The 141,406-nt window shown below is 38.1% G+C and overlaps 16 protein-coding genes, 1 non-coding gene and 2 pseudogenes across 19 annotated transcripts; 13 read left to right on the top strand and 6 right to left on the bottom strand.

The window, feature by feature from the left end:
- Positions 1-1,297: 1,297 nt before the first annotated feature.
- LOC116192699 (methylsterol monooxygenase 1-2-like) lies at positions 1,298-4,311 on the top strand. Its single transcript, XM_031521310.1, has 5 exons — positions 1,298-1,813; positions 2,008-2,330; positions 3,435-3,582; positions 3,669-3,701; positions 3,789-4,311. The coding sequence occupies exons 1-5, from the start codon at positions 1,484-1,486 to the stop codon at positions 3,819-3,821; spliced, it is 867 nt and encodes a 288-aa protein (XP_031377170.1). The 5' UTR covers positions 1,298-1,483; the 3' UTR covers positions 3,822-4,311.
- A 722-nt stretch (positions 4,312-5,033) lies between these two features.
- TRNAK-CUU lies at positions 5,034-5,106 on the top strand. Its single transcript has one exon. It is a non-coding gene; the product is annotated as a tRNA-Lys (tRNA).
- Positions 5,107-19,864: 14,758 nt separating this feature from the next.
- LOC116192303 lies at positions 19,865-22,787 on the top strand. Its single transcript, XM_031520820.1, has one exon. It carries the CDS (start codon positions 20,151-20,153, stop codon positions 22,437-22,439), a length of 2,289 nt encoding a protein of 762 aa, XP_031376680.1. The 5' UTR covers positions 19,865-20,150; the 3' UTR covers positions 22,440-22,787.
- Positions 22,788-34,990: 12,203 nt separating this feature from the next.
- LOC116202886 (deoxyribodipyrimidine photo-lyase) lies at positions 34,991-38,151 on the top strand. Its single transcript, XM_031534554.1, has 9 exons — positions 34,991-35,418; positions 35,745-36,085; positions 36,180-36,420; positions 36,572-36,729; positions 36,853-36,889; positions 36,988-37,046; positions 37,248-37,329; positions 37,424-37,495; positions 37,803-38,151. The coding sequence occupies exons 1-9, from the start codon at positions 35,116-35,118 to the stop codon at positions 37,977-37,979; spliced, it is 1,470 nt and encodes a 489-aa protein (XP_031390414.1). The 5' UTR covers positions 34,991-35,115; the 3' UTR covers positions 37,980-38,151.
- A 5,799-nt stretch (positions 38,152-43,950) lies between these two features.
- On the bottom strand, positions 43,951-46,480 carry LOC116198420. The gene is made up of 3 exons (XM_031528600.1): positions 44,925-46,480; positions 44,588-44,803; positions 43,951-44,493 (listed from the first exon to the last, which is right to left on the bottom strand). Exons 1-3 carry the CDS (start codon positions 46,257-46,259, stop codon positions 44,338-44,340), a joined length of 1,707 nt encoding a protein of 568 aa, XP_031384460.1. The 5' UTR covers positions 46,260-46,480; the 3' UTR covers positions 43,951-44,337.
- Positions 46,481-48,939: 2,459 nt separating this feature from the next.
- Positions 48,940-50,859, bottom strand: LOC116192527. The gene is made up of 3 exons (XM_031521100.1): positions 49,817-50,859; positions 49,477-49,704; positions 48,940-49,384 (listed from the first exon to the last, which is right to left on the bottom strand). Exons 1-3 carry the CDS (start codon positions 50,162-50,164, stop codon positions 49,226-49,228), a joined length of 735 nt encoding a protein of 244 aa, XP_031376960.1. The 5' UTR covers positions 50,165-50,859; the 3' UTR covers positions 48,940-49,225.
- A 2,861-nt stretch (positions 50,860-53,720) lies between these two features.
- LOC116206868 lies at positions 53,721-59,859 on the bottom strand (annotated as a pseudogene).
- Positions 59,860-61,021: 1,162 nt separating this feature from the next.
- LOC116215698 (ycf20-like protein) lies at positions 61,022-61,857 on the bottom strand. Its single transcript, XM_031551559.1, has one exon. It carries the CDS (start codon positions 61,651-61,653, stop codon positions 61,180-61,182), a length of 474 nt encoding a protein of 157 aa, XP_031407419.1. The 5' UTR covers positions 61,654-61,857; the 3' UTR covers positions 61,022-61,179.
- A 725-nt stretch (positions 61,858-62,582) lies between these two features.
- Positions 62,583-64,615, bottom strand: LOC116192599 (IRK-interacting protein-like). The gene is made up of 2 exons (XM_031521191.1): positions 64,433-64,615; positions 62,583-64,329 (listed from the first exon to the last, which is right to left on the bottom strand). The coding sequence occupies exons 1-2, from the start codon at positions 64,508-64,510 to the stop codon at positions 63,019-63,021; spliced, it is 1,389 nt and encodes a 462-aa protein (XP_031377051.1). The 5' UTR covers positions 64,511-64,615; the 3' UTR covers positions 62,583-63,018.
- Positions 64,616-65,248: 633 nt separating this feature from the next.
- On the top strand, positions 65,249-65,921 carry LOC116206860 (probable calcium-binding protein CML11). The gene is made up of 2 exons (XM_031539688.1): positions 65,249-65,276; positions 65,370-65,921. Exons 1-2 carry the CDS (start codon positions 65,249-65,251, stop codon positions 65,696-65,698), a joined length of 357 nt encoding a protein of 118 aa, XP_031395548.1. The 3' UTR covers positions 65,699-65,921.
- A 4,833-nt stretch (positions 65,922-70,754) lies between these two features.
- Positions 70,755-71,578, top strand: LOC116192717. Its single transcript, XM_031521376.1, has 2 exons — positions 70,755-71,253; positions 71,395-71,578. The coding sequence occupies exons 1-2, from the start codon at positions 70,887-70,889 to the stop codon at positions 71,484-71,486; spliced, it is 459 nt and encodes a 152-aa protein (XP_031377236.1). The 5' UTR covers positions 70,755-70,886; the 3' UTR covers positions 71,487-71,578.
- Positions 71,579-71,747: 169 nt separating this feature from the next.
- Positions 71,748-72,939, bottom strand: LOC116192629. The gene is made up of 2 exons (XM_031521262.1): positions 72,709-72,939; positions 71,748-72,535 (listed from the first exon to the last, which is right to left on the bottom strand). Exons 1-2 carry the CDS (start codon positions 72,766-72,768, stop codon positions 71,936-71,938), a joined length of 660 nt encoding a protein of 219 aa, XP_031377122.1. The 5' UTR covers positions 72,769-72,939; the 3' UTR covers positions 71,748-71,935.
- A 6,510-nt stretch (positions 72,940-79,449) lies between these two features.
- Positions 79,450-83,078, top strand: LOC116192707 (putative transferase At4g12130, mitochondrial). Of its 2 annotated transcripts, XM_031521319.1 has the most exons (6): positions 79,450-80,174; positions 80,899-81,152; positions 81,242-81,340; positions 81,568-81,726; positions 81,870-82,159; positions 82,683-83,078. In XM_031521319.1, exons 1-5 carry the CDS (start codon positions 79,705-79,707, stop codon positions 82,112-82,114), a joined length of 1,227 nt encoding a protein of 408 aa, XP_031377179.1. In that variant the 5' UTR covers positions 79,450-79,704; the 3' UTR covers positions 82,115-82,159; positions 82,683-83,078. The 2 variants fall into 2 exon arrangements, with proteins under 2 accessions (XP_031377179.1, XP_031377178.1); XM_031521318.1 differs by lacking the exon at positions 82,683-83,078 and having other exon boundaries at positions 79,451-80,174; positions 81,870-82,491.
- Positions 83,079-83,678: 600 nt separating this feature from the next.
- Positions 83,679-84,555, top strand: LOC116192255 (probable calcium-binding protein CML13). The gene has a single exon (XM_031520744.1). It carries the CDS (start codon positions 83,848-83,850, stop codon positions 84,289-84,291), a length of 444 nt encoding a protein of 147 aa, XP_031376604.1. The 5' UTR covers positions 83,679-83,847; the 3' UTR covers positions 84,292-84,555.
- A 3,008-nt stretch (positions 84,556-87,563) lies between these two features.
- LOC116192254 (40S ribosomal protein S13) lies at positions 87,564-89,826 on the top strand. Its single transcript, XM_031520743.1, has 5 exons — positions 87,564-87,718; positions 87,820-87,892; positions 88,005-88,143; positions 88,238-88,424; positions 89,511-89,826. The coding sequence occupies exons 1-5, from the start codon at positions 87,696-87,698 to the stop codon at positions 89,542-89,544; spliced, it is 456 nt and encodes a 151-aa protein (XP_031376603.1). The 5' UTR covers positions 87,564-87,695; the 3' UTR covers positions 89,545-89,826.
- A 1,627-nt stretch (positions 89,827-91,453) lies between these two features.
- LOC116192253 (UDP-glucuronate 4-epimerase 3) lies at positions 91,454-93,294 on the top strand. Its single transcript, XM_031520742.1, has one exon. The coding sequence runs from the start codon at positions 91,641-91,643 to the stop codon at positions 92,913-92,915; it is 1,275 nt and encodes a 424-aa protein (XP_031376602.1). The 5' UTR covers positions 91,454-91,640; the 3' UTR covers positions 92,916-93,294.
- A 2,801-nt stretch (positions 93,295-96,095) lies between these two features.
- Positions 96,096-100,119, top strand: LOC116192252 (maspardin). The gene is made up of 8 exons (XM_031520740.1): positions 96,096-96,354; positions 97,420-97,545; positions 97,674-97,772; positions 98,063-98,205; positions 98,337-98,445; positions 98,583-98,690; positions 98,953-99,093; positions 99,215-100,119. Exons 1-8 carry the CDS (start codon positions 96,283-96,285, stop codon positions 99,599-99,601), a joined length of 1,185 nt encoding a protein of 394 aa, XP_031376600.1. The 5' UTR covers positions 96,096-96,282; the 3' UTR covers positions 99,602-100,119.
- Positions 100,120-108,055: 7,936 nt separating this feature from the next.
- LOC116208614 (primary amine oxidase-like) lies at positions 108,056-115,120 on the top strand. 2 transcript variants are annotated; one of them, XM_031542148.1, is made up of 5 exons: positions 108,059-109,470; positions 113,635-113,751; positions 113,858-114,307; positions 114,494-114,591; positions 114,737-115,120. In XM_031542148.1, exons 1-5 carry the CDS (start codon positions 108,154-108,156, stop codon positions 114,945-114,947), a joined length of 2,193 nt encoding a protein of 730 aa, XP_031398008.1. In that variant the 5' UTR covers positions 108,059-108,153; the 3' UTR covers positions 114,948-115,120. The 2 variants fall into 2 exon arrangements, with proteins under 2 accessions (XP_031398016.1, XP_031398008.1); XM_031542156.1 differs by lacking the exon at positions 113,635-113,751 and having other exon boundaries at positions 108,056-109,470.
- Positions 115,121-120,401: 5,281 nt separating this feature from the next.
- On the top strand, positions 120,402-129,339 carry LOC116192708 (annotated as a pseudogene).
- The last annotated feature ends 12,067 nt before the right edge of the window (positions 129,340-141,406 follow it).

Genomic DNA, 141,406 nt, shown 5'->3' with positions numbered 1-141,406 from the left:
ACTTTAACTTTAACTCAAAACACTACACAACAAAACACACATTTCAAAAGTCAAATTGGTGGGCCTCATATATTATTAAAATACAATCCCATTATAATTAATTATCTCTACCTTTCATTCATTTTATATTTCAAAAGTCAAACTGGTGGGCCCCATATATTTTTGTCTTCTTCTACAATCACAATCACAATCACAAATTCGTGACTTTAACTCCGAAAACAAACGCATTGTTCAAGTTCGTACTTTCCCCTGTCTTTTTCCTTTTCTTATTGTATATTTAATTTTAATTTTATTAACAAATTTCAACGTCACACAAATTAATTAACATGGCCAAAGTAATCGTACATCCCAAAAGTAATTTCAGAGGTTTTATCAAAGCGAAATTCTAAAATGACACGGGGTTCTCATGACCTCGCGGTCACAGCCATCTGATACGCAAGCCCCACGTGGTTCTACCGATTTAACAAGAAAGCAGTTAAATTAAACTCTCAAGAAATCAAAACATTCACTAAAATCAAAACATCTTTGAAAATTTATTCGAGCAATCTGTGCATTGAAAAGCCATCGGGTCAACTTAGCAACAGTTTTTTTTCCTTAAATATATGTAGATGTGTCTACGTAATCTTCATTAACATGATATTATAATTGAATTAGGTAACGAGCCCAATCAGTACAGGGTCCGTAACTCTGATTGATCGCGACAATCATATATTCACATAAATGCATGCTCGAGCATATGAAAAGGAAGAGTAAGAGTTTTCTACAATTATTATCAGCACAGTGGTCTAATAGTTAAGTATCAACTGTTTCATTTGAACATCACGAGTTCGAACTTTATTGAGGATGTAGAGCTCGTCATTATGTGGGTGTATTATGAGATGACGGTGATCGGCCCATAATACTTGACTCAGTGGACCTTGGACTTAATTTACTAGTGTGTTGGTGATCGAGTTGGGCTAAAATCTCAACGAGTTATAACGAAAGGAATATTCCGTGACGGTTAGGTTTCCTTTGTTGGGACAGTCACAGCGGACTAATAACATGACCTAATCTTTAATCTATCAAAAAGAGTTCTCTACAGTTGGTTGGTGCAGTTGTGTACTGAATCCCGGACGGAATCACTCCCGCCGGGAGTTGGGCGGGGCGGGGAGACGATCCCTATTCGTGGCGGTCTTGTCGACCTCGCATGTGAGATGTGTAAAATATGAAACTCGAGCATGAGAAGGTGGGGCCCACATTTTTGAACTTCCCGCAGATTTTAACAACCGTCCACTCTTCCAGCGCATTGCTTCTCTATCCTCACCCCCAGTTTTAGTAAATCTCTCTCTCTCTCTCTCTCTCTCTCTCTCTCCATTTCCTTCGTTGCCTTTTCGCTGTCCCCCTTTCTCTCTCTAACCTCTGCCTATTGTCGCTACGCTCTCTCCGTTCCCCCGCACTCTCTGTGTGTCTATCTCGCTAGGGTTACGGCCAGGGGCGACCGACAATGCTGCCTTACGGCTCGATCGGGGAGGCTGAGGCCGCCCTCGGCCGCGGCCTGACCTTCGCTGAGACCCTCTGGTTCAACTACTCCGCCACCAAGTCCGACTACTTCCTCTACCTCCACAACATCCTCTTCCTCTTCCTCATCTTCACCCTCGTCCCCCTCCCCTTGGTCTTCCTCGAGCTCTCCGGATCCGTTGGCCTCGACAAGTACAAGATCCAGCCCCGCGTCCGCCTCTCCTTCTCCGAGATGCTCCGCTGTTACAAGGACGTCATGTGGATGTTCTTCTTCGTCGTCGGCCCCCTCCAGCTCGTCTCCTACCCCACCGTCAAGGTAACCTCAACCTACCCTTTCTCATTGTCCCCATAAAAGTTTCCACCTTGCACCCTGAAATTGGCCTCTTTTTCGTTTCGCCTTGTCTGGTTTGAAGTGGAATGATTGGATTGGATTCGATTTCAATCGCTCAAGGTCATGCTGTGATTCCAGTGTATGTTGTGATTGCAATTGATTCCTCTTTTGCGGCCCAGATGATTGGAATCCGAACAGGGCTAGCTTTACCGTCGGGATGGGAGATCTTTATGCAGCTATTGGTATACTTCGTAATTGAGGACTACACGAACTACTGGATCCACAGGTTCTTGCACTGCAAGTGGGGTTACCAGAAAATCCACCGCGTCCATCACGAGTACACTGCCCCAATTGGCTTCGCAGCACCGTACGCGCACTGGGCTGAGATTCTGATTCTGGGAATCCCGTCTTTCCTCGGGCCCGCCATCGCTCCGGGGCACATGATTACCTTATGGCTATGGATCGCTTTGCGGCAGATTGAGGCCATTGAGACTCACAGCGGGTATGCATGCTCTTTGTTTTCAAATCTTAATTGCTCTCCCCGGATGTCCTTTTCATTCTGTGCGATGACATGGTCATGACTTTGAATTTGCTTTGCTCCTTTATCCCTGTTGTTAATTAAGTCCCACGCACGGTTCCGGGGATTTGATGGATCTTCAATAGTGGATCTCCTTTTTTGCTGATGGAAAAGTGGGATCAGCATTGCCTCTTTTCCTTTTCACTTTTTCTTTATCTTATGACTATGCGTGCTCTCCATTGGCTTCCTCTCTATGAAAGAGAGCTTATCCTAGATCATCTTAGAATTGCTTTATTGTCATTATGAGGGTGGGTGTGAATTGTGTGTTCGTGTTATCTTAGTCGCTATGGTCAAGGTCGTAAAACTTCTTTGGACTCGTGTTATTATGCCACAAGGTCATAAAACTTCTTTGGACTCGTGTTATTATGCCACAAGGTCATAAAACTTCTTTGGACTCGTGTTATCATGCCACTCTTCAATGGGATTGCTGGTCCTATTCCTGGATTTTCGCTGTATGGTAAAACTAGAATTTGTTTATCAATGTTGAACAGCTCACTGTATACATTACTCTGCCGTAGACAAATCCTTTTCAATTCTGAGATCATCTAGGGAACAAGGGGTTTCTTTGGTATGAGAGATTTGGTTCCGAAGGAAGTCTGGCAGCGACGAGAGGTCTTTGCGGAATCGGAAATTTCAGGGAGAAGTTGTTTTAGATGATAGAAAGGAAGCTGCTTTAGATTCTCCTGAACTAAGTCAGGACTATGGCGCTGAAGTAGGATGCAGAAAGAGGTCTGAGGTGATTGTTTGTTGAGTCAGGAAGTTTGATTTGTCGTTGTTGATTAATTGAGCTGAAATCATTTTGATAGAAATACTGGCAGTTCGAGGCAACTGTAAAACTCGAAGGATATCAAATATGAGTATCCTTGCTGTCTGTTGGAGCTTCAATGTGAAGGAACATAAATTATTTCCTTGCTCATCTAGTCATTTACGTAATCATTCAGCTGCAAATGGACACAATGATTACGCCCTTTATTGTTTCCTGTTATATTCGACCTCCCGATGTTTGTCTCATCTATTGTGATGAAACAGGTACGACTTGCCCTGGAGTCCCACAAAGTACATCCCGTTTTATGGTGGTGCAGACCATCATGATTATCACCATTATGTTGGAGGGCAGAGCCACAGCAACTTTGCTTCGGTATTCACCTACTGTGACTTCTTATATGGAACTGACAAGGTAAGCATCTCCAGCATGCCTGTGCCTCATATATTCACGTGATGGAAATCGAACTGACCGATTCCTTTTGGGTTTGTTTATATCAGGGTTACCGTTATCACAAGAAGCTAGTTGCAAAGGTACAGTGTGCATGTGACTCATATTTATTTATACTGTTCCTTGAATGTTTCTTTCCTCGAATGATAGATGTTGTTCAACTGATACAGATGAAGGACGATGAATCAGAGAAAATGCAGTGAGCAGTGGTTGAGAGCGCGGTCAATCTAGTCAGGATTAGCTGAGATGGCTGTGTAGAGGACATCTTCAGGACAACAGTTTCGTCGTGTTCAAATTGCCACTTCCTTCACATGTGATTCCAAGTCAGCAGCATCTCGGGCCTTACATATTAAAAAGCAGAAGTAGTTTGGTGAAAGATCCAGTCATGATCTTTTTCCCCAAAATGTGAATTTTGTTAGAGCGTGGGGAGGGGAGATGAGTTGAACTGCGAGTCTGTCTTGAGACTGTTGGAATGAACGTAGGTCATAGATTGTGAATTTACGTTCAATCCCCTCATTCTGTCTCGGACTCTCTCAGCACTAACTCGATCCGACTATTGTTTTGTAGATTCAAGTACCTATGTTTGTAGACTCCAGTGCTTCTGGCTTATAATACCCGAGTGTAACGTTGAATTGGAATCATATTAAACATGTAAAAAGCTACCTTCATGCTGAAATAGGTAAAGCATTAACATGCCTGGATGTTCTTACGAAAGATAGCTGTCATAGTATGTACATGTTACATGGAGAATTTTCAGCCATGGATCTTGTGGACTATCCTAGAAAGAACTTGAAAAGAAGAAGGCAGGCGTGGCGGATTTTTTTATCTTTTATGTGATGGAGAATGGACCTAAGATGGGGTCCAATATACTCTCCCACGGGACGAAAATGCACATGTTGGAACAAGATTTTATTCTTTTCTCCCACGCGATGAGTTCCTTTTGCACATAAGGCCAGTATTCGTCATTGAGTCTCCTATGGTCTTGGGAGGGCATCGTCCCTCCTCCTCTCCTATGACCTTATGACTTGTTTGGTTTGCAAATGTGATTTTAAAATCACAATTTTAATCTAATTCTACTCACAACAAAATAAAATAACTCATACAAAATTAAAGGGTGGGTATCGTCGCTCCCTCCTCTCCTAGGGCCTTAGTATTTGAGGATTATCACTTTGGTTCAACATAATCCAATATTTGACAGAACCGGTAAGTGTGGAAACTAAAAAACAACCAGGCGGCGCACATAAGTACAGATGGATATATTATTTTTGAGAAATGGTTATTATCTATGCAATCGTGTAGTCATTCTCGGAAGTGCAATTGCCCATTGGATAATTTGTCCCCCATAATTTTTGCGGTTGTATATATTTAATGGTCTTTCTTTGGTCTATAAAAAGAACAATAAGTCCGACAAAAAAGCCCGTCTAGCTCAGTCGGTAGAGCGCAAGGCTCTTAACCTTGTGGTCGTGGGTTCGAGCCCCACGGTGGGCGTATTTCTTTTTTTTTCAGGGGTCAATTTTTTGTCATTTCATGAATCAAACATTTGGGCATTGGGCCCAAAATCCAAACCCAACAGGTCGAAATGGCATAATTTAAGACCGTGGGCTCGAAATTCAGTCGCGGCCCAGAGAGAGCTCATATGTATGTCACTGAAGCATCTCTCGTATCATAAGACCCCCATGAATGCCATTCCAGTCTGATTTTCTTATAATCATGAGGCTACACAAAATGTTTTCCCGGTTGACAGCTTGTGTTCCCGGCCGTTGTTGTTTCATTCTATTTCATCACGTTCGACTTCATAGGAGCTCATCCATAAGAAATCGAGTGACCGATGCCGTGCTTGTGCAATCCACTTGATCATCCGATTAATGCTTGATGACCTTTTCAATGTGTGCCCAACAGACTAGTAGAAACATACATGTCTAAAAACAGAAACTACTAAGAAAAAGTTTCGTTTCATGAGTTCAACTCTGGAAATAATCAGACGCGCAAAGATGATATGAAAGGATTCTAATTTTCTTATTTTTTGATATATAGGGATTCATCCACCGCGGAGTGATTACGACATCATATCATATGTAATTTCAAATTTACGCAGTAAAATAATTGAGAATTGAGATTACGAGTAAGATTTTCTGCAAGACTTACTGTCCAGGGGGAAAGTAGCCTGTAATTTTCACCAAACAAATGGGGTCAGGGCAATTATAGGCTTATCTAGCCAGCTGTATTGATGATAGTAAAGCAAAACAAGCTTTGCTCCCAGCAGGCAATTTCCCCCAATATCATTGTCTAATTACTTCAAACCCCTCTGTGTTTTCCTCTCATTTCCCACTTTTTTCAAAGAGAGAGGGGGGGGGGGGGGGGGGGGGGGGGGGGGGGGATAGCGTCTTGTTGTTGTCATATAAATATAGGCTTCTCTACTACCCAAAAATGAATTAATATTTCTTCCAATAATGCGGTTGGAAAGAATTACTAAATTTTTTTAAAATTATATACATGAAAAGTATGGCCCTTTCAATGCTCTTTTTTTTTTTTTCTCGACAAGATAACGAGAATTCATCCCACAATAAAAACGAGTACAAAACAAAAAATACTCAAGAGAAAGTTATAAGAGCAGGAAAATCGGTAGATCAGCTCATACTACTATAAAAGGAAAATTGCTAGTTCTTCCAACGTCAATAGCAAACGTTAGCGATCTAGACTATGCAATTATGGGGACTTGTACTGGCTTTCTATTTAAACGGCCAAAAACCTAGCCCAAACATAAGATAATCTAAATGATTTTTGTTTGTTTTGGTGGGGGGCGTTTTGAAAACGGAAGAGAAAATAAAAAAGAAAAGAGTACACGTTCTTTTTTCTCTTTTCCAACCGCACATATTTCATGATAATCGATTATAAATAAATTACTTTGCAAGTATAGCTTATTCTTTTCCCAAGATTTCGGTCGAGTGTGATTGGATGAGAATGACTGCATTGCATGCCCAAAATACTAAATAGTGGTCTCAACTCGTGAAAGCGAACGCCCGGAGGCGATTAATGTCAACTAAAGAATTGAGAATATCTTGTGAGGTGTCTCACCAAAATATAAAATAGTGATTTTTTAAAAGATTTTATTTCTTCTCTCTTTTTGCTTTCCTCTTGTTGCTTTTTTTTAATAATTAGGACATGATGATAATGGAATATATAAATCAAAGGGTTAATATCAACATATAGCACAATATTGTGAAATTTTTTCACGCACAAAAAATTGACAAAATACTAATGTAGTGTTATGTGGTGAAAAATTTTAAAATTTTGTGATATGTGGTGAAATTATTACTTATTGTACTATGTCATGAAATAAATTCAAAATATCGTACTATATGGTAAAATTAATACAATGTGTACTATAGTAGTGAAAATTTTCAAAATATCATCATATCTACTAATGTTAACTCTAAATCAAATAAACGCATTATATTAGCACGGATTGTGAAAAAAAGAGAATATATATATATATATATCTTGATCATTCTCCTTGCTTAGGTTTTCAGGAAAATATTCTCTCTTTATACCAAAATCTTGATTTAATTGATGAAATTATGGTAACCGAAAGAGGAGAATGCATCTAATCGATAATTTCATGATTGCTACTTGTAGAAACGTTGCCGCCATTTTCGCAACATCTTTGCATCTCTACGTCATTATGATAGAAGTGAAAATAATGACTTATGAATTATCGTGACGGCGACTTGTCCTATATATATGTATATGCATGAACACACACATATGTATATATACATATATATATATATAATCTGTTGATCATATGATATCCATATAAATATTCTTTTGCTATATATCGCACTCAAGTATTAGCGAAAAGCGTTTTCGTGTAAATATATTTTAATAATCTGAGGAATTTAATTGGTTTGGTCTATGCACGTGACATTTTTCACCCCAATCAAGTGTATGTATGATTTCTAATAGTGGGGGACAGACTGTCATGATGACATTGAATTTGGGGACATTTTGCAATATCGGGATGGATCGAGACACATGAACAATTTTTAGTAGAAACGTTACATAAAAAGTAATTAGTAATTATACTCTTTTTTTTGCTGGATTAGTAAATTATACTTATGGTGGCAATTTTATGTACAAGAAAATTTTACACGGTAATTATTGCGGTGATATAATAAAAAATAGGATTACTATAATCATATATAAGTTTTGTGATTAACACCAGTTCATTGGCCCTGTCCCCACTCAATAGATTTTCGTATTATTATCTTAGGGTCATTAGTTTTTTGGGTAAAATCGCTCAACGTAGGTTTCTTAGATTAGGGTTTGTCATAGGACATATCACTTTCTACATCCAGAAAGAAAAAAGGCATATGTATGTTCTCTTTGGCAGCACTGATTTTAGATAAAGAATTTGTTTAATAGATAAATATTTATTTTGCTATTTTGTGTTCTAACTAATGATGCAATGCGTATGAATTCCGATTCTCATGCAAAAAGTTTTAAAAAAAAAGAATATTAGTTCCAAACTATTTCACCGGTGGATCAGTCAATTTCAATAGGGGAAAAAGGTCATAAATAGTCCAAAATTTTCAATGACTAGGAAGAAGCTTTGCGTTGATATAGGAAGTCCTAATTGCAATGGGCATCTTATTCTTTAAAATAAATAGCAACGGATTATCTACCATATCACATATCTACAATTTTTTTCAAATTTTTGCAATTGCAATTTCTCATCATAAACTTCATAAATTCAGTGGAATTTATAGAAAATTCACGCTATAACTCAGAATTCTTAAGCTTCTTTTCATGCAGAGATGCAATTTTATTTGTATTTTTCGGTCAATAAAAGTTAATATTCTGAAAAAATGGTCCAAATTATGTATTCTAAGAACCAATTGTTCATGTTATGCCCCAGATTTGATAAATCTCATTAGGCAAATATAACAAGAGATGAGATTTTCCTAGGTTAATATGGGAAAATTAATTGTCCTTCTCTCTCTCTCTTTTTTTTTTTTGAAAGCCTTTACAAGTAGCTAATAGCCTAATACCCCATTCATATAAGCTAGAAGCTAGACATATCTCACTTAGCAAATACACATTATTATACTTATAAATAAAAGTGAACTTATATGCATATATGTGTGTGTGCGTGCGCATATATATATATATATATATATATATATATATATGCTTGCTTGTATTATTCTTGTGTCTCTTGGTTCTTGTGGAACACCCCAAGGCCGGTTGGCTAGCTAGGTGGAAGTTAATCTGCTGCTGCAACAAAGAAGAGAAGCATTGGCCAACAGCTGTGATGCAGTTTTCTATCAGCAAGAAATTTATAAATACTGTCCTTTCTGCTCCTTTATGGTAATAAATCAGATGCCTGAGAGAGTGACCTTTCTTGGTTAAATATCATTTCCCAAATGAGAGATTAACTTCACCACCACCTGTGGATTTTGACTGTTACATTCCCTTTGAACCTCACCTATTTCTTCATTCATTTACGTTTACCCCCTAGTTTTTTTTTTAATACTCGGAAATCAATGAATATTCATTGATTATAAAAACGAGTACAATGAAAAAATGTCCGAGAGGGTACATTACAAAGATAGAAAGTACAATAGATCCCATCGAGATCACTGCAAAAGAAAAATAACACGCGACTAAAACACATCAGATAAGTCCATATACAATTGCAGAAACCATTCCAGTTGCTATATTTTATTTTCAACCACTTGATATTAAACTATCTATGGACCCTGGTGAAAATTGGAAAGCAGAGCATAGCGCAATCCATATACAGAGAGTTACAATTGTGGATACAGTGCAACAAAGCCAAGATGAGTCTTGGACTGGTACTCGATGCAGAAACTCTTCACAGATTGTATTCCTAAATCGACCCAATTAACCAATCCTAAAGGGCCAAATCCCAAGACAGTCAAATCAATATTCAACGAGATTTTTTTGATCGGTTCAAACCAGTGGTAACCTAACTAATCAAAACCAATCAGACCATCAAATCAAATTACTTCGCTTTTTTGATCGGTTCAAACCAGTGAAACGCCATTAGGGAGACGAAACCTGTGAAAACCAACAAAAAAAAGGCGTAGCCATAAAAGATTGGTCTTTTTAGGTGGTTGGTACGATCGAATTGCTCGAGCAATACGATCCTTCGTTGTGGAAAGCGGGGATTCCATAGCAAGAGTGATCGCAGATGTCTGCTAAATAGAAGCCGCTAGGGGTGTACGGGTCCGGGTATCTTACTTTTTTTACGATACCCAGACCCTTACTATGTAGGGGATACGTTCCAAGATTTTGGAACCGGACCCGAACCTGAAATGGGAACCTACCTAAAACTTGAATTATACTATAGACTTCGGGTACCTTTTTGGAACCTGTAAATTTTTTTTCTCTTCAAGCACAATAAATGAAATAAATAACTAAAATCGAAAATGATCTTATTCACAATCATGCAAAACAAATAAATGTCGACATAGATTAATCGGATCACATCCATCCACAGAATTAAAGGATTATGTACCTCTCATTAGGATTATATAATAGACAAATCAAATACGCAACTAAAAGATTATGTAGTTATTTAGCAAAAAAAAAAAAGATGATGTAGCTCTTCTTAGTAAACAAAGCAAATAAATTCTCTCTAGGTTTCTGTAACTACTACATTGCACATAGAAAATTATGTAAATATAAATTAATTTTTTCAGAAAAAATATAGATATCGGGTACTGGCTCTGTAGGTACCATGTATGTTAAAACCGAAATCAGAACCTATTTCCACCGGTTCCTTAAATTACTACCCGGACCCTACTCTATTTTCAATTGGAGTTACCCGGACCATACCTTAACATGTAGTTTCCAATCGGTTCCAAGTATACCCGGTATCCATGCACACCCCTAGAAGCCGCCATCTAGAAGGGGTGGGGAGTCGGACAGAATCGGGGAGGACGCCTAGCTGCGGGATAGGGCTAGTCTGCTAGTCGGTCTGAGCAAAGTCTGTTGGGTCGGTGCAATACATTCGGGGTCAGAGTCTGTCGGTTCAAGAGTACCGGCCAGATCGAATTCGGATCGACTCGATGCCTTTCTGGTTGGAGTGGGTTAGTGGTATATGGGTCCAAGTCGGGGTCGGGTTGGCGAGTTTTCTACCAGCACAGTCGCTGGCTTCAGATTTGTTCGGAGACGGCGAATGGCGCAACCTGACGGGGAGCGGAGACGGCTCCATCGGGGAGACACCTCTGTGCACCATCAGAAATGGAGAGGAGGAGAAAGAGGGTCGCTGCGACCTCCAGGACGCCATCAATCATATCTCTACCTCAGATTTGAAGAGGAAATGTCGAGACAACCTTGATTGTGGAGATGAGTGGTAGAGGAGCACCTCGACCCATAAAGAGCTATGATCGTGGAGATGCGCCATGAAGGACAGAGTCTGGCATGACCCACATCCTCGGAGCATCGAGACTGGAGATGGCCAGGCCTCAACTATGATGATAGAGACTGGATCATGACTAGAGATTAGAGATGGCCTTCGTTGGTGACGCGAAGGGTCCTAGACTTGTGATTGGAACGAAGGTTATCTATCATGAGGAGACCGCCCTCGTTACCTGGGCAGCGGCGTCGAGCAGCCCTGTGTTCATTCGAAGGAAGGGAATGGGAGGAAGAAGAGGGGAAAGGGAGAAAAGCAGGACGATCACTGGGAACGGAGATAATCAGAAGATATAGGGGATACCGGCTTTTCGATCTTGGTGGAGTTGACACCTGATGTGCTCGGTCGGAGCCAGACGTGCCGGTGAGGGGGCTTTGGTTAAGGTTTTTCTCTAGAGGCGCAAAAGGAGAGAGAAACAAAGGATGAGAAACAAGGCCAGTTGACAGTTTACAAGCCCTCCTCCATTTGGGGATGGCTCGTTTACCCCTTAGGTCATTGAATTGTTAATTTCCTTTCTCCATATATATAACAATAATGTCCTCAGCTATTTGTTTTGTATATAATTATGCATGGTATCCGGACAATAATAATATTTTTGCACATATCAATCAATTAATTATCAATTACAATATGTAAAAATTTGATGAGCGCAATGAGAAAGCGCCACATAAGTCTTTTCCAAAAACTATCAGTCCGTTGCCTGACTATTTGATTGCTCGATAATAATGATCATAATTAATTATTATATCAAAAAATGAATCAAGTTTTTTAGTTCACGAAATAACTTTCTTCAAGAAATAAAACATTTTCCAATCTCAAATAAATATTAGAAGCAATCTTAAAAAAGAAATTCTCTACGTAAATTGAAAAGTTTCTCCACAAATTTCGAATAAAAAAATTTATATTAGTTTTTTTTTTGGTTACATACCCACGTAGTGTACTGGAATGCACCTAATTATTTAGTTAAAATGGGAACATAAAATTAAGCTGGGGGGACAATAGCAAAGGAAAAGGAAAGAGACCCGAGTGGGAGGCAGTAGAGTATTAGCTGGCCACAGGAAGATTAGGTATACAAAATGGGCCAATTTGTTCTGAAATTGTCATCTCTTTACATTAAGTAATAAATCTCAGAATTTTTTTTCGCAATAATCATATCGAGGTATGCGCAATTATGCAAAGCTCCTGGCTAACTATTCAGAAGAATGTTATAAAATTATTTTTAGATACACGAAATTCCCGAGGAATAATCACATTGGTGCTAATATTCATAATATTCCGGAGAATGATGTGGTTTTTCTGCAAAATTGCAATATTCATAATCCCATGTCGGAGAAAATTCTGGTCATATATATTTGTAAGGCTAAAAAATGGAACTGTGAATACTATCATCTAGTGCTCTTAAACACGATAGTACTTTCAGCTAACAGATTCGAGGTGTTATACATAATTGTACTCTAATGTTCAATGTGATTAATTTCGATAATCCTAATGTTGCAAATTCAGGACGATTTACTATAAAGTAACAATATGAGTATAGATCTTGAGGAAATTATATGTTGCACAGCTCTTGGTACGATCAGGGCTAGATCTACCTTATAAACAGTGGCATAAAATGACCCCGGTACTAAAATCTAGAAAATTTTAATAGGATATATCATAAATATATATTTTTTCATTTTAGTTCAATTGATTCTGAAAAAATTCGAAGAATTATTGTTGAAAATGTAATTTAATCCACTCTCTTTTTATGACTCCCTCAAATCTGAGGAGAGTAAAAATTTTGAGGTTTACGCCAAATGTTAACGTAAGTGGTTAAGACGTGCATACGCTTTGTGAGTAGTTCACAAGGTTGTAGGTTTGAATCCTCCTACACGCGTAACTCTTGGTGAGGCCACCTGCACATGGATTTACTTGGATCCATGCGCTTGTGGGATGTTCATGGATCCGAGAAAAACAAACTTCCAGTTATAAAAAAAAAAAATTGAGGTTCACTTCTAGAATAATTTCACAATTTTTTCTTGAAGATGATAATTGTAAAATCTTTCGATGTGTCCAGTTATTTTGTTAATTGAATTTTCATTTATCTTCTCGTTTGTAATAGCTACTATTATCATAAATTATAAATAATTTACATAATATTTTGTAAGACAAAGTAGATCGTAATTTGTACCTGCTCATTTTCAGTTCCTAGATCCACCTTCGGCTACGATACAAGCAATCCGATAATGTGTTGGAAAAAGAATAGTTATAGGGAGATAGTATCCCAGGTTCCCAAGAAAAAGGGATACCACCTATCAAAAAAAAGAAAAAAAAAGAAAAAAGATACCATATCTTAAAGTATTGTAAAAGTCTCAGAGATTCAATTAAATTTTTTCTTTTAAAGAAAGATTTTGAATTCTTAACCAGCGAAATTAAATTTCTTCTAATTCTAATTAAATTTCTCCTGTCATCAATGTACTTACAAATATATATATGTCTATATCTAATCATGATGTTGTGAGACTTATGTGTATTATATTATGATATGCTATTCCATTAGCTAATTCTTGCCATTCCATGTGAGTTGCTGAGTTTTTTTTTCCTTTTCATGGATATGAGAGTGTATGATTCTTGGATGAATTTGACTATACATTCAATACTGAGAACCAATACAGCCTTAAATGCACAAGTCAATTAGGGTTTTTCCTAAAGGGAATTTTCTTCTCCGCAGAGTCTTGGGGTCAACAACTGCCCTAACTGGTGGAGTAATTGGGAACCCCTCGGGATATCTGTCATTCACTAATTTAATTCCTAGGTTTCCAGTTTCAGGGTCCGTAGTCCTGAATCACACCAGATGGACAACAACCCAAAGAACCGAACCTCAGGCAATTAATTTCCAATATATGGACAAAATCGATCCCCAAATAAAAAATACGAGAAAAGGAACGTAGTGCAATAAATGATAATGCCATAATTTAGAATTAAGAAATTTTATGTTTTGTTCGAATCCGCAAGAGGGACTTCCTGCGTGCCCATTTATTTTCCTTTCCTTATTATTTCTACATGGCTGCGAGGATATTTATAACTCTAAAAAAAAAAAGTTGCAATTTTAAGTGCTTTTTGTATTTCTTTTTAGTTCTTCTTGATTTGTATCAACAGTAAGTTTATTTAATAAGAAATATATATTTAATTAAAATTGAGAAACTTTTGAAATATAGGATTTTAAAAAATCTCATACTAATTTCTTTTTCATCTTCCCCGTTTTCTCAATTTCTCTCGATTGGAATAAATAATTAGATTGCTTTTTCTCTGTAAACCTCTCCAGCTCAGCTGCAAAGCTAAAGAGAAGTTATAATTAATGATTATGTCGATATACTTGCTAGAAGCCGTGAAACCCTTCTTAAATGATATTTACATGAAAATCTATAATAATACATAATGTAAAGTAGAATTTGCACATTAATTAAGCTATAAATGTATTAATATAAATAATTAATTTTATTTTCTAGAAAAAGTTAATCAATTTAAGTTTTGTTCCCTAGGAAATGGTTCTTGGTAAAAAAATGAATTTTTCATACACCAACTAAATACAAGTTTTTATCATAGAAGTTTAAGCTCTTAAATATTTTAAAGAGATGCTATATGTAGTTTTTTTGTTCTTATTAATATTGCAGCAAGTTCAATACATATATGTATATGTAGAATTTCTTTAATTTTGTTCATATGGTTTACTATGGAAATTTAAAATACTAGTAACTTTTCTAGCTGAAAATTTACATATGAAAGGTTAGTTAAATATCGACTATAATTTATATTATAATTTTTGGTAGGTGTCTTTAAATTTATAAAAATTACATATCTACAAGGATTACTGTAATGTAAATGTTAATTGGAAGCAATTAATTTCAAAAAAAATTATCATGTACATGTATTTTTTTACTATGTATTTGTATAAAATAAAATAAATGATTTATATAATAACCGATTTCGTTATGAAACACATCTAATTTTTATTAGAAAAATCACTTTGTAAAAGAATTAAAAGTAAATTTTTTGTAATTGTGTTCTCCATGAATTTATTTATGATCTTAAATTATCTTATAATTTTTAATTTATGAACATAATTTTATTGAAGTTATTGGAATACAAAACTATCAAAAAGCAAAACCTTCAATCATAATATTCATCTTTTAGAAATATTTTGGTATATAATAGAATAAATATATCAATAAACCCGTGCATCACTCGGGTAATAGACTAGTATATATCTATACTACTACAAAAGTAAGAATAAAAATTTTAATATAATTTTTTACGTTTCATTGTCTTTCATTTCATTTTATACAAAAATATAACCATTCCGTTAAAGAATAATTTTGTAAATTTGACATTTCCACAACTCTTAACACCCACTTTTCTCTTAAAATTTTTACCATAGCACTTTTTCTCTCCTTCACCCTCAATAAAAAAAAATGGCATTCCATCCTTTAGAAACCGTCCCTCACTTTTTGGATAATTGGTATAATTTTGAGTAGAATACCACTGTCGCTATCCACTTATTCATTATGCAAACTCAAAATAGAAAAAGACTTTAACCCCAAACTTTGAGCTATAGAAGACCTAGACTATAACCCCCGCTTTCCTTATGTTATTTTATTAGTTATAGTTATATTAAATTACATTTGTATAAATTCATCAATTATTCATCCAGAAAAAAAAATGTAGAATGAGTTTTACTTCAAATTAAAATTATCTAAGTTTACTAACCGAAAAAATCCAATTGTATGCAACACTTTAACGTGCAGTTATTCTATAAATATTTGACATGAATATAAAATGATAACACAATTGTATGTAGTACGGGTATGAAATATGTGCGATATATTACATGAAGTAAAGACATCAACTCTAGAAATAATTAAACTATATAATTGCTTAATTGCGACTTTTTTAATAATCATCCTCTCGGCTCTAGTTATTTTGATTAATGTAATTAGTTAAAACAAAACTCAGAAGTATCTGTGATCCCGGACGTAATATCGGCATGACATCTACTAGCTTTTAATAGGAAGAAAAAGAAAATGAAAGGGACAACAATAATAAATGGAAAATAAAGAAGACAATATAAATGAGAATACATGAAAGACGTGCCAAAACAGGAATTCTATTTCCACTGATAGCGCGTGGGTGTCACTTTCCAGTTCCCAGCAAGTGGGCAGCCGATGTCGACTTTTCTTTCCGTACGTGGGACTTTGTCGTTGCTCGTGGTGTATTCAGTTCCTCCGATCCATCAGGTTGCCATGGTCACACGTTCCGCGCGTGAACTCAGGATTCCTTCCCCTCTCTACATTGATACGATACGGTAATACGACAAAAATACTTTATACTTGAGTAACTAACGTGCTTTAATCTCTGTTAATACATGCTTTGTACTTAAACATGTCTCGACTGTGCACTTGCCTAATTGAGCTGACATGTTAATATCACCGGAGACAATTAAGCCCGACGGAGTTGATTTTGTAAAGATCCTAGTATTCTTCGAGAAAATTTCATAAATAGATTTTTTTTCCCTTAATCTATTCCCTGTTCGTGTTATCCTTTCTTTCGGAGCTCCTTCTGTGTATGATCATACCTTTTGTGATCCTTTTGTATGCACGAGGTTAGACTATGCCATATATAGGATACAATGTATGGCATTGAATGTTATATAGGATAACATGTATCATTGACGGTGCTCATGGGTCTTAAATATTGTCTACGCGATTGTGAGCAATCTCTCTTTTTCTTTTTCTTTGACGTACATGTACCTAATACATGAGATCATAAAGGTCAAAAACAGTTTCACTAGCGAAAATCAAATCTTGCCAAAATTTCTTAGTTCCTAAACAAGATTCATGTACAGTTGAATTACATCATAATTCTTAACAATCTTTTTTTTTATGGATAAATTGCACCAGTGATCTAAAAAGTTTTACAAATATTTCAATATAGTACAAAAAAGTTTTTTTTGTTACTTGATGGTACAAAATGTTTCAAAGTTGTTTCAGTATAGTACAAACAGTCATCTCGCTATTGATGCCGTCAAACCGACATAGATGGTGCAAAACCGGATTTTGTGGGACATTACATGATAGTGCAAACTGTTTTGAAATTGTAACTTAATAGTGCAAAATGTTTTACGTAAGTTACATGATGGTGCAAAATTTACAGATCTTGTAAAGGACGACTTGACAGCGTCAATGGCGAAATGACGGTTTGTACTATAATAAAACAACTTTGAAACATTTTTTTACCATCAAGTAGCAAAAAAAACTTTTTGTACCATATTGAAACATTTGTAAAACTTTTTGTACCACTAGTGCAACTTACCCTTTTTTTATTGTCCAACTACCAAATCATTTTTTTTCGATTACAAAAGAATGTTATTGTTAATTAGTATCTTTTCATAAGTTCTTAATTAATATCTCAAGAACCAACCCGCAGGATCTCGATTCTCATGACAGCTATGCTAAATCCCACCTCGTAGTGTTAATATCATGTAGACACTTCAGGTTATCTTCCCCTGTAAATATTCACTTTTGTTGAGAGATGTTGTATCCCACACGGAAAAATTAAATAGTAGACCACAAGTTTAGAGATTTAGTACAACAATCCACCTACTTGAACATTTATGTTGGAGTTGAGCTCAATCGCTTATAGGTCCAATAAATGTGAATTTTACAACTTTCATCGAACAAAAAAAAAAGAATATTCACTTTGAGATTTCATTTATTTATTTGGTTCAGCTTCACTTTGAGGTTTTAGAATGTGAAATACAATGTAAGTTTCGTTGTTCTGATTAAGGGTTGGTATAAATAAGTGAAGTTGTTCGATCCCTCAATTGGACCGTTCTTTAATACCTCGGGTTCATTGAATCAAAACTTACGGGTGGAAAGTACCTATTTCCCCCAACCAAATGATCCTGAGATACTAAGAAAACATTTGGTGGAAGGCCAACAAAATTATCCTCGATATATATATATATATATATATATATATATATTCCTTTTACTTAATAAAACCAAAAGGATCATTCAAAACGAGTAAAACATTATTCTTCTCACTGAATAAAAAATTAATTCTATTTTAAAAAGATAATTTTGAAAGCTAACTTGACATCCAAGTATGGATTAGTCTTAGTCGATAAGCAAATAATATCTCACTCATATTCAAAAAAAGCCCTCAATGTTTTTTTTTTTCATGTGTATCATAATACCAGAAGCCCAATAAATTTATACTAATCTAGCTTAAATTAGATTGGCCCAGCAAATGGTAAAACTCTATCAATACGGATTTTTCTTTCACATGGAAAAAATATTATGTGTAACGGATATACCACGTGACACTATGTATCACCAAATACACAAACATCTATTTTTGTCAATAATATTTTTTTTATATAAAAACTAAGGGTGTAAATGAATACTGGGTATATCCGAAATCGATTGGAACTTACCCATTAGGGTGTGGTCCGAGTAACTTAGGATAGGGTTCGCGCAATAATTTACGAAACCTGTGAAAATAGATTCTGATTCTGATTTCAACGTATAGGGTAGTCATGGAACCGGTGTTCGGGACCTCTTTATTTTTTCGAAAAGAATTATTTTATATTTACATAATCCTCTATAGTAGCTACAGAATCCTAAATAGACCTTATTTACATCATCATCTTTTTACTAAATAGCTACATAATTTTTTAGTTGTTTATTTGCTTTGTCTACTATATATCCCTAAGGAGAGCTACATAGTCCTTTAGTTCTGTAGATGGATAGATGTGATCCGATTAATCTATGTCAACATTTATCTGTTTTGCATGATTATGAATGAGATTTTTTGGATTTTAATTATTCATTTCATTTATTGTGATGAGAAAAAAAAAGAGAAAAAGTCACATGTGCTAACATGTTAGGGTGTGGTTTCAAAATCTTGAAATATGTTCTCTATAAGGTAGGGTCTGGGTACCGTGAAAAAAACAAGGTACCCGGATCCGCACACCCTTAATAAAAATTAAGAAGAACTGACAAACTCTTATTGATTTGTGATATTATCACGTGGTACATTGTTACATAGAAGACTTTATCCTTCACAAGACTCATGATACTTTACTTAACAATATTTTTAGTTTATTATTATTATTAAAAAGATACGTGTTTGGTAACGAAGTTAAGTTTGATTTAATTTAATTATGTTTGATTTGAGAAGATAAAGACAAAAGTAGTTGGAAAAAATATGTAAAAGAATTTGAAGAAAATAAAAATTAAAATTTTGATATTGTCACATGGTACATTGTTACGTACATAGAAGACTTTATCCTTCACGAGACTCGGGAAACTTTACTTAACAATATTTTCAGTTTATTATTATTATTATTAAAAAGATACGCGTTTGGTAACGAAATTAAGTTTGATTTAATTTGATTTAGTTTGATTTGAGAAAATAAAGACAAAAGTAGTTGGAAAAAATATGTAAAAGAATTTGAAGAAGAAAATAAAAAAATAATGATTGTATTGTTAAATTGAAGAAAAAAATATTGAAATTGAGAAAAAAAATTTGAATAGTTGAGAAAATTTATTATTAAAAAATTAATTGTAATAATAGATAAAAATATAAGAGAGAATTTGAAAAAAAAAAAAAAATAATAATTGTATTGTTGAATTGAGAAAAAAAATTTAATTTAATTTAATTTTGTAAATAAACATATCGGTCTATCCAAACTCCAAAACATAAAACAGATAAAAATTATTATTATTATTATTACACTTTAAAAAACAACACGAGCCCCTCTACTCTCCTTCTTTCATGTCTGCCTCATTTTCTCCCTACCCTCCGCTTCCTCTCTCTCTCTCAAACTTTTCAAAACCTTTATTGACTGGCCAATCAGCCCAAATAACTCCAAACCCCGTCTCTCTCTCTCTCACCACCCAGATCGCCGGTCCAGCACCATGATGGCACAGTCCCGCCGGAAACTTATCATCCGGCAGCTGGCTCCGGCCCCTCCTTTTCTGATATAAATGCAGCTGCTGTGGAACTACTAGAGGAAGCACAGTGTGTCCCCGGAATTCAGACTCGAATGGCAGCTCCAGCTACCAACGCCGCGACACCCACCAACCCCACGTCACAGCCTCCGCCGACGCCGCCGGCTGCTCCCCTGGACTCAATCTCCGCCGATGAGCTCTCCGCCAAGGCCGCCAACAAGCGGTACGAGGCCCTCGTCATGGTCCGTACCAAGGCCATAAGGGGGAAAGGCGCCTGGTACTGGGCCCACCTCGAGCCCGTCCTGGTCCACTCCACCGACACCGGCCTCCCCAAGGCCGTGAGGCTCCGGTGCTCCCTCTGCGACTCCGTCTTCTCCGCCTCCAACCCCTCTCGCACCGCCTCCGAGCACCTCAGGCGCGGGACCTGCCCCAACTTCGCCTCCTCCCCTAACCCCATCTCTGCTGTCTCTCCTGTTCCTCCCCCGCAGCCGCCCCACAGGCAGCACCCCCCTTCCCGCAAGCGCAGCAACACAGGATCCGGCCGGGCTCCACCCCTCGAGGCCGTTTCGGTCTCGCCGGCTGCCCCGCCGCAGCACCAGCACCACCAATTGGTCCTCTCTGGCGGCAAGGACGATCTTGGGGCACTTGCCTTGCTGGAGGACAGCGTGAAGAAGCTCAAGAGCCCCAAAATCACCCCCCGGCCGCCGGCTCCAGCCCTCACCAAGGCCCAGGTTGACTTCGCCCTCGACTACCTTGCCGACTGGGTCTTCGACTCCGGCGGGTCCGTCTCCATCTCGAACCTCGAGCACCCCAAGTTCCGGTCTTTCCTCAATCAAGTCGGGCTGCCCCCAGTCTCCAAGCGCGACTTTGCGGGGCCCCGGCTGGACGCCAAGTACGAAGAGGCGAGGCTCGAGTCGGAGGCCCGAATCAGAGACGCCATGTTCTTCCAGATCGCTTCCGAGGGGTGGAAGGGCGAGGACGGTCTAGTAAATGTCACCCTGAACCTCCCCAATGGGACCAGCTTGTACCGGAAGGCAGTTTTCGTCACAGGATCGGCGAGTTCCAACTACGCAGAGGAGATTTTATGGGACTCAATCACAGGCATTTGCGGGAATTCTCCGCAACGATGCGTTGGGATAGTAGCTGACAAGTTCAAGGGCAAGGCGTTGAGGAACTTAGAGGACCGGAACCCTGGGTTGGTCAATCTGCCCTGTCAGCTTCAGGGGATTAGCAGTTTGATCAAAGACTTTAGTAAGGAGCTTCCTCTTTTTGAGTCCGTCACGAGGAACTGCTTTAAGCTTGCGAGGTTCGTGAACGAGAATTCCCGGATTCGGAAGAGCTTCCACAAGTACCAGCTGCAGGAGTACGGGCACGGTTCTGGGCTGCTCAGACTTCCGCCTCGCAATAACAGTAAAAATCTGGATGGGTTGAGTAAGGACTTCGGGCCGCCAGCGTTCTTGATGTTCGAGGATGTTCTGGGGTCTGCTCGGGCAGTGCAGCTGGCACTACTGGATGAGTCGAACAAGGTAGCATTCATCGAGGATCAGGCCGCTGGGGAGGTGTCGGAGATGGTTCGGGATGTGGGGTTCTGGAACGAATTAGAGGCGGTTCAGTCTTTGATTAAGCTGATTAAGGACATGGCCCAAGAGATCGAGGCGGAGAGACCGTTGGTGGGGCAATGCCTTCCTCTATGGGAGGAGCTTAGGAATAAGGTCAAGGAGTGGTGCATGAAGTTCCGAATATCGGAGGGGCCGGTTGAGAAGGCTGTCGAGAGGCGGTTCAGGAAGAATTATCATCCCGCATGGGCCGCGGCCTTTGTCCTTGACCCGCTCTATCTGGTCAGGGATACCAGCGGGAATTCATACCTCCCGCCCTTCAAATGCCTGACCCCCGAGCAAGAGAAAGACGTCGACAGGCTCATCACGCGACTCGTGTCAAGGGACGATGCCCACATTGCCCTGATGGAGCTCATGAAGTGGCGGACCGTGGGCCTCGATCCCGTCTATGCCCGGGCAGTCCAGATGAAGGAGCGGGACCCTGTCACAGGGAAGCTGAGGATAGTGAACCCACAGAGCAGGCGGCTTGTCTGGGAGACGCACCTCAGCGAGTTCAAGTCCCTGGGGAAGGTCGCGGTTCGGCTCATCTTCCTCCGGGCAGCGTCCTGCGGGTTCAGGCTCCACTCCTCGTCCTATGCTAGGTGGGTATCCTCATCCCACGGGCCTACCGGCCTCGAGCGCGCGCAGAAGCTGATATTCGTCGCGGCTCATTCCAAGTTCGAGAGGAGGGACTCCTCAAGCGCCGAGGACAAGGATGCGGAGCTATTCGGGTTAGCAAACGGCGAGGACGACGTGCTGAACGAGGTCCTAGTGGATGCATCCCAGTAAATTGAGTTACAAATTCTTTCCCCCTCCTCCCTAAACAACTCCATGAGAGCATCACCGCCCTAAAATCAGTAGGATTTATTGAATTCTTTTCTTTAATTTTTCCTTTTAATTTTAGGCCCTTCTCTTTATTATTGTGTAGTTGCCTTAATTAATTTTGATTAGAGAATTTGTGGGAGTCTCTCTTTATAAAGCTTGATTTGTGTACCCAAGCTTTTGCGGAGAATTAACGGAGGAAATCAATTAAATTCGTAGAACAGAGAGGATCGTTCTTGTAAATTTCTTTTGCTCGTCCAGCAATTTCGATAGATTCATGTGTCGACATAATTATCAAGGGGAAGGTTTTTGACATTTTTCCCACGTTTAATTTACTCAACTCCAAATTTGAACCCGTTACTACCTCGTACTGATCAAGATTAATTTATATTCGAGTATCGATTTGTTCCGATCATATTTTGTTTCTCCGGAAACTAATTGATGAGGTTATCATACCCAAAGCCGTGAGCTTTCTGCCGAAGACAGTCATCCCAAGGTCAACGGGATAATCTGAAGTCAACTTTTATTAAATTGCATTAAATTTCGACCACCGAAAAAAAAAAAAGATTTAATTTCCCTGGCAATTGTGTTTGCGTGCGTATCTCCAAACTCATGGACATTAAGCTTACTCTCTATGTACGTTTGATGTCGTTTTCATTTTTATGATTAATAAACTATCATATGATTCATATCTATATCATTTCCTTTACCATGCACATATTACGTTTGTCATACGAATATAGATAACATTATATAATCCCGTGAAGAAAACAATTATATTCATATATATATATATATATGTTCCTAGGAAATGATCAATTTTTCATGCAAAAGATAAACGTGTCGTTCGGATAGCGTCGAGTTCCCTGAATAGATGAGCCAATATCCAAGATCGTACTACAATTGCGTTCACTCAGGTGCTCGTGGCTGATGGGGCTATGTAAAATGAAGAAAGTTCCTACTCTAGCTACCTCGATTGGGACATGTTGGGTCTTAGATTAACATGAGAAATGTGCCGTGTGTTTTAGGTGAAAATAAGTTACAGAAGAAAAAAAGGAAGAAGAAGAAGTTCCAATTAAAGTTTTGAATTTGAATTTTATAAATTAAAAAAAATTTACGATTAGGAGAGAGGTTTATTATTTAATTAATCAATTATGTTTAAACTGAATTAGTTGAAATTATTTAAATTTTTAAATATCACAACGCTCATTGAAAAAAATAAAGAGAAAAACAAAAGGGAAGAAGATGATAGATTATTGGGGTTCTTCGACGACAAAGATTTTATTGGCAGTGGGGAGAGGGGCGGGGCACCATCAGAGGTGATGAGGAGGTCGTTGAATAAATGGGAATTGTTGTCTCGATCTGACCGTAACTATGACTATAAATGTGCCTGCCTCGGTGCGTTTCCAAAATTTACTGTCTTCATGCAGAGGGCCACACCATAGGCATAGAACTAGCTCGGATTGCTCAAATTGTTTTGACTGGGACCTTTTCGACTGTTCATCCAAAGAGAAATCTACACGGGAGAAATCACCGTTGCTAGCTCACCCGGTAGAACAACGTCGAGACCGACATGAATGACTATATATACGCACGTTGTGTCACACAACATAATATGTGAAAATGGTCTCGTCCTTTCTCCATATGTAAGATTTGAACCGTGTATATGTTGAGCCACTTTATTCGGTCATGATATAGAATTTCCTGTTAGTGCATTTCAAGACTTTGAGATTTAACTTTAAAAGGGAAATCTAGAACTGCAAATAAAACGTATCATTCGATCATAAAGAAGGTACCTGATTTTAGTAAGAACTAGGAGAAAACGAAAATGAAAAAGAATATAAATTAGTTTCTTAAATAAAACTTATATCTAAAATCTCTTTATTTCAAGTTAAAGGGGATTGTTGCGGTATTAATATTTTTTAATCAGAAGATGTATCAGACATTACATGGGAGAGCCCCCAATACTAGCTAGAAATCACCATAGATTAATGGGGAGATCACTTAAGTATCTCCTGATCTCGTTAATTTCATTATACATTATTATAATTAAAAAAAAAAGCTTGTTTCTCATTTCTTTCGAGATTTCTTTTGATATATTTTATTTGGGGGTGTTTTTTAAGGGTAACTTCTCTTTTAAAACATTCCAAAAGCTCGTGACGTCCATGCAAGAGAGTCAATTGGAAATGGCTGCCCCCATAATTGCGAGAAAATTATAAAAGAACTGTCGGCATCAACCACCACAAGAATTGTATCGGGTAACCTAATTAGATCTGCTACACACACGCGCGCGCACACACACACACACACACACACATATATGAATTGACATGTTATTTTCCTATACAAACAACAAGAACGTTGTTTTTCAAATTCAAACCTAAACCACGGCTTTACTGCATGTTTACTTCACATAGATATACAGTTTGAGGAAGTTTTTGACGTGGGAATGACAAGACGCTGTGAGAATCAACTACCAGGCACATAAGCGGCATTCGCGATAATTTTCTCCGGGCCAGCAGCACAAAATTAACCTGCAACCCCATCAACTGTATATATTTTCAAGAAGGCCGATGCCATGTTGTTAATGCATCGGTTGAAGTGGTCCATTGTTGCCCTCATCATTCAAGCTCGTGGAAGAATGATCAAACCTAATAATGGATTCACTCTCTCTCTCTCTCTCTCTCTCTCTCGGTTCAATTTGCATTATATATAAATCGAATATATAAACTAGAAATCCTTCCTGCCGGGCAAGAAAGAACAGTGAATAAAAGGTGACAAATTATGCAATACATTCATCAATTATACTTCGACGTGTAACGCGGTAACTGAACACCCAATGAATCCCGACTAATCTAGTTTGACTCGGATCGGTTTACTAAGGGATAAAGTTCTTGCAATGTGAATTTCTCCATTCACAATATTTAACTCGAAATTTTATTTTAAGAAAATAAACGTGAAATCTCTATAATACACTCGATCATACTACTCTCCTCTCCAGGCCGCTTTAATTAATAATCGAGTGGAAAGAAAAGGTTAAAAAGAGGGGTGGGAAAGAAAGTTAAGTGGGGTTCAACGAGAATTACATACATATTATTAGTGGAGAGACAGAAATTCTTGTCGGCAAGGGGCCTTCCCCTCTACAAATTCAATACATGACTTCTCACCAACCACTCTCTCTCTCTCTCTCTCTGGGCTAAGCTAGAGAGGCAAGAATTTCACCAGCATGGTATATATGCTCAATAATTCCCACAAATGAAGCTTTTGCTAAAGGGGATGATACATGATAGGAAATAATAAGTCATGATCAGTATATATATATATATATAGGAGGTCGACGATAGTCGATCTCGTTCTAGATTAATACGAAGAATCTGAGAAACAAGATTTAGTACAATAACGTACATTTTCACTTTAAAAAAAGAGATTTTGTATTTGATTAAAATTTTTCATGCTTATTTATTTCCCATGTTATAATTTTACCTTCATGCATATGCCTTATTAACTATTAAAAAAAACAAAGAGTTACCAGCAAATCTCTCACCATATTTAGCTATTTTTCTTTTTGTAATCCTTTTTTTTCCTGGGTATCTTGTTATTTTTTAGTTATAAAGAATGATTATGAGTATCAAAAGAGGGTGTAGTGCAACAACACATACCCTCGTCTGATAATTAAAAACTTCCAGGTTTAATATTTGGTGGAACTACCCGAATCCATTTATTAATTATTAGGATTTTTAATTAATTGTATAAGATTCATGTGCCTACCTTATAGAAAAAAAAGAAGGATTGTGACCCTAATACAAATAAATGAAAAGGTAAATAAAAAGGACACAAATAGTTTTATTAATGCTAATCAAATCTGAAACTTTTATTTAATTATCAGATAAAAGCAGGTACCCTGTAATATGCCCATTTATCATAGTCTTGTTAACTATAACATATACTCCTCAATATTCTTGATTAAGTGGTCACATTATCCATAATACTACGGAATAGAATTTCAACTTTCAAGCGATCATGACCAGAACTATGTTTTTTTTTCCCCCCTTGATAAGTAATATTTATGCGTCCAGGGGGACTCGATCCTTGATCTTCCCTTTAGCAAGGGCATCTTATCAAGTGATCAAAATTATGTGTTAGACGGTGATATGCCTTTCATCCTATGTCGGACATGAAGATAGGATGCACATCCATAGCTGATAATGCTACGTACATGAGAATCATTTGAAAAGAATGAACTTTGTGTGTTTGATGCCAATTGAACTATTTTAACCTGTTTCACACAGTGTTGTTAATATTCCTTTGGCTCTAATTATGGCCAAGAAGCTCCCTCTCCCTCTTTGAAATGTCACAAAAGAAAAAAAAGACCTACTTTATGTTCTATCAACCAACCACCAAAACTTTGCTTTATGTGTATGTCCTAATTGCTCATCATACCTATAACCATTATAATCCTGTCATCTCCTGTAACCCCCAAAGAATAAGATCAATTTTCAAGTGCATACTTATTTTCAGCACCCGTGATTTTTTTTGTTGTTCATCATTTACGTCTCCATAGATTCCTAAAAAAACCTAGAAAACGTCGTGCTAGTGAATGTCCCTCATATATATTTTTTGGGGCTAACAACTAAGAAATCGAACTTCCTTTCCACAGTTTCACTCTACAAAATAGCCTAATAGTATTACTATTATGCCGACCGCTTATATTCCAACACTCAACCACTGGCTAACCACTATACTAAATTCTCCCGGGTTAGCTACTTATCACTAAGAATTATAAACAATAATTACAGATGACCCCATTTAAATCCTGTGCCACTGTGATTTATTACTTTTGTATTTAAAGTGTAAGGGGGACATGATATTTGGTATCATTTCCCTGTCATACCAAAAATTAGGAGACAGATAGTGGGAAATGGAGTTCAACCAAAACTATAATTCACACACTAATATCAATCAATGATAAAAAATAAACTGTGGGCCTCTATCAGTCAATTCTAAATTTGAATTAAAATCTTATATTCACTGTGCCCCAGTTCCAGAAGTACATATATATGCATGTATGTATCGTGAAAGCTTATAAATAGGACCTTTTAATTTATGGGGTAGCTAGATGGGTAACTTAAAGTTAAAGGCAGATATAAATGTCACAAGAAGTCAAACGTTGCTGGGTAAAAGGTATGTGTATGATGGCTTCACTATTCCTGCAATGTCGCTTTTTGATGGCTTTTGTAATTTTTGAAAAGGGGAGGCAATGAAAAGGGTTTTACATTTGATGGGCTTTTTGAACTTCTCAATTACGAAGGAAGAGTTTGACAAGGTGAATTTCTCCTACATGAAGATTGAGAAGAAGTTCGAGGCATGATTTGATGGTCTAGCTATGCAGAAAACTCTTCAACAATCTTATTTTCATTACATGACATGAAAAATAATCCATCAGAATATAGCAAACATATGAATGGTATAAACCATGCCAATATTGTGCCATAAACTTTTCCAATTACAACTATTATATTGATTAGCTCATTCAAGATTTTCCCCTAATTATGATACTTATCGACACAATCTTTGTCAATTAGAGGTTCTCTCTCTCTGTTTTTTTTTAATCTGTGGGCAATTACAGATGACATATTAAAAGTGGTATAAATTTTTGTCAGCAAAAATATTGCTCAAAAGATTTCCTATCTAGCGTGAAGAAACTAGCTCGGCTGTTGGTTATGGAGCCGTAACAAAGCTAGTGACATCTGATGTCTCTTTTGAAGAATATATATATATATATATATATATATATATATATATATTTTCATTTTATCATTGGCTAGCCAGTCTTATTTCTTTAAGTTGTCCTTGATAATTATTATGCCATTGAAATAGAGGGCGATAAGTAATCGAGGCACGTGTCCCATTTATGGTCCATTCATATCATGATTTATTTATACAAACTTTATACATTATTAATTATGTTTTTGAGGTATGGTGATCCCCACCATCGCAAACATCAATATATGCAATTGATTTGTCCCAAAAAAAATTATTCAAGTTGTTTTTATGAATAATTGGGTTTTATTATCTATTTCTTTATGGCCAAGGTCTAATTATCTTTCCAATTCAATTTTTTTTGCAAGTACTTGCCATTTCTAGTACGGTAAATAGTTTCTTTCTTTTTTAAAATTATTGAAAATTTTTATATACTATTGCCTGTTGAAAAGATTAAAAATCCATCAACTTGGCATTTCCTTCTTTTTTTTCCTTTTAAGTTTGATAAGATATTATATAGGGAAACGTTCCGTGACTGCAAAACATTTTTCAATAAATCTAGTCAGTAAATTTTTAATATTTATGAAAAGAAATATAAAAAAAGTTTCCGCTTGTCCTAAATACTTTTTTCCCATCAATTTGGACACATGATTAAGTAATCGGAGGGTCTAGCATGACCCGATATCAGGTGATACTGGGATCACGACCGTTCATTATGCGTGGATCCTGCGGATGGACGGCTGTGATGGTCATATGTCAGCTGATACAAGATCATGCTATAATTTCCCTGAAACAATATTCGGTACCATCTTGAGCCTAGCTAGCCATTGAATATTGACCTATAAGGAAATTTGCCAATAATGAATTAGAAAATGTAAAGTGACGGGACTGGATTTTTCCTAATGTGTAATAAAATTTGTTTAATAAAATTAATGGGAAAAACACAGCGTTTCATATGCATATTTGTAATATTTATTTTTGCTCTATACTTTTACTTGAAGGATATTTATGGTGAAACTTTTTTTTTTATTTGGTCATATGGGAGGTAATGAATCTAGTATTAAGAAATGAAAAAAATTAAATGAAAGGATACAAATCATCCCAATTATGAGAATAAACCTTTAATCCTCTTATAGAAACCTATTCATTTATAGACGATGACACATCTCCTTTTTTGGTGAATTTTTGTTTGTTCATATACTTTTGCTTGGACGATGAATCTTTATAAACTTAGTTTAGACATTTTCATCATGCAAACAATCAAGCGAATCAATCTCTATGATTTTTCTTTTGCTTGATGTTCGTTCCTAAATAGAACAACAAAACCGGAAGAAAAACATCAAATTTTAATTAAGGCATAGAATACATGAACACGTTAAAATTTGCTTGAATTTCCCCCCACCAAATTTCGTTACTTATTACGTTCATATGATCAGAACTTCGATTCTCTTGTTCCTCATGAGAAAATATTTTTTTGGAGCCAATGGCATTGAATCAATCCATCGATCCATCATCAATTTATCAGTCTAATACTTATAAAGTTGTATATGATTTTCTAGACTGTGGAAGGGAGTAGAACTGTGTAGGCTATGCTCACTACTTTTTCTTTTTGTTACACTTTTTTAATTAACAAATGCTATGTATATTGTTTTGTTTTATTAGACGCATTTTCAATTAATAAATACTCTCTCTATATATGCATATATGTATATATATATATAGAGAGAGAAATATTTGGAGACTTCTCGGATTGTATTAGAAGTGTTTTAGGTTTATTTTAATTAATTGATTATATAATATCTTTAGTCATTTTATAATGAATTAAAAATTACAATTCTGTATTTTGTGTTATTGGACAAGTTTTCTTGGTGAATTAAGGGACCGAGGCCCAAGTTTATTAAAATATATATGTATTCTTTCTTTTGATTCTAAGAGAAACTTCTTTTAATATTATTTTCCATCATTAATTTGGTAGTTGCTATTCTCAATTGACTTTGTATTTTAATTTGTTAATATTTAGGACAAAATACTTGTAAAATAAGAACCTTCAATCATGTTTCATATCTATCACAAATTATTTTCACAGTAAAATCATGAATTTTATTTCAGTTTCACGTCTATCATATTTTTAGATTTCTCATAATTTGTTTACATGGCAGCCAAGGGTTTGGATTTTTTTTTAAATTTTCTATGTTTCTAATTAATTTTTACATTTATTATTTCATTTTTAATTTGTTGATAAAGCACCATGTTAGCAAATCACTGGTCCAACATTACGATTGATCTGAAATCAAAATCAAAGTTCGTGATTTCATGGTGAATAAACGAGAACATAATACATATGAGAGCCGAATCGGAAGTTCATAAGTTTTTACGTGATTTATCCCAAAATCTATTTTTCCTTTACCATATGTCGTAGCAAAAAATGAAGATGTCAATTGTCAAACATTGAGCTTACTTTTATAATAGTAACAAATATCTTTGCTAAAATTTTTGAATAAAAAATTCATTAGTAAATTATCGAGATAAGAAATAGAGATATATGACTGATATATGAAGTGGAAAAATACTGTTATACACCTGTGGTAACGTCCGATAGCAATATACTAGGTTCATTTTCTTTTTTTCTTCTGAATAGCAATATACTAGATTTTATGGTATAATCTATACCACGAAAAAGTTAATCCAACCACAGATATTATACACAGTACATGAAAGAAGTTGTACGACTACCCATAAAAAAAAATTGCATTCTACTGAAAAAAAAAGAAAAAGAACAAGAAAGAAATTCATGACATTCTGCCAATGGATCTGTATATCCAAACCTGGTTTGACAAAAATGCCCTCTGACTGTAGTCTGAGATGAGTCAGATGACATTGATTGGCCAAGTATCTGTTACGTGGTCACATTCTATTTGATATGTCATAGGATACCGTCTTGTCCGTACACACTTGACGTATCCCACACTCATTGTGACGCCACATGGTGAGGTTAGCCTTAGTGTAAGGTCACGTTTGATAAATTAAATATTTAAAATTAAGTATTTAATTAATTAAAAAAAGAAATATATAAAAAGGTGAGAGAATTGATAAAGATGAGGAGATGTGTTTTGAGGAATTAAAGGCACGCAATAAGTAAAAAATGATTTATTCTATTGGATTAAATTTTTGTACTTAATGATTAAATAGTTTAGACATTCATATCTCATCTTTTCATTCTCCTCTCATTTATTTTCTTTCTAACTTTTAAATATTTATTTAATTAAGTTGAAACAAATACACTTTAAGATCGTTGACATATCATTCTCAAGGGGCACCCCTCTCCCGAACAGCACAAGGAACACATGACAAGGCCCTCACAATGTTAATAAAAACCAAATAGCAAAATAATTAATGATTAAACTCAATTAGTGTTGGGGTCAACATTCCTTGAAAATAAGGTAGTTTTTATTTAGTGGAGATAATAGAGGGGTAGGTGTAGATTAGGTCACATTTAATTATTATTTTATCAAGATTAATGAGCCCTAATACCATGGGCGGTTATTTTACTTCTGGTATTCATGTATTGGGTTTTGTTTTCTTATTCTGAAGAAAGTAGTTTTGCTACTAATTGCTCCCTATGTGCACAAATATTGGCCATTGGCACCATCGCAACTCATTTTATTTTAAGATATCCGCAAGGAATCTCCAGTTAGGTTGCGTTTATTAAAAATTTTAATTCTGTGTTCGTTTCTGTTCAGACAAGACAATTAACCATGCGGTGTTCGAAGTGAATAGCGATGTGCTAATTGGATTAGGAAAGCTATGGGGAAAATAATAATCAACCAAGTGGACTATTATGGCCGGAAGATGATTGGGAAATTGGTGCCGATGCGATGACAACGGATTCTGAGATATTTTTGTTTGTTTTGAGGTTGGTAGCTAGAATTTATAACTAAGATTGCATTGGATAAATCTATAAACTAGTTATATAATCTCACAATTGTTTTAGTGTCTACCGAAGGTATGCAACGCGAGCAGAATTAATTCATGATAAAAGGGTCTTGGTCAGATTGGAGTTTGGGGGGCGATTCATACGTTTAAAAGTTTTATGAACACTTTATTGTCTATTTTCAAAGTAGAATCACCCTATGTATGGGAGAAAATTTGGAACAATGGTTTAGCTTAAATTTGACGGATAAAAACATTATTTTCTTCAGTATATTGATAAGAGATTATTTCTGCTTATACAAAAATTCCATTATTCATTAATAAATTCAACAAATCTGAATTAATATCTTTTGAACACTTTATATATCTTCTTGTGAAGCAAGCCAAAACCAATCCTAAGTTTGGTACACGATACTATATTAGTGCTTATTTGCATGGGATTAATCGATGGCATTTGTTGTAATTTTCTCTTGTAACACAATTAGTATACATGCACTGCCACGTGCGAGGTTGCCATTAACCTCTTAGGCTATCGGAACCTCACCGGAGTGATCGTGGCTAGCACGGAGCCAAAAATAAAGTTGTAATAAAAGTTAGGAATGTTTAATTTTTTTTTCGGTGTGTACCTTGGTATCTAGAGCCCAATGAGATATGACTAATCCAGTCAGGAGATCGAGTATTAAATGTTATTCTCCCTCCCAACAAGTGTGCTTCCCGGGGTTTGAACTTGTATTCTCCTCCTTACGGGGGTGAGCTGTTTACCACTCAACCAATACTTTTGTTGGTTAGGAATGTTTAATTTGCTCCTACTTAATTGAGTTGTCCATTGATAGGAAAAGAATTTGCAATTTAACTTAGAATTTTAGAAAATTCCAGACACTAATATTAAATTGCCATTTTTTGTAATCGAATATCTCATCCAAAAACTTATTAAAATTTAGTACAGTGAAAGAAATTTTTGTAATTTAAATATATAATTTTTGTTAATTGTAAATAATTAGAAATGAAATCTACCTAATATTAAGGATTCCAAAATCTGGCTATTAATTTCAATACATTATAAGGAAAAGTAGAAAGGAATTGATTGTGAAAGGCATAAAAAAACACTAAACATAATTTCATTTATATGCTATGTTGATACAGATATATATACATATATATATATGTATATATATCATCACCGGCAAAAAATTTATGAACCCGCATCAAATTCCATTAAGTTCAACTGGAAACGTAACAAGAGGGGGATACTTTATTCAGAGTTTAGCCAGTAATAAATGTTCCTCAAGAATAATTTGGAGGGTAAAAGTCAATCGCCCTTGACATTATTGGTAATCAGCAGTTGAAAACTCGAACGTTGAAACTCATGGTTGTATAAGTTGGCACCGATATTCCAATCATTAAGAACATCAATGTATTCAGTTGCCACAGCTCATTAAGATTAGTCTGTGCTATATCGATTCCCATCATTTTATGCATTATAATAATTCGACTTAATTAGTGGCTACGTGCTCATTAGTCGACCGTTCACATATAGGTTTAAAATAAGCTATATCTTGACGCATGTATATACATGAAGCATATCTTGATATTTCACTTCACCAACATGCCGCATGATGAATGCCGATATATTATAAGCCTCTTTTAAAGTTTGTTGCACCAGAAGATATATATTTTAAGATGGAGTGACAAATGAATTGCGGATTTTGGTCCCGAGAATCTAATTTTTATATACATGACTAAGATTTCAAGTGACAACACTTCCATATATGGACATGATTATTTGGCCATGTTAATTTAACTCTCTCTCCTTTTCCACAATTCTTTTATTTATTATATGATTACTTATTCATGTACTAGGGGCTCGTGCCTATTAATATAAATACAGTATATGGAGGTTGTTGGGCGCATGAACAGCCCAAGTTTATTGGATTGCAGATTGCTTAAGATAAAAGAAATACCATATAATTTTTTTTCCAATTAGGGTTATTATACTCTCCTAACACCCAACACATGGCCTGTATAACATATATATATATATATATAATATAAAATTTTATAGAAAATTCTATCAAATTGGGTATTACATAGCGACGTACGCTCTTGTCAGATAATCAATAGGTTTCAGGTTCGATACTCGTGATGGGGCTACCCATAACCATTTATGAGGAATTGGAGTTTCTACTACAATGTATAATTGTATAACTGAAAAAAGGATTTTATAGAAAATTGTCAAGTCCAGCACATGATTTTTTTGGAATTGGGTATTGAGGGCGCAGTATAATATATTTTGTTTATTGTTTAATCAAAGGGTAACTTGTCTTTAAGTCGACTCCGTGGAGTCTAAAGTGTATTTAGTGGTGCTGACAAGGGACCTGTCTTTTGGTATATCGATTTCTTCCAATGATTGGGCCCGAACTTAAATAGTCCTTGCCGAATTATCAGAAAGGCGACTGAAGCCACTCGATTAAGATGTTCCGGGGATATCGGATTTCTAAGAGAAGGCCGGGAAACTACAACTATTTTACGAACTCGACCAATCAAACTATACGATCACCGGCACTCGGGCCAAATGTAAAAGGCCCGTGCCCCGTCTTTTACTTACCCGGAAAAAAAAAAAAGGCTCGTGCAACTTGTTGATTATAAACTTACCGGGGGGAAGAGCTGCTCACTACTTTCTAATGGGCCTAGGGAGAGGCCCATTTAACCCGGGCCTACTTCGCAATAGGCCCAAAGAGGGAGCCCAAGCTGCCGAAATTCAGACCCGTTCCACGTTTCAGCTTCCTGTCCGGGCCACGTAGAGAGTTCAGAAACCACAACTTCAACTGTCACTAACTGCTCGGAGTTCCCTCCATTTCCCTCTTGCTCTTCAGATCGCAACCCACAGAGACAAACCATCGAACACTTTCATTTCCAGCAGTCACCAACGTCAGCGGAGCCAAAAGGCACGTTCATGGCCGCTTCCGTAGCCGTGCATCCGGGCAGGTTCAGGGCCCTGAAGACGGGGTCGGGGCCGGCAGAGGGAGGGCCGGTCGTGTACTGGATGTTCAGGGATCAGCGGGTGAGGGACAACTGGGCCTTGATCCACGCCGTCGATCAGGCCAACAGGGCAAATGTGCCGGTGGCAGTGGCGTTTAATCTGTTCGACCAGTTTCTGGGGGCAAGAGCCCGGCAGCTTGGGTTCATGCTGAGAGGGCTGAAGCAGCTGCAAAGAGACATCGAAGAAACTCTCAAGATCCCATTTTTCTTGTTTCAGGTAACTTCGAGAATCTTCGCACCGCAAGATAAAGGACGCCCTTTCTATTTTACGGGTCTGCGTTGCATCTTATCCTCATTTCCCGCGAATAGAAGCTGAGAACTTGTTGTTGGAGTATGTTAGATATGCCGAATTCGGGTCATGACAAGAGCTCATTTGAGAATTTGACATCTGCTTCTTTGCACTTTCTGCCGTGATCGTCATGTTCTTATTTTATGCCGTGAGAGATTTCGATGCAAAGTATCTCTATTAGTTGATTCTGCTACTGAGGAAATGAATGTTGCTGTGTCTCGATGACTCATATTTATGTGGATTAAATCATCTAGGGAGAAGCCGAAGACACTATCCCGAATTTTCTTAAAGAATGTGGGGCTTCACTTTTGGTTACAGATTTTACCCCTCTACGTCAAATCCGCAAGTGCAAGGAGGTAATCTGTTCCAGAGTCAGTGATCGGGTGTCAATCCATGAAGTTGATGCCCACAATGTGGTCCCTATTTGGGTGGCGTCTGATAAGTTGGAGTACAGTGCTAAAACAATTCGGGGGAAGATCACTAAATTGCTTCCCCAGTACCTAATTGATTTCCCGATCCTCCAACCCCCAGATAAAAAATGGGATGGTTCTAGTCGGCTGATTGACTGGGATAGTCTCATTGCCCAAGTCATCAGGTTAGTCTCAACTCACACCCTTTTTCTTAATTATGAAATTTCAGATGTTTTTGCTATGGTTTTAATTTCAGTTGTCTGGACTTCATGTGCCTAGCAAAGGGGCAGATGTCCCAGAGCTTGACTGGTGTATTCCCGGTGAAAGTGCTGCTCTTGAATTACTGAAAGGAAAGGAGAACGGGTTTTTGACGAAGAGGTTGAAAAACTATTCTAGTGATAGAAACAATCCGTTGAAACCGCGTGCCCTCTCCGGACTATCTCCTTATCTCCATTTTGGGCAGATATCTGCACAGAGGTGTGCTTTAGAGGCAAAAAGAGTGAGACAACTTTATTCTCAGGTTTGTAAGATCATATGTGTTGGATTTCATAAGATCGTAGATATCCTTTTGTTAGTTAGGGCGTTTTCACCTTATGCATGCTCTTTTTCATGCTGCCGAGTGATTTATAACTTCATTTGTATTTCCGGAATTGTTACTTGCGCTTCCAAAGGCTGTTGATACGTTCCTTGAGGAGCTGATTGTGAGGAGGGAACTCGCTGACAACTACTGTTTCTATCAGCCTCATTACGATTCTCTAAAGGGGGCATGGGAATGGGCAAGGAAGAGCTTGCTGGAACATGCCAATGACGAGAGAGAACATGTTTACACGTGTGTATATTTATGCCTTCTAGCTTCTTTTGTTGTGTATATTTTACTGTGAAACATGGGAATGGGTTCTGTTTAAGTTTGCTTCCGAGATTCTAAACTTTGATCCAAATGGTGATTCCGCAGGAGGGAGCAGCTGGAGAAAGCTCAAACAGCTGATCCTGTAAGTTGTATTATGGACGAAATCACTTCTGTTTGTTTTCCTTTATATTTTAGTTGCTTAATCTAATCAAATCCTGGATATGCTTCGTGATGATTCAGCTGTGGAATGCTTCTCAGTTGGAGATGGTGCATTATGGGAAGATGCATGGTTTTATGCGGCAAGTGATTTCCCTAACAATTTAAACACTTTCCCTTGTTTCTGGCTTTTGCCTGTGAAAGCTCGAGGGAATTTTAGTTTAGCTCATGCACTACATGGCTTGCTAATGAGTTGGAGCTTTTTAAACGTTCTTTGTGTTGCAGCAAACTTCAATTTATTCGATTCGTTTTTGGCGATGCAAATTTTCTAATTCTATTTGCAGGATGTATTGGGCGAAGAAGATTCTTGAGTGGACTAAAGGACCTGAGGAAGCCCTTGAAATATGTATCTATTTAAATGATAAGGTATGCCAGAATCAACTTCTGATCGGGTAGATAGGAATCGAAGATTTTAAAGTGCTTCCGTTGCTCAATTTCAAATGATGTTCGAGTATTGCAGTATGAAGTAGATGGGAGAGATCCAAATGGGTACGTGGGCTGCATGTGGTCTATATGCGGGGTGCATGATCAGGTGTGTCTCTTTACTCAGCACCTGTCCCAGTCTGTTTACTGAATTTGGTGATGATTTTTGTGTCCGGGGAGATGCATCAGCTTTTTAGTTTGTAGACATTTCTATTTCATCCGCTTAAACCTGTTCACATTGAGCACAATGTTCTTCTTCTCGTATCAATATGTTGCATGGATTTCTTATTATGATCCGTTCTTTCCAGTCTCTCATGTCATGTTTGGCATGGGGGCAGCTACATTACCGCATTAAACATGACACGGGAGTTCTGCTATGCCAAGCGTCTAATATCAGATTTGGGTGCATATAATAGGGTTGGAAAGAGCGGCCTGTATTTGGGAAAATACGGTACATGAACTACGCAGGTTGTAAGAGGAAGTTCGATGTAGATGGATACGTCTCGTACGTCAAGAGGTTAGTCAGTGAAATGAAGAAAAGGAAGGCTGAGGCTTCCTTGGATAAGAAGCCAATGAAGGAATCGCGGAGCTAGCAGCAGAGCCTTGTCAAGGCTGTTCTTTTGTGACTGTAATATCCAGAATTGGTCCAAACTGTAGGAGACATGGTTATTTCGATGCAAGATATGTAATATGTATCTGTAATTGGGACGCCAAAAAAAAAAAAAAAGCATAACATTTTGAATGAAACCGAAAGATAAAAAAAAAGAATAGTTGTTCATGGTCGGGAGCTGCTTTGATCATTTTTGCTGTAGTGATTAAGATTCACTCAGGAACTTGAGCCTGAAGCAGTTGCAGCAATGTTGGAGAAGACAACTGGAAGTTGCTTTGGGCGACAGGCCTTCCATCATGTTTTGCTTTCTCGGGAAATCCAAACTCATTATTAATCGTCTTTTGGAGACTTGAGTAATTAATTATTTTCAACTAAATTATGATCACGCTTAATTATTACGTATAAAAGACCTCATTTGCGAAGCATTAAATATTTTTTTCTAGAGAATAAAATGTTTTCCCTGATTAACAAATAAATATTAAAAACAATTTTTAGAAGAATTGCCTTCATAAAAAAGTTTCTGTATAAATATTTAGTAAATTACATTTTTTTAAAATTCTTAACTGTCCTTTACAACGTGTGTGCGGCATCTAGCTGTTCATTACTCCGAAATTTTCAATTTCTTACTCTTATACTTTTACTTTCTCTTATCTCCTTGATTAATGTCACTATTTCTTTCCACAGTAGTGCAAATTTTAGGATGACTAACATGTATATTACGTACAATCTTTAATTCAATTGACTTTAAAATTTTTTAGTACTTATTTATCAGTATAATAGAAACTCCATAACAATAACTTATTTTCTATCAACCTACACATATCTCTTAATAAATATTATAGAAGTGCGGCATACATATATCTTAACAAATATTTTAGAATTGTGAGTATCATCGTGCGTATCGTGAGCACAAAGTATTATAACCTACAAAACATCAGAGCTTTCTTCCGATTATGCTTCTTTATCTTCACTCAACACTTAAACAAAGAATATTTCTAACATTCTAGCTCTCATATCACGGATAGGACCAATAAGGGAATATGATTCTTTTAATATATTGTCGCTCAATATCACTTAAAAGAAAATGTTCGCTAATAGTTTCACTTTTAAATATTTTTCTTTTGGGCATAATTACTTTCAATTTTTTTATATATGAATATAATATTCAAATTTCTAAGAGCCAAATTTACTATTTGTTCTCCACTGAGTCAAACCAAAGAAAATTGAAAAGCGAACAATCCTTATCCCACTTGCCATTGTCTCTTGTAAAATAGAAAATATTATTTTAAATATAAAACAAAGGAATCAATGTGGATTAGTCCAAATGATTTGGTGTTTGATCTCTCGAAATAAGGTTTCGTTTCGTGCCTTGTCTATGTAGAGGGAATCCACGATTTGGAGAGGTTTACTCCTTAGTGACTCGACCGGATTTGAATTTGAATTGGTCGGGGTTCGTTGAGTTTCCTGAGATAATAGGTGGTGTACATTGGAAATAAAATATATTGCAAAAGATAGGTAAAGGCAAAAGAAAAAAGAAAATAAAGGAGCTACCATGGGTTGATTTAAGTGATCCAGCCCTTATTTTTCTTAGATAAAGTTTCGAGATCGAGTCTTATGTGAATGGAAAGGACTCACAATTTGGATAAGTTGACTCCTTAATAGCCTAATTCGACTCTAATCAGAATTGACCCATAAATGGACCGACCTAACTCGATTTGAGATTGACCCCTTAATAGACAGATCTGAATTGAACCTAAATTGATCGGAGTATCAACCGGACTTATATATAATAAGTGGTATACATCGAAAACAAAATATAGCACAAAATAGAAATTGATCGGAGTCCACCGAACTTACATGTAATAAATAAAATATAACATAACAGATAAGAAAAGACAAAAAAAAAATTTTGAGGTGAAAGTTTGGAAAAGCACATCACTTGCCGAGTTTTTTTTAATTGTTTTATAAATATAAATTTGCACGAGCCTTTTACATTTGGCCCGGGCGCCGGCGCTTGTATGGTTTGATTGCTCCAGTTCGTAAAATAGTTGTAGTTTCCCGGCCTTCTCTTACAGACCCAATATTTCCGGAACATCTCAATCGAGTGGCTTCAGTCGCCTTTCTGATCATTCATTCGACCATGACTGTCTAAGCTCGAGCCCAATCATTGGAAGAAATCGATATACCAAATGATAGGTCCCGTGTTAGCACCATTAAATACACTTTAGACTCCATCGAGTCTCGACTTAGAAGACAAGTTACACTTTGATTAAACAATATTATACTGCACACTTAATACCCAATTCCTAAAAAACCATGTCTGGACAATTTTCTATATAAAAAAAAAAATTCGGTTACAAGAAAGACTCGTGAGTCTAATACAATCATACAATAAAGTAAAAAATTCGAATATCTAATAAAAGAACACGAGTAATCCTACTATGATTATCAAATCTAAAACTTATTAATCACCAAATGATAAGGTGCGCCAATTCACTCTTCCACGTCCTCTTTGAATACAATTTTCTATAAAAGTTTATATTGTGTGAGCGCGCGTATATATATATATAGAATATACAAGCCATTTGTTGGGTGTTAGGAGAGTATAATAACCCTAATTAAAAAAAATTATATAGTATTTCTTTTATCTTAAGCAATCTGCAATCCAACAAACTTGGGCTAGCTGTTCAAGCGCCCTCCATAACGTCCAGCCAAAAAAAGGAAAAAAAGAAAAAATTCATATACTGTGTATAATTATATTAATAGGCACGAGCCTCCAGTATGTACATGAATAAGTAATCAAATAAATAAAAGAATTACGGAAAAGAGAGAGTTAAATTAATATGGCCGAACATTAATCATGTCAATATTTGGAATTATAGTCATGTATATACAAAATTCTCGAGACCAAATTCCGCAATCTACTTGTTATTCCATCTTAAAATAAATTTATTGGTCCAAAGAACTCTGGAAGTTTTATAATACGTTGGAGTTCACCATGTAGCATGCTGGTGAAGTGAAATGTCAAAATACGCTTCATATATATATATATATATATATATATATACACACACACACATTGTACAGATAGAGTTTATCTTAAACCTATATGTATATGGTCGATTAATGAGCACGTAGCCACTAATTAAGTATTATTATGCATAATATGATGGGAATCAATACAGCACAGATTAGCCTTAATGAGCTGTGGCAAGTGAATACATTGTTCTTATATCTTATTAATGATTGGAATTGCTGGCAATATATAAAACCTTCTTATTAATTATTGGAATATTCATGGCAATATATAAAGCCATCGTTTCAACTCTCAAGTTTTCAACTGCTTGATTACCAATAATCCCAAGGGGGAAGGAAGCCCAAAATGCATGGTTGATTGACCCCTTTATTTTTTTCCCTGAAAAATTACCTCTCTCCCCCAAAATTATCATGGATGAGGCACTTTAATTACGTACCCTCCAAGCTATTTCTTCAGAACATTTACCTGCTAAATGAAAGAGGAAAAATGTCCCCTACAATTACGTTTGATGCGGGTCCAACAGGAAATAAAAATTAGAAGAGACATAAGAAGGAAAAAAAAAAGTATTGGAAAAAAATTAAAAGAAAAAAGAAAATAATCATGAATAGAGAAGGTGCTGGCTGGATCGGGCCTTCCTGCGGCCTTTGACTGAGGGGCGGAGGCAGAAAATTTTTCTCGAGAGTAATATGTAGATCTGTATCAATGTATGAAAATAGTGCTTTGCCTTTCACAATCAAGTTCTTTTTATTTTTCCTTATAATGGATTGAAATTAATAGTCAGATTTTGCCATTAAATGTTTTTATAATTAACAAAAGTTTCCTTTACCATATTAAATTTTAAAAAGTTTTTGAATGAGATATTTAGCTATAAAAATTGATCATTTATTATTAGGGCCTGAAATTTTCTAAAATTCTATATTAAATTTCAAATTCTTTTTTGTTTTTGTTTTTTTTATCAATGGACAACTCAATTAAGTAGGAGCCAATTAAACATTTATAACTTTTATTAGGATTTTATTCTTGGCTCAATGCCGGCCACTACCACTTCGGTGAGGCACCGGTGGCCTAAGATGTTAATGGCAACCTCACAAGAAGCGGTGGATGTATACTAATTGTGTTACAAGAGAAAATTACAACAAATGCCATCGATTAATGATATACATATAATTCTTTACAAACATACGCTAATTAATAATAGCATGTACAAAACTTAGGATTGATTTTGGCTTAATTCACAAGAAGATATATAAAGTGTTCAAAAGATATTAATTCGGAACCGTTGAATTTATTAATGAATAATGGAATTTTTCTATAAGTAGAAGTAATCACTTATCAACTTACTGAAAAAAAAAAGTAATGTTCATATCCGTCAAATTTAATCTAATCACGGCTTCAAATTTTCTCCCATGCGTAGGGCGATTTTACTTAGAAAATAGACGATAGAGCGTTCACAAAGCTTATAAATATATGAATTGCTCCCCAAACTCCAATTAGACTAAGACCCTTTTATCATGATTTAATTCTGCAACCGTTGTATACCTTCAGTAGATACTTATAAACAGTCATTATATTATTGGTTCGTAGTTTTATCCAATGCAATCTTAGTTATAAATCTCAGCTACCAAACTCAAAACCAAATAAAATATCTCGGAATCCGCTGTCATCGCAACTACACCAACTTCGCAATCATCTTCTGGTAGGAGCCGGTGCATTTGGTTGATTATTATCTTCCCCCCGTAGCTTTCCTAACCCAAGCACCTCGCCATTCACTTCGGAAATCGCATAATCAATTGTCATGAGTCTCAGAAAACACGGCCACGGAAATAATTGAAATATTTATAAATGACGACCTAGCTGGAGATTCCTAGCGGATATCCTAAAATAAATTGAGTCGCGATGGGGCCAATGGCCAATATTATACATCTAGGGAGCAATTGGTAGCAAAATTACATTCTTCATAATAAGAAAACAAAGTCCAATACATGAATACCAGAGGTAAAATAACCGCCCATGGTATGTTATTAGATAAATCACAGGACCGAAGTGGTAGCCAATATCATTCCAGGAATCATTTAAGGTACGCGAGCTCTGCGTTGCCTTATCGCCCTTTACACGGCACGGAACCGAAGAGTGAGAGTCGCATTGTGTACTTACTGAGGCGCTCACCCTGCACTTTTCTCCGTCTTATCCTCATGTTCATGGGTAAATTTATGGTTGTTACTTCTTTCTGACCAATCTCAAAAATCACAGATCAAACTACATTAAGCAAGATATCGACACACAATGAATAAGAACATAAACACCCGAATCCATCCCCACATGAAATGCAGCTCAATGCAGCTTTACATGAGCATGGGAATTATTCGTCAGTTTTATCTTTTATGGGACATTAGATATAACTAATATTACACCAAACCCTCACTTTTCCGATACTCCAAGCATCTCATTGTTGTACATAACCGAAGCCACTCGAAATGTAAATGAAAAATTGCTACTCATCGTGAAGCAACAGCCACAGTGAGACAGACTCGGAGAGCATCAACTGTTAAACAGACATTGCACTGGAACTACACAACCAAGCAAGAGCCACTGTGAGACGGTAGACTTAGGTCGAAAGAAAGGCCATTTATGGAGATGAAACGAAGAGCATCGTACTAACACTGCAGATAAATCCCAGTTGGGGAACTTTACAGCTCGTGTCTGCTGTTTGAAGTTTGAACATGATGTAGAAGAAGCGGAGCTGATTGATTGATTGAGTGAGGTGCTCTTGACATCATTAATCTGAGTCGCAAGCTGGGTAGACAGCAGAATCCTATCATGGTATTATCGGAAGGCAGGGTTGAGCAGCCTCACTGCCAAAACGGTGACCTCAGAGAAGCTCAGGACAACAGTTCAATAAGAGCCGAATATCGACATGTGAAAAAATAACAGTAATAGTTGTGAATGAAAGACGTGTGATCAAGGGAATTCAACTCAGATCACTTCAGTTTGACAGAAGAGAGGTCAGGCCATTTAGCAGATCCATCCTGATAAAAAATCACCATCGAAAACAGAGATAACAAATTCTCTGTATGTAACAATCCTAAGGATAATTAGGAAAGGGCTAATCCTATGTCTTTTTTACATTGAAAAAAAAAAATCGCCAGCTTCTGCTATAGGCTTAGCTGCTTCATCTTCATCATATTTGTATTTGTTAATATCTTCTTCTGAGCTCGATCCTTCTATACACAAGCTACAGCCATCAGCACAGCAGCGGAAGCAAGCAGACATTACTTAACCCTTTTTGTTTTCTTTCCTTACTCATTCATATTGTGTGCCTGTCTCTCCGTATAGGTCCCCTGTAATCGCTTCCTGTGACTGTTTCAATCTTCAAATCTTCCAACTGATGCGGCCAGGGCCAACAGTCACAGCTCCCTGAAGTTGAACGACCTTGTGTCTCAGCGACCTTCTTGCAGAAGAACTGGTATTCAATCCAAATGAAGTATATATTAAACAATTAACGTTTCATGGTTTTCATATTCAATCTCAAAAATGGAGGAAGAAAATGAGAGTACCTGTAAGAAATCGTCTTCTGACAAACCTGCAATTATGGTTGCAGAAGTAGGATGAGGAGTCAAGAGCAAGCCATTCACTTTAGCTGGGTCAATTGCCAGGGGCAGCATCTTCTCGCTTAGGCTGCGTAACCAAACTCCCAACAATTGTTTTAAGTTGCACGCCAACTTTGCCAACCATCGGTATCTGATGTGAGAGCTGAGTTCAAAAGCGAACCCCTGGGGAAGAACAAAAAATCGAGAGGATGCTTCAGAATAAGAATGAAATAATATATGCAGCGAAATAAACGAGCGAACCCATCTGAGGAAAAATCAATAGATTGAGTATCTGATAGCATACCGGAGTCCAAACATTCAAAGTCATCGGCCTAAATAATTTGCAAGCTGTTGGGAGGAATTCACTCATCAGCTTACAAGACCAACCAGGTTCCACCTGCTGAGAGGAAAGAATTATTAGATGAGCCGCACAGTCATTAGACGGGGTAGTCTTCTTCCGTATGGATGGCAGCATTCCATCTCTTGCATGGAGCTCGAACAATGTAAGCTCTGGAGTCTCAAGATTGATGTCTATCAAATTATGGCAATGCTTGATCACTACGCTCCTAATCAATGGGCTTAAAATTCTGATCCTTCTCAATAGGAAGCAGGACTCAATAGTCAAGTCTTCCAGCACGGGGAACCTCGATAGGAATTCCTCGAACCATTCATCGGAGTTTGATACATTCGCCACCTTTAAGCTCTTGAGATTTGGACTGTGATTCAAAGTAAGCACAAGGGATTCTGCATGTCCAAAGCTGATGTATCGGTAGTGGAAGCTTTCTAGACTCGGGGCTTCTATTTCGACTAGTGTAGTAGGATATGATGTTTCAAGATGCACCCTCTTGATATTATGAGGCCCAGAAACCCTGATTTCCTTCAGGGCCCTGCAGTGTGCAATTGAGAGAAACTCGAGTGAATGGCATGCACTGACAAGCCTCTTGAACATCCGATCATCAATAGAGAAAAGTTCAAGAGTGAGTGATCGCAGATGCTTGAGGTTTATTGAGGCATCGGACGAGGCGGAAAGAGCCAAACCCCCACCCTTCAATTTAAGGGAAATAATAGACGGGGCGGACAGAATCCTTTCTGAAAGCAGGTACGACTGGTCGCCAAGAGATCCATCAATAATGCTTCTCTCTTCGACATTGTTGTCAAGAGCTATGCCTATCCACTTATCTATATGATGGAACCAGCCCCTGGGGCCCTCCGCGAGGCATTCGTCGTGGAATTTGAACATGTCTATCTTCAACTGCTGGTCTTGAAACCTCATCATGGTTTCTTCCACGAGCTCCATCATTATTTCTAGCTTTTTGCCAGTATTCTGGCTGTTCTTGCCGACAAACTCCGTAGTCTGGAAATCGAGGATTGGGAAAGAAGAGCATGCCTGACCCCACGACTTGCACACCAAAGCCGCCTTCACGGCTTCCCGGAAGGGCAAGAAGGAAAGTATGTGTTGGATTAGGGGCTCTGGTAAGCTTGAGAATCCATCATCCACACCAATACCATCATCATCCATCGCTAATAATTTCCTCTGCTTGCCCATTGTTGAAAGGTCACTGTAAATATCAGCAACCAAAGTAATTGCAGTGTTTCTTATGATAGGAGAAATGAAAGAGAAACGAACACATGTATACATATATATAGATATCTATATCTATCTATATTATAAAGAGAAAGATGGTGTAGTGCAATGCTACACCCCCTCTCTATCGAAGAGGATTCGATGCCCGTTGTGAGGCTATTCCTATCATTGGCTATTAGAATTTCTATTGTTTTGCCCTATGCCTTTGGACCTTACTCGTAACCCCAAAAATAAAAAAACCTATCCTAACATGAATGTACAAGAATGCTAATACCCTTAATATGAAAAGCAGTCTCTAGCTAATTATTGCCCTGGACGTGTTTTCTATCTCAAAGTAGAATAACTTTCACTCTAAAACTTCCCCATAGGTAATATCCTCCCTATAGTCTTTTGAAGTCGACCTCTAAAAATGAAAACAATTGAAAATTTGATGCGTGTAACGAGAGTAGTAAGTTTAATCACTCGCGAAACTCTGGTATGTCCAAAGAAAAGAGAAGAACCAGACCAAATTTCTCTCCATCGCCGATCTAACAAGTCAAATATTTCTATAAGCAAAGCTGCAGACAACTACTACAAACATGGTATAAGGAACACCCAGGAGCCCAATTTCATCATCCAAAATCTCTTTTTGACCTACTCAGAGTCTCAGAGAAAAAGCTCTTTCATGATTTGGCTTAACAACCCGCTAGTGATTACCTGAGTACTATGATCAGCGCTTGCGAAGGAACAAACAGGGAATTAAAGAGAGAAGACGAGAGTGGACAGCCGTACAGAACAGAGACGAATAGGGCGGATGAATTGAATAAGGTGGGACAAGGATGAAAGAGACCATCGATCAGCACAGTATGGTTGTTCTTAATTAGATTCGGGAAAAAAAAGTAATCAACTAGGCATTAAGTTTGGGGGTTTTCCGCATTAAGCCCATAATGTTTATTTATATTTGTTAACGAAGCCATAACAACGTTTCAAAAAAATCATTTCGATGTGCACCCCGACATCTAGAGTCCAATGGACCAATCCACTTCTAACAGGGTCGGTCCACTGTACGCTGAACATGGCCGGTACAATGGACTATTACACTTCGAACTGGATCATTCCGCTAAAGAGTAAAATACACCCAGCGTATAGTACATGGATTTTCTCCATTCATAAAACCCAAAATTGTGACGCGGGGAATAAGCGCTGAATCGTATACAAACAAAGGAGGCCTTATCAAAAGATTTTATTATTTTAAATTTCTAAATTTGTTAAATTGAAATAATATTAAAGAAAATCAGAGTTGGCCCAATTCAAAGGTTTTCCAAAAAGTAGTGGCCTTATCACACACACATAAATATAATGTTACGGCCTTAATGTGCTAAACCCCCAAACGTAATGTTCCATTTGGTACTTTTCCCATTTTATTATTGTCTTTACGTCGGAGAGCTTGACCACTTTTTTCATGTAGGAAATTATTAATGTGGACCTGGGCATCACAGATACTCTGATCCTCATCAATTTGTATGTATCGACTTCCAACTGTGTCCTTTTTATACCGTGTGTAGTTGATGAAAGCCATCAGTCTCCTTGATCATATAATCGGTAGAAGTAGGATCTCATCTCTCTCGGGTTGTGACCATGCCTGCTGATCTTAGCCCAAATAGCTAGCTTGCCTTGATGGCCTGGTCTCCCTCAGCTTATCATAGGCACTAATGTGCATATTCACTGTTGTTTCATTCCGTTTACAGTCACGAGTCTATAGATAGGTCGTCCTGTGGCTGATTAGTTCATAAGTTTATAGAATGTGATTTAGTGAGACCGGTACTCGGTGCCAGAAACCTATCAAAAGATTAGTGAGGATGGCGTGCTGCCCCCAAGAAAAGACGGTGTACCCAGGGGCTGGCACTTGACCTCCAACAAAACCGCCGAGAAAAACTGTCTGGCCGCCAAGAAATAACACATGGTTTGCTGACGGGTACTTCCGAGGCCCCAGGAAAACTGTTATTTTCCCAAGGAACTATTCAATTGACATACTAAGAGTCGTGCCCAAGTTCCTGAGGAAAGGAACTAATTTCAGTAGCCTGTGCCCGAGGACCCCATTTGACGGAATCTCCATGCTGGGTGGCTTCTGCGTGGCGCAAGCAATCTCGTTATCGTTCGGAGCTCTTGGAGTGATCAGCGTGATTGCTGCAGTGTTCTGTGTTCTCCTCACATAGTACAGGACGAGTTTTTATTGTGGCAGGCAGAGAGTGACTTTTCAAGTCTCTCTCCTGAACAACTTCAGTGTGGGATTCACTTATGCACTGCTTATTTATACGTGCGTTTAAGCTAGCTAGCTAGGTGATGATCATACGTATCATTATATATTTTGTGGATTATATGTAACTGTTGGCAATACTTTTCTTGTATGTAATATTTTAGGAATAGAAACTCCGCTGCAAAAATTTGGCATCCGATGTCTTCCTCCAACTTCTTGCTACATTTCTTCCATCGAGACAATCCTGGTTTATGGATTTTGCGGCCCCTGTCTGCTGTTTGAAGTTTCAAAATGATGGGCTGATTTATTGAGGTGGTCTTGAGATCATTAATTGATCAGAGTCACAAGCTGGGTAGACAGCAGAATCCTGTTACAATAAACTGCCTCCAGCGCCAAAACACGACATCTGAGAAACTTAGGACATCAGGCTGGTGTGAGCCCAATATGGACAGGTAACCAAATAACAACAGTGGTTGTGAACATAACAATTGCGATTAATTGAGTGAATTCAACACAAACCAAGTTTGACAAAGGAAAAGTCGGGCCATTTAGGATCCGTCCTAAGACGAAAGATCACCACCAAAACAAGAGATATAACGAATTCCCAGTATGAAACAATCCTAAGGTTAATCAAATTTAATAAATAATCAAATAAGAAAAGAGATCTCAAGATGAAAAGAGCTTATTGTTAATCTCTCCTAGCGCAATGCTTCTATACCCACCCATAGCCGTAGGCATGGCGATGGAAGCAAGCAGACATTACATTCCCATTTATTTTCTTTCCTTACTTGATCCATATTGTGTGTCTGTCTCCACATATAGGTCCTCTATAATCGCTTCCCTTGATCGTTTCAATCTTGAAATGCTCCAATCGATGCGGCCAACAGCCGCAGCACCCTGAAGTTGAATGACCTTGTCTTTCGGCAACCTTCTCGCAGCAGAACTGTCGTTCAATCCAAAATGAAGCATATGTAAAGTTAACATTTTGGGTTTTCAAGTACAATCTCAAAGAATGGGGGAAGGAAATTAGTGTACCTGTACGAAATCATCCCCTAACAAAGCTGCAACTTCGGCTACAGAAGTAGGTTGAGGAGTCCAGAGCAAGCCATTCATTTTAGCTGGGTCAATTGCCAGGGGCAGCATCTTCTTGCTTAGCCTGCCTAACATGGCCTCATAACGAGTGTGCGATAATTGGTCCGAACTGCATGCCAGTGTAGCCAACCATTCGTATCCGATGTCAAACTGGAGCCCAAAATCTAAATCCTGGAGGAACAAAAAACAAGGGGATGCTATCAGAGCAAGAATGGAAGAAAAGATGCAGCGAATTAAACCAAGGAACCAAAAGGTCAAATAGATTCCGTATTTGATAGCATACCGGAGTCCGTATGTTCAAAGTTAGAGGCCTATAGAATTTGCATGACCTGGATAGGAATTCCCTCATCTTACAAGGCCAACCAGGTTCCACCTGCCCAGAGGAATGAATTTCTAGATCAGCCTCACAGTCGTTACACAGAGGATTCTCATTACATGGAGGATTCTCCATCCATATGGATGGCAGCATTCCATCTCTTGCCTGTAGCTCGAACCACATTAGCTCTGGATTGTCAAGATTGATGTCTATGAATTTATAGCAGCACTTGATTGCTTTGCTCTTAACCAAGGGGCTAGAAATTCTGATCCTTCTCAATAAGGAGCAGGAGTCAATGGTCAAGTCTTGCAGCATTGGAAACCTGGATAGGAATTCCTCGAACCATTCACGCTGTACCGGTGGTGGAAGCTTTCTAGACTTGGGGCTTCTATTTTGACTAGTCTAGTACCTTAAGATGTTTGAAGATGCACCCTCTTGATATTACGAGGACTGGAAACCCTGATTTCCGTCAGGCCCCTGCACTATGTAATTAAGAGAAACTCAGGGGAATGGCATGCACTCATGGGTCTCCTGAACATCTGATCAAGAGTGAGCGACAGCAGATGTTCATTGATGCATCGGATGAGGATGAAAGAACCAAACTCCCACCCATTAATTTAAGGGAAATAATAGACAGGAAAAGAGAGAATCCTTTCTGAAATTAAAGTATGGGCGGATTTATTTGTTGACAATGCTTATCTCTTGGACGTTGTTGTCAAGAGCGATGCCCATCCACTTATCTATTCGTGCAACCAACCCCTGTGGGCCTTTGCAAGGCATTCGTCGTGGAATCTAAACTCGTCTATCTTCAACCGTTGCTCTTGAAACTTCTTCATGGTCTCTTCGACGAACTCGGTCATTCTTTCTAGCCTTTTTGTCAGTTCTTTTATTCTAAGAACAAACAAACTCTCTTTGTATAATCCTCACAGAAAATCAGCAGAACTCGGTTGAGAAGAGGAAAGAGTCCAGATGAGAGAAAAAGGAAATGACTTCAGCTTCTCACTAATGTGAATGTTTTTAGTTACATACCCAAAGACACTAGTTGAAAACTTAAACAAAGGAAGACAGTAACTGCACCTCACGTGCAGAAATAGAATACCTAAACAAATGCTAACAAATCCCTTCAAACCAGCAAGTTAGGAAAACAAACAACTACTAACACATGACTAACCAATCAACTAACACAAGTAGAATAATGTAACAGCTCTGATGCAATCCATCTAATGCAACTCCAGCACTCCTCCTTGGATCAATGGTTGTTGCACACACCAATCTTCTCCCTTAGAAACTCAAATCTCTCAACATGAAAGGACTTAGTAAAGATATCTGCAAGTTGATCATCAATTCTGCATCACCATTTTGCTGCATTTGTCTAAGAAAATAGTACTTCACCTTAAAGTGCTTAGTCCTTCCATGAAAAATAGGATTATGAGAGATTGCTAAAGTGGCTTGATTGTTCGCGTACACTTGAGTTCCTTCCTTTGAGCTTAAATGCAGATCCTGCATCAGCTTCCTTAGCCAAAGTGCTTGATTTGCTGCTGCTGCTTTAAACTCAGCTTCAACAGTAGATTGACCAACAGTTTCCTGCTTATTTGAACACCAGGAAAAGCAAGCTGAACCAAGACTAAAGCAAATATCTAGAAGTGCTCTTCATGTCATCTGCACATCCTGCCCAATCACTATCTGAAAACCAATAGCTTAAACTCCTTATTCTTCTTGAACTTGATTCCATAAGAAGATGTCCCTTTCAGATATCTCAGAACCCTCTTTGCAGTTGTCATGTGAGATTCTTTTGCACAATTTAAGAATCTCGACGAACACTCACCACATAAAGAATGTTTGGTCTGATTATTGTTAAGTACATGTGACAACCGACCAAACTCCTGGGTTTCAGTGTTGAGCTCGATTGAAATTTGAGAATTCTTGGTTTCGTGGGTCTGGGTCAATAAAAGTTCTTTGAGGAAAAGGGGATTGTCTCATCCGAATGTATGTATGAGATGAAGGGCAAACATTTGATTTTTCATTATCTCCATCAATTTGTTCAAATTTGTTAGATATAAATGTTTGTAGTTTTTCATAATGCTAGTCGTAAGTTTGGGTTCCTAAATTTGTTTTTTTTGCTGATCCATGTCCGTAAAAGTTCTTAGTAGAGGATGGGATTGTCTCATCCGAATGTATGTATGAGATGAAGGGCAAAGATTTGATTTTTCATGATCTCCATCAATTTGTTCAAATTTATTAGATATAAATGTGAGTAGTTTTTCATATACTTTTTTCACATATATAATATATAATATAATGGTCGTCATAAGTTTGGGTTCCTAAATTTGTGTTCCTTGCTGATCCATGTCAGTCGAAAGTTCTTTGTGGAAGAGGGGATTGTCTCATCCGAATGTATGTTTGAGATGAGAAGGAAATATTTGAAATTTTCATTATCTCCATCAATTTGTTCGTGAGTAGTTTTTCATATGCTTTTTTCATATAATATAATGCTAGTCATAAGTGATTTTGTCATATATAGTTGGGTTCCTAAATTTGTATTTCTTCGATAATCCATGTTAGCAAAGTTTTTTAACACTCATGATTACAACTCTCTGTCGTGGGGTACAATTTCGAGAGAATCCTTTCACAATCTAACTAATGTATATTGTTTGTTTTATTCCAACCCATGTTTTTGTAATGCAGAACTCGAAAATATGGGACCGAAGTCCACTAAAGGTGACATGCTGAAACTTCCACCGAATGCTACCATTGAAGACGGTGTGACAGTGCAGAAGATTATTTCTTATTTATATGGAAGTTTCAAAGCAAGCAGTCAGAAAGAGACCGACAACGAAAAAGCAGCCCAATACTTCGTTCGGGTTTCGATGCGATGCTTCGTTGCCAGGACTTCCTTGAAGATTTACGGCGCTGTCGAGACGAACTCAGGAAGACTGAGACTGAACCGGGGCAAGCAGAAGGTGAGAGGGAGAATCTGAAGAAGGAGATTCGAAAGGCACAGGCTGAGAATGAAAATCTGAAGAAGAAGATTCAACAGGCAGAGGCCGAAAAGGAGAATTTGCAGAAGGAGAATCAACAGGCAAATGCTGAGAAGAAGAATCTGCAAACACTGATTCAACAGGTAGAGGCTGAGAGATGAATCTGAAGGAGGAGAACGAAGGACTGAAGAAGAATGCGCAAATGGGGAGCGAACTCTTGCTGGAGTTGGATGCTTCCCTGATGCGAGCGAAAACCGACCTTGAGAAAAAATGGAAAAGGGTAGTTGATGAAAACAGTGAATGCCTGAATTCCATGTGGGAGAAGGTCTTCGACAAATATCCTTAAGATCTGCGGAGGGGTCTTCAAAGGAAATATGCACAGCAGTATTAGGCCCAACCATGAAGAGCAGTAGCAGGTTCAGCCGTGGAGGTTTCTCTTGATACCCTGTAATGCAGTAACTTTGCTTGTGTATTTGTGGACCAGCAAACCACTGCACGACAAGGCATGCAATGATAACATTCTGTTATGTTGGTACAAACTAAGGAAACCACAGTGGAGAAGAGTATTCATCTTATGTTTACAATAATTGCAATTCACTTATCTTATGGTTTTTTGGGAATGAAAATGGGCATAGATCAAGAAAATGGATTACCTTCTGCTGAAGAGATGAGGACACGGAGTTCTCTTTTTTCTCTGCCAGTTATTGCTCGAGCTCCCTTATGGAATTGCAGGGTACAGAATCATAATAAGAAGTGTCAGAGAGAACATGAGAGATCATTGAGGTGCTTCAAGCATGATAATTGATTGTGGATAAAAGACCTTTTCTTGTTAGGACTTGGGAATGATGCTCGGATTCCTGCAGTTGCTCTCTGAGTTTTGTCTTCGAGATTTTTCACCTGGTTAAAAACAAAAGAAGTATAATACTAAGTTTATGTTTTTGATGATAACACCACAACTGAAGGACCACTTTGCTCACCTTCTGTTGCTGTGACAGACTCTGAAAGGTCTCAATCACGATCTCTAATTGTGAAGAAAAAAAACTTCCCCCCATAAAGAAGTGATGGTCCCTGACCTCTTTCTGAAGAGTGGAGCAAACTTCTTCCTTTCCCTTCAGTGTGTCTAAAAGTCGCGAGGCCTGTCACGCTGACTGGCTGTGCAAGGAGGTCTAAAATTCTAGATGATCTTCTTGCTCTTTGATTTTCTCCAGCAAGTTTTTCTAAACTTGGTCCCGGTTTTTCGCCTTACTCTCCAGGTTTTGGATGTTGAATCTAACTTCCCTAGAGATTCATCATTGGATCTGGACTGCTGCCTGCTTTCTCGAGCTACACAGGGGCAGGGTATAATGTTATTGTTATTCAAATTATCAATGATAACTGGATACAAGCGCAGTTTCACTATACCATTGTTTTCATCTTCTGAAGCTCACTGGGGGCGATTTGCTTCTGAGCAGGACCCAATTCAATACCTGGAGCCCACATGGCAAAACTCAATAATGTCTCGCCCAAATCAGTGGCTGAGGGACCAATTTGCTAACTAACATCACACTTTTCGAGTCACCACCTGTGAAAGCAATAGATCTCAGCAAATTAGGCTACTCACGAACTTCATTTTATATGGCCAAAGATCTGACAAGATTTGGGGCGGCATTTTGATTTACCCAGAGAATATTGAAGCAGATGTGTCAGTTTCGAGTTTCTGTATGGGATATGACTGCTTGTATTTGCTAAAGCAGAAATTACATCTCCAAGGGCTGAAAGGGATCGATTGATATTCTGAGCTTCCTTCAGTCTCTCACCCTGCACATCAGTTTCTCCAAGCCTCTCCTGGCCTGCCAAGTCCACGAGCCATAGCTTGCTGCTAGTGCACTACCCAGTTATCATGTTTCTCGATCTCACCGTTATACATAGCATACTGAAAAACAAGGAAGAGTCAGATTATTTTTCGGTAAAAGATCAAATGAGAAAGAATGTTAGAAGTAAAAGTTTTGTGCCAGTGAGATCGACTAGTATGCTCGCGACATTATTTGACCCAACAGCCCTAGCATAGATTCCTGCTTGAAGTACATCCCATACTTCCTTGATGTTCTCAACTTTGGCCTCTACAATCCCAAGGACGTCGTGAAATCCTTGAGACGCTTATTTAATCTCCAACCTGGGAAAAACAATCATAAGCCTGCTTAAATCAAAGTCAAATAAATTTTGAGACCAAATAACAGAGAGTAAACGGGATTTAGTTTACTTTTTTGATGCTGATGATGTTGCCAAGAGGTCTCGTGTCTGCTCATTGTAGGACTCAAGGACGCTAACTGATATGCTGTAAGTGAATGTTTCGATCCTTTCCTTGGCTGTTCCAAAGAGTTGTCCAAGGGTCCTGTAGTTTACTCCACGGTTGTGTTCTGTGCCTTCCAACGTAAATGTCTTCCCAGTTCTCGTCTGGCCATAAGAAAAGATACAGACGTTGTAACCATCCACACAGAGAATATACCAGTGGTGAAGCATCTGCAAACACATCAACTGCTGGAAAAGAGAAGAAAGAATGGCCATATAAGACTCATAATGAAATAATGGAATCGCAATGTTAATTATTTTCTCTAGTTAGGGAAGAGAATAGTACCTTGATCATCTTTCAGTGTAAAGAGTCTAAAGACCCTGTCGAATTTACAGGTCTTCCAAGTGGAGCAGCCTGTGAGGATCCCTAGATCTCCATCTTTTGCAAATTTGAAGTCCGTAGCTGCCGGACAACCAGCCGATACCTCTTCCTTGCTTAATGGACAACAACATTAGCTACCAGGATTTCTATAACACCATGCTCGAGAGAAACAAAAGTCACATTTGCATGGATAACAAATCAAGCAGAATACGTCTTGCACATTAAGGAAATGATGAGTATAAATGACTGAAATGCATCTAAAAGGGTTAAAACATCTACAAAAGAAAACAAATTTGTTCATCTAAAAGGAAACTGAAAAAAAAAATACATAACCCACAATACTGAATCACATTCCATTTTATCCAGAATTACAAATTATATAGGGAACATGCCTTTTGTTTCCTGAAGTCGGTTGAAGAGCTTCCTTCTCTTTGTTTGCTCTTCACTGTACTTCATTTTGAGATCTTCACACTGGACAAATCTAAAGCATGATGAACTTAGCCATGAAATCCAATAACAGAGTTATATAGCCATGAGTAAGTGTACCAAGAGAGCAATTCTCCCAAACATACCCAATTCTTGGACTCCAGAAACTGTGTTATTCAACTCGGGAATTGAATCCACGCATCCATGTGCTTCATGAGAAAGCTGAGAATGCTCCCTTTTGATTGTCTACATGACAATTAAGTTCTGGTGAGAAGCTCGAGTGCTATGAGAAGGGTATCAAAATTTGCGTCAAACTTAATGACTGCTACCTTCAATTCACAAATTTTTGTTGCCCGGAATTGTTTATCATGCTCACACTTGGTAGACACCCTCTTCCAGGGCTTGCTCTTCAGTGACAAACGAGGTGACAGGTCGATAATGCCTCTAGACTTATATATTATTATTTGTTCCTCGCAATACTGATCAAGGGATGAACAAGTGAAAATACAAAACAAATATAAGATGGCAGAAATGATCAAAATTGGCCCCAATATTGACCAACCATCGGCAATATCAAGGAAATTTAACGTCCATCTAGACATTAAACACCTGCACTGAAGTTACACCCTAGCTCACGAAATGGCCAACCTTAATGACCCATCTAGGACGCAAGAACTAAAAGGGAATTTATGCCACAAATTTATGTGATGTACAAATATATGTGAGACTGTTAAAACAGCAAAACCAGCTATTTCACTCTCTTCGAAATGGAATCGGATAAAATAAATAAATAAAATAAAATAAACACTCTGTAAGCTCTCCTAGATTGCGCTTCTCGAATGTTCTGTTGTCAAGGTCCATTCTCCAACTGATTATTAGGTGGAACGAGCGTGACATCCAAGCCTCATGACAGTCATACGTCTTCCGCTTGGAAAGCACAGAAAACTGTTTAATGTCCCTCCCCATGCTCGGCTGTAAATATCTTCTGCAAGCATAAAGAATCAGTCAAGACCATATTCCAAAAACTTATGGAAAGAACCACTTCTTAAAGAGCTAAGATTGACCCGATCTGCGGGAACGTCTACTTCAGCTATACGGTCATCACACTTGACATAATCCTCTGCTTCTTAAGGACCGTGCAGCAAAATCATCGAGCCCATTATCATGATTATGCAGTTCAAACGAATAGATATTTGATAACTGGATCATGTAATCATGAGTGTAACAGCACATACAGTCAAATTTAAAGCCTAAATGATAGTACGTTTCAAAAGGTATAACCCATGTGACAAATGGGCCTGTTCGCACCAGCTCCATGGGGTCAATTTGTGCACTGGCTTAATTTAATTCTGAGCTGCTGCTTCTGGCAGAACAAGCCAGTTCGGTTTTGACTTTGAAGATTATTAACGGAAACATTCTGATCAGTTCGAATATCTCTCCTCCAAATGATTCAGCTGTCGTACCAAACGATTCTTGAGGAGATTCTACTTCAGATAAATCCTCAAATCATGTAAATAGAATAGGCAGTTAGCATAGCATCATTCTCTCTTATTCTCTAATTACTTGTATATATACTGATGTACAACACTCACAGCAATTAACGTGAAATTATTCACCAAACTCTTTCTCTCGAACTTTCATTCGGTGTCAGAGCATCTAGGGTTCTAAGACCTCTCCCATGGCCGATCAGAACACTCACTTGGCTTTCCCTTTCCCTACTACGATTAATGTAGCTAACTTTGTCACTCTTAGACTTACAAAAAACAATTACTTGTTATGGGAGACACAAGTAAACGTCTCTAGTTGAGAGCCAGGACCTGCTTGGTTCCCTGAACGGAGATACAGTCCCACCTGCGAAGATGGTGCAACGGGATGGAGCTGAAGTCAAGAACCCAAACTATACTTCTTGAGTACGTACCGATCGACTGGTAAAATCATGGATTATTGGCACACTGTCGGAAGAAGTTCTTGGCCATGCTGTTGGATTGACCGCTGCAGCTGAAGTATGGCGGGCCCTCACCACTCACTTCAAACAAAGTTCGGTTGTTAGCGAATTCGACCTTTTGACGCAGCTACAGCATATCAGGAAAGAGTCTAATCTTGCTCTTTACCTAAGCGACTTTAAATCCATTTGTGACCAGTTGAAGGCAATTGGTAAACCAGTGGATGACAACTAGGGAAAGAACACATACGCATCTTTCCATCTCTCTTTTCTCTCCTCTTCTTTGGCGGCAAGGAAGAGAGTTAGGGAAGCTACTGAGAATGGAGGAAAACAGAGCTCAAAAGAAAAGGAAAAGAAGGAGAGCAAGGAGGAGAACTCGAGCTCAAGTCGAGACATCGACTTCTTAGAGTTTTTCATCACCTCTTCATCAGTCTTCTCTCTCCTCTGGAATGATGTCTTTTGTTGAGTCGATGAACTCCATAGCCATGAGCTAACTCTTATTCTAGAGTATCGATGGAGCTCGATGTTGAACTAACTTCATGAAACTCTCTCGATCATATTGTTGAATGAATATATGTGCTTATTTGATCCCATTCTTAATGCTTGTGATTGTTTTGCCATCAATTACATTAACCCAATAATCTTAGCAAACTCGACGGAGTAAGCTACGGTTTAGGTAGGGAATGGAATAGCGTTTGTTTGACTTGATTAGTTGATAGTTGGGTTGTTTCGCGGGTACCGATAGTAGAGGTGGCAATTTGTATCGTGTCGTGTTTATACGTGTCGTGTCTAAACGGGTTCGTGTCATTGAAGTCATAACCCGTACACGACACGTTTATTAAACGGGTCAGGTTTTGGAAACCCATACACGACACGTTTATATCCGTGTCAACCCGTTTAGACACGTTTAAACCTGTTTATCGAAACGTGTCATAATAGGTACATATGTCCATGCACGACATGATTATAACCGGTTATCCGAACACGTTAACACGACCCATTCGTCCAATCAATCCATATTTACAGTTGCATCGGAGAAGAAGAAAATCAAAGACACGAAATGGAAGGAGAGGAATCGACAACTCCAAGACGACAAATCCACGATGAATTGCAAAGGGTTCAATGCTCTTTGATGGAGAAGCGACAGGGGACGAAAGGAATCTGCGAGATGATTGTGAATGGAGAGGGAAGGAAAGAGCTTGTACAGTACCTGTAACCCTATGATCCGCTGATGATTATCACTCGGAGAGAGGACCGAGGACCGAGCTGACGTCGCTTCGTTTGAGGTCGGAGAGAGGGCTCGAGTCGTGGGTCGCGGTCGCGGAGTAAAGGTCGCAGGATCGAGATCGATCGGAACGGCGGAAGGATTCAGGACCGTGGACGATGGAACGGTGGACGCTTGACTTAGGGCCTCAGGGTGGAGGCGGAACTGAAGGAGGAAGGGTTACTGAATACTGATTACAGGAAGGCAAGGACAATCGAAGGAGGAAATTTCAAAATTAGGGTTAGTGGAAGGGTATTTTGGTAAATTCAATTAAATAAAAGGGTTAACGGGTTACACGATTAAATAACACGATTAAACACGTCTAAATAAACAGGTTTAATCGTGTATAATCGGGTTACACGGGTTCAACCCGTTAAGACACGCTTATTAATCGTATCTAAACGGGTTGAACCCGTTTAGACCGAATATCAAAAAACCCGAACCCGAACCCGTTTAACTTCGTGTCGTATCCATGTCGTGTCAAATATTGCCGGCCCTAACCGATAGAAATATACGTGCTTGCCTTAGGCACCCATGATCGAGATTGGAACTTGATGAGTTTATTTAGAGTTTGAGTCTCAATAGAAACTTTGTTTGAATAGATATGTCCCCTAGGCAAATCGAAAGATACCTAGGAGAGAACTCCGAAATCTCGGGGTAATACATCCGGTCATTCAAGACTATGCGAAGGAGAGCATGAGTGAAGTTAAAGATAACATAGAGGGAAATCGAGACCCTAGGCTTCCTCATCATCGGTTATCTTTAGTCGAATTAGACACTATCGTGTTAGTTACTTCGTTGTCTTTAATGTTACATCTCATATCGATTGGTTTGACTATTATTGAGGTGTGATAATTTTAGTGATTAGTAAAATTATTGAATCAATTCCTCGTGGGAACGATACATAACTCATCCCTTTATTACTTGCACAACCCCCTATACTTGCGGGAGACAACAGAAGGACAGAATTTCAAACCTCTTGATTGACAGCATAGCGATCATATGAAGTGATAGACATATATCTTGACACTCCATAGACAACGTGGTTCAAGAAGCTCCAGGCAAGAGAGGGGGTGCTCCATCCACATGGACGGAGAATCCTCGACGTAACGGCTGTGAGGCGGATCTAGGAATTCATTCGTCTCAGCAGGGTGGAACCTGGTTGGCCTTGTAAAATGAGGGAATTCCTCTCCAGGTCATGTAAATTCCTTATGCCTCTGACTTGGAACATACAGACTCCGCTATATGGGAATCGTTTCGACATTCCGGTCCCCCGGTTTATTCACTACGTCTCTTCTTTGATTCTTGTTCTGATAGCAAGAACATGGATTCAAGTAAGGAAAGAAATGAAATAACTGAAGAAAGAAACCTATGCTATGATGAAGATGAATCAGCTAAGAGTGAAAGATGGCGATTTTACCTTTTGGTTTTTAATCTCTAATGTCAAAAAAACATGCCATTAACCCTTTTTCTAAGTTAACCTATGGATTAATTCACACTGGGACTCATGTTATCTCTGTTTTCGATGGTGATTTTTTTATCAGGAAGGATCAGCTAAATGGCCCGACCTCTCCTGTCAAAAACTAAAGTGGTCTGCGTTGAATTCCCTCAACAGCACGTTTCCATTGTTGTTATTTGGTTGCTTGTCGATATTGAGCTCGTATCGACCTGTTGTCCCGAGCTTCTCCAGAGTCATGATTTGGTGCTGCGGCTGCTCAAGCCTGCCTTCCGATAATATAACCCTGACAGGATTTCTGCTGTCTACCCAGCTCGCGACTCAGAATAATGATCTCAAGAGCACCTCACCCGATCAATCAATCAGTCTCATTTCTACATCATTTTCAAACTTGAAACAGAAGACACGAGCCACAAAGTCCGACCAACCGGGGATTTTCGCGATGAGAGGAAGACATGGATGCCAAATCTTTGCATGAGAGTTTCTATTCATAAAAATGTTATATGTACAAGAAATGGATTGCCAATTCCCAGAGTCCAAATTACACACACACACATATATATATATATATATGATTGTAGAAACATACATATAGTGAGACATATGATCATCAGCTAGCTAGCAAGTTTAAACGCATCTATGAACAGTCCATAAGTGAATCCCATCTTGAAGTTGTTGAGTAGGGCAACCGGGAAAGTCACCTTCGGCCTGCTATAATAAAACCTCGTCACGTACTCCGTCAGGAGAACGCAGATCACCGCAGCGATTACGTCGTTCACTCCGAGAGCTCCGAACGACAACGAGATCGTCTGCGCCACGTAGAATCCCCCCAGCAGGGAGATCCCGCCAAACAGGGCCCTCCGGGACGGGCTCCTGAAATAATTCCTGGAGAACTCGGGCACGACTCGCAATATGTCAATAAGCCTCCGCGGCGCGTCGTTGTCCTGCACGGCGCGAACCCTGAGACCCCGGGAAGGCGACATTGAAGTCGAGATGAGCACCCCGTACCTTCCCCGCGGGAAAGCGGCCCGTGGGACGAGGCCGGAAGCGACAAGACCGACGGAGGTCAGACTTGATGAATGTGCCATTGGATATTGATAGGATAGGCAGCACTGCGATGGAGACGAAGTGAGAATCTGCAAATTAGGGAACCGTCAGATTAGAACCGCCGCTTCTACCGCCGGCAATTGAACGGCGGCGGCAGGGGCTTGACAACGCCACGGTGTGTGTGTCGTGACCGGGGGGGGTTTGTGGTGGGGAGGGGGAGGGGAGAGAGCAGGCGGCGGAGTGGATCAAATCAGGCTACTGAGCGAAGCAGCAAATGAGCACATCCAGAGAGAGAAATGGGCTAAGCTCAGATTACATGGGCCAGGCCCAGCACAAAAGGAAGTGGGCTTTTAGTTGATGAGGCTGACCAAGGAGACTTGTAAAATTACTTCCATAGCCTTTGTGTTATTTTTCTAGATTTCGACTGCAATAATGTCTATATTCAGGCTTGGTTCGGTAGTGTTGTTGGTGATTGAAAAGTATTGAAATGAAATTGCTGAAAAGTAAATGTTGATTTCATAATAAGTTAAAGTGTTTGTAGGAAACTAATTTAAAACCGCTGCAAGTAAAAACGACAATTATTAATACTCGATACAGAATATGCAGAATCAGATTTTATAAGTATCTATTAACCTGCTTGAGGAAATCACGTTTGCAATCGCAATTTCGACTCAAATCATGATTTCAAAAACTCTCACCGAACACCAAATCTGCTTAAAATTATAAGGAAAAGTGATTATGGAACCTCTTACCGTACTCTCAAAAGAGCTCTCAATAAGTGTTATTCATTCACTGTGGATGAATAAGAACCGATCAAAATACTTATAAGTGAGAATTTGTGAGCTCGTTATGGGGCCGATTTCTCACTTTTAAGTATTTTGATTGAGTGTTACACATAAGGAGTAATACTCACTCGAAACAAAATTAATATTAACATAATAGAAGTAAGTGGATCGATTAAGTAACCGAATTCTAAAGAAAAATCATTATTAATGGTCCAAGACCATACATATTGATAGAGAGAATTTCTATTTATTTGCTGAATAGATAGATAGACTGAAAGAATCATAACTATACTTAACAATAAAATACTAGGAACCTTCTTTCACTTGACCAGAAAAAAATAATAATAATAATAAAAGACAGGCGTTTACTTTGATTCAATTAATCAACCTCAAGGTGGGATTTTATGATGCTAAAAAAATCACGCAAAATAATCTGTGAGCTCGGGTATCACATTTAATGTCATTTTCATCCCATCTCGTTCTCGGCAATTGTAAGACGTACAATCACTATCTTAATTTTCGTAATTCAGATCTATGCAACCTCCACCATACCTCCACCATGCGTGTAGGAGATAAAAGATGAAGCTAATTGGTTCGTTCTGATCGGAAGGCATGGTAAAGCTACATAGCACTGCTGCCTGCAAAAACCTTGCACTTGATTACACAATCCTGAATATAGAAACCCGGCGACACCATGAGCTGGATATTAGCGGAACCGGACCTTTGATCTCCGAGTTTGTCCTGTCCTAGGTCTTCCATGTAAACCGGATCAAACTTCGTCCCCGCATCAACTCTGAAGATCGGCAAGCCTGGATGGACAGAGTTGGCCAGAAGGTGAACCAACCATACACTCTTTGATGCCCCGAAGAATGCTTCCAGGAGCGCCTCTGGCCATGCACGGCCCCAGCCAAGCCTGCTCACGATGTCACTCATCTTCCTATCGCAGAACCTGCTGAACCGATCACAAAAATGCCTCGTTCCCTTCTCTAGGACTCCTGGCCAAGTCATCCCTTTGAGGGACTTGTAGGAGGCAAAATTCGCCTGGCAGAGCTCGATAGTGTTCAATATTGGGTTAGCAGCATTCGCGTGGAACCCGATCGTTTCGAAATCTTCGAAGAATATGTTATTCAGTAAAGCATCAAGGTAAAGGACCAGACTCCTAGGATTAGTTGAAGGTAAGATGTTTATGTTGTAGGGCCTCAGCAGCCCAGAAATTGCCCCATGGACCTTAGAACCAGCATATCGAAGCTCTAACACGATCAATCGGGTCAAGGTCCTTACACATTTCCGTGCTTTCGATTCTGCAATGGAGAAACTCCCAATAATTTTGTCATTGTTGACGACCGAGTTCTTGCTTGGCCTCCCGGGGCTGTGGGCTATTTGAAACAGCGGATACGTTGATGATCTGCGGTGCTCTTCAAGACCAGATTTCATGCTATGGCAGTAGACCTCGAGCCCGTTTAGCTTCTTGTCGAGCTCCACCATTGAGTACTTCAGCCTCGAAACTTCCAGTAGCGCTGCATCGCTCTCCCTCATGGTCTCTATCAGCTTGCGGGAGAGCTCATCAAGCGCCACCTTCCAGGATTCATCCTCCATGATCCGACTGGTCCGACTCCCCACTGCTGCTGGGCTTCTCCTCGACAAGGATGAGATGATCATCCTGAACATGCTACTGGGGCTGGGAATCATGATGGGGACACCCTTTTCAAGTCCGCGACTGTCATACTCTAAAGGAACCACAGAGATCTTACTCTCCCAGGAGTATTGATGGGGGCGGCAGCCATCGCACGAGACTGACACCACCTCGACCCTTTTGCCGATGGGCTGCTCAGGACTGCCTGCTCTTTTCTCAGGCCCCTTGCTCGACGTAGATCCAGCACGTACTTTATGCTCGATGCTGTCATCTTCTTTCCGATCATCATGTACTTTTACCTGTTAAGAAGAACAAACTTCATAAGATTAATCATTTTCAAGCAGATTTGCTATAAGCTATCTTCATAAAAGTGTTGCTTGAGACATAAATATGGAGACTTACAGTAGGGAAGAAAGGATGTTGGGACATGGAAGAAGAAGAAGGAGAAGGTGAAGATTTGGGAGACATTTTCTTGCTCATAATTGCTTTGCTATTGTGTGTTTGGGTTCTCCCTTGTGAAAGTTCACCTTGGAATATGAAAATGGCATGAGAAACATTGTATCATATATTTTTATTTGGGATTGATATAGATAGGTCCAACCATATTGATAAAAATTGTAGTGCAATTTTATATTTTTAGGGACGTCATCATTCCTATGGGTTTCATAATTTTCGATGAGATCATAAGGAGTCTTTAATATATTGATTGAGATTAATCTTTGTTGGATATTGGCTAGCCTTAACTAAAGTTCTTCCAATTGGCTTTGAATTCGTCTATTACAAGTAAAATACGTCCATTGACGGTACAATTTGTCAAGCGTGAACGTGATTCGGCAGTAACATGGCCCGTGTTACCCTACCGTTAATATTGTTTCTCATTTCGGTCTCGTTTATTTGCTTTCTTTCATTTTCTTGAGACAGGCTATGGTACTTGTCAGCTTATAATTTATGGGCTTTTGACATGGAGGCAGAAAGGTTGTCAGCATCTTGCTTACTGAAAGTCAAGGAATTAAGAGAGCGTTTGGTTTCAGAGTTAAATTATGATTTCGTTTGATTTTAAATTTTTAAAAATTAAAATATAACCCACAAATTTTTTATTTTTTAAAAAATGCCCCAAGCTCTCTCTCTCTCTCCACACTCAACTCTCTCTCTCCTGCTCTTCCCATGTCCTTCCTCCCTCGAGATCTTCCACTCTGAACAGAGGAGAAGAGACCTCCCATGGCGGCCCTGTTCCAAGATCCCAGCAGTTGAGCCCTGAGGTTGATCATTCGAGGTAGTACTCTTCTGTTATCTGTCTATCTCACTTTCCAGTTGCGGAGGACCAGATCCAGCAGTTGAGGATCGGTGAAGTTGGACGAGGACCAGATCGCGGAGCTCCGCGAGATCTTTCGCTCCTTCGACAAGAACGGAGACGACAACCTCACCCAGCTCGAGCTCGGCTCGCTCCTCCGGTCGGTCTGGCTCAAGCCCAGCCCCGAGCAGCTCGAGGCACTCACCCAGAGGGTTGATACCAACAACGGCCTCATGGAGTTCTCCGAGTTCGTGGCCCTCATGGCACCCTCAGTCCTCCCCGGCCCCTACAAGTCTCCCTACTCGGAGGAGCAGCTGAGGCGGATCTTCAAGCCGTTCGATTGGGATCAGGAAGGGACGATGAACAGTGTGGCTTGAGCAGGAAGACGATGAATAGTGTTCTGGAGGGGAGAGAAAGGGTGGGGCAAAATTGAGAAATTTTAAAAAGTGAGGGTCGTTTTGAAATTTTAAAAAATTTAGAGTTGAGTTAAAATTAGGATTTTAAAATCACATCAACAATCCAAACAGAGCCTAAGTGATGAGATACATTGTATGTATATTTTATTTATCCTTGTGTGAGAGATAAATTATGACTTTACTAATGTATAATTAAAAGAAAAAAAGAAAATCCTATCGTCATTTTGATAAGAGTAAACTAACAATTTAATGAATGAGTTATCGAGTTTTCATCACCTAAGTCTTTGAGTTACTTTTTTCATCACTTGGATCCCTGAGTTATCAATTTTACTTCAAGTAGATCCCTATTCATATCAGTTAGGTTTTTGCGTTCATCTATTAGGTCTTTGTGTTCATCAATTAGGTCCCCAACTAAGTGAGATATATCACTTTGGTCCTTGAGAGATTGATTTACATTAGTTGGATCCTGACCAATTGATTTTATATCAATTGGGTCCCTAACTAACAAAGGTTATGGACATGAATGATGTAACGAAATCGCAATCCTATCTTCCCTGATGGAATTGCAACGTCTAATGCCATTCGTTAAATCCTATAACGAAAATGTGACTTGGCAACCGAATGTCATTAAAAATATATTATTTTATTTATATTTTACCAAAATGACGTCGTTTTGAGTTTTTTCAAAAATTAATTTTTTTCTTCAATTTTTTCATTTTTCACTGAAAAATTGACATTTAAGCCCTTCCCCTCCCTCTCTGTTCAGGGTCGAGGGGACAGATCGAATGAGGGCTCCCCCACAAGCCATCGCCCCCTTAGGCAAGGTCGTTGAACTCTAGCGACCTCACTTGAGGGGGCCATGGCTTGCGCCCCTCCCTGTAGTCTGGCCCTTCCCTCTCTCTCTTTCTCGTAACTCTTGCCTTTTGATATGAGAACCTGATCTGATGTCTCTTTTCTCGACCTCGATTGGAAGCTATTGTCCCTAATCGGCGAAATCTGAGCTTATTTATAAGGCTTTATCACGGCCAACAGTGTAATCGAGAAGACATTAGCGGTGCGGTTGACCGAGGCTCTGATTGGACGATGGTGACAAAAATCTCTTGTTTGCAGGTTATTGATGCTTGCCGTGTTGATGAGAGGTTGAAGCCCTTGTTGAAGCTCAGTGCATCGAGCAGTATGGTTGAGGATCGACTTTTGACTCACCTAAGCCAGGTATTTGTTGGATAAATCAAGTAACTTTCATTTGACTAAGGGAAGAGTGTCGAATCTTTGGCAGAAAGCCAATAAAACTCACTGCAGAGCCGAGAGGGAGTAGAGAAGAAAGAAGTTGTGTTTTGGCAAAGCTGACTACGGATGGATTGTCGGAGATGGAGGCCCGCCGACGACGTACCCCCTGAGATGGTGGCATGTGGCACTGGTAACTGAAGGTGAAGGGCTCGTGATGTTCGTTGGAGCCTTTGTTTTCGTAGTTCGTCTTCCCAGGACATAAAGGGGGATTTTCTTTTCCAATAAAAACACCAAAACGATGTCGTTTTGGTAAAATATATTAAAATAATATATTTTTAAATTCATGTGATTGCCACGTCATCACGGGATTTAATGAAAGTACAAAAGGTAGACATATGGACCTAATTGATGTAGTATTTTAATCTCGTTTAACACAATCAACCTCTTAATTTAATGGAAGAACTTAATTGATATAGCAAAAGAACTTAATTGATGTAACAAAAAGATTGAATTGATGTGTCGGGGACTTCAAGGACTTAACTGATGTAGCAAATGACTGACTTGATATAGCAAAACGACCTAAATGATGTAAAAATGATTCAATTGATGCAAGTACTGGAAAAAATAACTCAAAAACCTTAAGTGATGTAAACCCGATAACTCGAGGATCAAATTGTTAAATTACTCTTTCGATAATCATATGGGGAGGAACTTGGCAGCCTTATAAGTGAATTTGGGCCCTTGAAATAGTAAATTAGGAGTGTATTATATTTCTATTGAGTTGATACGGACTTTGACTCATACTCACTTAAAAACTTAAGCTGATAAGTATTGGTATCCAAGTCTCATATAAACTCATAGTTATTTTCTCTTTTTTTCCATATGAAATTATAATTCTCAACACCCGTCCTCACATGTAACGTGTGGTATATTTCTACCTACATGTTGTCACGTGTTCTTAAACACTCACTCTCAATAGCTAATCTCGAGTCGGGCTCATCTTGCATGCTCAAGCGATGGGGGACTAACACGAAGCACTTTTTTGGCTGCTCTCGATATTGGATACACGTAGTGTGAGCCCACGTGGACACGCGAAGGCGTAACCCACTCTGGTATCGTATTAAATTTTTATTGGGCTTATACGAACCTGAGTTCACATCCACTTAAAAGATAAAACTGATAAGTGTTGGAATTTAAAATTCATATAAACTCATAATTATTTTTTTATTTTTTTATGTGGGATTATAATTCCGAATGAAAATTTAAATTGTAGATGATTACATATGGGAATTTCGAGTAGAAAATGGGAGCAAGGCAAATCGGCTTTGCTATTTTGTTCTTTTAGAAATGCCTTTGGATTGGGGCAATGTGGGAATGTGCCATTCGGAAAGCTTCGAAAATTACAAAATATAAGACTGACCTCTCAGACATTTATGAGGTTGTCTCTTCCAGAGTGATCTTCGGTGATTGATTGGGTTGCGTGCAAAAAAGTGTACAGCTAGCAAGAATCACATTTATTTAAGATACACGATAAAAAGTGTCCATTATCGAGCTTTTGGTATTACTTCCCAAAGAGGGCGTGCTTCTGGTCCACACATGTAACATCCAGAGGGGTGGCATTAAAGAACGGATCATGCCTTGTTGGAAACTCGGCAATCTGTTGGTTACAGCAGAAGATCACGCGTGCTTAATAATACATTAAATTTTGCTATGATGATCAATGTGAAGAAACACAAAAGAACTTGGAGGAAGAAGAACAATGTCGAGATATTTCAATGGAAATTATAGTATTCGATTGAACATATGAGGTTCCATGTAATCTGTCATCTCCTTCGTTGTCTGGAAATTATTTTCCCATGGCATTTTTACTTTATTTGCAATTCAAACCATTATGATACTTATATCGACTGGAGTTATCACTTTCCATTATCGATTTACAATTTTTTCCAAAATCCCCGAATAGGTCGAGCGCCTGTTATATAACTTATTCATAAGATGGATTAGATTTCGACCATACCTAATGATGGATCCTGTGAAGCCAAGCTTCTCAGTTTATAATTTCTGAGTTTCTAGACAAAATACTTGTTCTCATTCACTTGTATATTCTTTATTGATGAGGCCTTGATAGCCTTATCAAAATCAAATTAAATGCCATGTGCCTGGCTTGAATCAGGAAGAACATAGGATGCTTCATATTAAATTGTCGAGCTCGCTGCTATGTACATTCATGGTAATGTTTCTCAAAGGTCAGTATGGATTCCCTCAAATGAGCAAAGCATTAGCTCTTATTGGCGAGAACGACTCAATATGGAGCTTCCAGCTTGACTCTCGGTAGCTCAATCAAGGCGACGCCGATGAATCAGTAGGAGTCGTGCCCATATGATCAGGTTTTCATCGGGCAAACCAACATTTCCAGAAAAACTACGTTTTCAGATGAAATCTTTGTGTAACTGCACAGGGTGTGCATGGATATATATAATTCTACTTTGAAACCAATTCAAACTTATAGAATGGGTATGCTTACGGGTGGTTTCTTAGAAAGAATAGGTTTCAGTTTCAAACTAAGAAATTGAGAAGATATTATAGGTTCCGGCTTCTATGCCTTGAGGGAGTGGATCGGAACCGAGAGCTGCAAATGCATTTCTTAATTATGTATTAGTTCATACTTATAGGTAATGTAACAACATAACCCCAAACTATCCATCATATTGAATTAATGAATAAACAGCCCTCATATTATCAACTGGTTTCTCTTTTATTTTACCAAAAACAAAAGTTGCCTCCCTCGTAATGGGCAAGCAAACCTTCGAGGATGTTTTTATTAGTAATGTATGGTTCTGTGGAATTGCATTGCCTATTATGCTGATGCGTTTTGGTTTGCCTATATTTGAGTAGATGGTTTTCGTATTTTGGTTGATTGAATTGCTTTCTTTTCCATGTATTGTGAAACCATTTTTTGCTTTCTCTGTATTGCTGTCCGCACTGGTTGTTGCTCTCCATTGACGTTTTTGTTTTTGACATGTCAAAATGCGATCTCCGTTCTCTGGTTCCAAGAAGACAGATTTTAAACAGAACAATATACAGATGAAAAATATTGCGATGGAAACGAGTTTTTAGTCAGTGTTACTGGGTACAACTCGTTGAATCTTTGAACTTTCTCTAAGAATTTATGTTGAAAATTTTGTACTTTCCTCGAATGATGTCCTCTGTTATGTTCTTTCAGAGTGTTGAACTGCCATCAGGTTACTCATTTGGTACTCTGAGCAGGTTACTTTCCTCTAATTCGAAATTTTGTACTTTCCTCTAATTTGAACTGCCATCAGGTTACTCATTTGGTACTCGGAGCATAATGATATTTAGAGCAATCCTACTATCAAATCGATTCCTGAAATCTTGATCTTGAAGGATGAGAGCCTCATCAGCGGTGCTGCACCCCTGCCACCCCCCAACATGGACGTTTAATTATCTTCGTCTACCTAGATGCATCTTTCGTACTTGAGCTCCGATGAATTGGATCAGGATCAGACAAGTCGAACAAGAATGCACTTCGTACTTAAATATAGTTAGCTCAAATCGACAGTATAGAGGATTGCTTTCCACACTAGTAAGATTAATTCCTTTGTAACATAAAGCTTAGTTATATACGTTCCTTCCCGTAATTCCTTTGTAACCCGCCATAACCACAATCTAAACAACCACTAAATTGCTTGCTAAGAGTCCTACTGGCTTTCCAGTCAGAAGAAATGGAATGGCTATGAAAGATTGGAAGAGCATTTGCTGGATGATTCTTGCTGTTTCTTCACGGGTTGTTATGCGAGATGAAGGGAAGCAAATGTTTTGCTGGTCCTTTTGGTGGCTTTAGTAGTTTCCGCAACGTCAGTCTAATCTCTAGCTAGTTTCTCTGGTGGGAAGGATCCATTTGATGAGCCTTTATTCACGCAGTCATTTTGGGGGCATGTTCGTGTCAAACTACTCTGGTTCCAAGCCGAGCACTTTCAAAGAGATGCATCCTACTGGATTTACCGAGCATCTACCTCCACAGCTGAAGAGGTCAGGACTCAGAGGCACCATTATAAAGAATGAAGGTGAGCTAGAAGCAGATCAGGAGAGAGCGTTCTGTGATGGCCCTCAAGTAGATAATCGAACTAAGGAAGATGAAGGTGCTGTGGACCCTTTTCCATTGCTAATCACACGGAATTTTCTTGACGGTATACACCATGATGTTGCACTGACCATTCTAACAGCTGCAATTAGTCACAGAACGTTTTGTTTCCGCAACTTCGGTACAGGTATTTATCTGCTTCCGTGATTTACGGCTTTTGCTTTTCATGTGGAAGCTTATATGAAAGATAATTCTTGGATTGTCGTGATGATCAACTGTTTATGTTTTTCTATGGACATTCCCCATTTCCTGGAGTCACTGCCAATAGGGGAGCTTGGGCACATCCATCAACAGAGCATTCTGCTCCGACCGTGGCATCGCAGATCAGTGACCCTGCAAAGCTCTCTCACCGACAACTAGCAGAGACGGTGAATGCAGAAGCCAGCCCAAAGGGCAGAGCCTTGTGATAAAGAAGTCCGAGCTTTGATTGTAACTCATCATGTCGAAGTCTCACTCTCTAGCACATTTGGAAGGGTCTTTCCACCAGCGCCGTCCTATATTTGGCTTGATATCCACTGGAAACCTTTCCCTCCGTAAACAGGGTCTCGAATGAGCAATGTATGTTATGCAGATGCAGAAGCAGAGTGTCGATCGGGACAAAGCTAGCGATGCAAAACAATGTAGCAACCAAAATTAAGTACATTCTCGGTTTGATTCCGAAATAGACAAATCGCAAAGAATTTAAGGCCAAAACCGGTCTTCCACATCATCGGAAAATCTCTGTACACATTGAAGAATTAGTCTACCTTTCCCTACTCGAATCTAGAAGGGTGGAAAGCAATGAACAAATGAAGAACTCGAGCGCTTTCCTACTTCCGTATGACAGTTTCTTCTCCGGATTGACGATCCACGTGCTTGATCCAGCGATTGAGCTTCCCTCTCTCCGAACCTCCCGCACCACTTGTTGCCACATGTGCGATGTCCAGGCCCTTCCCTACCGGGAGGAACACCGACCGCACCAGCCTGCGGGAGCCCCCATCAAGTACGCTCCGCCAACGGAACGGCTCCTCCCGGGCTGCCCTCGAGCTAGCGTTCTTGCACACCAGTACCGCCCCGCGGTCGCTCAGCTTGGCCAGCCTCAGCGTCCTGGCAAAGTCGCTCCACCGGCAGTCTACCACCATGAAATCAATCCCAACCACCCCGTCGAGGGCCTCCTCCGGGTCCCCTACAATCACCTCCGCCGCAGCCACGCCAGCGCCTTCCACAGCAGCGAGGTACTCCGACCGAGACTGCTCGTCTGGTACCACGCAGACGTGCCTTCCCCCAGTGTGGTGGGAAGCCACCGCGAGGCCGATGCTCGTGGCGGCAACCCCACCAGAGGACCACGTCTCGACGATGAGCCTAGCATTCCACCCTGCCACCATGGCCGACACCAGCTCCGCCGGTCCCGATTCCTGATGATTTTCGCACTGAAAACAAGAAACAAACGAGTCATTAACAGCGACATAAACTCAACATCCAAGCCCATAAACAGCATTAACCCTCGAAACATGGCGAAATCTCAAAAGGGTCATCTGGGGTTGGAATTCCCGACAATTACCAGAAACCAAAAGCAGAGCAACCCATCGGGGTTTTTGCTTACCAATTTGACAGTGTCTATATAGGCCTTGGACGCCGTCTCGGCTGACCACACCAGCTTCATCCTTTTTCTTCTTCTGGTTCTTGTTTCTTGTCTCAGGAGCTTGTGAATATGGAAGATGACGAAGCTGTTAATGGCGGGGGTAATTTATCGGAAAGGAAACGTGTGGGAAAAGAAATGGTTTGTTCTGATGACAGGGGAAGGGAAGGGGCGTTCTATCCAACGTGTGGAGAATCAAGATAAGGATTCCAAACCAAACTAGACTCCGTTAATTTTGTTTTGTCCATATATATAAATAAAGAGGGAAATAGTCTCAAAGATTAATTACTTTAATGACATTGTCCGATCTATTAATTCTTTAAATTTTGACATGAAAAATCACAATATTTACTTCCATTTTTCTAATCTATCAATCTGTTAATTGGGCCGTCAAAATTATTGATGTGGCCATTAACGGCGCTGATGCGACAAACAGTTACATATGTAGATGCCATGCCATAAACTTTTTAACCTAAAAAATCATATAATTTGTTTTTTTTTTCTCATCTACTAAAATATCAATAACTTTTTTCTTCATCTACCAAAATATTAATAACTTTTAAAATATATATATAATTTACATATGTTCTCTTATTTACAAAAATATGACTTCTTTCAAAAATTCACATTTACCAAAATATAACTTTTTTGAATAATTATAAAATTGAATTAAATACTTACATATATTTATATATATATATAACATAATTTTTGAATGTTGTATAATATGTCTAAGTTCCTATATTACTTATGATGATAGCAGAAGTGGATATTCTTTTGAATGATAAACTTATAATTGTTACAACACTTATTTTCTATTAAAAATTCTTTTAACATTTAAATTAACATACATATATATAATTCCTTAAGTGGAACTTATAATCATCCAAAAAAGTTATATTTTGGTAGATGTGATTTTTGAAAAAAAGTCTTATTTTGGTAGATGAGGGAACATAGACAAATTATATGATTTTTTAAAGTTATGGTTATTTTGGTAGACGAGTGAAAAGTTATTGATACTTTTATAGATGAGAAAAAAAAGTAAACCATGTGATTTGTTATGATAAAAAGCATGTCATCCACGTAAATACCACATCAGTACTCTTAACGGCAACGTCAACAATTTTGACGGCCCAATTAATGAATTGACATATCAGGAAAACAGAAGTAAACGTTGTGATTTTTCAGGCTAAAATTTTAAAAATTGATCGATCGGAGAATTTTATAAAAGTAATTAATTTTTCAGGTTATTTCTCCTAAATAAAACTAAAAACCAATTCTTGAATTAGGAAAAAAAAAGAAGTAAAATCGACCAGAAAGAAAACGTGCCACACCTCAAAGTCTAACGAACGTGGAGATGAGCTGACAACCTTAGCATTATCCTATGCGTGCAAATTGTTTAGTACAATTGCAAAGTCGGTTCTCATCCCTAATCTTCGATTTATTTTTTATTTTTCTCCGGACCGACAAATCGTTCTTGGGTTTTAATATGATTTCCATATAATAGAAAAATGTTTCCCGGAATGGAACGGATATATTTATTTTTTTTTTGTTTTCTGAGGCGAAGATTTGAGTGTTGTTTGGATTATAGCATTTCCTAATATGGAAAGGCGCGTTGGGCTAGGCACATCGATGTGTCGGCGACCGTCCCGAGCTTGGCATGGTTGAAACCCAATTGAAATCGGCACGCTCGTGTAATTAGGCTGAAGGCTTGCATATCGGCGAGGTAGAACGAAAGGGACTGGTTTCCCCAAACGCAAGAGAGTGCCACGCCATTGCGTGGTGAGGTGGGTTTGCGAAGTTTTTGTGTCCGGTACAAGAGTATATGAATAAATCTTTATGCGACGTGTGACTTAACATAGATATCCAACATACTCCTTTTGGTATTGAGACTGAAAAATCTCCTAAATAATGGACAATTTCGGGCACCTCAATCTTTATCATCGTATTGTAGCTTGATTATTGTCTAATTTTATGTCAAGCTGATCGAACCTTCTAAAGTACTCATATATTAACTCTATCAATGATTCGGAATTAGATATGAACTGCCATTTTTGCACCTCTAACAAGCGTATCTCAAGTCGACCGTACCTGCCCAACATAAGACTAGCCGTTCTCGACCTTCTGCATTAGTTACGTGATCATAGAGAACTTTGCGCGTACGAATGAATCTAGAAGGTTCACTTTGATTAGGTGTGGACACATGCCGTATGGGTCTAGCGTAGGATGAATCTAAGAGGTTCGCTTTCACTAGGTATGGACACATGCTATAAGGGTCTAACGTACGATGAATCTATGGGGTCCGCTTTCACTAGGTGCCGGTCGCGGTATGACCCATGACCCAATCCATAGAGGAAAACTAGTCCTTTAAGGAAAGGATAATAAATAAAGACATAAGCCCACGGATTCGATTCCTCCGATATTTCTATACGTCCCAGTTGGACATTTCTGGAACCAAAATGGTTGTCTAGTAGATCAACGCTTCCATTTTACACAAATTAAAATACTATGAATTCACCTGATTTTACGATTTGTGGCAAATGCAGTTCGCTCCAGTTGAGCAGTAGCAAAGTGATCCCTAATCTTTGAAAAGTTACATGATATCACCTAACTTATTTAAAAAGAAGCAAAGCACACTGCGGGTTACTTTTCCGGCCAAATATTAATTTAATAATTAATTTAATAATTTCATATGAAATAATTTCAAAAACTAAAAAAACAAAAATTAAAAAAAGAAACAGAGAACAAGTTGGAAGAGGGGAGGGAGAGATGTCGGGAAGACTGAAGAGCAAGAGTGGAGAAGTAAACGAATAAGAAAGCAAATCACATTCATTTTCTCTCGTTTCTTCTTCTTCTTCTTCTCAAGCCTTGGGAGCCAATCTTGATGTCCACAGCATTGGAGGAGCAGTAGGAAATGTGAAGTGCAAAGAAACCTGCACTAAAAATTTTTACATGGAAGATTGAGGCAGGGTTCTACTTATTATAGTGACTTATAGTCGGATTCTCCATTCCAATTTGCCTATATATATTATTGGCTAGGGCTTGAATTTGCGAGGTCAATTTGACCTGAGAAGAGAAGGGATAGAAACATGTTCTTGGTTCCAATGACATGGCATGGTGCTGTTGATTTATCTAAATAGGACAAGAAATTGTTATCTCTCGTTGTTCTTTCATCCTCAAGGCTCTCAAGTCTTGAAAAGATCCAAAGCGTACTCATACAGCCGACAAAAGACTCAGACATGGCCCAAGCAATCGAGGTCCTCAGATCTCTCTCGCGTCCTCCTCACGCCCAACCATCACCGCCCCTTTCTTGTTCTCTGTTCATGTTTTCCAAATATTTCTTCTTTTTTTTTTGTAGTTTTTGAAATTATTTCATGATATATGATATTAATAAATTAAAATTTGGCTGCAAAAGTCGTCAGAAAAGTCACTCGGAGTACACTTTGCTTCTTTTTAGATAGGTCGGGTGATATAATGTAATTTTTTAAATGTCAAGAGACACTTTGCTACTAGACTCAGAGGTTTGGGACAAACTGTATTTTACTCTAAATTGAATTAGCTCTTAATTAATTAGCAATTTTCTGAGATTGGGACCCAATTGACATAACAAAGTGAGAGATGATTAACAAGCTAGCTGATGAATGGCAACCTGCCATTTATTTACAAAAAAGGTAAAAAGGGCACCCAATTGCCACCCACGGGAGCAATATTGCATAAAGGCTCGGTCTCACTCGAGACCGAGCCGAACCTTGCGGTGACATCTTGACTCAATTGGGTGAATTTAGGTTTTCAGTTACATATTTTTAGCTTAGATGTAGATAACCTAAGAACAAACCTTACATGAATTTGGAATTTTTAAAAAAATGCTATGCGGAACTCAGCTATAAAATTGCCCATATAAAAGGTATTACAAATCAGTCATAATTTATAAAGCTCGAAAAGTGATGTCGACCTGGTATCTAACCTAGATTAGCAGACGAATTACCTTCATAATGACTAATGAGTGTCCTTACGGTTCCATTACACGGATTTTTCCATTTTTAGTTGGATAAGTTCAAAGAATCATTTTAATAAGTCCTTACTATTGATAAATATTATTTGATAATTGTGAGGGACATCTCGATATATGAAAAGTTTTTTTTATTGCTACGTGATAAAACTCCTACAAAATAGCTACTGATCACTAGTAAAGTGTAATGAAGTTTTTCGACTAATTAATTTTGCCGCCATATTTTTTCTCCTAAAAAAATTCAGCATCCTTTCTAGTCCCAATCCAACATGCTCTTTTTTCTCAATGTGCATATAAATATATAACTATATATATATATATATATATATATGTATATATATATGGAAAAAGTTTTTAACCATACAAGTGATGTTCTCTTAATATGTACTTCTAGATGGAATGCGATTTTTTTTTGGGGTAAGTGGAATGTGATTTATTATTTTGAAGTTATTATGCTTTGCGTAAATAGATTATTTTTCAGTTTATACATGTTAAATGAAATCATTTTTTTATTATATATCTTTAATATTAATTTAAGTATTATATATTTTAAATAGATACATTTCTTTTCGTGTTAAATCCGTCAATTCTAATTATAATGTAATATAATATATTATCTTTGCAATTTTATCTTATTAATATTCCCATAATTTTATTAGAATGCAATTTAACTTTATACTCAGACCAAAATTTCCCGTGCAATGCAAGAACTGAGCTTAAGTTTAGGTAAAGTTACTTAATTAGTATCTTTTTAGAGCCATAAAATTAAAACATTAAAAAGAAAGAGATTAAAAAGGAAAACATATTCATAAAGATTAATTCATATAAACCTAAATTCTACATCGCAAATTGTGGGTCTTTTCACACTATACAAAACTAATATGCACCCTTAGATCTCCTTCAATTTAATATGGACCATCCATTTTTATAAGTTTTAAAACTTTAAAAAATCATTGAAAAATCATGATCTAGTCCCTTTATTATATAAAATGTGATTTTTGCTCACAATTCTTTTTGTCAGCGTTCGATCCCATCGATTTTAATAGTTAATCATAATTTTGGAAATTAAAAAAAAGAAAAAGAAAAGAAAGGGAGAACATAACAAGGAAGAGGAAGAGGGAGGGGAGGTGGTAGTGTCGCCACTAGCTCACTGCTAGCCACCACGCCCAATCGAGGTTGCCTGTGACCTCGGAGGCAGCTGCCGACAAGCGCTCCACCTCCCCAAATTAAAAGAAAATGCATAAAAAGGGGGAGAAGGGAGGGAGGGGGAGACATGGCGATACTAATTGATGCAAACCATAGTTTGGAGAAAGACAAGGAGAAAATTGAGATGTTAAAACTAGTGCTTCAGTGGATGGAATGAAACATAATAAACTCAAAAGACGAGCCAACCAAGTAAGGTTTCTAAAGCTAAAAGTTGTGATAGATAGCATTTCAATACCATCCCCCTCCCAGTCCTCTATCACCGAATTCCAATGGAGTTTTGTTAAATATAGTTTTTTAAAAATTTTGATGGTCGATGACGTGGCACTACTTCATCGATGCATGCGTGGGTAGTTTATAACACTGGTGAAAGTTTGTAAGAGGAAAATATGAAAATAAAGAATGAAAATACTTAAAAAAATTATGTATAATAGATGATCTTATTAAATGAAAGGTGATTTAAGGGCTTGTATTGATTTTGTACTGTATGAAAATCTAAAAAATCCCTATTGAAAGCACCGTTCATGTAAATAAGAAATACGAACTAATTTACATAGGACTACTTCTAAATGAATTGACTTTGACTTTAATAAAAATTTACCTTAGAAAGAAATTGCAGAATTCTTTCGAAGAAAGAGTCATTGAATAAAGCACACTAACTTTTCAACCATGAGGTAATGGTTCAACGACGAACTGAAATCCCAACGGAGGATTTTATCCGCTGCATCGAATGCCAAAGCTCACTGGAAACACGGTCGACAGTATTTGAAACGATACGATAAAACGATACGAAGTTAAGTGGGTTTAAGTTAAGATTAAATGTGTTTCGTGTTTAAACAAGTCAATCCGTTTAGACACGATAAATAAACGTGTTTAAACGGATTCAATCCTTATAATCTATTTAGACACGGTTAACCCCGTTTATATTATGTGTTATTATGTTAATAAATTTGTTTCACATATTGTATCAATTTATAGAAAAAAAGTACACTAAAATCATCTAAATTTATTTATATAAATCTCCCGTTATGGTACTTTTATCATGCCAATCGTGTAGTAATGCGTAATTAAAGTTAATAGTGTCATATCGTGTTAGTATAATATGTACCTAAAGGTAATAGTATCATGTCGTGTAGGTAAATATACATACACACGCTTAGTTAAATGGATTAGATGTGTCGTATTAATGTCAACCTTAAACGTGTCGTCTTCATGTTTGAAAATCTTGACACGTTTATTAAATGTGTCGTGTTCGGGTTTAGAACTTTTTAACACGAATCCGTTTAGACACGACATGTTTAAACATGACACGACACATATTGTCACCCCGAAAAACACCTCGCCGAGCTGAATGGGAGTGGTCTCAGCGTGCCCCGAACTCTCACCGGAAAATATCTATTTTCGGTTTTTTGTTCGGCCCACCCCTATTTGCCGCCCATTTCATTTAGCCCAGCCCAAAAACTGGTCAACCCAAAGTTAAAGCGACATCGCAGTCCACAGTTCTCGCAATTCGCAGCTCCTGATTGAGCTGATCGGATGGGACATTTCGTCGAACACCTTCCCATCGTATCACACAACTCATCTCCTTCCACCCTCAGCAACGGTCCAACGTCCACGTATCAGCAACCCAGAGCATCGTGTCGCCTCTGCATGTCGCCACGACAGCTCCTCTGATCTTTCAACCCCCCCAAGAAGCCGGCCGGAGCTCATCCTCCTTCCACCGGATTATCAGGGAAGAAGAAGTAGAAATGCGCCGTGTGAAGCCTTCTGTGCTGTTCCCAAAGTTCAGTCCCTGCAGCTACATCCCCCGGCGCCGCAACCACGACCACAGCCTCGATGACGTCGGCTCCATGGCCTCCCGCCTCCGGTCCCGGTCCCGGTCCGTGGTCCGTTTCAGCGGTCCGGACACGCTGAAGTTTCTCCAGGGCCTGCTGACCAATGACGTGCGGCGGTTCGGGGAACCTGTGAGCGAGGCTGAGAGGACCTCGAACGTGCCCACGCCCAATGTGTCCTTCGCCACCACCCCTCCCGTGTACGCCGCCCTGCTGACTCCGCAGGGGAGGTTCCTGTACGACTTCTTCCTGTACAAGCCGTCGAGGCCCGAGGAGCGGCTCGATTCCACCGGGTCCGGGCCAGGGTCAGATCGCGATGGGGAGTTCGAGCTGTTCGCTGATGTGGACTCCCATGCTTTGGATGAAATCCTCCAAACATTGAAACGGTGAGCTCTCCATACTGCATTTTGTTCATTTTATGTTCTTCTGTTACTTTGAAATTTGAATATAAATAAGAACTTGTTGCTTCAATGAAGTCCGGATTGATAGGTTGAGCTGTAAGAATTGCTTATAATGGATGAAATTATTGATGAGTTTATTGCCGATATTTTGCCGATTCCCCGAGTGAATATGATGTGAAAAAGCCTCTTTGAGTTCTCTTTTCGGGTATCCAGTGGACATCCTTGATATTCATTCATGGATCAGACAATAATTAAGCGGATTAAGCAGCAGTATCCGTCTGGGCATACTGTGTGTTGAAGCCCCTGCCAGTGCGACAGTATGGTCATGCTAGGTCGTGAACCTAAGCCTTTCATGCTGTAGGTCTCCATTGTCCGTATTTATGGTGCTTTGAAGCCCTCCTAGAGTTCATCAGACCCATACAAGTAATTTTTGTCGAAGTTATCCGTTGAAACAAATGGGGGAGAAAATTCGCTGGAAAGATTACCTGAGGGATGGTAGCTAATAGGGGAATGTAATCTCCTACTTACTGCAACGGAGATCACTCAATGCTGATGTCCTTTGCTTAAGGAATTCTTATGGCGCAAATTTGATTTCTTGTGGAAACAGTGGATTTGCTGTTCCTTCTTGCAACTCCCCCTTTGTTGTGGGCTTGTGCGTGTGAATATTGGAGCATAAAGTTCTGTCTTAAATATCGTTCCCTGTTCGCAGATACCGCTTAAGGTCCAAGGTGGATATCGAGAACCTTGCTAAGGACTTTTCTTGCTGGCAGCGTTTTGGTGGTAACCTCTCCTCCAAGTCCACTCCAGGAGAAGAACCCGAAGCCGCAGGAATTGGCTGGGGAAGTGGGACCGACTGTGCTGGCATGTCAGCTTCTCAAGGCAATGAACGTGGCTGGCAGTGGTTCAAGGATCCTAGGCTGGATATTCTCGGATACAGGGGAATATTTCCGTCGGGAACTGAACGTGAGTGTTCTCTCGTGAATTGCCATTTTAGAAAAACTTGCATGTTCTCTCACAAATTATTCAAATTCTTTACATGGTGCTTATTGCAGCACCCTTGGTCGAGGCTGACAAAGAGACTGATGAAGAGAATTATCTTCTGTGGAGATTAGAGAAAGGTGTAGCAGAGGGATCCACTGAAATACTGAAAGGTGAATCCATATATATATATATATATATATATATTTTTTTTTTTTTTTTGGGGGGTCCCTTATTTCCATTATCTTTGTGTTTTTTCTCCCCTGTATGTGTATGAGCACTGTATTGTTGATAGTTTGACTTATAGCTTCCCCCATAGTCTTCCTAATGGAAACACACTCATCAGATGAAATCAGCATGCTTTTCAGCCTTTTGATCTTGGAGCGCAATGATTTTGTAGGCGAGGCAATTCCACTGGAATACAACCTGGAGGGTCTAAATGCCATAAGCTTTGACAAGGGGTGCTATGTTGGTCAGGAGCTAATAGCCCGGACCCATCATCGAGGGGTCATCAGAAAGCGCTTACTTCCTCTGAAATTTCTCAACGAGACTGGAAAAGGTAAGATCTCCTCCACATTTCGTTTGGGTATATGCCTCTTTCTGATGATTTCTTGCACATGTTCTTTCTGAAAAAATATGCTACACGAGTTCTGATTTAAAAGATCAGTAGCATTTTTCACACTTACCTTCATCCACTTACAGAAGTAGACCTGAGAGTGGCTCCAGGCTCAGAAGTTTTGAACACTGACACGGGCAAGAAAATTGGGACAATCATGATTGCCCTTGCTTGTCGAGGGTTGGGACTATTGAGGCTAGAGGAAGCTCTTAGGCGGCCCAGTTCGCTTACCATCCAAGGCCAAGAGAATGTGAAGGTTGAGGCTGTTAGACCTGACTGGTGGCCTCTCGAGTGGTATCAGGAGAACCAACAGAACAGTGCGGTTGCATAAAGGGTCCGTGAAATTTTCAGCGAGTGGATCGTCGTCGTTTCGGAGGTAAACTGACTGTAACGCGAGACTGGGCTTTTTCGTCTTATCAGATCTAGGACAAGAACTTCTGATAACAATACACATGAGAAAGAACTGATATTGCAGGATGTGTTGTATTTTCTCTTCTTCAGAATTCCATGTACATTATTAGGTTGAGCACTGACGTGTTCAAGGGTCCAAAGTGAATAATATGGCAATTTGTGTTATTTATTTCAAGATAAGATCATCCAATTGTACTTGGCTTTTCAATGAGCATGAGACCTGCCTGCCAGTATGCAGAAAAGAACAGTTGGACAAAGGGAATCAGAATCTTCTTTTCTATCTGAAGTTTTTCAGAATATGTACTATGTGCTCTGGAAAATATGGTTTCGATCTCTGAGGGTGATTTTAAGTCAAAAGTTTTGTCTTCATGTCGAATTGCCGACTGTATCTCGATTGTTACACAAAGCTGGAAAAGCTAGTGATTATTGGTTAGTTTCGTTACATGACATTGACTTCATCCTAACATGGTCCGTCACACTCACTTTAGGAGCCACCCATGCCCGAAATCATTATGTTAATCGCATCAAGGGGATGCCGAAGCAGTAGGCTAGTGCCTGGAGTGGGAATGCCGAAGCAGTCGGCTAGTGACTGGAGTGGAGTCGTACCGATGATTCCCGGGACATTGACATCATATGCCATAGTGACTGGAGTGGAGTCGTACTGATGATTCCCATGACATTGACATCATAGACTGGAGAGGAGTGGAGTCGTACTGATGATTCCCATGACATTGACATCATAGACTGGAGTGGAGTCGTACTGATGATTCCCATGACATTTGACATCATATGCCGGGATTTGAAGATATAATCCTTGTCTTGGCTTTCTTGGTCCCAGTTGGAAAAGATATAGATTTCGTTTGATTTCGGAGTAGGATTTCAAACCATAATCTCCATGATTTTTTTCTTGCATAGATAGATGAAATAATTGAGCGGAGTTATAGGTTTTTTTTTTTATTCGAACATAGGAATCAATTTCACCCAACCGCACTCCACACCATCCCTCTCAATCCCTCAATCGAGACAAAGCCTGCAGGATCCTCCTAATCGCTTGGTCCAAACAACGCCTAAGCGATTAGTGATTGGCGTGAAGTCGTAACAAGGAATTGCAGTAGAAGATCTAATTATTTATATTTGGACCAATAAAAAAATTAAGCAATCAAACCAACAAGCCCTGGCTCAATCGACCAACGCTTGGTAGGTCTCGAGTTTAAATCTCGTGAATAAAAAGATTTTTCATTGAGAGAGTTTTACTCCTTAATGACTCGAACTGAATTAGTAGGAGCTCATTGCGCTTCCTAATACTAAAATGCGCCAAAAAAGAAAAATTAAGCATGTGCATGGTGGGAGCGTAAGCTATGATTAGGTCAAGCAAAGCCCAATAGCATAAGCCCATAACGGGAAGGCCTGACACTTCCCATATCCGGCCGAACGACACCGCGTCAGAGAAAGATCATCAAACTGGGCCCCACCATTCTCTCCGTCTCCTCCGCAGGGTGTCGTCGTCGTCCCCTTCAAAAACACAAACGAACGCATTCCCCAGACCCGAATAATCATCCAGCTTTCGTGCTCCTCCACCACCACGACCACCACCACCGCCAGAGGCAGCGAAGACTGAGCCGGAGGACCCGAACCCGATAACCCGAATCCGACATGGGCAAGGATCTGAGCGATGACCAAATCTCCTCCATGAAGGAGGCCTTCACCCTCTTCGACACCGACGGCGACGGCCGGATCGCCCCCTCCGAGCTCGGCATCCTCATGCGCTCCCTCGGTGGCAACCCCACCCAGGCCCAGCTCAAGTCCATCGTCTCCCAGGAGAACCTCACCTCCCCCTTCGACTTCCCCCGCTTCCTCGACCTCATGTCCAAGCACCTCAAGGCGGAGCCCTTCGACCGCCAGCTCCGCGACGCCTTCAAGGTCCTCGACAAGGACTCCACCGGCTTCGTCTCCGTCGCCGATCTCCGCCACATCCTCACCTCCATCGGCGAGAAGCTTGAGCCCGCTGAGTTCGACGAGTGGATCCGCGAGGTCGACGTCGGCTCCGACGGCAGGATCCGCTACGAGGACTTCATCGCCAGAATGGTCGCCAAGTGAAATTGAACCCGCCCTCATTCCTGATTCCTCGCGGTAGCTCCATTCCTTCTTAGAAATCATCATTTTCCTGCTTTTTTTTTTTTTGGTTGGGACTTCGGTCGGGGTGTGATTCGAAGTTAAATCTGATGTTGGATGTGCTTAATTTTATTTTCTTGTTGTTGAATCCTTCAATTGATGCTACTGGATTAACCCTCCTCCTGTGAATTTGATCTGGTTCCTGCTAAATTGCTAATGAGATGTGATCAATGGTTCTTTCTGCGCTGATATGGATATTCCTTGTCTCGTGAACAAGTGTTATACTATTTGCCTCGGTTTTTTGTGTAATTTGGCTGTTACTGATTTGAAACATCATAAGATACTTGAAAACAGAGGGATGTTTTGCCAGATGTTAGAGTTGGAGGTTTGAAATGGGATAATGTCCGAGCTTGTTTGAGGACGGTTGGATATAAAAAAATGTGCTTGAGTTAACTGAATCAGCAGCAATGCTCTGTATGATATTCTCGCGGGAACTTTTCAGTTCTATCTGAACTGTGTAAGAGTAGGTGCTTTTGGTCATAGGATTGAGCTCAATTCAGGAACTGAGGAACACGGCTTCGGTAGGCATCTGAGTGTGAACTTATTTTGAGTATATGCAGGATGGCTTACTATATATAGTCTTGCATATATATAGTAGTCATGGCTCTTTCAGCTCTCTTTTTTCACTCGGGAAGCAGTTGGTCTATTTGTCAATGGAAGTTTCTGTCTTTTGAGGTGTTCAAGCTCTTTGCAGAAGAGGAATCAAATCTTGGTTGATGCATACTTTGGATTGTAGCCATAACTATAAGGCAGGATTAAGGTCATTGTGCATATTTTAGTGAAAGTAGTAGCAAAATCCTTGGTTAAAAATATAACATCATGCAATGAAAAATATAAGCTTTCAAAAGCTTGCGATTTAGTCGAAATTTTTTGGCTTTATTAACTCACCATGGTGGAAATTGAGCATAAAAATTTTCCTTAAGGATGTGGAACGTTTACTTGCAATTTGCACATTCCTGTAATCAGATTATCATCGTTTTCCTTCATGCCTTATCTTAGATAGAATAACATGTCATAGTTGAACCTGGAGATGGGTGCAGCATGAGCCAGAGATTATATATTTCTTCATAATTGAACTTCCTTGCAGAAAAAAGCGAAGTTCTTTTATGAAATGGTAAATGGTTTTGATATATTGTATGGGGAAATTAGTGAGCATTCAACCACACATTGTTGATTTCTCTTTTTTGAGCTCAGAAAAGAAATAAAATATATGAGGTATAAAGTGGAGCTATGCGGGAATGAAATTAACTGCAAGAAATGGCATTCGTGCATTGTTACATAGTAGTGAAGATGCGGAAAGGTGGCATGTATCCGTTTTTTCTTGGGGCAAATACAGGTGTGCCCAGTCCTTCCCAAAATCTTGTGATCTATTCGCTTCTTCCAAGCCTGAAGGGATCTAAAACACCTTGATCAATGTGCCACCTGATTAGAGTTGGGCGAAATGTGGCTTGAAACTTAGGCTTCAGGTGTCTTGACTCAGCTTGTAATAGTAAACTTTTGCTTATCGAAGTGATCTGCTTAGTTAATTCTTAGATGTGCTTCCCCTGTTGAATGCTCAGCAGAATTCTATGGTTTTTTGATAGCTTTGGATGGTTCACTATTGTTTCTCTGAAAAAGTATTATTTATGATGGCACCCTCCAGTTCTATCATATATCGGACATTTTTTAGTTTCGAATGAGCTCATGTAGTTCATAAGAGTCAATACTTCTGCTATAGTTTACCCTTAATTTCTGGAATATTCAATCATAAACCTTTGGTCGTAGTCTATCCAGACATAACTCAGATTTGTGCATTACTAGGCTTCCTTGAAAATGTTCTACTTCTTAGTGTATGTATGTTCCTTAAAATCTGCGCTTTTGCTGTCCCGTGCATGTTGGTTACATTATTGTTATACTGGGTCCGTAGTTGTGGCATCTCCTTGAAAACCAAGAATCGTTGCGGTATTCAGTCGGAAAGGCATTGCCACTTTCTCTTGAAAGAGTTATACTACTGCTGGTTGTTGCTGGAACTAGTACCCATTTATATGTGCTGTAATTTTTAAATTCGATAGAGAGTACTCTGTCGCTTTGTATTTGTAAATTCAGAAGCCTCTGATGTATCCGCAAACCGAACTTTGGGTTCTCTTCCTTGGAAAGAGCAAATGGTAATGGAGATCGAATGTTCGATGTTTCCCCTTTTTCGTGCTTCTTGGGTAGTTTGTTTCCAAGAATACTTTCTCCTGAAAGAGTAGAAAGCCAAGAAGATCAAAAGAGGTCTCTCCAAGCAAGGTCCTGACCCAGAGTGAATCGTGAATCAGTCCTATTGCGGTTGGTTCTGGTGGAGTGAGTTGCAGGGGAGGGTAGAAATCATGTCGAATTATATGCATTTTCCAGATAAATCAAAAAAGAATAATCAAATTCACAAGCTTTTCTAAAAATTTGCAGCGATTGCCCTCAAACTTTTTAAGCTTTGCAAGATGGTCCCATTTTCATTTCCGCACAGAAGGGGGAGGGAGGGAAGGAGGGAAGAGAGGGCAACTGGATGAGAGGGGCTGATACCGTGATGGCTCTGATCCCAGCCACTATTAACCAACCAGACTAGGTTGTCGTTGGCATCTAAGCATTGGTGGCCTGAATTGGAACCATTACTGCTCTAATCTCCCTCTTTCCTCAAATTGTAAGAGAGAGACAAAAGGGAGATCGAAGTAGTAGGTGCTCCATTGTCGGTCCCACCGTCCTTAACAAGGTCGTCGACGATATCTACGGTCTCCAACGACCACGTTTGTTGTGGTGGGGGCCGGCGATGGAGCCCCACAGCTCTGACTCCCTCTGTGATCTCTTTATCGTTCTCTTTTTTTTTTATTCATTTTTTAAATTTTTACAAATTATAAAAATAATACGATACTAAAAGGTTGGAGCAAAAGTGAAAAGAATAAAAAAATGGCATAGTATGTGAATATACACCAAAAAAATTCCAATATTCAAAACTTGCTTCCCGAAACAGTTTGGACTTAATAACTAAGTAAATGCTTAAAATTTCAGTATTTAAATTAAGTGTTGAAATTTTAAGTGCAAATGAACATAACATAAGAGATTAATTTCTTACACATATTTTAAAGAATTTCTTGAAGTCTTGTGATATGTAATAAATGAGAAATTGTTTTGGACCCAACTGTGTGGGCTGAAACCTTGAGCCCATGGGCCCCTCCGCTTACGATGTCGTTTGCTGCTTGTTCCGAATATAAACCTGATCCTTGCTAGGGTTTCTCTTCTTCAGCTGAGAGCAAGCACAGCATAAGCCCGCCGGCGCCTCCCTGATCTTAGCGGCAGACCATTAACAGCGCTTCGCCATGGGTCGCATGCACAGTCGCGGGTCTGTTCTTCTTCCTTCTCTTCCTCATCCTCTGCTCGTCTCTTGCCATAACTCGTGGCTTTGTGAATCAGTGACTGACCGATTGTTGTTTTTGCTCGCAGAAAGGGTATCTCGGCCTCTGCCCTGCCGTACAAGAGGACGCCCCCGAGCTGGCTCAAGATCTCCTCCCAAGATGTGAGTTTTTCCCGAATTCGAACCATTTCATCGATTCGATCCTCCTTTGTCCGCTTGATTGTATCCGCCGTTGTCTGAAAATGGCCTGATTCGAGCCACTATGTCGATTCAGGTGGAGGAGAACATCTGCAAGTTCGCGAAGAAGGGTTTGACGCCGTCTCAGATCGGTGTCATTCTCCGTGACTCTCATGGCATTGCTCAGGTGAAGAGCGTCACCGGGAGCAAGATTCTCCGCATCCTCAAGGCCCATGGTATGTTCGTTCGATGGTCTGCGCATATTATATTCATGAAAATGCGAGTTGTGGGATCTCTGGAATGACTTTGGGACACTCTGATTGGTTGTAGGGCTTGCTCCGGAGATTCCCGAGGATCTGTACCACTTGATCAAGAAGGCGGTCTCTATCCGCAAGCACCTCGAGAGGAACAGGAAGGACAAGGACTCCAAGTTCAGGCTGATCCTGGTGGAGAGCAGAATCCACAGGCTCGCTCGCTACTACAAGAAGACCAAGAAGCTCCCCCCTGTCTGGAAATAGTGAGTTCTTTTTTGGCTTAATAATATCATGTGATTTTGACATTGGATATGGTTGGTGTCTGTGTTTAATATGTAGATGGAAAAACTCAATTTTTGATGTCGGGGCCGTGTCCTGAAAGTTGCGGTTGTTGCAATCTTTGCCTAGGTCCTTAGAGCATCTTGGCAATAATGTGATTTGGTGATGAAGTTCAATACCTAGCAGTTTAAAAACAGGAGAGGGTTTACTGTATGTGCTCTCCGTTGACTACAGGCATCACTTATCCCTTTAACCAGCAAGAAGCTTAAAGGAAATTTTATTTTGCCACTGACTTCATTAATGTGTTGTGGCAATGAATGATACAGTCGTTTGCGTTAGTTGCTAAGCATTTTGTCATAGTGCCAGTTAGGATATGCTTGTCATCTTGAATTGTTTTAGGGAGCTTTTTAAGGTTTTTGTAATACTAGACTAGCTAGCTTAGCTTCTTCTTAGGTTGTTTTGGGGTTGGGATGATTCAAGCTAGGTGATGGGTGAGCTTGTTAGCGGTGCAACTTATGGCATGTCATGTGATTAATAAAAACGATCCATCAATTGCATCATGTGGGATAATATAGGTTTCCATTGAGATGAGTTGAATCAAACAATTTCTTTTGCCATTAGGAAAGCGGAGGAAACTTCTTTGTCGCTTCAACTCGTAATTTAAGTAAAGAGAGGAAGAAAAGTTATGAAAGCCATGTATTAAATAACAAAGCAAGTGGCTCCTTGAGATTCCTTCTCCCTAATGTTATGAGTTGTCTGTCTTATCCCCTAAGTGGTGGTGCTCAAGTACATGTTTATTGTTTAATGTTTGATAATACAAAGCAAAGGAAACAAGAAAGTGCTTATGTTAATGATACCCTTCATGTTTTGGTCAAGGTTGGACTATCTGGATAATGGTAGTTTAAGTAACTCAATTTTATAATTCATTCTGCTGATACGAATCTTAACGGCATCAATCTATGTGCAGCACGTTTTCAGCTCATGTGCATTATACCTGAGTATTTAGATGCTATTGATCCTTGACTTTTTCGCAACATTTCCCGTGACTTTTCTGTGCCTTTTTTATGCAGTGAGTCGACCACTGCTAGCACTCTCGTTGCTTAATGGAAGCTCAAGCTCCTCGAGAGGTGGAAGATTCTCGTTAGTATTCCAGCTTCTGGGCAGTTTCTGCCTCCCTTAATCCAAGGGACATTGGTGGTAATAGTGTTGGAACTTTTTGTAGTTCAGATGAGGATTATTTTATGATATTGTTCTGTTCAAGTTAGGATGAGAATGACATTTTCACTATGACAGTTTGTGGTGTCGGTCTCTTGTTTGCTCTTATGAAACTTCTTTAAGCATTGCGCTACTCTGGAATTATACTTCTTTGTTGCTTTGTGATGTTAATATATCTAATTATTCAACCAAAAAATGAAGTTAAAATTACAATATGCAATGTTAAAATGAACCGTGATTCTTTTGGAGGTGAAGAACCACGAAAATGATTCCTATGTCAAAATTGTGGAATCAAATTCGATTATTTTGGGATTTTATAATACCCAATGAGTAAGAGCCCACGAGTCGAATGCTTTAGTACTAAAGGCATTATTGTAAGAAATTCGATATTTCGGATCTCAGGAATCTCAATAATAACGAGTTTCTGGGAGACGGTTATTGAGTTGAGCCTGTCATTGCATTATCTATCTGCAACACCAGGGGGCAGGGATCATATGGAATGCTAAGGTGGTATTTGATGCATTAACATCTAACATTACTAGTAATTTAGATTTCTATTGAAATGGCTTTCCAATTTTAAAATTACTGGTTATGTTATATTACCATATTGGTTTGGATGGATGATGTCATTTTCCTTGGTAATTTTAAATCGTTACCTCTATTGGGAAAGTATATTACTAGCTGGGTGGAAGGTGAATTATCTTAGACATCTATATTATCAGTAATTTAGTTTTACAAAACATGGTAATTTGATAGGCCAAGGGAATTTAAAATCAGATTTTCAGTAATTTGCCTGGATTATCTCACACCAAACACCTTTACTTTTTCTACATAATGATTTGAGATTCCACCCCCTAAAAATATGCTTTTTCTACATATGATCGGAAATTTCACCGGAAAAAAGATGCTCGGTGTGAAAATGGCTACTATATGCACATAGGACGAAGTTGATGTTGACAATTTAACTCGTTAATGCATGCACTGCAGTCCAAAGTTCGATTGTAACTAGTAAAAAATAGAGATTTTGGAGGCGTTTGGCTTCAGAGTTAAATTAAGTTTGATTTTGATTTTGATTTTGATTGTGAAAAAAGACAAATGAGATGACATTATAAATTTGACTTGAAAAACGTGTATTTTTGTTGTGTAGTGGATAGAGTTAAAATCAAAATCATGATTTTAAAATCACATCATGAAACCAAACGGACCCTTACATTTCGATTTTTTTTTACGGCGAGTCAATTCGCTATAAAAATTTGATAATCATATAAAAATACGAGTTTATCCAATAAAAAAAGTAGAAGCCCAGTCTGTAGTAGAATAAAAAATTGAATTAATTTATTGTTCTTTTAATCCAATGTAAGAGAAATTAATTAAGTTTTACAGTTGGCTAAGAGGGACCGTTAGGAGGAAATGTTTGCTCATTTTGTAGGATATTAGTAGGAATGTATGTTGATCATTAATAGCCAAATACCGTTATTATCAATATATGTATGAAATTATGTTCAATATATTGGTAAAAACTCACGATTCTATTCTATGATTCGATTTTGTGAACCCTCCCATGTTTTTACTGACAAACTTGATTTTCATTCTCATGGGTGTATATGATCTTCAGTTAGAGTATAGTAATAAAATAGTAATTAATTAGATGCGTAGAAGTTTTCTTTTCTTTTAATTTTCACCCCCAATACAATACCTATCAATCAATCTCATCCGCGGGTTCATCCGAAAGGTCAAAGTCAAACTGCTCTCCAAGTAACCAAAGAGTCCACAGGAAAAATGGCTGTCTTCTCCTTCCTCTTCTTCTTCGTCCTTTCCCACTCAAATCTACTCCCCCTCTCTCTGCTATCAACTCCCTCCCTCTCTCTCTCTCTCTCTCTCTCTCTCTCTCTCATCGCCGGAGATCTGACCCATTTCTCCAGGCCAAGCCCTAACCCTAGCTCTAGCCCCAGTCCCTCCTCCCCTCCCGGCGTGGATCTCCGTCAATGTCGCAACTGAACCTGCCCTCCACGCCGGGGAAGCTCAAGCCGGACAAGTTCTCTCCCTACAGCCACCGCCTCCGTCCCCACCGCATCACCCTCTTCTCCACTCTCCTCCTGGCCCTCGTCCTCCTCTTCTTCTACATCTCCTACTCCCCCTCCTCCTCTTCCTCCCCCCCTCGCCGCTTCCTCTGGGGCGGCCCCGGCTGGGAGAGCCAGGTTCGTTCCTCCGCCAAGGTCCGATCCGGCGGCCGCTTCACTGTCCTCGTCACCGGTGCCGCCGGATTCGTTGGCACCCACGTGTCCCTCGCTCTGAAACGCCGCGGGGATGGGGTAATTGGCCTCGACAACTTCAACGACTACTACGACGCCAAGCTCAAGCGAGACCGGAGATCCCAGCTCGATAAATCGGGAATCTTCGTAATCGAGGGAGACATTAACGACCGGGAGCTTCTCGAGAAGCTATTCGATGTGGTTCCCTTTACCCATGTAATGCACCTCGCCGCCCAGGCGGGCGTCCGGTATGCGATGAAGAATCCAAGTTCCTACGTCCACAGCAACATTGCTGGCTTCGTGAACTTGCTCGAGGTGTGCAAGTCTGCAAACCCGCAGCCTGCGATCGTTTGGGCATCGTCGAGCTCGGTGTACGGGCTTAACACCAAGGTCCCTTTCTCGGAGAAGGACCGGACTGATCGGCCCGCGAGCCTCTATGCCGCCACGAAGAAGGCAGGCGAGGAGATTGCGCATACTTACAATCACATCTACGGGCTATCCATCACTGGCCTACGGTTCTTTACGGTATACGGTCCGTGGGGTAGGCCTGACATGGCTTACTTCTTCTTCACCAAGCATATATTGAGCGGGAAGCAGATCGAGATCTTTGAGGGTCCGAATCACCGCTCTGTAGCAAGAGATTTCACCTACATTGATGATATCGTGAAGGGCTGCCTGGGGGCTCTGGACACGGCGAAGAAGAGCACAGGGAGTGGTGGGAAGAAGAGGGGGCCTGCACAGCTTCGGGTATTCAATCTCGGGAACACCTCCCCTGTTCCCGTAACGAGGCTTGTGAGCATACTGGAGAAGCTCTTGAAGGTCAAGGCGAACAAGAAGTTGATGCCGATGCCGAGTAATGGGGACGTGATGTTCACTCATGCGAACATAAGCTCGGCGCAGAGGGAGCTCGGGTATAAGCCAACAACCGATTTGGAAACGGGGTTGAAGAAATTTGTGCACTGGTACCTGAAATACTATTCGGGCTCGAAGAAGAGGAGCTCTTGGTGATGGATCTTATTCTTTTGTTTACTGGTGCAATTGTTCTTTATAGAGGTATTTGTTCGAGTAAGTCTATATATTTATCATTCTTCATTGTTCTTTGTCAAATTTGCTGTGATTAATTGTGTCCCTGTAGACAATTACTTTGAACAAGAAGGGCAATGTCTTGCAATACATTCCCATTCAAGAGCAGCATCCTTTGCAATAACGAGTGGTATCAACAGAATCCGAGGAGCATTGAACTCTCAATTTTCCATGTAAAAGTTCATTTTTCACTATCCCTGGTGTTTGAAACTGTTATAAGTTCATCGATAGTGTCAACGGGAGAATGGTGAGTTAGATACTAGACGGTCCATGAGTTAATACTTCAAGTTCACGTCTTTCAGCCTATGCAGAGCCTCTCGATGTGATTTGGGAAAATTTTCCAAGTTCTTGCTCTGATATCAATGTCGTTGCTCCTCTTGCTGTATTGCTCTTGCCCTGCAAATCCTTCGCCTTTCTGTTTCTTCAAGCGATGAACGGTTATGCGGTTGTGCTAGCTTTGACATGGACATCTGTGTTATAGTTTGTTAGCTTCTGGGTGTTCTTGTACTGTGACTATGGACAGCTTGTCGGGGAGGATTGTCCAAGACGCGATTTGTTTCCTTAGGCTGCTAGATGATGTGGCTGTGTGAGAGTTAGCTTAGTTTTCCCGTGCTCATTGTAAGAGATCATAACTAGCAGGTCTTTTATGGGATTCATGCCTCAAGTTACTGAAGACTTCAATATGAAGCTCCCGAGATTGCAGGGAGCCCTCGCTCAAAACTCCCTCCTACAAAGCGAACATCATGTTTCCTTCTGCGGGGATGGTCTCTTCAGCATGAAGTGCATCTGCAATAGCCAGTTCTTCCGCTCGGGATTGTTCATCCTGTCAAAACTCTTGAAGCTACCGATAGTCCAAGCAAAATTACTCTGTCGAAAGTAAAATAGGAATGTTGAGTTGTGTTTCTTACCATTCGCTGAGATTCAGGGATGGCTATAGTGTCCCCATTTGCCTGAAACAAGCTCGGGTTTCAATCGAGTCTGAGGAATCTCTAGGCGCTTGCTGCAAACTTTGTAGATAAGGTTAAGTCAACCGAACGGCCTTGCGTGATGGTTTTTGAAGGAGACGAGGATGCAGTAGTTACTTCTTTGACTAGAGGAGAGGAGAGTGAGCTTGAATGTATTGCGATCAAGCCAGCCGGGTAGGGCTGTTCACAAAAACCAAAAAACCGCACCGAATTGCCCAACTGCACTGAGTCGAACTGTTTTTGAACCGAACCATTAGAACCGATTCTCTTTCAATTCGGTTAGACATGCCTTGAATGGTTCGGTTCGTTGCCGAGCCATTTACATCCGGTTCATTGTGGTTAAACAAACCAAACCATCAAAGAAAATGAAAAAAAGAAAAGAAACTATTATTCTATTCGTCGGGTTCGTCTGGTCTAGTCTTCGTTTTCCATACAAAACAGAGAACACATACACAGAGAAGCGGACATGACTCACATGACTACTGACGGACAGAGGGACTCAGACCAGACGAACCCGACGTGGCCCCCAATAAGAGTCTTCGGCACCGTCGCGTCGAAGGTCGTGGACACACGTACTCGTCGAGCTTGAGTTCGACTTCGCCAGCTCTATCTCTGTATTGAGTCTCCGTCTTTGGTGGTTTTAGGAGGTGGATTTTATCTTATGAGCTATTAGAGCTGATTGGTAAGTCTCTCAAGTCTCTCTCGACTATAGATTGTCCGATTGAAGTCCAAGTGGAGTCCGATTTGCTAACCCTAAGTTCGATTTGTGGTTTCTTACAGCCCTAGCTGAAGTTCATATGCGGCTTTGCTTGCAACCCAGACAAGTTCATCTGCAGTCTCTTCAACCGAATCAACCCTCTCTTTGCATATGCATCTGCCACTTCTCCCTTCGTAGTTCGAGCAATCTTCTCCGTCCTTCAGCAGTGCTGCTTCCTCTCTCTCCTCTCCATCCACGCTTTGTTCCTTTTTGGTTTCGTTCCCTTAATTTCCTCCCCTGTAATTTTCTTTCTTAATATGATGATGATGCTTAAGTTAATTTTTAGTGTTGGAACCTCTTTGTGATTGCACTGCATTTGTATCAGTCGTGTGGCCAATTGATATCCATTTGTTTGTGCCATGGACAATGTTAAATCATACGTTTGCAGAGCTGAATTCTTTATGGCTCTTTTCGGGGAGTCTAATCTTAAGATTGGAAACTTTGGAGTATAGATAATCAGGAAACGAATCTTCCAACTAGAGATTTCTTTGAACTTGAACCTCTTTTTTTTTTTTTTTTTTTTTTTGGTTATGAGTCCTTTGAACTCGAACCTCGAAGAGAGAATTCCATGAACAGATTTTGTTTAGTGTAAGGAGCAGCAAACAAAACTGCAGCGATGGTTCTTCAAATACGTATAATTTGTCGTTAAAAATTTCACAAAAAAGTAATTAAAATCAGCTTTTTTCTATTTGGCCATTTCTGTTCGGTTCGGAGAATTGATCGAACCTGGCTGTTTGATAACCGATTAACCGAACAAAACTAACCGGTTCTGTTTGGTTCAATTTTTCAGCTGTCAAATGATTCGGCTTGGACTGGTACTCCAGTAACAGAACCGAATCGCACCATGAACAGCCCTAAACCCAGGACCAATAACCTTTCTAGTCCCACAGCATATCAAATCTAGTCGGCTCACAATACTCAATCAACTTAATAAGCTTATCTCTCGGCCCGGAGCTGTCTCAGTACTACTGTATTCTAATGGAAACAAGGTTTTAAACAATTTTAAAAAAAATAATTCTCGATGAGCAAAAATGATATTCACAGTAATATCATTTTTATCAATTAACGCAGTGAAAAACGATATAAATTAACCATATAAATAAATATGTCGATAGATATTAGGTGTAATTTACAGCACCTGTATTTTTTCAAATTATTTCAAAGATTTTCTTTTTCCCATTTTGGGGATAGACGGAGGATGGAAAAATTATTGACGACGCCGGGAGATCTTAAGTTAACGCTGACAAGCAGTTGAAGACAGAACTCCGTTAGTTGACTGTCACCGCCACAGGGGCCACGTGCTGTCTGTGTCCCGTCTTCCCGTCAACCATCCCCTAATTCATCATTTTCCATTAAAAAATAAGGTGGAAAAACCCAATTTCAAGAAAATTAAAAAAAAAAAAAGTTTGCCCGAAGCGAATCCACCGAATCCTGTCCCGTCGACTGTTCGATCATTCAAAACAATCATAAGTGGCGTTGGAGCCAATCCCCATATGATTGATTGATCGGAAGATCGGAGATGGCGGAGGAGTCGTCGTGATATATGGGCGGTTTCTGTCGGGATTGAGCGATGAAAGGCGTCTCATCGGCGCCCGGAGATTATGTCCACTTCAAGTCTCAGGTCCCTCTTCACAAGATCCCCGTACGTCTCCTTCTTCTTCTTCATCTCCCCAACCTCCTTCCGCTCTGCTCGATCTTCCCCTTGCATTTCCCGTTTTCAATTGCCAATCAGGAAGTAGGGTTCGTTCAATTATCGCTTCGTTCTGTTAATTTGGCGGGAGTTTATCAGCTCTGATTGATCTGTCGTTATTTACGAAATTGTTGATACCGTGTCTTACAGAAATGCTTTTTTTTTTTTTTTTCCGGCAATCTGATTTTGGTAGATTTCGCAACCACGACTTGTTATGCTCTGGAGCTAGTTCATGTTCTTGTTTCTGTTTTCTTTACTGCTCTGTGAGTGTCGGATATTGATTGATTCTTGTACTCTGCAGTGTGAAGTTAAGTCTTTACGGTTGGTTGGTTCTTGTGCTGCGCTCGGGAGAATTCATCTTCAAGCTTAGACTCTGTTCTGTGTATTTTTGTTCCATTGAACTACTGGTCTTGTTTTGATACTCCGTGTCTATGTTTCACCGTGCTATCGGTTTTTTCCGTGATGGTTCAGTCGAGTTCATTGCTAGATTCTGCCGTCTCTTCAGCTGCTGCTGTGTTGCCTTCTTGTACACACTGTGGGCTGGGCTCATCGTTTTTGTGATCCATGTTCAGGGAATGTTGCTTAAAATAATCGTGAAGATATCATTTTGATATGTCAAGTCAAAAAGACATTGTTCTTTAAATTTGGTCATCCTCCTCATCTTCATTAGTCCTTCTCTAATCCAAAGTTAAAAGGCTCTTGCCGAGCACATAGAGAATTACCACTAGTTCCTTACTCGCTGACTCCTATTGTTTCACGAGTTACGGCCCACCGCCAAACTAGAATGGAATATCCTCATTATGTTCGTATTAAGTCCGCAGCATTTCCTGCTGAAATGTTATTGAGGATATTATTGAGGATAACGAAGAACCTATACCATGAAATCTTGCAAGTTCACCTTGTTGATACCCAGAACAATCTAGATTCAACTTCATAATGTTGAATTAACGCAGAACAATTGATCTATTGCTGGCAGTATTTTTATGATTGCTTCTCACATGGTTGTTGCTTTTGCAGATTGGGACTAAACAATGGAGATATTACGACTTTGGTCCAAAAGCGGTGCCACCACTTATTTGTCTTCCTGGGACTGCAGGAACAGCAGATGTCTATTACAAACAGGTCATGTCGTTGTCAATGAAGGTAATTGTGTGTCTTTGAGATGTTTTATTTTCATCGATTAGTAGCACTAATATATCATGCAGTTAGATCTTTGGCATCACATAGCATCTTTTCCTAAAAGGCGTGACATATATATGGCAATTTTTTAGGGTTACCGGGTGATCTCTGTTGACATTCCTCGTGTGTGGAATCATCACGAGTGGATCCAAGCTTTTGAGAAATTTTTGGATGCTATCGATGTTCATCATGTAAGTGCTTAATCAACTATTGGAATATTCTTCTCAAACATTCGGTTAATCATGAATCTTTCTTATTGCTATCTTAATTATGGCTACCGAGTGGGTGCTTATTTGATGGGTGAATTTTGTGCCTCTATATAATGATTTAGTATATAGAACCACTCTATTATTTTTTTGGATCTAATCTTTGAGACGGTGCCTCTTATCATGGTGCTGTAGTTTATGTTGTAGCAACAATTCATCAGCAAGATGATCATGGTTTACCTTTTCATTATGTGTAATCTATTGGTGCTTGATAGATACATCTTTATGGAACATCTCTTGGGGGATTTCTGGCTCAAATTTTTGCTCAGCATCGTCCAAGACGGGTCAGATCATTGATATTATCTAATACTTTTCTGGAAACACAAAGTTTTGCAGCAGCAATGCCTTGGGCTCCCATGTATGATTCCGTTTATCTGTTTATGTTATATTTGGAACTTTTGGTGATCTACATTTATTCTCTTCATTCACCACGTCTTTACATTGTTTAAGAAAAACTTGATTGACATGCTTGCGATGTTGACCATGCAGTGTTAGTTGGACCCCATCTTTTTTGCTGAAACGGTACGTGTTGACAGGAATTCGTGACGGCCCTCACGAACCATTTATTGCTGATTCTGTCGACTTTGTTGTAGCTCAGGTACAGAATTCGAAAGCGATTCTCAGTAGCATAAATATGAAATTTTTTTTACAAATTTTGCTGCACATGCCTATAGAAGTGCGAAGATAATATAACGTAAAGTAGAATCCATTAATTTTTCTCACGTGTTTTTACAGGTTGAGACACTATCAAGGGAAGACTTGGCCGCTAGATTAACTTTGACAGCTGATGCTGCTTCAATTGGACCTCTTCTGCTATCAGATTCATTCATCACTATTATGGATGTATGTTACATGAATCTTCTTTAGGTACTTAAAAAGCAAATAAAAGTTCAGACTTGGCGCTTTTTTCTCACGTACTTCATCTTTCTGCCTTGATCTGATCTGATAACATCTGAATTATATCTCATATTGTAAAAGTCGAATCAGTTCTGATTGTGAGAAACAACTGAGCATATATAGAAGCTTCTCATGCATGTTAGAGTTTTTATAATTCTAGTTCTTGCTCCTATTTTGTATTCTCATTGTTATATCCTTATCCATGAAGACGAATGACTACTGTGCAATTCCTCAACCCCTTAAAGATCAGCTGAGTGAAAGGTATCCAGAAGCAAGACGGGCCCATCTGAAAACAGGAGGGGACTTTCCATTCCTTTCTCGCCCAGATGAAGTTAATCTCCATCTTCAGGTGCATAATATATATATATACACACACACACACACACATATATACATATATATATGTATGTATATGTATTCAATTTCTTTTGAAATCCTTTAATTCTTACTAATGTCTGTTTAAGTGACAGCTACACTTAAGGCGTGTTGGGGTAGAGGCCCGACCTGAACTGGTCCGAGGTGCCAACCTTGTAACAGCTGTGAGTCCTAGGAATAACCTGAGAGAAGCCACTGAAGATACCGCAAAGGATGATCAAGAAAGACCGGTAAGAACGACTGATAATGTTAGGGAGGGTGAAGCTTCTGAAGGTCAGAGAAATGAGGGTGGGGAAATCTCCCTGAATGTTGGAGACAAGAATGATGCAAGTGAAGATCTAGATGATCTGTTCGAGGATGGTGGGCAGAGGTCTGTTGCTACAGATCCAGGAGCAACTGAAACCCATCATTCAGAAGAGAAGCGAGTCAATCCCGATCAAGAGCAGAAACAAACCAAACCTGAGTTACTAGAGATGCTGTAGGCGATCCTGCTGCCCTCCAATGCCTTTGGGTATATTCTTGCCATTCATTTCAGTTGGGTCGGTCATAACCATGATCATCATAGGTCCCACTTTATTGTGATTGAATCAGTATTCATCAAACATTGTGTTTGAGCCAGTCGAGAGGAATCTTTCTACGCCTGTGTTGTCAAGAATCACCTGTGCTCTTCGTGTGTGACACTAGCTCAGGTCCATCCTGAAACATGGTGACCTTTCACTGTCGGGGGGAGTTAATGTCTTGTACAAGTTATTCGCGTGAGCTGGATGGATGAGGTGCTTTATATGGCTAATGATACACATCAGAGCTCGTGCAAATTTTCCCCGGGTATGATGTGTTTGGTTCTTTTGCTAGTTTGGCATTTATTCACAGTTGTACTATTCGTGGAACTGTTTCTTTGATCGTGTAGAATGAAACACCGTGGGACAATTGTTATTGTTGTTTTTTGTTTGTATGAGTCGTATGAGCGGAATCAAGCAGTATCCGCTGGAAGCTTCTTGTCTCTTGTCCACATACGAGTCCCCGATTATGCGATATTACGAATCTACACCTTTAAAGTTCTATGCGAAATTCAGGCTTTGGTTTTAAATGTGGCAGACAATTCTAAATTAAATGGTTAAGAAAAAGTCTTAGCGTTTGAGGATCTGAGAAAGGCTGGTTAACACGAAAAGTTGTACCGGCAAGAATTGAAATTGCAGTGAACTGCCTTTGCCTAACTTTAATATAACAAACCATTGTACATTCTGACATATTCTTTTCTTCTTGTTTTAGTATACCCATAAATTTTTTTCGTTTTTGTCTTTTCTTTTGATTTCTCGTTACATCATCTGAAAAAATTTAAAAATTAATATGTCTTAACTGCTTATATATTAATTAACTAAAACAGGTTACATCCTATAAAAGTAGAGTGGGGTATCATTTTGATACTTATACACATTTATTTTCTCAAAATGATACAACACGTGACTCTATAAATTTATGAAGAAATAATGATAAAGTGTTATTTGAGGTGTTAAAATATTTCTCTATTATAATGTTTCAGGTTTTAATTGATCCCTCAATTCTTTCGTCCACCGTTTCTTTTTTCTTTAAGTAAAAAATTATTATTATTGTAGTTATTAAATCATTCTCTCTCTATATATTTAAGATAATATTATAATTCATAGTTAATAAACATGTAAGATCTCAACTAATCAATTTTAGAAGATAATATATATGATATAATAAAATGAGTTAATTTCTTTTTTGGTAAGTACAAAATGAGTTAATTTTATTAATTTATTTATAAACTCAAGTATCCATATATATATATATATATTAACTAATAGTGCCGAAATATATATATATATATATTTATAAATTACATTTGGTATTTTATAAGTCAATATGGGTGTTTAGCCAGAACATTATAATATTGTAATTCAAGAAGAACGATATAAATATATAAATATTATACTTAATATAAGCACTAGCTGCACTGCTGTAGAAGAATTTAAGATTGTAATAGCCTATGTAACAAGGTCAAAAGAAATATAGGTATATAATTTCCTTTATTCTTTTCTTTCTCCATTTTTTAGGTTTTGTTTTTTAATTTACTTCTTTTAACTCTTTGTTTTACTCTATTAAATAAAATAAAATAAAAATAATTTTAAAACTATTTAAATAGTTTTTTAATCCCTTAATACTTAAAAAATATATTTCCTTTTTCTTACTAAACTTTAATATGGATCTATCTTAACCTCAAGGATCCACGTACGTGACCTCGTAGACCTTTCCTTTAAGTGTTTACTTTGTTACAATTTGCTTTTAATTTCTATAACTTACTACAATATTTTATTTGTTGCATTTTTATTTTTTTCCCTCTAGTCTTGCACTTTTATTTTTTTAATCTCATAGAAAAACTAGGGGTGTGCATCGGTGTCGGGTATACCTGGAATATTAGAACCTACCCGTTAGGGTAGGGTCTAGATAATTTCAATTAAAAATAGGGTAGGGTTCGGGTAGTAATTTAAGGAATCGGTGAAAATAAATTTCTGTTCCGATTCCAACATATAGGATATCCACGAAACCATTACTCGGAACCTATATTTTTTTAAAAAAAATTATAATAATCCTCTATGTGCGATGTCAGTAGTTACATAATCTTAAAGAGAGTTTATTTGTTTTGTCTACTAAAAAGAGCTACATCATCCCTTTTTTTTCCTGCTAAATAGCTACATAATCTGTTGGATTTTTATATCGTCCACCGCGGATGTAAACTAACTCTCCACCGTTGGCTTCTCAAATCGCGCCACGTGTCCCATCTGACTCCCCATGCTAACGATTTTAGTCCTTTAATTTTTTTTAATTACAATTTTATAACAATTGCCTTACTTACAAAGATTAATTTCCTAGTTCAACCATAATTCATAGGACAACATCCCATACAATATCCTATGAACATAACAAAGTCTATGTATCTCTTCATCTTTTACAACGTTAATCTTCATTTTACGCTCATCAATTTCATGTTCATTAGGGTTTTTTGGATTTTAGGATTTATAGGGTTTTAAAGTTTTAGGGTTTTTAGGGTTTTAGGGTTTTAGGTTTTTAGAGTCTTAATTAAAATAAGGAATGTTGTTTGGTTTCACAATGTGATTTTAAAATCACACTTTAACTAAATTCTACCAACAATAAAACAAAATAACTCATACAAAGTCAAATGGTGGACCCAATTTATATCACTTTTTTTTTCTACAACAAAACAAAATCACTTATACAAAGTCAAATGGTAGGCCCCATACATAACCATTTATACAACTTTTTTTTCAAAATCAAAATCTGATTTTAAAATGTTACTTACAAACCAAACGCAGCATAAGCCACTCAACATTCATAGACACGATCCTTGAAATTTATATTTTTTTTCGAACATGAAATCGATGAACGTAAGAAGAAGATGAATGTTGTAAGAGAAGAAGATACACATAGACTTTATATTTGTAGGATATTGAATTAGGAAAATAGTCTTTGTAAGTAAGGCAATTGTCATAAAATTGCAATTAAAAAATAAACATATTATAGGACTAATACTATTTGCATGAGGAGTTAAATGGGACACATGGCGCGATTAGAGAAGCTAAAGGTGGAGAGTTAGTTTATACTTGCGGTGAACGGTATAAAATCTTAATCTTTTAGTTGTTTATTTGCTTTGTCTACTACATAATCCTAAAAAGAGCTGCATAATCCTTTAGTTCTATCGATGGATGAGATCCGATTAATTTATGACGACATTTATCTGTTTTGCATAATTGTGAATGAGATCTGAAACACGGGTTAGTTCAAGCAGTTTGACGTTTGTTCTACTTAAGCAATATCTCGGGTTTGAGTCTTTGTGAATGTAGAAAATTAATGCTGAGAGAATGTTACCCCTTAATTGGCTGACTCGACTCAATTGTATTAGTCGAAACCCAGATGGGCTTCCGGATGCCAAGGTTCACACCAAAAAGAATGAGGTATTTTTTAGTTTCATTTATTGTGTTTGAAAAAAAATAAAAGAAAAAGTTATAGGTTCCAATAGAGTATCCGGATCCTATATTACAATTCAGGTTTTGAGTAGGTTCAACAGGATAGGATCCAGTTCAAGATCTTGAAACTTGTTCCTTACATGATAAGGTTCGAGTACTGTGAAAAAAAAGGGGTAACCAGACCCCTACACCCCTAAGGAAAACTATTTCATCATTATTTTTAATTTTTCACATGAACATTTACTTTTTCATACTTGTCATATAATATCATATAATTAAAATTCTCATTTACTTTTTTCTATACATTCATGTATGTTCATAAAATTACAATATTTTTGAAATTAGAAGGTTCTATCACTTTTAAAATAAGTCACACCATATTAATTTGCTGACACACTTTCCAATATTATTAATATGAAAAAACTATCAAAATGGTCATTGAAAAATTTTAAAATTAACAAATTACTACTTGAAAGATTTTTTGAAACAAAATGATCATTTAAGACTATAATCTATAACATTTTGGTACCACCGCCAAAATTTCATTAGTGCCGTTACGAGAAAATGACATGGATGCTTATGTGGCATCTAGTAGAAAAATGACCCCGATTAACATTGCACATCATCGTGTACGACGTCGTTTATAGCCTCTCGTTTAAAAAAAAAGATGAGATCTGGACGAAACGACGCCGTTGTTGTCCTTCTTATCCCCTCCCTCCCCCATCTGCAATCAAAATTAAGGCAAGCTATCCTCTAACCCGACGAACTCGACGTGCCCCCCCCGATGTCGTCCTTCCTATCCCCTCCCCCCATCGAACCCAACGTAGCCCCCCAATCAGAAGAGTCGCCAGTGCCGTCGCCCCAAAGGTTGTGAACACACGGACTCGTTGAGCTTGAGTTTGACACCACTAGCAACTTTGTACCAAGTCTTCGTCTCTGGTGGTCTCAAGGAAGTGGATTTTATAGCAAGAGCTATTAGAGCCAATTGGTAAGTCTCAGAAGTATCTCTCGACTATAGATTATCTGATTGAAGTCCGATTGGAGTCCGATTTGCTAGCCCTAAGTCCGATTTATGGTTTCCTACGGCCCTAGCTGAAGTTCATCTGCGGCCTCCATTGCAATCCAAACGAGTTCATTTGCAGTCTTTTTAGTCGAATTAGCCCTCTCGAGGTTAGTCGATTTTCACTTAATTTGGTGATGAATGGTAGGTTTGACCGGTTGGTGTTGCTCGAAGTTGCGGTCCCCTGTTGTGTTGTTATGTCTTGCTTTTACTGTCGATTTGCTAAAAGTTGATAGCTAGCTGTAATTTTAATAATTTTGATTGCAGTAACATTTCGATAGGGGAGGGAGGGGTTGATGAGAAGAGGGAATGAGCAGCGGAGTTCCGTGTGTCCACAACCTTCGGCACAACAGCGTCGACGACTCTTCTGATGGGAGGCGACATCCGCTTGTCCTAATTTTGATTGTTTTCCGCTTGTCCAAACTCGTCTGTTCAGTGCTCTGTTTTGTATAGAGGATAACTTCCCCTAATTTTGACTGCAGATGGGGGAGGGAAATGATGTTGGTGACGACGAGTTTGGGGTTTTTTTTTTTAAAAAAACTAGTATGACAAAAACGATGTTGTACTGGATGAAGTGTAACGTTAATCGGGGCTGTTTGTCTACTAGATGGCACATAAGAGTCCATGTCATTTTTACATAACGAAACTATTGAAATTTTGACGGTGGTACCAAAATGTTATAGATTATGGTATTTCAATGATAATTTTGTTTCAAAAATCTTTCAAGTAGTAATTTGTTAGTTTTAAAATATTTTAATGATCATTTTGATAGTTTTCTCTATTAATATTCACTCTCATATTTCAATCATATAATATTTTAATCGATGACAAAATAAGTTTTTGGGAACCATGGCGTAACTCAGATTCTTTCCTAGTTTGGGACTAAAAATCGGGAGAAAGGACTCACCGAAAGTTCTTCAAAAAGTTAGGAAAATTACTTGGGTGATACAAAACTTTTAAGTTGTAATGCGGACGATACAATTTTTTTTGGTAATAATTTGGTACAAAACTTAGCAAATTATTTCAATCAAGTTATATGGTTGTTTATGCTTTGAAAGGGCAAACAATCCATACTGTGCTGCAGAAATTACTTTAAAACATGTTAACTTGTTTTAACATTGTCTCATTTGCTCTGTTATTTATATCAATTTGTTATATGATGCTAAAAATTTTGTACAATTTTGTTACATCTTAATAAAATTTTGTACCAATTTGTTATATCATGTTAAAAGTTTTGAGCTTACGTATAATACGACTTGTCACGTCACGTATCACGTTAGAAAGTCTTCACGGCATCGGCGAAAATGGACGGATTGAACTTAATTACAACAATTTGATACGTTTTGTACTAAATTGTTAAAAAAAAAGAATTTTATCCCGTTCGCATTATAATTTAAAAAGTTTGGTATCACCAAAGTAGTTTTTCATAAAAAAGAAGAAGAAGAAGTCTATTTGGGAGTAAAACTGTAAAAGTCAAGAGGAAGGACCCACATGAAGTTCTTCAGATAAATATCTCGAGCTCCCTAATAATAATAATAATAATAATAATAATAATAATACCATGAAGAGTCCTTATGACCACAGGATATGCTTCTTGGGGAAGAATAACCTACCTCCCTTCTTGGCCAAAAAAAGGCAAAAGAACGGATTCATTACACCGGCCTTAATTACTCTCGACTTGGATCTCAGAGGTTACAGACGCGATTGCCATAATTTTCTATTTCCCTTCTCTTATCCCTACTGACCCCGTTACTCTCACCTGCAGCCGAAAAACAGAGAAAGAGCACTTAGCAGTGATGGGATGAGTGCTGAGATGGATAAGGGAGTTACTGTTCTTTGTCGCTGTAAACCTCAGCTTGTATTATTGGCCGGGATTGCAATTAGTCATAGGAAACTTTGCCTCAGGAACGTCGTCTTCCAATATAATAGTCTTGACAACATAGTTCTTGTTTTTTTCCTCCTTGAGCTTAGAAATGTCAACTTGGAAAGACGAATTAGAGATCAGTCTGTTTTGCGTCGGGCAGCCGTTCCCAATTGTTCGTATTATATAGAAGCTCACGTGTCTTTCTCAGTACCCTATACAGTATAGAAGCTCACATCCGCCTCTTTTTTTTGACAGCCTACCTGCCATCTGTCTTCTTTTTTTTGGACTCTCCAATGATGCAGACTTTAACCTCATCATTCCTCCATCTCTCCATCTTCCTCTTCATACCCCTTTTCTTGATGGGTCCTCTTCATAGTAACAGTAACAATAACAAGAATAACCAATAAAGTATTGATTAAGTGCTAAATAGTTTCAATCCCCATAAGAATGAGAACATAAGTTAGAATCTCGGGAAACGCATTTATTGGAAGGGAGAATAACCTTTAATACTCGATCTCTCGAAATTACGGGAGCAATATCTTCCACAATTTTTGTAACCGAAAAACAATAACAAGAACAAAGTGTTGATTAAGTGGTAAGCAGCTCCAATTCCCATAAGAAGGAGAACATAAGTTCGAATCTCAAGAAATACACTTGTTGGGAGGGAGAATAACCTTTAATACTTTATCTCCCCGAATTACAGGAATAATGTCTTCCACAATTTTTGTAACCCAAAAACAATAACAAGAATAAGAATAACAGTAATAGCAATAGTAATAGCATATATATATATATATATATAGTCGTATTCGCATAATAAATATGGCTAGAAAAATAATTTTATACATAGTATGAGGTCATAAAGGTAAATGTCTAAATAAACAATTAAGAATGTATATACAATTAGGACAAATTAGTGAATGTATATAAATCATTAAAAACTTAATAAATTTATTATACAAGCACATTATTGATTTAAAATATATAATATTAAAATTTAATTATAAAAATATAATTTATTAAAATATATATCTATAAGAAACTTTTTGACATAATTAATAACTAAAAGAAAATCTATTACATGCAATAAGTATGTTTAAATATCGAACACTTTTGAAATAGTAATGAATAAATATATTAAAAATAGATGATTTGCACTTATCTTTTTTTACAAAATATATGGAGGTCATCTATTACAATTTTTTAGAATTTGACATTGAAGAAAATGTAATATGTTTTCTAAATGATATCATTTTCTTCATTCATATTTGGTACTATAATTCAATTCCCAATTATATGAATTTGATATTGTATTCACTAATATTTGGATGCTTTCAATTTAGGAATATATATAATTTAATAAATATTTCAATTGTGATTCGGAATTTTTAAAAAATCATTTAAAAATAATCACTGTAGATAATAACATGTGCATCGCACTAGCAGAAAAGCTATTACCACTGTAGACTGGGTACCACAACCTATCATCTCGAGTTTTCGGATTGAAAATGGGCCGAATCACATATAGATCCAGTGAAATTTTTATAGCACCTCATAGGCCTAGTGGAATTTTTGAAGTTTTTTTTTTCCCTTATCTTGGAACGAATAAAGGAAAAAAAGGGGATATGCTTCTTGGGGAAGGAGTGAAAGAGCACTAATCACTCAGAACATGGAATCAAAAGGTTTGAGAAGCGATATTGGAATTTTTTTTTTTATTTTCCTTCTCTTATCCCTACTGAGTCTGTGATTCTCATCTGTAGTCGAAAAATGGAGAAAGAGCACTTAGCAGTGATAAACCGATGAGATGGATAAGGGATGTGTGTTCTTAAATAATCAAAGGAAACCTTTATTTCTATTGTTCGGGCTTGTAATTAGCCAGTGATAAAGGCTTGAGATTCTAGTCTTCGATATTTTTGTCATTATTGAGCTGAGAATTATTCAAATCGAAAGGCAAACGTCCCCATATAACTTAGATAGAAGATCACGTTTCCTATCAGACTGACGACTCTATTCAGTATATAATATGGATTGAAGCTGATCACCTCTGCTCTCAGTCTCCCTCTCTCCGTCTTCTTCTTGCATGTTTGTTGCCTCCACTCTCCAATAATGCAAACTTCAACTTCATCATTTCTCCGTCTCTCTATCATTTTCTTCATAGCCCTCCTCTTCCTCATCACCCTCTCATGGCGCTTTCCGACTAAGTCCAATCAATTCCTTGACTGCTCTGGAGCTGGATCGAAACCGAGCCTTCGAAGGTTGCATGACAAGCGCTTGGAATCAGAACGAGCAAAAACCCAACTAACCAAACCCGACCCCCTGAAGGAAACACCTCGCCACCCGCTGGACCCCTTGACTTACCAAGAAATCCTAAGGGTTTCTTCGATCCTCTCCACCTACTCTTACCCTGGCTTTCATCCCTCCTTCCCCCCCATCCACTCCCTCTCCCTCTATGAGCCCGACAAGTCGTTCGTTCTCGGCTGGAAAAAGGGTCACCCGATTCCGAGAAAGGCCTCTGTGATCGCCCTCCACTCCGGCCAGGCCCACGAGCTGCTGGTGGACTTGGACTCCGACTGTGTCGAGGTCCATTCGGTGATTCATTCCTCTGGATATCCGATGCTGACCATGGAGGATATTTTGGCTGTGACTCGTGTCCCGTTCACAAGTGCAGAGTTCAAAGAGTCGGTCACGGCCCGAGGACTGTCCCTGGCAGATATAAGTTGCATCTCACCCTCCCCTGGGTGGTATGGCCCCGACGAGGAGGGCAGGAGGATAGTCAAGGTCCAGTGCGGGTCGAGTGAGGGAACTGCGAATTTCTACATGAGGCCCTTGGAGGGCTTGGTTGTGACAGTGGACGTGGACCGACAAGAGATCGTGAAGATCACCGACGAGGGGCGGGGTATCCCCATCCCTGGAGGTACCGGGACCGATTACCGGTACTCAGCCCAGGACCGGCCTGTAGAGATGGATCCTGTGAACCCAATCTCTATGGAACAGCCCAAAGGCCCGAGCTTCAAGATAGAGGACGGGCATACGGTTCGATGGGCCAATTGGCGTTTTCACCTCAAGGCTGACCAGAGAGCTGGAATCATCATATCACAAGCCACAGTCCGAGACTCCGAGACCGGGGAGCCAAGGAGCGTGCTCTACAAGGGGTACCCCTCAGAGCTGTTCGTGCCATACATGGACCCGGACGACGGCTGGTACTACAAGACATACATGGATGCTGGCGAGTACGGGATCGGGGCTTTGACATTCTCCCTTGTCCCACTCAATGACTGCCCAAGGCACTCGTACTACATGGACGGGGTCTTTGTGTCATCGGACGGGAAGCCCTTCGTTCAGTCGAACATCATATGTGTCTTCGAACGGTACGCTGGTGATATCAGTTGGCGGCATTCCGATAGTTCTGTTAAAGGTGTTGAGGTACTTTATTTGATGTTCATTTTGTTATTGTTTGCTCTGTTTATATTTAAAGCTAAGGAAAATGGTTAGCCAGATATCAATCAATGATATCAAATTATAGTTTTGCAATATTCAATATAACACGTAAGCTCAGTATATAGTAATAGTATTAAAATCATATATTTTAATTATTAATAAAATTTTAGATTTCTTAAAAATATATTGATTAATAAATATGACATAATGCAAAAGCTAATATCTCTTTATATTTTGTCCAAAGTTTATAAATGCACAAATAGAAAATTAGGACTCATTCTGAAAGAATTTGTCAACGAATAAAACTTTACAAAGAAGAGGGGAAAATTTTCAAGAATTATTTCATAAATATAAAAGTGAAAATATGAACAGTATGGAGTAGGTTGAGATTGAAAAATATTGAGTATATCAGTAAAAAAAATATAAGAACAATATCTTTGGAGGGAAGAATTTGTTCAGTTTATTGAAGATTTCAAGTTTCAGTTGTGAAAAAATAATTTAAAATGATAAACAAATTCATTGCTTGATGTGTTAGTCTAAGTTACAAAAATTAGGTTCAATTTATTATGTATAGAAAAACATAATATAAAATATGAATGCAATAAATGATAGCCCTATAACTTAACTTCTAATCTAAATCCAAATTAGATATATGGTACCCAAAATTATTTTCAAACATAACTATAATAAGAGTATTAAAATAATTATTAAGGAAACATTTTGGCTATTTTTTTAAAAAATCTTATTAACTCTCCATAAACCACATATAACCAATTTAATTAATGAATTTTTCAAGAAAAAAATAAAATCACCTACAATAACCATTTTTCACTCGACCATGTCTCTTGTTCCCCTCTTAGAAGCCCATACTAGCCTTAGACACATATCTCAGCAAAAAAAAAAGCTATGCAAGTATTGGCCTTTTATTAAGCCACTTTCCTTTCTAAAAACGTATAAATTAGTTTTTAGTTATATTAATTATCTATTATATATCATTACAATTTATTTTTATGTTGTCACACGTAGAGACCTCTTATATTATATTTAGAAGGGAGAGGCAAGGCTTAAAGACAATTAAAAATGTAGGCGTTGATAAATAATAGTAGGTATAAGATATTCTTGAATCTGTACATGAGATTACTTTTCATCGGGGCAGCTCTATGGCTGTGTTATCGGATATTTATCTATCCCGTGATTTGCAGGTGAGCATAAGGATCACCAGGAATAGTGAAATAAGTACGACACCTCTTGTTATCTAATAGCAAACAATATAAAAAGAAAAAGTTGTGAAAAAATATAAATAAAAGAAAAAGAATGGCCACGTGTCATGAACTTGGTTTAATATGTTAAAATAAAATAAAACGCAGAAAATATAAAGAGAAAAAATTGTGAAAAATATAAAATAATAGAAAAAAGAATGGTAACGTGTCGCGATGATAGCGACATGTACCAGCTTAATATAATAAGAAAATATAAAAAGAAAAAAATAGAAAAAGCCAAAAATAGAAAAAGAAAAAATTGTGAAAAATTAAATATAAACAAAATAAAAGAAAAAAAAGGACATGTACGCGTTGACGGCGAGAAGGACAAGGTTCAATATATTAATAAAATTAGAAGAGAAGATTGGACCAAGTTTTATTTTTTATTTTTTAAATACAACAGACACAAGCACTTAATCATGAAAGATGAAGAATAAAGTACAAGACAACAAAAACATGATACACACAATATGACACATAATTTGGAAACAAGTTGGAACCGCATGTGCCTTCATATTAATAGATTTTTTGTATAAGTGCCTTCATATATAAATAGACTATGCGATTTAACAATCGAAACTCATGAGATTAGTAAGAAATAACAAGGAAAAAAAAGAAAAGGGTTAAAGAAAAAAACTATATATGAGAATTAGTTGAGTTTGTAATTTCTGTATTCAATTTGAGATCAGGTATCACCACACTGTCCATGTACACTTGTTTTTAGATTTGATAATTGCAATCAAGAACAATTGCTAAGAAAAAAAATTATATTTTATCAAATCATATTAAACTCTTCAAATTAAAATCATCGTCATCCTTTAGATAATCAGGAAATACGACACCACAATATTTTTTTTTCTTGATGAGTAATTATTGGCACCCCGATAAGTTAACATTATAGAATCGATCCCTGATCCAACACTAGTATCTAATATGACCCAATAAACGTCATATCTAGGTCATTTTGATTATGCCCATACCCAAAAAGTGTTGTAAATAAAAGGGTGAACTTTTTTTTTCCCCTAATTACAACGGATACCCATGAATTTAGTACAATGAGATCTAAATCCTAAATATCAAATAAATGGATATAGAGAATGAACTTGTAGATTTGTATTGCTTGTGGCCAAAAAGCTAATGCAGTTAACTTTTATGTTATGCATATACTAGTCGTTAAGCCCGTGTGTTGAATCGGATAAAACGTGATGTCTTTTTTTCTTTTTGTTAATTGTATTATATCATATACTTGCCTCGACGACCTGGCCAAAGGGTGCTGGTGGCCAGCAGTAGCCCCCATCGCCCAATTCTATCTCCTCCTCTTTCTCTTAACAATAAGAGGCCGCTAGCAACCTCATCTGGATCAGTTGCGTGGGCTTCCACTCTCTCTCTGTCCTTCCCGATTCTATTCAATAATTTTTTTTTTAACTTTTTAATTTTTTTATAGGAAAATTGGGATACTTAGTGAAAAACAACGGTAAACAAAAGCAAAATGAAAAATTTAAAGGAAAATACAGCATTGGTATAAAATTTATTCATTAAAAAAACATAAAAAGGAAAAGACTCCCAAGAGTAATTTCTTGCAGTTTATATTCCGACACAAAGTCAAAGTCGTCGTTTACTTTCTGACAAAATCAACTACATATGACTAGTCTTCTATCCCGTGTGTTGCACGGGTTCATTATTGCATACTTATTATTATTTTTATGGGATTTACTCATATTTTTAACAAAATACTTATTATTATTTTTATGGGATTTACTCATATTTTTAACAAAATACTTATTATTAATAAAAATAATGATTAGTTTAAATTTAAAACGATAATTCTCAATAACATTGACTAAATATAAATAATCCAATAGTAATGTTGCAACTAAGTATCTTATCCAATATGAATTAGATATCAATTTAATCATTAATATATTACAATGATTTATCATGGATAATTCGTTCACGCATTTACTTTCAATTTTATTTTTGCTCTAAAAATATTGTTTTGTGGGCTTTTAATTTCCAAATGTTAGTTATATATTTTTCTTACTTTTATGAATAATAATTTCATGAAATTAATAGTTTTATCTTGAAATGACCTCGGTGCCATTAATTTAGTTTGCTTGCAATAATCTTTTTTCTTTTAAAATTAATAATAAATTAATTTTTTTAGCATGTTATCTATTGCAATTCACCATATTATCACAAAGCTATATAATTTATTTAGATATTGGAAAAACTAATTTTTTAAAGTCATTTAGTTGATTACTTATTCTGTTGATAATGTGAACAATATTAATTAATTTTTTTTTATATTTAGGAGATTATGCATTGTTTTTTATATAACAAATTTTTAGCTATTCATATTATATATATATATATATTTATTTATATCTAAATATAATATTCTCTATAGAATTGATTTCTACACTTATTATCACTTGCTAATAATTTTCTAAATTATATTAGCTAAAAAAATGTTGCTCTTATATACATTCAATAGTGTATTTTATTATATATTGAGTGTAGATATATGGATACGATAATTAATAATATATGGTTGTAATTATATAAGTAATTTAAAATTATACATCGTATCTTGAACGTTTATTATATCGAATATAGAGCTTAAAATAATACAAAAATACCATCAATTTTGAATTCTTCGCAAATTTTATGACGCAAGAAAAACTTATAAAATTATTTATCGATAAAGCAAATTGACAATTCTAGCCCTATTAAATATAACCCTATTAATTGCTTTTAGAAGTCAGTTTTACTTATATAATATATAGATTAATTCAATGATCAACGTCATTTTATAATTCGAAAGCATTAATGAAGCTTATTTTTGAAGATGCATATGCAGTTCTAATTAATTTGTCATGATTTCAAATAGCTTATCAGAGAGGCGAGGCCAAAGGTGACTCTGGTGGCTCGAACGGCAGCATCCGTAGGAAATTATGACTACATTTTTGATTGGGAATTTCAAACTGATGGTCTGATCCGTGTTGAGGTTTCTCACAAAAACTATAATATCTCGATATATATATCACATACGTCCTCTACAATAGTTCATTATTATCGAAAAGAAGTTCAACTGATTGGAAAAATATATTCAGGTTAGTTTGTCCGGGATGCTTATGGTAAAGGGAACTCCTCTTACGAATACGAAGGACGTGCAACAAGAGGATGCCATGACAGGCCCTCTAGTGTCGGAGAACGTCATTGGCGTGGTCCATGATCACTTCATCAACTACTACCTCGACATGGACATCGATGACCTGAACAATTCATTTGTTAAGGTACATCTAGAGAAGCAAGAAACAGAGCCAGGCACTACCCCTCGGAAGAGTTATCTGAAAGCTAAAAGATACGTTGCCAAGACGGAGAACGATGCGAAGATTAAGCTCAAGCTCTACGACCCATCGGAGTTTCACGTTGTCAATCCTTCAAGGAAATCAAGGTTAGGGAACCCAACAGGGTACAAGGTTGTCCCTGGCGGGACCGCCGCTAGCTTGCTCGATCTCCAGGATCCTCCTCAAATTCGAGGTGCTTTCACAAATAATCAGGTATAATAGTGACATATAAATCGAATTGACTATATTACATTTTCAGAATCATAAAAATCATATCTAAATACTTAAAATAATATAAAAAATATTTAAGTAATACCTTACAGAGCGTGGATATGCTTCTAGCATATTCTAGCATTTATTTGGTTGCTTATGTCTAAATCGTGATTATTATTGTGATAGATTTGGGTCACTCCCTATAACCGAACAGAACAATGGGCCGGTGGGCTTCTAGTGTACCAAAGCAGAGGAGATGATACCCTGGCGGTTTGGTCCAACAGGTATATATATACGGATACATACATACATACATACATATATATATATATATATATATAATTAATTTTATTTTTATTTTTATTTTTTATTTTTCTGAAGTAGTTAAAGTGTTAAACTCTTACCAAAAATGATGTGAAATTTAAATAGGGACCGTCCAATCGAGAATAAGGACATCGTGCTGTGGTACACATTGGGGTTTCATCATATACCCTGCCAAGAGGACTTCCCAATAATGCCGACGGTGTCGTCGAGCTTCGATCTGAAGCCCGTTAATTTCTTTGAGCGTAACCCAATTCTTAGGGCTGCCCCCAACTTCGATAAGGACCTTCCGTTTTGCACCCTCTCCAACCTCCCATAATTATCTCTTTTATCGCATAATGATCGACTTGGATTATTGAACTCATCGAATTGTACTCGATCATTTAGAGTGGTAAAATAATGCCTCGAACTAAGAATTTGCATATTCGATTCTCATATTGAGGCCATATGTACCTCTTTATTAATTATTAAAAGTTTTATTACATTGTACTATACTCATGAGCCTTTTTTATAATAAAAAAAATGTCTTGAATAAAAACTTCACATGGAACTTTTTTGCTGTACATTAGACAATCGATATGTACCGGACGGAACAAATGGAATCACGGATTGAATAAAGATAAAAAAATAGCAAGATACAACTATACGTTCTCAGCTACGCAATGATCCCTTTGTAAAGGCTCTTTGATAAGGAATGTTTGCGTTAACTAGCTGAGGCATTATTGAGTCTTGATATATAAAATTATTAATGAAGGACATATAACAGTGAATATTTGCCACTTGACAATGTATATCGATTAACTTTCAATGGTCAAAGATACTGTCGATGGCGTTCTTCTTCCCCCTGGCCTCTTCCAACATCCTGCCTGTTCTTCTCTTATCTCTGTAATGCTGCAGGACTCGGCTCTATTTTCTTATGGTCTGCTTTATATTATCCTAGGGCCGAAAGCTTTATTGCCCATAATAGTGCCCCATGGGCCTCTTTCTGTAACACTAACATTAATGGGCCTATTGCCATCTCTTCCATTCCCTCGGATGTTCTTGTTCAGGAAGGAGAGATGTAATAGGGACCATTAATCCTTTGTTCTTCTATATTAGTTATATCGTTTTCAGCAAAAACTTTCGATAGTCAAAACAAACAATGTATTGACTGTAAATCAAACCATGGAAGGCAAAATCGATTTATATATTTCTTACATCTTTGAGATTTTATAAAATCTTTACTGGGTTTATAAACGATTTGAATATTTCTAAAAGTTCATACTTATGAATTGTGATATTCACTTTATTATAAACTCACAGATTTCTTATTAAAATTCTAAATAATAACTCTCAATACCCGTACTCACGTGACAACGTGTGCCATGTGCTGAAACACTTGTTCTCAACAACTAATCATGAGCCCGGCATATTCTTCCTCGCTCATGAGTAAGGTAGGGGGGTTGGGACAAACAAATCAGGGGTACTCCGTACTCTGAGTATAAATTGAATGGTTAAGAACAAGTCTCACAGTTTGAATCGTCAAAGTACCTGAGGAAAGGTGGTTAGCATGAAAAGTTCTGCCGGCAAGAATTGAAATTTCAGTGAACTGCCTTTTGTCTATTTGGGACGACTTAAAGTCGACAGGAAGGACCCACATGAAGTTCTTCAAAAATATATCTCGACTTAGCTTCCAATGATAATGCCATAAGGAGTCTATTGCCAGAGGAGCATGATATGCTTTTTTGGAAGATAACCTACTCCATTCACGGCATCGGCAAGAAAAGGTGAAAAGAACAGATTCATTACAGCAGCACTAATCACTTTCGACTTGGAATCCAAGGGTTAACCGGGCGCAACCATTGTAATTTTTCTATGTCCCTTCTAATCTTATCCCTACTGAGTCCATAGCTCACATCTGTAGCCGAAAAATGGAGAAAGAGCCTTTAGCAGTGGTCACTGATGAGATGGACTCGTAGCAGTGATGATTGATGAGATGGATAAAGGAGTGTGTTCCTGGTCGAAATAAACCTTTACTTGTATTGGTTTGGCTTGCAATTAGTTAGGAAAAATTTGTCTTAGGAACGTCATCTTCCAATATAAGAATGACTTTGAAAACATAGTCTTTGTTTTTTGCCTCATTGTTGAGCTGAGAATTATCAGAATCAAAAGAGAAAGTAGCAAACCAACGTGGGTTGGTTCAAGTGGTTCGGCACTTGTTCCTCTTAAGTAAAGTCTCGGGTTCGAGTATTGTGAATGGAGAAAATCCATGTTGGAAGAGATTTACCCATTTAGTGGGCCGACAAGGTTCGAACTGAATTAGTTGGGACTTGATGGACTTCTAGATACTAGGGTACGCACTAAAAAAAGAGAAAGTAGCAATCTGCGTCCTGAATCGAGCAAACGTCCCTCACAGTCTCCCATCTCCCATCTCTCTTCTTCTTGTTCTTATCTGTTGGCCCCGACTCTTTATCTCCAAAAATGCAAGGGAAATTCTATGGTGCAATCATCAAAGTGAAGGCAAGATACAGTCAAATATTTATATTTATATCTATATATCTATATATATTTATATATATGAGAATAAAGTTTCGAGCTGAATTCTTACGCTGCCACTGGCACATCATAAAACTAATTTGTTTAGGATGTTATCTATTTAATTGAATGTTAATTTGTTTGGCATGCTTATTATTTACTTAAAACTACTATATTTGCATGAAAAATTTTCTTTATCATTTACTTTTTAATGAGGTGGAACAATTGTTTATCATATATTAAAAAAATTGGAATCGGAATAAATAACGAAATTATCAATTTTGATATGATTTTTCATGATAAAGAGCTAAACTTTGTATGCTTGACTAAGTATTAATCAAAATTAAATTATTACTAAATTATTATTTTTAATGAAATTAGGAGTCATTGATGCATGTAAGTATAAGAAAGTCTCAGATTAATTTGTTGTGGGCCTTACATTGAGAAGAAGCTTACATACAATTAATAATTTCAAGATAATTATATCATCGAAGTATTGTTCGTTGATGTTGAAGTAAAATATCGCTTTTGCTCAGTCGATATGAATAATTTTTGGTAATTTATTGATATCCTTAATATAATTTATTCAGTTTTAATTAAATTTTATTTATTCATAATGTATAAAATTATTTAAATTAGTTAGAACAAGAAATTATTCAATTATGCCCGCACAACACAAGGGTCATCAACTAGTTTTACTAAAAGTTTAAATAAAATTCCCACAAAATCCATGTAATCTACTAACAATGTAAGTAAAGATTCTTTGAGATTCGTGCAATTTACTTCAATGAAATTAATTTATTAAGAAATTAAATAATTTACCCCAACTATTTTTTTAAAAATACGTGTAACTTATACAAGATACCTGTTATTTTACTACAATTTTGAGTTATTTACTGACATTTATGGTGCAACCATTTTTAAAATAATTCCACCTTAGACTTTCCCAACAATGCAAACCTTTAACTTTCTCCAACTCTCCATCTTCCTCTTCATGCTCTAAACATTTATTATTTAGGAGCCTTCACAATAATTATTACTATTATTAGAGTGAAATTATTATCAGAAAAAAGTGAATTTTAATCCTCAATTTTATATTATTTTTTCTCTTTCATCCATTTTTTTTCCTTTCATCTTCGACTCTAACTTCGCCATTTTGTTCACTTTAAAACTATCAACTAATATTCCGTCAAAAATCAATTTTCCATTTTCATAAATAATTTTAAAAATAATTTTATTAAAAAATTCTAAAACTAAAAAAGAAAAATAGATAGAGTGAATATGGGAAGATTGGTGAATGCGGCTGGAGCCTTGCTGGTGGCTTCCCTTCCCCAGATATTCGAGGGATCCCGGCTTCTACTAGGATCCATCAATTCCGGGGGAAGGATCTCGTTGACCGGGCCCCACCAGTGGCTAGGCCGCCCTCCCCCTCCGAGGTCGATGCTGACCTAGAGTCCGCCAAAAAGCTTGAAGGGGAAGAAATGGCCATTGGGGAGGCTCCGATTGTCCCTCCCCCTCGCCCTTTCCTTTGTCGATCAAGTTCAATATTTTCATTTTCAGTTTTTTAATTTTTTAATAAAATTATTTATGAAAATATTTTTGGATGGAAAGTGATTTTTCGTGGAAAAGTAGATTGTAAGATTAACATTACATTTTGTTCGCCGGAATGGAATTTATTTAGAATAGAACATATAGGGATTAGAATGGATAGATAATATAATTGAAATTCCAAAGAAATTTTATTTGTTTAGTTGGATGGAATAACAAAACTGAGAATTGAAATTTTATATTTGGTTGATCGGAATATATAGGAAATATGACATGCTTCAAAGTCAATAGACATGTATACCCTTGATTTTAAATATTACATTAATGTAAAATAAAAAAGTAAATAAAATAAAAAGGCCACTGTTCATCTTCTTCTTCGAAGATGAACAGTAGCACTAGCAAGACGGCCATGGACATTGACTATCATGCCTCTTGAGCTAGCCGTGTGTCACGAGCCCCAAGGGTGAGATTGCCCTGGGCTCGCGAACCCAGCCCCGAGGTCATGAGCCATCGATCTGGGTGAACCCAAGCTCCGGAGCCATGGGCTCATCTTTTTCTCCTTAGTTCGAGCTCTCCTAATCCTCGCCTCAACCAAGTCAGTGCACGAGAACCATGGGTTAGGGTCAGGCCTGAGATCTTGACCCACTCGTGTCTCTCGTGAGCCCTAGGTAAAGGTCGGGCCTGAGATCGCAAGTCCTAGGTTCATGGACGAACTATATCCCAACCCAATCTCAGTCTCCTAGATCGAAGCTGGCTTCTCCGAGGTCGAGTTTGACTTCGTGACCTTGAGACTCGTTGGGAATGATGGAAGCCGCCGTCGGAGGTGGAGTTTGGGAGGCAACAAAGACCGTGGCGATGGAGGGGCGGAGCAGTGTTGGTGGCAGGGGTGGGGTTAGGCTAAGGGCAAGATGGTGATTGTGCCCATCTCTTCCCAATGAGAATTGCTAATGAGGAGGGTAGAGTGAGGCATGACTATTCTCTCTTTATGTAGAATGAGATATCACATTTGGAATTTTCGTTCCCATTCTGGATGTAAACAAACGCAGGAAATGTTATTCCTCGCGGAATAGATCCGGAAGGGATTGACAATTTCGGTCAACCAAACATGCCCTAAAGGAATAAAACATGCAACGTCAAGGACTAAGGTGAATAGAAAAAGGAAAAAAAGTTAAAAAGACGAAAGTAAAAATGCATTGTAAGCTTGAGTATCAAAAGTGATTTTTTTTTTCACTTATATGCTGATTGGGGAAGAACCAGAAGAACCTACCTCCATTCGTGGGGAAAAAGAAAAGGGTGAAAGAGCGGATTCATTACAGATGACCCTAATCACTCTCGACTTGAAATCGAGAGGCTCATACGCAAATGTTGTGATTCTTTATTTCCCTTCTCTTATCCCTGCTGAGTCCATAACTCTCATCTATGGCTGAAAAATGGAGAAGGAGCACTTACCGGTGAGATGGATAAAAGAAGTCTGCGTTCTTTCTCGCAGTAAATCATTACTTAGTATTGGTATGGTAGACGAGTCATGCTCAAGTTCAGTTGTTGAGGATGAGTGTTTCAGGGCACGTAACAACGTGTATGTAAAAATAGACTATACATTACACGTGAAAGTGGGTGTTGAGTATATTAATCTCATATGGAAAAGATGAATCAATATTCATTGAATTATATGAAACTTGGATAATAACACTTATCAGTTTGAGCTTTTTAGTGGATATGAATTCAAGTCCTTATAATCCTAATGGAAATTTTATAGGTTGGTGACGCAATTAGTGAAGGAAACTTTGTTGTCTTCCATAGTGATTAAGGGAATTCCCCATAGTCTTTGATTCTTTCCAATTAGCTGCGGATTATCAGAGTCGAAAGGCAAAGTATGGCAATCAGCGCGTAACGTCCATATATAACATGGATGGAAGATCAAGTCTCCTCTCTGTAGTCTGACGACCCTTCCTATATAATATAGATAGAAGCTCACTTCTACTCTCAGTGTGCCATCTCTTCTTCTTCTTGTTTGTTGCCTCGAGTCTCCAATAATGCAAACTTCAACTTCATCATTTCTCCGTCTCTCTATCTTCCTCTTCACAGCCCTCCTCTCCCTCATCACCCTCTCATGGCGCTTTCCGACTAAGTGCGGTCAATTCCTTGACTGCTCTGGAAATGGATTGAAACCCAGCCTTCGAAGGTTGCATGACAAGCGTTTGGCTTCAGAGCGAGCAAAAACCGGAATAACCAAACCCGACCCCCTGAAGGAAACACCTCGCCACCCGCTGGACCCCTTGACTTACCAAGAAATCCTAAGGGTCTCTTCGATCCTCTCCACCTACTCTTACCCCGGCTTTCATCCCTCCTTCCCCCCCATCCACTCCCTCTCCCTCTATGAGCCCGACAAGTCGTTCGTTCTTGGCTGGAAAAAGGGTCACCCGATTCCGAGAAAGGCCTCCGTGATCGCCCTCCACTCTGGCCAGGCCCACGAGCTGCTGGTGGACTTGGACTCCGACCGTGTCAAAGCCCATTCGGTGATTCGTTCCTCTGGATATCCGATGCTGACCATGGATGATATCTTGGCTGTGGCTCATGTCCCGTTCACAAGTGCAGAGTTCAAAGAGTCGGTCACGGCCCGAGGACTGTCCCTGGCAGATATAACTTGCATCTCATCCTCCCCTGGGTGGTATGGCCCCGATGAGGAGGGCAGGAGGATAATCAAGGTCCAGCGCGGGTCAAGTGAGGGAAATGCGAATTTCTACATGAGGCCCTTGGAGGGCTTGGTTGTGACGGTGGACGTGGACCGACAAGAGATCGTGAAGATCACTGACAAGGGGCGGGGTATCCCCATCCCCAGTGGCACCGAGACCGATTACCGGTACTCAGCCCAGGACCGGTCTGTAGAGATGGATCCTGTGAACCCAATCTCTATGGAACAGCCCAAAGGTCCGAGCTTCAAGATAGAGGACGGGCATACGGTTCAATGGGCCAACTGGCGTTTTCACCCCAAGGCTGACCAGAGAGCTGGAATCATCATATCACAAGCCACAGTCCGGGACTCCGAGACTGGGGAGCCAAGGAGCGTGCTCTACAAGGGGTTCCCCTCAGAGCTGTTCGTGCCATACATGGACCCGGACGACGGCTGGTACTACAAGACATTCATGGATGCTGGTGATTTCGGGATTGGGGATTCGACGTTGTCCCTTGTCCCACTCAACGACTGCCCAAGGCACTCGTACTACATGGACGGGGTCTCTGTGTCATCGGAGGGGAAGCCTTTCGTTCAGTCGAACATCATATGTGTCTTCGAACGGTACGCTGGTGATGTCAGCTGGCGGCATTCCGATAGTTCTGTTCAAGGTGTTGAGGTACTTTATTTGACGTTCATTTTGTTATTGTTTGCTTTGTTTATATATAAAGCTAGGGAAAAACGTCCAACCGATGTCGCAGGACTGAAGTTTTTTCAATCAATGATATCAAATTATAGTTTTGCAATATTCAATATAACACGTAAGCTCAGTATATAGTAATAGAATTAAAATCATAAATTTTAGTTATTAGTAAAATTTTAGATTTCTTAAAAAATATATTGATTAATAAATATGACATAATCCGAAAGCTAATATCTCTTTGTACTTTGTCCAAAATTTATAAATGCACAGATAGAAAATTAGGACTCATTGTGAAAAAAATTGTCAATGAATAAAACTTTACAAAGAAGAGGGGAAATTTTTCAAGAATTATTTCAAAAATATAAAAGTGAAAATATGGACTATGTGGAGTAGGTTAAGATTGAAAAAGTAAAAAAATATAAGTACAATATCTTTGGAGGGAAGTATTTGTTCAGTTTATTGAAGATTTCGAGTTTCAGTTGCGAAAAAATAATTAAAAATGATAAACAAATTCATGGCTTGATGAGGAACTCTAAGTTACAAAAACTTGTTATAATTTATTATGTATAGAAGAATATAATATAAAATACGAATGCAATAAATGATAGCTCTATAACTTCTAAAGTTCTAATCTAAATCTAAATTAGATATATGGTCCCCAAAATTATTTTCAAACATAACTATAATAAGAGTATTAAAATAATTATTAAGGAAACACTTGGCTATTTTTTAAAAAATATTATTAACCAATTTAATTAATGAATTTTCCATAAAAATATAAAATCACCTACAATAACCATTTTTCACTTGGCCATGTCTCTTGTTCCCCTCTTAGAAGCCCATATTATCCTTGGACACATATTTCAGCCAAAAAAAAAAAGCTATGCAATCATTTGCCTTTTATTAAGTCACACTCCTTTCTAAAAACGTATAAATTAGTTTTTACTTATATTAATTATCTATTATAAATCATTACGATTTATTTTTATGTTGTCACACGTAGCGCGGGTATGGACCTCTTATGTATATTTAGAAGGGAGAGGCAAGACTTAAAGACAATTAAGAATATATGCGTTGATAAAAAAAATAGTATGTATAAGATATTCTTGAATCTATACATGATATTACTTTTCATCGGGGCAGCTATACGGCTGTGTTATTGGATATTTATCTATCCCATGGGTTTGCAAGGTGAGCATAGGGATCACAGGGAATAGTCGAATAAGGACGACATCTCTTGTTATCTAAAAGCAAACAATATAAAAAGAAAGAATTGTGTAAAAATATAAATAAAAGAAAAAGAATGGCCACGTGTCGTGAATTAGGTTTAATATGTTAAAATAAAATAAAATAAAAAACAGAAAATATAAAGAGAAAAAATTGTGAAAAATATAAAATAAGAGAAAAAGAATGGTAACGTGTCGCGATGACAACGACATGTACCAGTTTAATATACTAAGAAAATATAAAAAGAAAAAAATTGTGAAAAAAATGAATAGAAACAAAATAAAAAGAAAAAAAGGGTCACGTATCGTGATGACGGCGAGAAGGACGAGGTTAAATATATTAATAAAATTAGAAGAGAAGATTGGACCAAGTTTTTTTTTTTCCTAATTTAAATACAACACAAACAAGCACTTAATCACGAAAAATGAAGAATAAAGTACAAGACGACCAAAACATGATACACATAATATGGCGCATAATTTGGAAACAAGTTGGAACTGCATGTGACTTCATATTGATAGATTTTTGTGTAAGTACGTTCATATATAAATAGAATATGCGATATAACAACCGAAACTTATGAGATTATAAAGAAATAAGAAGGAAAAAAAGAAAAGGGTTAAAGAAAAAAACTATATACGAGAATTAGTTGAGTTTCTAATTTCTTTATTCAATTTCAGATCAAGTATTGCTACGTTGTTCATGTACACTTGTTTTTAGATCTCCTAATTGCATAAAGAACAATTGCTAAGAAAAAAAATTCTATTTTATCAAATCATATTAGACTCTTTAAATTAAAATCATTGTCATCCTTTAGATAATCAAGAACTACAACACCACAATATTTTTTTTTCTTGATGAGTAATTAATTTGGCACCTGATAAGTGAACATTATAGAATCGATAGCTGATCCAACACTAGTATCTAATATGACCCTATAAATGTCATATCTATGTCATTTCGATTATGCCCGTACCCAAAAGGTGTCGTAAATTAAAGGATGAACTTTTTTTTCCCTTAGTTACAAGAGATAACCATGAATTTAGTGCAATAAGATATAAATCCTAAATATTTAATAAATGGACACATATAATGAACTTGTAGATTTGTATTGTCTGTGGCAAAAAAGCTGACGCAGTTAACTTTTATGATATATATATACTAGTTGTTAAGCCCGTATGTTGCACAGGATAAAACGTGATGTCTTTTTTCTTTTTTTTATTTGTATTATATCATATATATGCTTATTTCAAACTATAACAAATCGTAATTTACAACCAATATGAATATATATTATTCAATATATATGACTAATGTCAATTGAATTTCTTAGTAAAAATACGTAGTTATTCACATATATGATTATAGATTTATTTTAATGTTAATATCAATCTGATTAGATATTAATTTTTCTTAAATAAAAAATTTAAGATTATCAAATATTATGAAGATAAAATCTTCTAATTTTTTTAAAATATTCTATTATATAAATATATCTTATAAAAAAAATATTAATTTCATTTTTGAAATTCAAAATTTCATGATTTATTAAATTAAATATTATATAATCAACCATACCTTATCTGAAAATTAGAAAAATTATTTTTGAAATATCTTTTAAAAATGGTTTAAAATAGTTTTTATTGAAAATTATTATAAAAAATAAAAAAGCCAAAAAAAAGAAGAAAATTGAATCTTATCAAAAAAAAATCTTTTAACATCCCTCGAGAGGTTGCCGACGGACTATGGGAGCCTCGACGACCTAGCCAAAGGGTGCTGGTCGCCAGCAGTAGGCCCCACTGCCCCCACTCTGTCTCCTCCTCTTTCTCTTAACCGTAAGAGGCCGCCTGCAACCTCATCGGGATTAGTTGCATGGGTTTCCACTATCTCCCTGTCCTTCCCGATTCTATTCAATAATTTACTTTAACTTTTTAATTTCTTATCGAAAAATTGGAATCCTTAGTGGAAAACAATGGTAAACAAAAGCAAAATGAAAAATTTAAAGGAAAATACAGTATTGGTATATAAAGAAAAACATAAAAAGGAAAAGATTTTCAAGTGTCATTTCTTGCAGTTTATATTCCGATACAAAGTCGTTGTTTACTTTCTGACAAAATGAATTACATATGACTAGTCTTCTATCCCGTGGGTTTCACGGGTTCATTATTGCATACTTATTATTATTTTTTATGGGATTTACTCACATTTTTAACAAAATACTTCTTCTTAATAACATTAGACTAGGTATAAATAATCCAATAATAATGTTGCAACTAAGTATCTTATCCAATATGAATTAGATATCTATTTAATCATTAATATATTACAACGATTTATCATGGATAATCCGTTCACGCATTTACTAATTTTCAATTTTATTTTTGCTCTAAAAGTATTGTTTTGTGGGCTTTTAATTTCCAAATGTTAGTTATATATATATATTTTTTATTTTTATGAATAATAATTTCATGAAATTAATAAGTTTATTTTCAAATGACCTTAGGGTCATTAAATTAGTTTGCTTGCAATAATCTTTTTACTTTTAAAATTAATAATAAATAAATTATTTCTCTTAGCGTGCTATCTATTGCAATTCACCCTATTGTTATCACAAAGTTATATAATTTATTTAGATATTTGAAAAACTAATTTTTTTAGAGTCATTTAGTTGATTACTTATTCCGTTGATAACTTGAACAATATTAATTAATTTTTTTTATATTTATGAGATTATGCATTGTCATTTATATAACCAATTTTTAGCTTTTCATATTATATATATATATATATATATATCTATCTATCTATCTAAATATAATATTCTCTATAGAATTGATTTCTACACTTATTATCACGTACTGATAATTTTCTAAATTATATTAGCTCGAAAAAGGTTGCTCTTATATACATTAAATACTCTATTTTACTATGTACAAAGTGAAGATATATGGATAAGATAATTAATAATATAAGTTTGTAATTACATAAGTAATTTTAAATTATATATCCTGTCTTGAACGTCTATTATATCGAATATAGAGGTCAAACTAATAGAAAAATATAAACTATTTTGAATTCTTCGCAAATTTTATGACATAAGAAAAATTTATAAGAATTATTTATCGATAAAGCAAATTGACGATTCTAACCCTATTAAATATAACTCTATGAATTGCTTTTAGGAGTCAGTTTTACTTATATAATATATAGATTAGTTCAATAATCAGCATCATTTTATAATTCGAAAGCATTAATGAAGCTTATTTTTGAAGATGCATATGCAGTTCTAATTAATTTGTCATGAATTCAAACAGATTATCAGAGAGGCAAGACCAAAGGTGACTCTGGTGGCTCGAACAGCAGCATCCATAGGAAATTATGACTACATTTTCGATTGGGAATTTCAAACCGATGGTCTAATCCGTGTTGAGGTTTCTCATTAAATCTATAATCTCGACCGACACATATATGATATATGTTTCCCCTACAATAGTTCATTATCATCGTAAAGAAGTTCAACTGATTGGAAAAATATATTCCAGGTCAGTTTGTCCGGGATACTTTTGGTAAAGGGAACTCCCCTTACGAACATGAAGGATGTGCCACGGGAGGACGCCATGACAGGCCCTCTAGTGTCGGAGAACGTCATTGGCGTGGTCCATGATCACTTCATCAACTTCTACCTTGACATGGACGTTGATGGCCCGAACAATTCATTCATTAAGGTACATCTAGAGAAGCAAGAAACTGAGCCGGGCACGTCCCCTCGGAAGAGTTATCTGAAAGCTAAAAGATATGTTGCCAAGACAGAGAACAATGCGAAGATTAAGCTCAAGCTCTAAGACCCATCAGAGTTTCACGTTGTCAATCCTTCAAGGAAATCAAGGTTAGGGAACCCAACGGGGTCCAAGGTTGTCCACGGTGGGAACGCCGCTAGCTTGCTCGACCTCCAAGATCCTCCACAAATTCGAGGCGCTTTCACAAATAATCAGGTATAACATTGCTAAATAAGCCAAATTGACAATGTCACATTTTCAAAATCATAAAAGAACATAAAAAATGTTCAAGTAATACCGTGTATAGCTTGGGTATGCCTCTAGCACCTATGTGTTTTCTTATGTTTATTTCATGATTATTATGATAGATTTGGGCCACTCCCTATACCCGAACAGAGCAATGGGCCGGTGGAGTTTTAGTGTACCAGAGCAAGGGAGATGATACCCTGGCGGTTTGGTCTGACAGGTATGTAAACATTTACATATATCTTCCTAATTTTCTTCTTTTTTTTTTCCCTAAAGAAATTAAATTCTTATCTAAAAATGGTTTGGAATTATAATAGGGACCGTCCGATTGAGAACAAGGACATAGTACTGTGGTACACATTGGGGTTTCATCATGTACCCAGCCAAGAGGACTTCCCGGTATTGCCGACAGTGTCGTCAAGCTTCGATCTGAAGCCCGTCAATTTCTTTGAGCGTAACCCCATTCTTAGGGCTGCCCCCAACTTCGATAAGGACCTTCCCATTAGCACCCTCTCCGATTCCTCATAATTATCTCTTATATCGCATATGGATTTTGAATACAGCACTCATTGCATCGTACTCGATCATTTAGACTGGTGAAATGATGTCTCGGATAATACTTTGCAGGTAACTTCTTTTACCGTACATATATAGTAGGCTGCAAAGCTCGAATCAGTGTCGAGCTTTGCAACTGATCCATATGTATCCACGGAACAATGGAATCAGCCATAGAATAAAGATTGAAAATAACAAGATATATGTTGAGTTGTGTCTTGAATTTTGACCCGATTTTCATTTTCATTTTTTTAAGATTTAGATCTCTATCTTTTGAGAATCATATCTTGAGAATCTTGAAACAAAAATGTAACTCAAATTTTTTAACCATATAACCTAATTTTATCATTTGAAATAAAACATCATACATGTATTATAAGTTTGCTCTTATTGTTGTTAATATTTTAAAAAATTTTACGACGACAAAAATCAATAAAATCTTCAAGCGAGTCTAATGATGATGAACTAATACAAAATAAAGTTAAATTAAAAAATAAATTGGAAAAAAGACTCCAAAATGGAAACAATTAGCTAATGGAAAAGTGGAGAACTGAAAAAATATTTTTCTAGTTCATGTACAAACTTGACTGGTGGAGAAGAATATTTTCCTAGAATATTTTTATTTCTACATAAGTTAACATATTTTTTGAAGTTTTCAAATTTTTGAAAATTTTTCTAGGAAAAGTGAAGAATTCTATAGAAGTAACAAGCCTTGTATTTTAGAATATTTTATGTTGAGGTTGAGGGTGCATTAGGATCCTATAAATATCATTCGAGACTCGAGAGCTTCTATGTAACGTGCAGGGAGAGCACCTAGCGTGTAGGAGTTTGTTTTGGTGAGATCTCGGAATGAGAGTCTCTTCAAGGGTTAGGGTTCCTCCTTTTGGTTTGGCAATTGTGTCTATGAGGAACGCATCTGTTTTTTACCACTTCACTATTATTGCTCAATAAAAGGCCACCGTAACCTCCTTTGCCCATGGATAGTCTCTTTAGATGATTCAAATGCGTTATTTTATCTGCAATAATTCTCACCTGCACTGTCGTGGATATTGGGCCGATTTCCCAACAATAAAGCTATATGTTCTCACCTAGGCATTGAATATTTGCCACTTGACAATGTATATTGATTGCATCTCTGTCAGTTGCGATGGTCAAAACGAACAATGTATTGCCATGGTAAAAGGAACTCCCCTTAGGGACATGAAGGACGTGCAACACGAGGACGTCATTGGCATGGTCCATGATCACTTCATCAACTACTCCTCCACATGGATGTCGATGGCCCGAGCAATTTCGTTGATTTACATAGAATGTCGAGAGTAGAAAAAGAGAAATCCCACGCCGGTAAAGAAGCAAAATATTATATTTTTTTTCGGTTACAGAAGAGGTCCAACGCCTAATACAATGACAAAATATTATATTCTATTTGCAATGTTATGCGTATATATAGGAACAAAAATATAATTCTCTATTCCCATCTCTTGTCCCTTTGACTAGGATTTGAAACATCTATCAATGGCTTATGATTTTCCTGAATATGTATGGATACACATCCGAAATTTCCCTCTTCTTACTTATTTTTTCTTTCCTCTTTTCCACGAAATAAAAAATTAAAAACTTATTGAGGAAAACATTAAAAAAAATCATAAAAGTAACGTGTTGCCAGTCCGGCTGTAGGGATCTTTCAATTAACGCTTCATTCTCTTAAATTGGCGGGAGTTTATCAGCTCTGATTGATCTGCTCATTATTTACGAAGTAGCTGATTCCAGTGGTTTATGGAGCTCCTCTGAGCTTACAAAAATGCTTCCCCCCCCCCCCCCCCCCCCCCCCCCCCCCCCACTCTAATTTTGGTAGATTTCACAACCACGACTTGTTATGCTCTGGAGCGAGTTCATGTTCTTGTTTATGCTTTGTCTACTGCTCTGTAAAAGTTGGATATGGGTTGATTGTTGTACTGTGTAGTGTGTGAAGTTAGTCGTTATGGTTTGTTGATTTTTGTGCCACCCTTGGGAGAATTTATCTTCGAGCATAGACTCAGTTTCGTGTAATTTTTGTTCCACTGGACTGATGGTCTTGTTCTGATACGCGTGACACACTACTAGAAATCGGCTCCATAGAGACCGTCTCTATGGAGAAAATTCCATCTCTATCCGCCTTTAGAGTCGGAAATTTCCGTCTCTCAATTTCATCTACAAAAACCGCATTGCAAATTAGGAGACGGAACATGCCATCTCGCCTAGGATAGGGACGGAAAATTGAGACAGCAAATTCCAACTCTAAACATTAGATGGAATTTTCCATCTCTAGGTCCGTCTTATGAGGAGAGACAGAAAAGGTCGTCTCTAGTTCCGTCTCAAGGTTAGAGAGATATTTTCCATCTCCCTACTGGAGAGACTGACTTTCTTGTCTCATGAACGTCTCAATTGTAAAGATGGACCGAGACGGAGTTTTCTGTCTCTAATAGATAAACGGAAATATTCGTCTCTATTTTCTAGGAGACGGAACTTTCTGTCTCTTATCCGTCTCACCCGTGGAATGGATTTAGAGAGATACATACTATCTCTTCTTTGGTAGAGATGGAGTCTTCTGTCTCTTTTCGATAATTGAAGGAAACAAAAAATACCACAACATATATAGGATTGTGATGCAGCGGAAGACGTGGCAAAATTGATATCTCGAGAAAAATAAGTTTTGACGACCTTGTCTCAAGGAAAATGGCCTCCGAAGCAAAACTCACGGCTTTTAGCCGTGAAATTTCGATATTTTAGGCGAATTCCATCGTTTAGAGCCTCAAACAGACAATTTTATGTTAATTAGGGTGTTTTTATAATTTTAGAAAAGTTTAGTTCTTTTTATGCAATTTAGATTTTCTTAAACCCTATTTAAGTTTTGTGTAAGCCCTAGGGCTGAAGAGTTGTTTTTTGGATTATCAATAAAAATTGGAGCTTTCATGCTCTTTGCCCAATTCTTGGATTCGATCCGAGTTGGATGCCAATTACCTAGGTATTCGAAGAATCAATAAGGATTGAAGATCGTAGTTCCGGTATTCGTGCGCGAATCAACGGGTTTGTGACGGTTACTTGCGTGTACGCTGCGTCATTTGGTATCAAAGTTGCGTTCGTTCTTGGATCAACAATGCCGTCCAAGAGGAGGGATCGTGTGGAAGATGTTCATGACCGTGAAAATTTGCGACATCTGGGGCAGATGATGGATCGGAGGGATCAGAGGATGGATCAGAGGGATCAGAGGATGGATCGTATGATGGAGCAGCTAACACAACAGATGGCTGCACTTATGGAGAATCAGAATCGGAGAAACCCTAATCCGAATTCTGACCCTGATCGAGAGAAAGTCGAGTATGATTCATATTCTGAAGAGGACACAGACGCGACTTTGTTTTCTGAAGAGAATCCGTTTAATGACGCATTTTTTTTTAGCAGGAGGCAATGGAGAGCCCGAGTTCGATGAGGAGGAGGAGATTGTGACAGTTGAAACTGAGAGATACCGACATACTCTTGAGAGCTGCTCCCTGGTAGAAGACCTCAATTTGCTTCCTTATGGAGATCACACTGAAATAGAAGAAAGAGGGGTGAATCTCAGCGGCGGGTAGAAGCAGAGGATTCGGCTTGCCCGTGCTCTTTATCAAGATGCCGATATATATCTCCTGGATGATCCATTCAGTGCAGTTGATGCACATACAACATCAAGCCTTTTTAATGATTATGTCATGGGAGCACTCTCAGATAAGACAGTCTTTCTGGTGACTCATCAAGTCAACATCCTGCCAGCTTTCGATTTTGTTCTGCTGATGTCAGATGGGAAAATATTGCAAGCAGCCCCTTTTGATCATCTCCTTGCCTTGAGCATGGAGTTTCAGGACCTTGTGCATGCCCACAAGGAGACTCTATGGGACTACAAAAAAAAAAAGGTGGCAATTCGGACGATGACAATTCGAGAGCGAATTCTCTCCATCCAGGGGAGAATGATGTGGCGGAAGAAGTGGCAAAATTGATATCTCGAGAAAAATAGGTTTTCACGACCTTGTCTCAAGGAAAACGTCTTCCGGAGCAAAACTCACGGCTTAAAGCCGTGAAATTTCGATATTTTAGGCGAATTCCATCGTTTAGAGCCTCAAACAAACAATTTTATGTTAATTAGGGTGTTTTTACAATTTTAGAAAAGTTTAGTTAATTTTATGCAATTTAGATTTTCTTAAAACCTATTTAAGTTTTGTGTAAGCCCTAGGGCTGAAGAGTCGTCTTTTGGATTATCAATAAAAATTGGATCTTTCATGCTCTTTGCCCAATTCTTGGATTCGATCTGAGTTGGATGCCAATTACCTAGGTATTCGCAGAATCAAAAGGAATTGAAGATCGTAGTTCCGGTATTCGTACGCGAATCAACGGGTCTGTGACGGTTATTTGCGTGTACGCTGCGTCAGATTGGAATCAGAACCTGCTTTCACTCATCCATAACCACAAATTGACATACATAACCACAAACTCACACATCCATAATCACAAATCCAACACCAAATCCATAAAAACTAGAAATCCATAACCCAAACATATCCAAATCTGATCCAAAAAACGATAATCCAACAAACATAAACCGAGTCTCACGCCAACTAAGAGACAAACTAAACACACCTAGACTTCATCCTTGAAGAAGTCCTCCTTGACTGGATGGTCATCGGAGTCATCGGCGCTAGTACCATAGCTAGCATAGTCAGCATCCGAGCCATCATCATCACCTCCATGATCGTCCTTGTCACCATCGCCGGCTTGAGGATCATGCGGGGTTTGAAGAGGAAAGTTGAGCTCCAAAAATTCGAAATGTATCTGGAAATAGTAGGAGCAGAAGGTGGAGCCTGGACGGCTAGTGTGGATGTAAGGATGGCGGAAAGGGCCTTCCACTTGCGCTTCCCCTTCTTCTGAGGAGACAATTGCACAACAATAATATATCATTATCAGACCAGCAAGTCAGACCACCAATTCATCAATTTCATCCCAAATCAGACCATAAACTCTACTATTAAGACCATAAACTCCCATCCCTAAGACTGAAAGCTCGAATCAGACCAGCAATTCAGACCATAAACTCCACTAATCATACTGAAAACTCAACTCATACCAGCAATTCGGTTAGTGGAACCAGAATGAGCTCCATGTCATCCATTCTCATGTAGTTTCTTATTGAAATTGAAAGGCTTTCACCTTAAATCCAACCAAAACGACTCCAAATCAATACAATGTTAAAGCTCGAGAAAATCTCAGCATGTAATTTCTACTATGCATTCACAAATCAGCTCGAAATTCAAAGGCTTCCAGCTTAAATCCAACCAAAACGACCCCAAATTTCAGCAAATTTCGATAGCTCAGTTGAATGTTAAAGCTAAAGACATACAATTGAATGTTAAATCCAACCAAAACAACCCCAAATGTTAAATCTGAGCTGAATGTTAAAAGTATCGACAAACAAAATTCAACAGCTCAGCTGAATGTTAAATCCAACCAAAACGATCCCAAATGTTAAAGCTAAGAAAGTTTCCTAAAATTTTTTTAGCAAATTTCAACAGCTCAACCGAACACAAGTTGCAAGTTACAACAGCTCAGATCAACACAAGTTGATATGGAGATATGAGAGGTTACTTGTAAGCTATACACTCTGTTTACAGCGTCCTTCTCTTTTATAGATTTCCTCCGTTCAAAGGTTCTCCTTCAAGATCTCCTGAATCAAACTGATGGCAGAGCAAAGTGCTGCATTTTATTTCCTCTGTTTCTGATTTCCCTTCATGTTCTTCATCTCTATGATTGTCATTCAGCACCTCTTCATCCTCCTCTAAGAAGCATCCTTTATCCAGAGAAAGCAGAAGGTTCTGAATAAAAAAGGAAGGAAAATACTTGGTTTAGTCTGTTGGAGTATTGTCTCAGTGCTGCTGAATTAATTTTATCTTTGTCGTTCTACTTTGTTAAGCAGTTGTGTTTATCTGCATTTAAGTTATTAGGTTGCATTATCTTTTACTGTTACTTTTAGTAGCTAATTTTAAGGTTTGTAGGACAGGTGTGCAGAAGCAGTTCTGCAGTTATCCTGTACGTGAGGACAGTTTCTGTACTCTCTCCTTTTATGTTTGTTTCTTGTACTCAAAACTCTGTTCTGCAGATTAGTGAATATACGTTTTCTTTATTCCTTCACCTCTCTCTATCTCTCTATCCTTGTGTGAGTGTGTGAGTGAGTTTGCTGCAGAAACAATAAAATTACACAACAATGGTATCAGAGCTTCCTTGATCTTAAGGGACCTGTGTGGGCGAGAGACTTGTGAGGTTAATTGAGTGTTTTGGCTGCATCCATTGAAGTTCAAGGCAAGATGGAGGCAAGTTCGAGTGGATTCTCTGCCATGGCACCACCTGTGTTCGATGGGGAGAATTATCAAGCATGGGCTGTGAAGATGACAGCTTTTATGGAAGGTTGTGATTTGTGGGAAGCAGTGGAAGAAGACTACGAGGTGGCTCCCCTTCCTAACAATCCAACCATGGCTCAGATCAAGCTGCACAAGGAGAAGAAGACCAGGAAGGCAAAGGCAAAATCGTGTCTTTATGCTGCTGTGTCACCCACCATCTTCACCAGAGTCATGAGGCTTGAGTCAGCAAAAGCTATATGGGATTACTTGAAGGAAGAATATGAAGGAGATGAGAAGATTAGAGGTATGAAAGTGTTAAATTTGTTGAGAGAATTTGAAAGGCTTCAGATGGAAGAGAGAGAGACTGTGAAAGAGTTTGCAGACAAGCTTGTGGAGATAGCAAACAAGATAAGGGTGTTAGGGACTGATTTAAGTGATAGCAGGTTGGTACAAAAACTACTTGTTTCAGTGCCAGAGAGATATGAGGCAACAATTGCCTCTCTTGAGAATACTAAGGAGTTGTCAGATCTAAAGTTTGCTGAAGTTCTAAGTGCTTTACAAGCACCAGAACAGAGGAGAATGATGAGGAGAGAAGAGCCAGTAGAGGGTGCATTGCAAGCCAAAGTGAAGCAAGGCAATCTTCCAAACAACCAAGGGAGCACGAGTTTAGATGCTGGAGATGGCAAGGTTTATACAGATCCTTGTAAGCACTGTGGGAAGAAAGGTCATCCTCATTTTAGATGCTGGAGGAGACCTGATGTAAAGTGCAGAAAATGCCACAAAATGGGGCATGTAGAGAGGATTTGTATGGAGCAGCATCATCATTTTGGAGAAGCACAGACTGCAGCAGCAAATGAGGTAGAGCATCTGTTTGTGGTCTCCTGCTTTACTTCAAATGCATCTTGGGATGGCTGGCTTGTAGATAGTGGTAGTACTAACCATATGACAGGCAATGAAAGCTTGTTTTGTAAGTTAGACAGATCAGTAAAGTCAAAAGTGAGAATAGGGAATGGTGATTTCATTGCTGTTGAAGGGAACGGAGATGTATTGATTGAGGGTCCTGGTGGTACTAAGCTGATTACTGAAGTGTTGTTTGTGCCTCAAATCGACCAAAACTTACTTAGTGTTGGTCAGCTTGTAGAGAAAGGATACAAGGTGATGTTTGAGGAGAAAAAATGTTTGATTTATGATTCAAAGTGTCAGAAGTTATTTGAGATTCCAATGAAGAATAAGTCTTTTTCTTTGGATCCACTGAAGATGAAGTCTAAGGTGGATGATGATCAGTCTATTAAAGGGATTACACCGCTTGCAGACGAGCATCAAAGCTGCAATATTGCAGATGCAATTGCATTTTTAGAAGTTGCAGGAGAAGTAGAAGGCAAAGCTGATAAAAGAGTGATGGTTGCAACCAAGGAGGAGTTGGCTATTTTAGAGCCCAATACAAAGTTTGATCTTGAGGGCTCATCAGAAGTTTTTCAAGTGCTAAAGCGGGAGAATAGAGTTTATGAATTAAAAGAGACTCCTACAGCTTGGTATAGCAAGATGGATGAACACCTCCTGAATCTAGGCTTTGGAAGAGGCATGAGTAAGAAGACATTGCAAGTTAGAAGGGAAGTTGGTGCAGTCCAACTTGCGCATAAGGTCAAATGTTTCATGCAGAAGTTTGGAGTTTGTAGCAGCATCTGATCCAAGGAGGAGTTTGTTGGAGTATTGTCTCAGTGCTGCTGAATTAATTTTATCTTTGTCGTTCTGCTTTGTTAAGCAGTTGTGTTTATCTGCATTTAAGTTATTAGGTTGCATTATCTTTTACTGTTACTTTTAGTAGCTAATTTTAAGGTTTGTAGGACAGGTGTGCAGAAGCAGTTCTGCAGTTATCCTGTACGTGAGGACAGTTTCTGTACTCTCTCCTTTTATGTTTGTTTCTTGTACTCAAAACTCTGTTCTGCAGATTAGTGAATATACGTTTTCTTTATTCCTTCACCTCTCTCTATCTCTCTATCCTTGTGTGAGTGTGTGAGTGAGTTTGCTGCAGAAACAGTAAAATTACACAACATAGTCTGAGCCAATGCGGATGTGATGCGTGTTGGGGATTTAGCTTCTTATTGGGAGTTGCTTTATAATACTGCTGTATATCCACTTCACGAAGTAATAGTTTTTCAATGAAGTGACTCACAGTGAGAATATCTGCAGGAAATTGGAAGCAGCTGGGCTCCACGATCGGAACGAGTACTCATGGCGCTAATGGGCCTATGCAGAACATTCATGTCCAATGTGCTTACGTATTCATGTCTCGTCCAAAAGGTGTTCTTCAACTTCCATTCTGGCATCATTATGAAAACAATAGAATTTAGAAGGGATATCCCACTTATTTGACAAAGAATGAAGAGGTTTCCAGAGTGCCAGACGCTCATGGCATATGCTGGAAATTCGTTTGGCCTTTTGAATCGAACCCTCCCGAATCTGCTGCCATGCTGGTCCTCCATCTCCAAGTAAAATCTTTGCTAGCACTGCAAATGAGGCTCTATTAGTAACAGTCAAATATCTTTCTGTGCTTATATTGCATTAACAAATCAGTGGCTAAAATTTTGACCCCCATACGGAGCGGATTACAGATAACTGCTTGTTGCAAATTTTATTAAATTTCAAATCAACAAAAGTTGTAGGAATCGATCAAAGCAAGTTGCAAGTTACAACAGCACGACTCAAGTCAGCTCAGGAGTTGATTAAAGCTAACAGAACCAATCCATTAGTTGCGTTTATATTAGGAAGAACAGCTCATAGAATAACCAATCAATCGATCAAAGCTAACAGAACCAATAGATCAAAGCTAACATAACCTCCATATGGAGACAGAGAGAGTGAAGCATAGATAGTAGAGAGACCAAGAGGTGAGAGAGGCACACGAACCTGATGATAAGGCAACCAATATAACGGTGGTCAGCGAGGGCAGGATTCTGAAAGAGAGACAGCAGAAGGCGCAGGGACAACTACCATGGAGAGACAGAGAGAGTGAAGCTTCACATAAACAAATTGCGGGGATATCAACACAGAATCGAAACGCAAAGAGGAGGAACCAATCACGGTCACTTTCGACTGGACTTTCATCTCCACTAACCTGATCATCATTTTCAACGAAATCATAGTCATCATCTGTTGCGTCTGATGTACGATAGTAGAAGACAATATGAACGAAAAAACAATAAAGACACACGGAATTGATTACCCGGTTCGTCAGTAATTCTGACTACGTTTGGAGGCGCCGCTAACCAGGTATATCCACTATTTTGAGTTAAGGTTACAAGAGATATAAACTGCTGTTTTAAAGGGAACAAACCATAATTACATCCCCAATGGGTCGAATACAATTGGATCGCCGATCTCGATCCGGATTCACAGTACTTCAGGCTCCATAACTCAACATCATCGTCGTCTCAACCATCGTGCTCAGCATGACATGAGCATTCCCAACTGTAATAGCTTCATGCAGCTCGTTCATATCCATTTATTCGAATGCAACACTATCGACTAATGCCAAATCATAAAGCGTCGGGATTAAGCATTGTACTTTGTACATGTTCGTGCTTATCATTTGATAGGATCAAACCATTTGCATGGAAACAAGACTACTCTTTTGATAGGTAGTCCAAAATATTGTGATTCAATGACTACATTTTAACCCAAACTCCACTATTATTTGTTGAATTACCTTCATTGTACTCCTATGCGTCAAATTTGAAGCCATTGACAAAGTATTATTTCCATGTCCTAACACCTCTCATACGACCCCGAGCCAAGTATTGTAAATATGGGTTTACTTCATGGTTGCTTGGATGGTCCATCTATTATGTGCAAATATGAAATTTACATAATTAGCCATTAGAATGTACCCCATATATGTGATGGATATTGTTACTCTATTTACGTAAGACTCAAACCACACTGGGAATTCACGTGCAATGATGGCATCTCTTCCTTCTCGAGGAACATTGTACTTTTCCTCAAAGTTCCCAATACATCATGAAGTGAACTAATTAGCAATATATTTGGCGCAACGCGATGGGAATAAAGATTTCTTAACGAAATACTCAAAGTTCAGCAAAAAAGGGCGATGGAGGCTGGATCTCCTCACAATTATTGCATACTAATTATTATTTTTATGGGATTTGCTCACATTTTTAACAAAATACTTCTTATTAATAAAAACAATGATTAGTTTGAATTTAAAACAATAATTCTCAATCACATTAGACTATATATAAATAATCCAATAGTAATGTTGCAACTAAGTATCTTATCCAATATGAATTAGATATCTATTTAATCATTAATATATTACAACGATTTATCATGGATAATCCGTTCATGCATTTGCTAATTTTCAATTTTATTTTTGCTCTAAAAATATTGTTTTTTGGGCTTTCAATTTCCAAATGTGAGTTATATGTTTTTCCTTATTTTTGTGAATAATAATTTCATGAAATTAATAATTTTATTTTCAAACAACCTCAGTGCCATTAAATTAGTTTGCTTGCAATAATCTTTTTTTAATTAATAATAAATTAATTATTTCTTTTAGCGTGCTATCTTTACAATTCACCCTATTGCTTTCCCAAAGTTATATAATTTATTTAGATATTTGAAAAACTAATTTTTTAAAGTCATTTAGTTAATTACTTATTCTATTGATAATTTGATCAATATTAGTTAATTTTTTTTTTATATTTATGAGATTATGCATCGCCATTTATATAAACAAGTTTTAGCTATTCATATTATATATATATATATATATATATTTATATCTAAATATAATATTCTCTATAGAATCGATTTCTACTGTTATTATCACTTATTAAAAACTTTCTAAATTACATTAGCTCGAAAAAGGTTGCTCTTATATACATTCAATAGTGCATTTTATCGATGTCCATGTCGAGGTAGTAGTTGATGAAGTGATCATGGACCACGCCAATGACGTTCTCCGACACTAGAGGGCCTGTCATGGCATCCTCCTGTTGCACGTCCTTCGTATTCGTAAGAGGAGTTCCGTTTACCATAAGCATCCCTGACGAACTGACCTGGAATATGTTTTTCCAATCAGTTGAACTTCTTTTCTATAATGATGAACTATTGTAGAGGACATATATGATATATGTATCGAGATATTATAGTTTTTGTGAGGAAACCTCAACACGGAATAGACCATCGGATTGAAATTCCCAATCGAAAATGTAGACATAATTTCCTACGGATGCTGCCGTTCGAGCCACCAGAGTCACCTTTGGTCTCGCCTCTCTGATAAGCTGTTTGAATTCATGAAAAATTAATTAGAACTGCATATGCATCTTCAAAAATAAACTTCATTAATGCTTCCGAATTATAAAATGATGCTGATTATTGAACTAATCTATATATTATATGGGTAAAACTGACTCCTAAAAACAATTAATATGATTATATTTAATAGGGTTAGATTCGTCAAGCTTCGATCTGAAGCCCGTTAATTTCTTTGAGCATAACCCAATTCTTAGGGCTGCCCCCAACTTCGATAAGGACCTTCCATTTTGCATCCTTTCCAACCTCTCATAACTATCTCTTTTATCGCATATCGATCGATTTGGAATATTGCACTCATTCATAGGTACTTGATCATTTAGAGTGGTAAAATAATGTCTCGAACTATGAGTTTGCAGATTTGATTATCGTATTGAGGTTTCTTGTGCCCCTTTATTAAATATTAAAAGTTCTACTACATTGTAATAAACCCATGAGCCTACTTTGTAATCGAAAAAAAATATCTTGAATAAAAATTTCACCTGTAACTTTTTTACTGTACATATATAGTAGGTTGCAAGGCTTGAATCTGTGTCAAGCTTTGCAGACAATCGATATGTACCCCACGGAACAAATGGAATCACGGATTGAATAAAGATCGAAAATAGCAAGATACAACTATATGTTCTCAGCTAAGCAATGATCTCTTTGTAAAGGCTCTTGATAAGGAATGTGTGCGTTAACTAGCTGAAGCATTATTGAGGCTTGATATATAAAATTATTAATGAACGACATATAACAGTGAATATTTGCCACTTGACATTGTATATTGATTAACTTTCAATGGTCAAAGATACTGTCGATGGCCTTCTTCTTTCCTCTGGCCTCTTCCAACTTCCTGCTTGTTCTTCTCTTATCTCTGTAATGCTGCAGGACTTGGTTGTATTTTCTTTTGGTCTGCTTTGTATTTTCCTAGGGCCGAAAACTTTATTGCCCATAATAGTGCCCCGTGGGCGTCCTTCTGTAACACTAACATTACGGTATTACTAGTCCTAAATATGGAGTGCTTGTTTATTTTATTCTTTTTGTTTCACTTATGATTCTTCAAGGAGTTTTTTCTTTTTAATTTTTTATTATATATATTGTTCAAGTTGGTAGAAGTATTCCGTGCAAAGCACGGACTCAACAACTAGTATATATATGAAAGTAAGGATGAGGTAGGCCTAGCCTTATGGTCTCAAAACGCTCTATTTCTGAATGAAATTTTCTTAATTTTTTTAGTTTTTAAAGCTGAGAAGGAATCTTGCTAAATTAGTTTCCTTTCGTTCCCTTATCCATATTAGATTATTATGGGGAAAAAGATAGCAATAGTCCTAAAAGTTTACCATCTTTTTAGTTTGAATCCTATAAGTTTGACTTTTCAAAAAATAATCCTAAAAAGCTTAGAAAAATGATAGATTTGATTCATTCCGTAACCGACCGTTAACGGTCATTGACGTGGATATAACACCGTTAAAAATAATCCCAGAATTGGTACACGTGGACCAACCATCGCACGTCACGTCAATAATTCAAAAAGATTTATATAAAATAATAATAAATCAAATAAAAATTATAAAAATGTAAAATAATAAAAAAAACAAAGTACAAGGATTTGAAAATAAATAAAATTTAAAAATATTTTGGCATTTTTTATATAATATGAAAAAATATCAAAAATTCAGAAAAATGGAAATATAATTCGAAATTTTTATAAAGTAAGAAAGAATATTTTAAAAAAGAAAATACAAAAAAATGAAAAAATAAATAAATTTTGACATTTTTTACAAAATAAAAGAAAATAAAAAAGGACCCAGCCCCAAC

The sequence above is a fragment of the Punica granatum genome, chromosome 1 (assembly GCF_007655135.1).
Source record: "Punica granatum isolate Tunisia-2019 chromosome 1, ASM765513v2, whole genome shotgun sequence".
Taxonomy (NCBI): domain Eukaryota; kingdom Viridiplantae; phylum Streptophyta; class Magnoliopsida; order Myrtales; family Lythraceae; genus Punica; species Punica granatum.
Note: the sequence above shows the minus strand (reverse complement) of the source record. Positions and strands in the feature narration are given on the sequence as shown.

Excerpts from the sequence above, each read along its gene's own strand:
- LOC116192699 (XM_031521310.1), top strand. The coding sequence starts at position 1,484 with ATGCTGCCTTACGGCTCGATCGGGGAGGCTGAGGCCGCCCTCGGCCGC. Across the intron at positions 1,814-2,007 it reads TCTCCTACCCCACCGTCAAG|ATGATTGGAATCCGAACAGG; the intron begins GTAACCTCAACC and ends TTTGCGGCCCAG. Across the intron at positions 3,702-3,788 it reads ACAAGAAGCTAGTTGCAAAG|ATGAAGGACGATGAATCAGA; the intron begins GTACAGTGTGCA and ends CAACTGATACAG.
- LOC116192303 (XM_031520820.1), top strand. The coding sequence starts at position 20,151 with ATGGCAGCTCCAGCTACCAACGCCGCGACACCCACCAACCCCACGTCA.
- LOC116202886 (XM_031534554.1), top strand. The coding sequence starts at position 35,116 with ATGGCCGCTTCCGTAGCCGTGCATCCGGGCAGGTTCAGGGCCCTGAAG. Across the intron at positions 36,890-36,987 it reads AAGCTCAAACAGCTGATCCT|CTGTGGAATGCTTCTCAGTT; the intron begins GTAAGTTGTATT and ends GTGATGATTCAG. Across the intron at positions 37,330-37,423 it reads GTATCTATTTAAATGATAAG|TATGAAGTAGATGGGAGAGA; the intron begins GTATGCCAGAAT and ends CGAGTATTGCAG.
- LOC116198420 (XM_031528600.1), bottom strand. The coding sequence starts at position 46,259 with ATGTATACATGTGTTCGTTTCTCTTTCATTTCTCCTATCATAAGAAAC. Across the intron at positions 44,804-44,924 it reads CTTTGAATGTTTGGACTCCG|GGGTTCGCTTTTGAACTCAG; the intron begins GTATGCTATCAG and ends GTTCTTCCCCAG. Across the intron at positions 44,494-44,587 it reads CAGAAGACGATTTCTTACAG|TTCTTCTGCAAGAAGGTCGC; the intron begins GTACTCTCATTT and ends ATTGAATACCAG.
- LOC116192527 (XM_031521100.1), bottom strand. The coding sequence starts at position 50,164 with ATGCTGCAAGACTTGACCATTGACTCCTGCTCCTTATTGAGAAGGATC. Across the intron at positions 49,705-49,816 it reads CTTTGAACATACGGACTCCG|GATTTAGATTTTGGGCTCCA; the intron begins GTATGCTATCAA and ends TTGTTCCTCCAG. Across the intron at positions 49,385-49,476 it reads TAGGGGATGATTTCGTACAG|TTCTGCTGCGAGAAGGTTGC; the intron begins GTACACTAATTT and ends ATTGAACGACAG.
- LOC116215698 (XM_031551559.1), bottom strand. The coding sequence starts at position 61,653 with ATGGCACATTCATCAAGTCTGACCTCCGTCGGTCTTGTCGCTTCCGGC.
- LOC116192599 (XM_031521191.1), bottom strand. The coding sequence starts at position 64,510 with ATGAGCAAGAAAATGTCTCCCAAATCTTCACCTTCTCCTTCTTCTTCT. Across the intron at positions 64,330-64,432 it reads AACATCCTTTCTTCCCTACT|GTAAAAGTACATGATGATCG; the intron begins GTAAGTCTCCAT and ends TCTTCTTAACAG.
- LOC116206860 (XM_031539688.1), top strand. The coding sequence starts at position 65,249 with ATGGCGGCCCTGTTCCAAGATCCCAGCA. Across the intron at positions 65,277-65,369 it reads CCTGTTCCAAGATCCCAGCA|GATCGGTGAAGTTGGACGAG; the intron begins GTTGAGCCCTGA and ends CCAGCAGTTGAG.
- LOC116192717 (XM_031521376.1), top strand. The coding sequence starts at position 70,887 with ATGAGCCTTTATTCACGCAGTCATTTTGGGGGCATGTTCGTGTCAAAC. Across the intron at positions 71,254-71,394 it reads TTTCCGCAACTTCGGTACAG|GGGAGCTTGGGCACATCCAT; the intron begins GTATTTATCTGC and ends CACTGCCAATAG.
- LOC116192629 (XM_031521262.1), bottom strand. The coding sequence starts at position 72,768 with ATGAAGCTGGTGTGGTCAGCCGAGACGGCGTCCAAGGCCTATATAGAC. Across the intron at positions 72,536-72,708 it reads ATATAGACACTGTCAAATTG|TGCGAAAATCATCAGGAATC; the intron begins GTAAGCAAAAAC and ends TCTTGTTTTCAG.
- LOC116192707 (XM_031521319.1), top strand. The coding sequence starts at position 79,705 with ATGCGCCGTGTGAAGCCTTCTGTGCTGTTCCCAAAGTTCAGTCCCTGC. Across the intron at positions 81,153-81,241 it reads ATTTCCGTCGGGAACTGAAC|CACCCTTGGTCGAGGCTGAC; the intron begins GTGAGTGTTCTC and ends TGCTTATTGCAG. Across the intron at positions 81,341-81,567 it reads ATCCACTGAAATACTGAAAG|GCGAGGCAATTCCACTGGAA; the intron begins GTGAATCCATAT and ends ATGATTTTGTAG.
- LOC116192255 (XM_031520744.1), top strand. The coding sequence starts at position 83,848 with ATGGGCAAGGATCTGAGCGATGACCAAATCTCCTCCATGAAGGAGGCC.
- LOC116192254 (XM_031520743.1), top strand. The coding sequence starts at position 87,696 with ATGGGTCGCATGCACAGTCGCGG. Across the intron at positions 87,719-87,819 it reads GGTCGCATGCACAGTCGCGG|AAAGGGTATCTCGGCCTCTG; the intron begins GTCTGTTCTTCT and ends TTTTGCTCGCAG. Across the intron at positions 87,893-88,004 it reads TCAAGATCTCCTCCCAAGAT|GTGGAGGAGAACATCTGCAA; the intron begins GTGAGTTTTTCC and ends ATGTCGATTCAG.
- LOC116192253 (XM_031520742.1), top strand. The coding sequence starts at position 91,641 with ATGTCGCAACTGAACCTGCCCTCCACGCCGGGGAAGCTCAAGCCGGAC.
- LOC116192252 (XM_031520740.1), top strand. The coding sequence starts at position 96,283 with ATGAAAGGCGTCTCATCGGCGCCCGGAGATTATGTCCACTTCAAGTCT. Across the intron at positions 97,546-97,673 it reads TCATGTCGTTGTCAATGAAG|GGTTACCGGGTGATCTCTGT; the intron begins GTAATTGTGTGT and ends GCAATTTTTTAG. Across the intron at positions 97,773-98,062 it reads ATGCTATCGATGTTCATCAT|ATACATCTTTATGGAACATC; the intron begins GTAAGTGCTTAA and ends GGTGCTTGATAG.
- LOC116208614 (XM_031542148.1), top strand. The coding sequence starts at position 108,154 with ATGCAAACTTCAACTTCATCATTTCTCCGTCTCTCTATCATTTTCTTC. Across the intron at positions 109,471-113,634 it reads GTTCTGTTAAAGGTGTTGAG|CTTATCAGAGAGGCGAGGCC; the intron begins GTACTTTATTTG and ends GATTTCAAATAG. Across the intron at positions 114,592-114,736 it reads CTGGCGGTTTGGTCCAACAG|GGACCGTCCAATCGAGAATA; the intron begins GTATATATATAC and ends AAATTTAAATAG.